General features: G+C 35.3%; 1 protein-coding gene across 2 annotated transcripts; it reads left to right on the top strand.

Moving 5' to 3' along the window:
- Nucleotides 1-35,902: 35,902 nt before the first annotated feature.
- On the top strand, nucleotides 35,903-108,692 carry LOC131044299 (TMV resistance protein N-like). 2 transcript variants are annotated; one of them, XM_059221663.1, is made up of 6 exons: nucleotides 35,903-36,545; nucleotides 36,633-37,620; nucleotides 37,724-37,882; nucleotides 51,417-51,845; nucleotides 51,929-53,230; nucleotides 108,077-108,692. In XM_059221663.1, the coding sequence occupies exons 1-6, from the start codon at nucleotides 36,076-36,078 to the stop codon at nucleotides 108,512-108,514; spliced, it is 3,786 nt and encodes a 1,261-aa protein (XP_059077646.1). In that variant the 5' UTR covers nucleotides 35,903-36,075; the 3' UTR covers nucleotides 108,515-108,692. The 2 variants fall into 2 exon arrangements, with proteins under 2 accessions (XP_059077646.1, XP_059077647.1); XM_059221664.1 differs by lacking the exon at nucleotides 51,417-51,845 and having other exon boundaries at nucleotides 52,064-53,230.
- The last annotated feature ends 35,487 nt before the right edge of the window (nucleotides 108,693-144,179 follow it).

Below are 144,179 nucleotides of genomic sequence, written 5' to 3'. Positions count from 1 at the left end.
ATGCAGGTGAGGATGCGGATGAGGACGAGGATGAGGATGAGGATGACGATGAGGATGACGAGGAGGAGGAGGATAGAGATGATGAGGAGGGGTCAAATGTCGTTCCCCACCATTTAGGAGATGATACCATAGCCCTGGATCCTCCTCATTTTTCCCAAAAAGGGGAACATGAGGCGATACGGAGACCTATTTCTAGTACGGGCCACCCTACACCCATCATGCATAGATTATTCGAGCGTGGGGAGCCTAGTAGTTCCCAGTCACAGATGCTACCATATCATGATCCCTACTGACGTGAGGGAGATCTAGGTATAGTAGGTTTATATTGATTGATTAATGTTTTGATGATATAGAATGGTACTAATACAAAAATCTATTCTACTGCTACAACTAACGTGCAGGAGTGGCGTTCCTTGATTCAGCAGGCAGTGATAGACATTTCCACGATGGCACAGATCCCTAGTTCCTCACAGATTGCTTATAGGCCTCAGGGCAACGTGGGTCGGCATGAGGACTTGTTTTCCCCATTCCGAGTACAGGTAGACATATGGAGGGAGAGAGAGAGAGTCCTATCAGAGAACCTTCAGCGGGTGCGGCGAGATCTAGCAGCAGCTCAGGCTGAGGCTACCTCCTATCGCGCGATCCTTATGGATAGAGATCATAGGAGTTCCTCTCAGAGTCACTCGCGGTCTATATCGTGCTACACACCTATGGGTCCACCTGCACGGTCGGATCAGGAGGGAGCATCTAGTCATCACTCTCCAGCCACCAGCCTTAGGGATAGGAGATGATTTTATGATGTAGGATAGGTCATATTTTGGATATATAATGACCTATATTTGTATACGATCCACATATATATATATATACATGCTTCTTTCTGTCTCAAATGTGTTATCTTTAATGCTTAAAACAATGTATATTTTGCTTTTGATTAAATCTAATACATTTGGTAAATGTACATGTATATTCAGGATTTAATTGCCATGTGATTGATTTCTCAATGCTCCATGATTAAATTGATACATGTGTGACTTAATTAAAAATATTTAATCAAGTACTACATTGATGATAGGGAAGAACTATGCATTAAGTCTAAGAATCATATAACTAATGTGATTTAATCTTGAACTTAAACACAACATGATACGATTCCACTTAACACATAAAGATATTGTATAATATGCTAGCATAATGGAAATGTAAATCTTTTACAATTTACATAAATGAATTCAAGACAAACTATAAAGTAAAGAAACACGCTTGTCGAGAACGAAGCAATATAGATTAAACACCATATCATTTAATTCTATTTTGCTCTAATGAAGATATACTAACATATTACCCAATGTTGAAGAACTGAAAAGAAGATAGATAAGGAATGAAGAATTAAGCATAATATCTACGCAAGTGCATAGCATTGATATGTTCTTTAAGAGGCGTACCGTCTACATCCGCTATTTTGTAAGCACCTGATCCATAATCTTCAATAACGATATATGGTCCAAGCCAATTAGGACTAAATTTTCCCTTTTCTGCAGGTAAGGCATTCACATTGCGCTGATTCTCATAGAGGACTAAGTCACCTACTGAGAAGGAACGTTGAATAACCTTATCATTATAGCTTCGCTGTAGAGTTTTGTGATACACTTGAATATGCTCAAGAGCGTTTATACGCTGTTCATCAAGCATCTCAAGCTGTTGAAGTTGTTGTTCTCTATAAGAGTCATCATCTACTATACCTTTGAGAGAAACCCTAAGTGATGGAATCTCTAACTCTAAAGACATAATAGTGTCAGCACCATAAACAAGATTATAAGGAGTAGTTCCTATAGCAATTCGTACACTTGTTCGGTAAGTCCAAAGAGCATAGATTAGCTGATTACTCCAATCCTTACCATGCTTATTCACAGTTTTGCGAAGAGTTTGTTCAATTATTTTATTGGATGATTCGGCTTGACCATTTGATTGAGGATAGTATGGTGTAGAAAATCGATGTTTGATATGATACTTCTCGAGGAATTTCTTCACGTCCTTGTTCTTAAATGATGTCCCATTATCTGAGATTATAGTGGAAGGTATCCCGAATCGAGAAATGATGTTTTCTAGAAGAAATTGACAAATCACTTCAGCAGTAGTAGAGCGAAGGGGAATAGCTTCTACCCACTTCGTAAAGTAATTTGTTGTGGTTATAATGAAGGTGTGTCCTTGAGATGAAGGAGGAGAGATTTTACCAATAAGATCCAAACCCCATGCGGAGAAAGGCCAAGAAGCTACTTGAGAACGAAGTTCTTGGGCAGGAGCATGAATCAGATTATTGTGTTGTTGTCATTGATGATATTTCTTAACAAATGAAAAAGAATCCTTCTGCATAGTTTGCCAATAGTATCCCATACGAAGCAATCTTTGAACCAAGGATTTGCCTCCAAAATGCCCCCCACAGGCACCTGAATGTGCCTCTTCAAGAGCAACGGGGATTTCCGATTTGTTAAGACAGCGAAGGAGAAGACCATCATAACCCCTTCGGTAAAGAACATTAGAAAGAATGATATATCTAGCAAACAGCTTGTGGATTCTAGCCCTAGTGTTCCTATTGGCGGAATCAGGAAAGGTACCATCGGTCAGATATCTTACAATATGCGAGTACCATTCATCTGAGTCTATAAAGTCACAATATGTTACCAAGCTAGAATCGTCTACAATAGCTGGAGAAATAAGGTTGTGAATAACGAATTTAAGATCAACCACAGGGTCCTCTAAAGATACAAGAGAAGCCACGCATGCCATTGTGTCCGCATGTTGATTATCTTTTCGAGGAACAGGTTCCATGGTATAAGAATCGAATTTTTGTAATAAAGAGATAGCAAGATCTTTATATTGTGATAATTTGTCTTGTTTTGCTTGATATAGTCCTGTTACTTGTCTTATAATCAATTGTGAATCTCCATAGATACGTATGTGTTTTATATTTAGAGCTAAGGATGCTTTTATTCCCGCTATAAGAGCCTCATACTCAGCAATGTTATTGGTACACAGGAAATTTAGACGATAGGATAAGGGAATGGATTTCCTTGTAGGAGAAATCAGAACCACACCTGCCCCCGATCCCGTACGACACTTAGAGCCATCAAAGTAAACCTCCCAAGTTTCATCTTTCTCTATAGAAAAAATGAAGTCATCGGGGAAAGACTCGGAATTAGGGAAGGAGAAGGGTGAAGGGGCCTCAACTAAGTGATCGGTCAATGCTTGCCCTTTAATTGCTCTTTGTGAAACAAATTTAAGGTCAAATTCAGTTAACATCATAACCCACTTAGCTAGGCGTCCTGATAAATCAGTTTTAGAGAAAAGATGCTTCAAAGGATCAAACTTTACCATGACGTGGACTTCTGAATTTAAAAGACAATGTCTCAATTTCTGAGTCGCAAACACCAAGGCCAAGCATTGTCTTTCTATCGCAGAATATCGGGTCTCATAATCGAGTAAGGTACGACTTATGTAATAAACCGGACATTCCTTACCATCTTTATCATGTTGTGCCAACAATGCTGTGAGAGAATGAGAAGAAGCAGCTGTATACAGAAGAAAGGGTTTAGAAGGTTTGGCAGGTTGAAGAATAGGAGGACTAGCCAAATACACTTTTAAATCTTCAAATGCTTGCTGACAATCTTCGTTCCATTGAAAAGTGATATTCTTTTTAAGAAGTTGAGTAAAAGGAAAGGTACGATCCGCAAGTTGAGATACAAACCTACAGATAGCTTGAATCTTTCCTTGTAAGCTTTCTAGTTGAGACACATTTCTAGGAGGTGGCATGTTGACAATAGCATCTATTTTCTTAGTGTCCACCTCAATCCCATGATGCGAAACTATGAATTCTAATAGTTTTCCACTATCCACACCAAAAACACATTTTCGGGGATTCAAGCGCATGTGATATTTACGAATTCTTTCAAAGATTTGATGAAGGATTTTAATATGATCTACGCGAAGAATGGATTTGGCTAAAATATCATCAACATAGTCCTCTAAAATCTTATGCATGTAATCATGAAAGATAAGGGTCATCACTCGTTGATAAGTTGCACCGGCATTTTTAAGTCCAAAAGGCATCATTATCCAACAAAACGTACCCCAAGGAGTGGTGAAAGCGGTTTTGAATTGATCTTGAGGGTTAATGAAAATTTGATTGTATCCTGAAAAACCATCCATGAAGGATAACAAGGCATGTCCTGCCGTAGAATCCACTATCATGTCAATGTTTGGAAGAGGGAAATCATCTTTTAAAGAAGCCTTATTTAGATCCTGAAAGTCAGTACACATTCTTATTTTATTATCTGGTTTAGCCACAGTGACAATATTTGAAATCCACGGGGAATAATCAATAGGGCGGATAAATCCAGCCTCCAATAATTTTTCAATCTCAGCCTTAACAAGCAGAGCCACCTTAGGATTCATTTTTTGAATCTTTTGTTTCACGGGCTTAGCATCAGGAACTAAGACAATATTATGAGTGACAATCTTAGGATCTATACCAGGCATGTCAGAGTAGGTCTAAGCAAAGATCTCAGGGAATTCATGCAATAAATCTTCATATTGTTTTTGTTCCTCTTCATCCAAACATTTTCCAATTTTAATAACTTTTTCTTTATTGCAAGGATCCATCTTAACATCAGTAGTGTCACTTATGTGAAGATTACATTGTTGAGGAGTGTCCTTTAACTGAAGGAATTCTTTCACAATCTTATCATTATCAATCTCTTTTCCAAAATAGGCTTCAGTGTTCAAACAATAAGGGAGTCCCCTATTGTGATGATAACGAGGAAGAGTGTCATAGGCTCCCAAGAACTCAGCTAAAGCATCATCGGTAGGGAAGATATCCAAAGCATAGTCACATGAAGGATCCCCATCAATATACTCGGGGTGTTGCATTGATAGAGATGTAGAAATAGCATTAACACTAATACATGGTCTCTTAGAAGCTTTAGTGCGCTTGCAGGGATTATAGCCAAGTCCAAAGGCATAATTGTGAAAATTATTCTCTAGAGGAACCTTTATCCCTTGTTCATGAGCACCACTACCATTTCAATGATACCCATGCTTAGCAAAAATGTGAAAACCATGACCATAACGATCAGCCATTTCAGAAAGAGAGGGTGTTTTTTCATAAGACAAAGAATCAAACTCTTCAGAATTAGAGGTGTGAGGAGAAGAAGTTTGAGAAGTGGCCACAAAATTATTACTCATAGGTTCAGGTAAGATTGACTGATTTTTAGCTTCTTCCTTCTTTTCAACTTTAAGCTCTCTAGAAGGAATCTTATATTCACCTACAAAGGTGGGATTAAAATCAAGAGATCCCCAATCGTCTTCTGCGAGGACCTTCTCAGGATCAAAATCCTTCTTATGTGTAGATTCAAGTCAAGAAGAATCTTCTTCAGGAGCTCCAGAATCATCCAAAGAATTTTGATCATCAGAGAGCGAGGATTCATCGATAGGTATCTTGTTTAAAGAGTCATCACTAGACGAGGACGGCTTAGAAGAACCCCCTTTGGAAGTAGATGTTTGTAAACAAGCTTGGAATTTAGTATCACCTATCAAGGTATATGTCTTATTGTTATAGATGAATTTAACTTGTCTATGCAATGTAGAGGTGACAGCTTGCATACTGTGAATCCAAGGTCTCCCTAATAACAAGTTGTATGTTAAATTTCCTGACATAACATGGATAGGAGTAGGCAAAGTAACAGGTCCTACTGTGAGAGGTAAGGTGATAATACCTAATGAAGTCTTAGCCACATTGTCAAAGCCTCGAATGGGACAAGAGTTAGGCTCAATGAGAGATGTATCCACATTCATCTTATGCAATAGATTAATGCTACACACATTAAGGCTAGAGCCATTATCTACTAGTGTTCGTCTTATAGCAGTGTCTTTCATGATAACCACAATCATCAAGGGATCATATTGTTGTTGAATTTCACTAGTAGGCAACTCATCTTGGGTAAACACAATTTGAGCTTTAGGATTCATCACAGAGTTAACCAAAGATGCTATATTACTAGATGTATTCAGTGGAGGAACATTCAAATCTTTCAAGGCATCTTGTAACATTCCATTATGAGCAGAAGAAGTTTGAATCAAATCCCAAAGGGATATCTTAGCAGGGGTAGCTTTAAGTTGTTCTATGAGATCATATTCCTTACCCATAACTTGCAAAATACGGGGAGCTTGTGAAAGGATTGGTTGAGGATTAGGAAGGGAAATTGGAATAACAGGAGGAGGATTAGGCTGCCTATTATTTCTAGTATGATAAGTATGGGCAACCGCATGATAACTCTCTCTAGTTAATTGCTTGGCATAACTATAAGGACTTATAGGTTTTCTTCCTTGCACAGTGATGATTAGTTTATTCGGAGTACGAAAGGAATCATGATCATACCCTCCTTGGACAGTAAGGAGAGGTGATTTAGGAACTTGAAAGGTGGGAGAAGGATAAGCACCTTGGACTTCAAAGAGAGGCTTATTATACTCAGTCAGGTTTATCATGTTAACCCATTTAGAAGTCTTGTCCTTGTTTAAAGATTTCGATAAAGCCACAAAGTCATCAAGAGCATCATCCAACAAAGCATGATCATATCGATTAAAAGGTTTATCTTTTGATTCAAAAGGAGATATCTCCTCATAGAGGGGATTATTGAACACAACCATGTTTCTAGATTCAGTGGAAGAGTTGATAGGAATGTACCCTTGAGAGGAATCATTCGACTTATCTTTCTCATCACACCTAAATGGCATAGTAACAAGGTTTATGAGTTTTTGGTAAAATGAAGGTTTGGCATCTTTAGGGTTCAAAAACTCATCTAAAGCTTCATCTAATTCATCTTGGCTATACTCATAATAATCATCAAAAGCATGAACATTTTGCAAATAAAAATCTGACATTTTGAAATAAAGGTTGCATAAAATTTAAACACACAATGCAAAGAAACACACTCTTTTTTTTTTCTTTTAATAAAATGAAAACCACTAAATCTAGATCTAGATCTAACAAATGCAATGCAAGAGGAAGCAATGATAGATTCACGTCGGGTTCACCAAAATGTGTAGGGGAAAAAGTGAGACTAGGTTAACATGCCCTAATCCTACCTTTTGACACACATTACGGAATACGAAAGAGCCTAGAGGTATCACACAATTGGCTACTTCTTTTTGTGAAAGAGAGAGCCACGAGCTACCTATTAGGATTTCTATTCCTTTGTTGAAATTGAAAGATAAAACGATGCAAGTTCAAGTCCTAATCCCAAAATGCATGTATGAACTAACAACAAGATTGCAGAATTAAGATCAAACAATGAACAACTGTAAACACAAGGACAAAACAAGAATGCAGATGCGTACCGGAGTCAAAATCTGATTGAAAATGTTTGGGACGGGGGCGTGAGCGCCACTATCCTGATACTGTGCCGGAAACTGCTCCTGAAACTACTGTCTTGCACTCTGGAAATTGTCGGAAATGCTATCTGTCAGGAGGACCAAGGCGCCCAGTGCCTCTGTCCCAGGGACCAAGGTGCCCAGCAACCCTGTCCTGGCAGGACCAGGGCACCCCACGCCCCTGTCCAGGTCTTCTGCTCTGCAATTTGGTGTGGAGTGTTGTCTCAACTTGCTTTTCCCGGATCTGTAACCTGCGGCGTCGTCCGAGTCTCGAAACCTGCACTTATATCTGAAAAGGGTATGTGGGCGGCTATATAGGGTTTTGCCTTAGTCAAACCCCCACTTCGGTGATTTCCACCTCCACAAATAGCCAAGTTGTATTGTAAAATGTATTGTGTGTGCAGATCTTGTGTGTGTGCAAGATCCTAAAATGCAAGTAAGCAAACTAGAGCAACCTAGAAAGTAAACCCTAATTGCTTGTAAATGATGATGTAAATGCTCTAAATCAAGATGCAAAGTGATCTAAAGCATGAATAAATGATATATTGAAGCTTATGCAAAGACATGAAAACAACATGAAATCATACCCAACCCTCAAGGGAAGGATACAAGCCAATCTTCAGTCAGTAATCTCCTATTGTTCTTCAATGTCTTCCAAGCCCTAAATGGATGAATGAAATTGATAGATTCTTGATAGAGGGATGTTGAATGTTGTTGAAGTCTTCAAAGATTTGCTCTTTCACTACATATGAGGTTCCTGAAAACAAAAATCAGATCCTTTCAAATGAAGAAAGAGAGCTCTTATGTATGAAACCCTAGGTCGTCATTTCGTCTTTTGGCCGACCTAGAGATTGAATATCCTGCCAATTTCTTGGGGTTAAGCTTTATTTTATGATTGGATTGTGCTCCTAAAATTTTGGGAAAAATGTCCGGGACCATGTGCACTCCGGGCGCCACGGTCCTGACAACTTTTCACCAAATTTTCAAGGTTGTCGGATATGATGATTTTAAAGAGAATCCTGAAGTTACAGGTGATTTCGAGATGTTTTGACCCCTGAAACCAAGCCCCCAAGTTAAAAATAGGACTTAATTAGGGTTTTTGATTGAATGATGTATTGGAGGAATAAAATGAAAAGGGCACACTTTAATGAAAGGGCCCAACTTTATGATGTGGAGAATGGTGAAATAGGACCTTAGACCTAATTAATTTGATTAATTAAGTGCTAAAGGAGAAATGCAATGCAAAATGTAAAATGCACCAAGGCGGGTGCTAAACTAGGTGTGAAATTGTACCACCCTAGCAAGTGCGTACAATTTACGATGCTACATTTTGATATATATACCATATTTTCTAATATTGGTGACCATACATGTACATTTTGGTCATATAGATATTATATATTTTTTAGATATAAATATGAGATGTTGCATATATGTTTGATGCACATGCATTTCTTTATTACTAGTATGGATGCATGCTTATAATACGCTAATATGCTTGATGTATATTATATTAGATACTATTGTGATCTAATTAAATGTATGTGAATGATATGTTTAACTAAATGTAATGATGATGTAATAACATAATGTATACAAGTGATATGAGATACTAAAAAATTATAAGATGGCATGCTTACAAAAGTACAATGATAACAACTAAAACGAATATAATATAGTGAAGTAAAATAATATGTTATACATTATAAAATAAAGAAATGGTTTCAATTTACTAAATAATGAAATGAATTGTATAGTGCACTACTAGATTTTAATTAAATATAGCACTAGTAAAATAACATACAAAACATGACAAATGAAAATTTTATTACAATTAGAGCAATAAAAAATACACGCAACATAAGAGAAAAATGTTTTCATGAAAGAATGACACAACACAACCTTTGATCCTAGGAAGGAACAAATGTTATGCACATGTCACATAGAAAAGTCTATGCATAATATTGATGAAGATACATTGCATAATATTGATGAAGAACTTACCCCTACGGACTTGAGGTCACATAGGCACCCTTCACCCAAGGACTACCTATGTTCCCACTTCCAAATGGGTCAAAGTTGCACAGAGTTGTCCTTACAAGATCTCTCAAAAACACCTACGCATGGGTTCCCTAGGTTTATCATAATGACTAGAGATACGCTTATTACTCAACACAATATTACTTTGGTTCACAAAACCCACAGTAAATTTGTTCCATTTAATATCCATATAATATGTTCAATATAGAGTTCTTATACTGTTAGTGGATATCTTATAGTCATATAAAAGTATTTACTCCGATATCCAATACCATTGCAAAATTATAAAGAATGTATTTTTTCTCACTAAACAATGAGGATAAAATGACATTAAGTAACTTGGTTCACTATTTTCATTGCAATATATTTACTCAAATGGTCCATATTTATAACATTTTTTATCTCTTCTCGACATAATACTACATCTAATATTTCCCATATCACAAGTGCTTGAAATCTCATAGGTCTTGAAACATAGGTTTATCCTTGTGTTAACCATGATTCCTACAAAAGAATACCATCATCCAACACAACAATAGTACCCTTCATTAGTTCTCATGGTAGTTGTCTTATCAAGAAGTTCAATAAACCCATATAGTCTTAATATTAAAATTATGCGAAAATAATGCAAGGGTCTAAATAAGGCTCATATTTGGGTCCTATTTCAGTATGGTCCAATAATATCATGTATCACAATAATATAGGACATCATCCTAACCAAACAACATAAAATATTTTTGAACCTTGAAAGACATTTATTAATGTTTACAAACTTGCATTAAGCATGGTCAATATTTGAATCCTACAACCTCAAGACAATAGGAAATATTATGGGCACATTGTATATTCATGTAAAGGTATGTACAATTCATAATACTCTTAATGTCCTAGTTATAAACTTTTTTTTTTAAACTATGCCTGGTAAACTTTTTAACGTGATTGGTGACGCTGGCACGACACGCCCTCTAGCTCCACATGAATGCTTTTGACCTGGAGTTATGAACCAGTGAGGCCACAAATGACGGACCTCGTCCCCACACTTCACTTGTTCAAATCTGCGAGCACAACGACCCAGCAAAGGCACAAGGCCTTGCGAGTACAGTGGCCCAGCAAGGATTTGAACCTTGATGGCCGCTTCACCAACAAAGTGTTTTAACCGTGACACTACATGTCTGAAGAAGTCCTAGTTATAAACTTGCTCAAGGATGATTGATACATAAGTCATCCTAATGATAATGACAATGTCATATTTTTCAAATCATCTTAATATCGAGATCACACCCAATGATAGTAATAATATCCCAATCCTTATATTTCATTTATCCTATGGTAAAACTTCATATTCTTGTGTTAGTATAGTTCCTTGACCATATAATATTCACACTTTCCACTTATAACTAATTTTGATATTAATGGCCAATAATAAGATATTGGGATATGTCATACAAAATGATTACAAATGGTTCCTAACCCCATCTCAATGATGTAAATGATAGCTTCCTATAGATATATAATCATGCAATAAATTTGATACAACCGAACCTACTACCTTCCCTTAGTTCACATGATAGGTCTAGTTTTAGGATTCTTATATTTACGAAGCCTATAGTTCACATTATAGTTTTAGTTCCAATAATGAAATTCGTATCAGCTTACACTACGTGATTGTATGCCCAAGCTTGTTTCATGTAACTAAGGGACGTATAAGATAATGCTTATAGGACATCAAAAGGACATTTTAAATAATATAGTTCGCATTGAAGATAATTCTTTACTAATTTTATTTTCTAATCTAGGTTACATCTAAAAATGCAATCTAAAATCATTTCAAATCAATTAAACCGTATAAATTTTCACTAAAGTAATCATTTGCAAGAGTTAATGTTTGCACTCATAAGAAACAAGACTAAATACCGCTAATTACAAAGATATAAATTAGCCACTCTTAAACACTTGTTGCTACTCCCTTAATAAGTTTAGAACTTCGTAACATTTTTAATCAGATTATTAACAAGTCTGATATCATTAGTGAATTCCTTAAATAAGCATTGATAAAATTAAAGAATTGGTTATACTGATGGGCATATTGTTTATTTATTATAAACCTTTAAGAAGGTAATCCTACTATGTATTTAAAGATATCATTGATATAAATTAGTCGAATGCTTACTATGCAATTATTCCCACATACATTTACACACCAAACACAAATGTGCTCCAAAACCACTAGTAAATTATTATAATTATTATTCCTTCATCAATATGTCAAATTCATAGACAAAATGAATTTTTTAATTAAATATTTCAAAGAGATAAGTGGCATACATAATATTGACCTATGCCCTTTAGAATGGAAGATTAGTAGTTCCCCTTGAGAACTAGTTGATACTGTGGAATCAACAAACTCATCTACTATCTCCACTATCAGAGAGTGAAAAACTATTTGCCCTAAGGATACAAAAATCCTTCAAAAAAAGGAAGAGGATTATCATTGACAATTCCTATTTTGAGGATATTGAGGAAGAGGATCCTAGTGTTGGAATTAAAGGAAGGAGATGGTCGTAGAGGATTGTCTCATGGGACACAAGTGGCAAAATGGTGAGAAATAGATTGCCATCCAGTCTGAAGATGATTCTGACGAGGGTGATGGTGGGAATTTAAAGAAGCCTAATGAGGATGACTTGGACATTGGGGCTACAAGTGTTGGTGACAAGGAAGGTTTTTGCTCTCGTCTAGATTTTCAAGATGTGATGGGTGAAAGTGGACCATGTCGAGTAGCTAGACAAGGTGGCCTTGGATGAAATGCTACAAAAGGTGGTCCCTATTAATGTGCTAGGGCTGAATATTAGGGATGAGGGGGATGAGGAGAAGGAAGGAGATGGTTTGAGAGGTGTGTTGGAAAAGATAGACAAGGGAAGGAAAGAGACTGGTAAGAAAAAAAGTGGAAAGAAAGGGGAGAAAAGGAGCTTCCAAACTACTAAAGAAGCACATAAAATTGTGAAGGTAGATGAGAATGTTGAGATGAATGACAAGCTAGAGGAAAGTGAGTTGCAAGCCTTGAGGAAGGAAATATTTTGTATTAAGCTTTTGAATGGATTTAAAGTTTTATCTTCTTTTTGAAGCAATTCTATGTTTATTGCTATGTAGCAATTTGTGTTCTAGTTTTTATTTTCTTCACCTTTGTCTACCTTCCAAACCCACTCCAGAAAAAAAATAGCCCTTTTAGCGGGTCGTAATTGAGATTTTATGGCTATTTTGTGCGCCAAATTCACCTGTAGGATGTTGTATTGGATTGCCAAAAGGTAGGGATGTTGGGCCCTGCCAATTGCGTGGCCCTTCCTTCCATACTTGAACCATTCTTATTAATTTTTTGGCTATCTCCCTTTCACGTTCCATTATCATCTATGGAGACCCATGTCTCCTGTCAGCTTATCCTTGTTCTCTTGAATGCCCTTTTGTTTACCTACAATGAAAGTGGTGAATGTGGGAATGCGGCGATATTCTATTTAGGGTGAAGAAGAAAATGGGCCTCTTTTTATATCAATCATATAAACATCAAGTTTGATTCAACTACGATATTTGATCCATCTGAGGGCACTTTGAAAAGGTTTTTAGTTCATATTGTTTAGGAATTAGTATCCCAAAACCTTCACAGCCTTCCTCAAATGCACATCAGATCAGAGAAAGAGTGCCCAAAAGACTTTCCTTTTCATCAAATGGGCATCCCCATAATTGATGTGGACATGTTTATCAGCAATTTAGAGTTCTGCAGGCAAAAGGATGCTGAAAAACTAGGTATTGCATGCCTGCAATGGGGATGTTTTCAACTGGGTACATTATAAATTAAATAATAGGCTGATAATCGCTAGTTAAAAATATGAGTAAAGTGTTTTTCAAAAAAATGTGTCTTTCATATCGTTGTTTTGGATTATATTCAACAATCCATTATCAAAAATGAAAAACAACAATTCAAAATGATTACATAGTTTTTCCCAAAAAAGTACTTACACATACTACATTGACTTGTAGAAAACTCATGCTACTAGTTAAAAGCAGTTTGCATAATAGGAAATTTGACAATTTTAAAGCAAGATCCTTAACTCTCTTGCCTTGTAGGTCCTTTCTATATTCTGGTTTTGGGGGTGGATGTTTCACCAACCTACTCCCATTTCGTACTAGCATAAGAGGTAGTTTTTGTGTTACATCTTCTACATGTTTCTTATAGATGATCCATCTTATTCTATGTCAACAATTTTTTTGCGGTTTTTTAATGTTTTTCCAATAAAAAACCAGGTGAGGTCTCTTCTTTGTGTATAGAATGATTTTAGAAAATATCTCTTCTTAGAATATGGGAGTTGTATGAAGATCATTACAATTGTTAACCTTGTAGTAATTTACAAGCTATTGATCACAATTATGATGGCATTACCCTTATGATGGGATTAGCTTCCAACCTCTCTATCCTCTCAACTTGCTTACTTTGCTAAGAGATATGTATGAGATTATGATAGGATGTCAATCATGAAATTCCTCTGTTTATGTTGCATAAACTATCTTTGACCTAGTAAACATTAAAATTCTTAGATATTTTAATTCTAAAATCCTCTTTATTATTATATAAAAATTCAACTATTTACAATAAAAAATAAAAGATATCCAACAAAATCATTTACTACAAGTAACTCCACCCTTTAACTTTGCTTCTATAATTTTCCTTATAGAGAATTGAGACTCTTCCTTATATTCTTATGTTGGATGTAAACTCAATTGACATTCAAAATAGTCTCATTCCTATTAGATATTCCTTGGCTTATCCTTGTCTCACTAGCCTTCTTAATCACTCTTAGAAATTTGTATGCCAACATACCCAATTTTCTTGAAGGGCATGCCCAGGTGTCTTCTTTCTTCCTCTAGGTTGTTATCATCTATAATCTCGCCTTCTTTCTATGATGGTAGTGATGGAGTAGGCTTCTAAATATAGATCTGTATGAATTTCTTTTATGTAGAATTTTTGAGCATGAGAACTGTCCATTTCCCTCATTATGAGTACATCCAAAATCAGTAGAGCACCTTCATTTTCCAACTTATATAGTACTCAAATTCTATTATTTCTCCTAGTAAGTCAAGTGAAAAGACATACAACTAGTAAAGTAGCACATGGATGTTGTAAAGAAAAACGTAGGAAAATCCATAGCTAGGATAATAAATGTCAACATTAAAATAAACGTCATTGCTAGAAATCTTATGCTCTATCAACCTAATAACTTAGTGGAAGGCAACTTCAATTAACTGTTGTAAATCTAATTAAAATAGCTAGGTAGAATGACCAAAGCCATATAATGGTGGATAAATTGTGCAACACAGCTATGTTCAACCATTGCACATAATATGCAAAGCCATAAATATTGCAAACATAGATCCCCTCACATAGTCAAGAAAAAACTCAATTAAACCAAAATAATTTTTTTTAGCAAGGATTATTACATTGTTTAATCATAACAAGTGCACTTGAGTCATCGACACATACAAGCATTATTAAGTCTACATGTGTGGAAGATACATCCCACTAATTCACCAAATTGAACCCATCCTTCTTCTAAACCAAATAATATCAAATTATCATAAGATGAATTGTCTTCTATAGAGGTCAAAAATAAAGATGATCTCCTTATGATTACTCCTTGCATTTATTAACAAAAGGTAAGAGCTATTTTAATTGATAATCAATCATCACTTAACATTTGTTGTGTTGACTTATTAGATAAGATAAATTAGGATTATTCTTGTATTCAACCCGATCCTCTTTGTGTGCATGGCTTTAATAATGTTCCTAGAGTGTCACTTGGTATAGTCATATTACCTATTAAAGTAGGACCCATGAATTTGCCTACTCCTATTATGTCATGCCCAACCATCTTAATTATAACCTTCTTCTAGGTAGACCGTGGATTCATGCTATGAAAGCAGTTCCTTCTACCCTTCATCAAGCTATCAAATTCATATATAACAATGAAGTTCACACAATAAAGGCTGATCCTAATCATTATTTAATTTCACTCATGATGAAGTGGGATATATTTCTCCCTTTAGTACTATGATACCTTCAACAAAACCATCTCATATCAATGGTGCTTCTCTAACAAGGAATTGGGGTACAATAGACTTTACACCCTCCTTTAATGGGTATAAGATCCCCCAATCTAAGAGTGAAGCCTTGAAGGAGCCTTTTGGGTCTTTTATCCAAGCTTCTAAACCAATTCCGTTCTCTCCTTCTAGCATATATCTTGATAATGATGGGATCTCTTTTGAGTTTGATACTAAAAGTAAACCCTCTCCTCTAGAAATTTCAATATGTACACATGGATACAATGGACATGGTTTAGGATGTGTGCAATAAATGTTTGAAAGTCATGTGAAATCAAACTTTTCTAATGAAAATACAGGTTTCCAAGCTCTTCCTTTGTCAACATCTTCTCCTCCATTGTCTAGTGAATTTACATCTTCTCATTCCAATATAGCATTCCGACAAGCTAGTCATTTGTCCAGTCCTCTTAATGTCAACTTGAAACTTCAGCTTGGTACACAAGGACTAGGGCACCCAATTCTCTTGTCCTAAGACCAAGGTTCCCAATGCTCTTATCCTAGGACCAAGGCACCCAACGCCCTAGTCCTCCTCAGAATTATGGCACCCATTTCCCTAGTCCTCCCTTTTCAGATCTGAATTTTAAAGTTCCCTTCCAAATTGTTTCAAAATCTACAATTCTAGTAACAGATAATGATGGATGGAATATTTCTCATGATAATTTCAAATAACATTAAAGCTCCTATTATGTTGCTACTCACTATGTGACATTATTAGCTTACCTATTGGGGTCTCATTGTCATTCATGGTGGTACAATTTTAGGTCCAATCATACTCAGTGAGCAACAAAATAGTTTATTCATTCTTGTCTCTATGCTTGGGGGGCAATAATATTACTCTATCTTCTTACAAGGTTTCACTATTTTTCTTTAAGGTTGTATTTTCATACTTTGTTGTCCTTTCTTGCAAGGAATTCTATATATGTTATGATTAATCTCTCCTTAAGGGAGTTTTGGATCTTTCTTCTAATTCTCTCTTTCTCTTTGAAGATTACTTCTTCATTAGAGTTGCAATTTACATATATTTATGTCATTTTTTGCATTGAAAATTCATTCATGTAAGTATATTGTGTATTTGCTTATGTCTAATCTCTCATTAGAGGTTTTGTAATTCTTCTCATTGTCCTTACACTTGGGGGGCAATTATCTCTCTCTTATCCTTTCTAAGGATCCACTTTTCTAATGTTGAGTTGTGTTTTCTTATGATATGATGCCATTCCTTGTGTGAAGTTATCATTTGCTCAAGGATTCTCTCTTATACAAAAGGTGTGTATCCTTGACTACAACCTCATTTTCACTTGGCAATGTATATTTATTATAAATTATCTCTCACATTGGGTTAAAAGTGTTTCATCCTTCATCAAGAATCCCTTTCACCTAGTAACAGGAGGAAGGTAGGCATGCTTTTTCTGCTTCCCTTCTTTTGGTAGAAGCTGCTATATTTGTTCAAGAAACTCCTGTTGGAAGTAGATGCCTTTTGGGAAAAGATATGTCATCCTCCAAAGATCTCCTTTACACTTGTTGCAAGATATCTCTTTTTCAACCATCTTATACTTTCTTGTAAGAGTACTCCCTCTTTAGCTTGGATTTATGAACATTGTTTATTAAAATTGTTAGAGTTATCTTGAATTAGCTAATAATTAATTATTTAATTATTAGTCTATTATACTTTACGCTTAAGCTAAACTTAGGCATTTAATAATATTGTAGGTATTTAATAATTATTCTAATTATTAAATACACATTATCCCTTTAGGGTTTCTTTAGGGTTGCACATATTTAGGGTTGCTATTACCCTTTTATAAGGATTGTATTGTACTTGTTCAATTAATTGATTCCCTCTCTGAATGATAATTTTCTTCTTCATAATATTTATGCTTTTTTGCTCTATGTGCCTCCATTCTTCTCTTGTGATAGGCATTTGCATGCAAGTGTTCTTGGGATCTCTGAAGTTGTATTTCCTCATCTTCTTCATGGTATCAGAGCCTTTCATCTGCTGCTGCTTGTCCCTGATTTCTTTTTAGAAGATTTTCTCTGGAGGCAAGGGTTTCAGTTCTTTTTTTAAAGGTTTTAGTTTGGATCTGGGGTATCTTTTTTTGTTTGTGGGCACTTTAAGCTCAAAAGGACATCACCATTGAGCTCAGAACACCTGAAAACCCCCATTTTCATATAAAATTTGTCAAGTTTGGACAACTTTAGCTCTAGGAATTTTTTTTTGTTTTTGCCTTGTTTCTGGCATGTTTCCTGAGGCAAAAATCACAAATTTTTTTTTAAAAAAACACTTTTTTCGGTAGTTTAACGGCTTTCCTAGGCCATTCCGCCCTCGTTGGCCGGTGGCGGTTTGTTCACAGCCAGGGCCAGCCCTTCGGGAGCCGCCAGCAGTCTCCAACCCGCCAATGGTCACCGTGGTGGTCCCAACCACCTTTGTCGCCGTGGTCGCCCGACAACCTTCTCGGCCACTGCCCCCGCTGATGCAGCCACTATCACTCGTTGTCGCTCACAGTGCCAAGCGTTGGGTGCCAGCCCGGGACTTGTCGCTGTCGCCACCCACAAACTCGCGTTCAGCTCTCCACCGCCCGACCGCCTTCCACCCGACCTACCTGTCGCCGCCCACTGCACCGCACCCGGCTGTTGTTGCCTGACCTCTGCCACTGCCCAACCAATGTGCCACCTCCCTGCCACCAGCAAGGGGGCCCTTTTTTTTTTTCCCTTGAAGGGTTTTGACAACATATTGGTTTTTTTGTCATAACTTGGGCAAACGGAGCCGGTTTTTCGAAAACGAATAGGCGCCGAAAATCTCTTTTCGATCTCTACTTGGATCTGGAGGTTTGAAATTTTGATTTTTGTTTTTTGATGATGTTTTTTGCTGTAAAAGTCAGAGGTTCTTTTTTGCACTCCGTTTTTTGAAATCTTTATATTGTTGGAAAGCGTGTTCTGTGTACTTTCCATTCTTATGATTTTTCTTTCCAAATTCTACTCCAGGAATATTTTATTAAATTTTTTGCTTTTTAGCACTTTGGTAAATATCTTGGATGTTTTAGGTCCTGGGATCTCTTTCTCTGAGTAGGATGTCTCATTTTTTGTTGTTCTTTCTGTTTCCAGTCTTCTTATCATTGTAGCATTTTATTTATGCAAATGCACTGAGATAAAGTGCCACCATGCATTGTTTACTTGGGATCTTGCACATCTTGTTCCTTATTGTACATGCACTACTTATAAAGTGCCATGGGGGGGTTGATGTTTGCCTTTTGTTTTCCATCTACCTTTGTCCAGTGAGTGTTCCTTCCATGACATTTGTCTCATGATGTGTGTCAAGTGAGTGTTCCTTCCATGACATTCACCTCATGATGTGTGTCAAGTGAGTGTTCATTCCATGACACTATGTACTTTTGCTGCACCTTCGATGTTTCTGGTTCTTCCTCATGCAGTTCTTGTTCGCCATCCTTTTCAGTGTACCCATCCCTCTCCCTTTTTAGCATTATGGGGAGGTTTGTCCTGTTGTTTCTAATGCTTCCTTGGTTCAATTGATCAGCTCTTCAGGCTTTGGTTTCTCATGCCATATGTATCTTCAAGTTCGGTTGTTTTCCTTTGTTTGCCATCTGATTGGTTCAATTGATTAGCTCTTCAGGCTTTGGTTTCTCATGCCATTTGTATCTTTGAGTTCAATTGTTTGCCTTTATTTTCCATCTAATTCGAGTAGTGTCATTTGAGGGCACTCATGCAGATTACAGTCTTCTCTACCTGGTCATGTTCTATTTCAGTGGAGGTTCTTCAGATCAGCAGTTACTCTTCGACAATGTTTGCAGCTATTTCTTGCTTCAGTGGCATTCTTCTTGCTTTTCCATCTCTTTTTGGAGTAGATTTTTTTCCCATGTGGTTTTCTCTATTTCTTTGTTTCATAGAGATTTGGTTGTGATTGGGTACCTCATTAGGCCTTGTTGCCGAGACCCAAATTTGCCTTCTTCTTGTAGTTGCTTTTTTCTTTCCCGCATTTAGTTTTTTAGCTACTCCCTAAGTTCATCTTAAGGGGGGGTGTTAGAGTTATCTTGTATTAGCTAATAATTATTTATTTAATTATTATTCTATTATACTCTACGCTTAAGCTAAACTTAGGCATTTAATAATATTGTGGGTATTTAATAATTATTCTAATTATTAAATACACATTATCCCTTTAGGGTTTCTTTAGGGTTGCACACCTTTAGGGTTGCTATTATCCTTTTATAAGGATTGTATTGTACTTGTTCAATCAATTGATTCCCTCTCTGAATGATATTTTTCTTCTTCAGAACATTTATGCCTTTTTTCTCTACGTGCCTCCACTCTTCTCTTGTGACAGGTATTTGCATGCAGGTGTTCTTGGGATCTCTGAAATTGTATTTCCTCAACTTCTTCAAAAATGATATCTCCTTGGTGTTTAAGGTGGGTATCCTTGTTTCTATCTTCCTTAAGACATCAACATAGGGATATGTTGACATATTAAGTCGGGGCACTCATATCACCCTCTTTGTACTATATTGTACCATATTTTTGTACGTCTTAAATTGGGTTACAAATGATCAAAACTAGAGAAAACAAACTCTTATATACAAGATGTTCCCGAAACTAGACATTTTCTCCTTGGGATTTGCATTTTCATTACATGTCTTAAATAGGTTGAAGCATGCTTGCAATAAGAGAAAACAAACTCTGATATGAGATCCTACGCACTTGAAACCAAACATCACTTGCACAAATGCACAAGGATGATTGAAACTAGCAAAACATAGCTAAACTATTCCTACTCTCCTCCCCAATATGGATCCCCTAGAAAAACACATCTAGAATGTGTATCCATGTCCACTCTCATTCTTCTTATCATGGATCACCTATAAAAACACATCTAGAATGTGTATCCATGTCTCCTCTTTATTCTCATGAGCTCATAACTTTTCTGTGTGTAGCTCATGGATAATGTGTGCTCTTGTTATTTTATGTGATGTGTTCTTGAGATGACATTTTTCAAGAATGATATTAGTGGTTGAGACATTTTTATTATCAAGGTCTCTTCGGCTAGTTGACCTGAGGTCTTGTTTTTAATATTAACTCCTTGTGTTATGTGTCCTTGTATATGATTGTGTGAGTTAAGATCCTAAGATTAGGGGCTTGACAAGTCTCAAAATTAGTCAAGTCTCATCTCCTTGTGACTGCTCTCCTCTTTTCTCCTCATTCTCATCTTTCTACTTTATTGAGAGTATGACCGTAAGCTCGTACTCTGCTAAAGTGGGCAATAAATGTAGCATCGTAAATTGTACACCCTTTATTAGTGTGTCCAATTTTGCACTCTCCTAGCACCTATTTTAGTATTTCCCTTTCCTCTATGCATTATAGCACCTTTATTATAATTAATTAATATTTATTTCAATATTATGGGTCTTATTCCAATTTATTACATCATTACACTTTTATTTGGGCCCTTAATTCTAAGTGTTTCCTTTATCATTTTATCCTGATTTTTCCTTAATCCTGCCCTAATTTTAACTCTCGGAGAATATTTCTCATAGCTACACATATTGGGTTGAGCCACTTAGCTAGATTTGGCATTAGAATCACGATATCTTACATCCCTAGAAATTTGGAAAAAAGTGGCCATGACCGAAGCGCCCATCACTCTGGTCTCGCGCTTTTTTCCTCGAATTTCGGAAGGATGATTGGGTAGTCTTATCCTATTCTAATTTAGCTCCATGCAAAAATATATAAATTCTAGGTGGTCCTAAAGGTGATTTCAATTATGAAGTCCCTCTATAAGGCATCCTTCTCAACTCATTTTCATCCATGTTCCAATCTAAGCATCTATCTACTCAAGCAATCAAGCATTCAAGCATTCAAGCATTCATCACCAAGGATTTTTAGACGTCTTCAAGGATACATATTCTTAATTCATTCATTGTGGAGCAAAATTATATCATTCATATGCAAGCATGTGTGTGTGATTAGGGCTTTGTCATGTTCATGCCGTTTCATACAACATATGTGATTAAGGGTATGTGCAAGCTAATGAGTCACAAATTCGTGAAAGTCTGGGCATTGGAAAACGTGCTCTGCAAAATGGGGGCCCGTTAATGGTTCAGCCTCCTGAGCCAAAAGGTCACGGGGTGCCGAAGCTAAATAAAACGGGCCCCCGTTTTGTCACAAAACGGGCCCCCGTTTTGAAATTCTATTTTTACCATTTTTTTGGACAATTTTTCATTTTCACTATGACAGTGAGTTGACAAGAAGAGATCAAAAATGGGCCCCCGTGCTGTGGTTTCCACTTCAAGCCTCCACCACTATCCCAGGTACACATTCAGTCATCTATTTTCACATTTCATAATTTTCTTGTATATTTTTCTTATTTTTTTGTGTATTATTTATTTATTTTTTTATTATTTTAGTTTTTTTTTATAGTAGCATATAAATAAATTATTTTTTATATTTGTAAATTCTTGATTTTGATCTAAAATATTGTTGAACAGTCAACCCTAAACCGTAATCAACAAATTTAGAAACCAAAACCAAACCTAGATAATTAACAAAACGAAATCGACACAAACAAAAAATCGAAAATGAAATGGAAACAAAAACAAAAACGTTCAAAAATGAAATTGAAATAAAACCGAACATATGTACCTAAATTGTTCTTAATCCTCATTAGGCAATACAAAATTTACCACTAAATTAGTATAACCTTAAAAGTAATTAACATTACTCTTCAAATTTTAGATATGAAAGTTTAGGCTCAGGTTTATGCCATGTCATGGCATAAAGGTCCTATTATGGTCCTATTATGTCATGTGATGGTATAAAAGGATCAATTATGGACACAATTTTAGAGCAAAGCTAGATAAGTTACTAAAATTGGAGTTTGGTTTACATAGGTTCATAAAGGAAGCTAATATGCCAAATATATAATTCATTAATACAAAATTAAAAATATTCTTGATTTATAATGTTGATTGATAATGAGTTTTCTAAATGGGGTGCTAATTATATATACATCCGAAAGATTTGAAAAATATAATTCCCAAGAAGCATTTTGAATATCTTTAGAAGTATATTGGTATATCTAGAATGTAATTTATATTATAAAAGATTTGATATATGATTTGAAGTTGGTAGATATTTTGAGGAAGATTTATTAGATTATGTTATGATTAGGCTAATATTAGAAGAATGGTTTTAACAACATCTTTTGGTTTTAAAAGGTGCACAAGGTTTGAAGTTGAAATCATATTCGATTGTATATAATATTAAATTTTTAAGGAGCTATTTTTTTTTAAAATGGTTAATTTAAGATATTAGTTGAAGCTATTTGAGAACGTGAGATAGTCCTAATGAACACACGAATTAAATTAATGAACCTAGGACAATCACAATGAACATATGATAGTCCCAATGAGCCTCAAATGATCCTAATGAATGTAGGGCAGTCTTAATGAACCTAAGAAAGTCCTAATGAGCCTAAGAAAGCCATAATGAACTTGGGACAATCCTAATGAACCTAGGATAGTCCTAATGAACCTACGATAGTGTAAACAAGCCTAGGATAGTGTAAGAAAAAATCACTACAAAAAAGACCTCAAATGCATTAAATGAATTTCCCAATAATGCACTTGTGTTTATCTTTTTTTGGTCATTTGGCTACCTTTTTTTACAACATCTTGGTGTATACACCCCTAAGAAGACCTTTTCCTCAAAAATTTCTTGGATCATGAACTCCTCATGTGCACCAAACATAAGTTGCCACTTGGAAGCTTCTAGTGCACACAATCCTTTCAATCAATCTACTCCATTGATTTCTCAAAACAATCTTAGTCTTTAATCCCCTATCCTTCATGACTATTAATAAATCATTATATGAGCTATTTTCAAGAACTCTTGTAATGCAATGTTATGTTGCCAATTTAAGCACCTTACATCCTATCTTGGTCACAAATCCATCTTGAAGCCATCAACCTTTAGCTACAACAAGAGTTTTCTTTCTGAGATACTATTGTCTTTCATCTTTTATACATTATCGTTTAACTCGATCTAAAGGTGGTACTTATGCATAGCATAATGGTTTGAAATTCATAGTTTAAGTCCTTTATTGATTTTTTATGCTTGCTTGCATACACATATATTGCTAGAATTTAGCAATTCTTTATAGCTTCTATTTTAGTTTATTTATGAAAGAGTATAAATGAAGCTATATTTAAAGTCAAAATTGTAAGATCCCCTCAATCATTGAGGTAGAATTCAAAATTGATTTCACCTCTAATTATATGAAAAATTTAATTTGTCTGTACATATCAAAATCTTTCAAAATTTTGCATATTAAACAATAAAATATTGTGATGAACAAGTCTCTAGAGTCTTAAAAACCTTTATTTTCATAAAGTGCCAACACTGCATTTTTTCCCTAAAATATTCTCTTTGATTAATACGAAATTTTTAAATGGTTGCCACTAAAAGTATTAGGTCAGCGAAAGGAATTGGGATATTTAAAAATAGGCTTGCATCACTTTTTTAGCTTCATTGAGTTGTAGTTTGTTCATTGACTTAATAATTAAGTGCTTGCAAGTATGATAGTGGAATTTAGGAATGAGGATCATATAGTATGTTAGGAATTTTATTTGGAATGTTAGTCAAAATAATATTCTAGTTGATAATTATAAATGGATGTGTAAAATATTGTTGAAATTGATTATTTTAAAAGTAAATATTGCAAGGTTAATTTTGTTTTTAATTGTTGGCATGTTGTGTTGATTTTTATGTAAGATTTTCATTTCTTATTCAACTTTGTAAGAGAATTTGTGTATGAATTGATATCTTAAATTTTATAGAAAGATTATATATGAAAACAAATGATTGCGGAGTTTTATAATAAATGATTTATAGAAAATAATATTTTTTGAAGGTTTTGTAAATTATAATCTTGTGTAGATTTGATTATGGGAGAAATTTAATGGTGAAATATGCTTAACTCTTCAAAAGTTTTGATGTTTTGTCTTTACATGACAACCACTTAGAATATAATATGTTTTAAGTATGTCATTTATAGTCATGGGAGATTAGTTTTTTTTTAAGATTGTCTGAAGACTAATCAATGTAATATGAATTGATGGCAATTATCTCAAAACTATGTAATTGAATTCTAATAAATTATCATGTACACTAAAACACTAGAAATATGGAGCATCCAAACACACACGTGCATTTTTCAAAATAACTTTAAGTTAAAATTAACAAAATATTATGTTGTCTTAGTAATATTGTTTCCATGCTATATATTCTTACACTAGAAGGAGGATCATCTTATTTCTCACTTCTTTATTGATCTTATGTATGAAATATTTTATATTGATTTTAATAGTTGATGCATTTTACAAGAAATGAATTTATTAAATTGAATATATAATAGATTTATGATGTTTCATTGAAAGTTTTTATTAAGTTTTGTGCGCAAATTTTATATTTCAAGATTCAATAGTATGTACATGTATATTTTTTTAAGTTCAATATTATATTATATATTTCATGTGTATCTCATTCAACAACATAGAAATGTTACTATTTATAAATGTTTTTTTTTAATTTAGTAAAATAGATTCTTCTTTGACATAGAGTTGTATATAATTCATGTATATCTTTATATATGCAGGAGTTCTTTGTTATCATGGATGTCTTTAACATAGATGAACTATTAGGTGAAAATCCCCCACCACAACCCCCTCCTCCTCCTCCTCCACCTCCACCACCACCACCACCACCACCCCCTAGATTGGATGAAATTCGTTTAAGAGAACGAATTAATGAAAACCTACAAGTGATTGAACAAAACATTGCTACTATCCAAAATGAGCAAGTCATGCCACCCCATCTTGTAGACTTTGCAAAATCAATGCAGACTATTGTCGAGTCAGTTAGATCTGTTGATTCTCAATTAGATCAATTCCATAGACGACGACAAGAGTTGCGTGATTTTTATGCCGATGGTTTAACTTATAGGCAAATCACTGATTTGAAAATAACCAAAGCTCATTTATGTCCATATTTTACCAACCCAAAAACAAGAGAACCAATGCAACCTAACCAGAAAAGAATTTCAATTAGGTGGTGTGTGCATCCAGAAATGGCTAGATACTTTTGGGATAGATGGTGGATGGTTTTTTATTATCCACCACATCGTAATTATGAGGTCCCTTTTTATTTTTTGAAGAAATTATACTGTGAGTTTGTAATGAACCAAAAACCAAATTATTTTGATATTAAGTCATTCCAGGGTGTTGGTCGTGGAATGCCACAGCATAGATTAGGGGCACGGAGTAATAATCCCCTACCGGATCCACCCATAGTTCCACTTGTTGCTCCATCGATTCCTGTAGATGTCCAAAATACATCATTCATTTCGACATTAGATGCTTTGACTTCCCTCACAGGTAACCTAAGTGAGCAAGCTGCTCACATGGCATCTGCTCCTCGATGGATGCCACATATGTGTTCGAGTTGTCATGAGATGTGTGTAGGTCCTACTACTGCTGCAGGATCTACTTCAGTTCCAGATGAGCATGATGCAGCAGATGATAGTATGATGACATCTTATATGGATTTTCTTTGCTCGGATGTTCATCTTGACCAGGTATAGATATATATATACATGTACACATGTCAATCTTTTTATACTTCATTAAATATAGGTATAAACTAAGTGCATCTCTTTTTTTATACAATCTAATACTTCATTAAATAAATTTTGTTTATGTAGATAAGGACTACACCTAATATTAGAGTCAATATTGCATCTACTGGAACACAACTCGGCACACCTTATGGGGTATAGTATAAATTTCTATCTAGACATTGTACTAGATCTTTTTAAGTTAATATGTTATCATCGTATATTATATAAATTTTCATGTTGATACATTGAATGCTTCTTTCTCCAGGATTCAGGTCATGAGGGACCCTCTACATCACATCGAGAAGAGGGTCTGACTATTGTGACACCATCTATGGTATGTATCTTATAATTCTTAAATTAAATATGAACTCTTACAATATTGTAACTTAACTTGAAATTATTTAGTACACATATATATGTTCACTAAATATGATTTCATTAAATGCATGTATGCAGGTGGACACTACCATTAGGATAGGTTATCCTCATAATTTTGATCAGAGCCAATTTGAATGCACATCGACATCCTTTGAGGTATTAATATGTAATACTTAATTTGATCTTATTTTGACTCTTAATTTAAGATTTAATTGGACACTTTGAATTTGACCTTGTACAGGAGTTAGCTAGCACTACATTTGGTGTTGATACTGCACAAGATACTACTAGAGGAGATACTGCTAGAGGATCTGATGAGCATATGGTAATTTTGTAACTTAATTTATGAATTCTACTATATTTGATAAATGATTCTTTTAATAGTTAATTTCAAGTAATATTTTAATATTATTTTTTTATTGTACAGCATGAGACAGGTGGATCTGGACCACGTCCCGGGGACAAGAGAGATACTGCTAGAGGATCTGATGAGCATATGGTAAGTTTGTAACTTAATTTACGAATTCTACTATATTTGATAAATGATTCTTTTAATAGTTAATTTCAAGTAATATTTTAATATTATTTTTTTATTGTACAGCATGAGACAGGTGGATCTGGACCACGTCCCGAGGACAAGAGAGATATTGCTAGAGGATCTGATGAGCATATGGTAAGTTTGTAACTTAATTTATGAATTCTACTATACTTGATAAATGATTCTTTTAATAGTTAATTTCAAGTAATATATTAATATTATTTTTTTATTGTACAGCATGAGACAGGTGGATCTGGACCACGTCCCGGGGACAAGAGACCACGAGATGTTATTGATGATAGCACTTAGATTTTACTGTTTATTTGGCTTTGATATGTACTTTTTTATGGACTTTACACATTTGTTTACACATGCACATACTTTATATATATGGATAGTTGCATAATAGGATCAGATCATATATATTTTGTGCATACTTTATATATTTTGTGCACATTAGATATTATGTGGAGTGAACATCATGTTACCATCTAGACATATATATGGATTAGATATTATATGGATTATGTCGACTTGAAATTTTACTATTTATTTGGCTCTGATATGTACTATTTTATGGGCTTTACATATTTGTTTACACGTGCACACACATACTTTATATATATGGATAGTTTCATAATAGGATTAGATCATATATATTATGTGCATACTTTATGTGTATTGTGCCCATTAGATATTATGTGGACTTGAAATTATGTGCACATTAGATCATATATATTGACTTGAAATTATGTGGACTTGAAATTTTGTGCATACTTTATATATTATGTGGACTTGAAATTTTATTTATGGAAGTTGTGCTTAAACAACTTTATAGGCATTATGTGGACTTGTAATTTTATTTTTGGAATTTCATTTAAATAGTTCTTGTGATTAGATAAACTAAATGTGCATACATCATGAACTAAGTATCGAAACATATCTTATAATTATAACATATTCTAAATTAAAAAGTATCATTTAACAAATATAATGAATAGAACTTGATTAAAACCTAATTATCTCATTCATAAATTTGACCAATAGTCTCTCATTTATGTATATTGTACACAAAATGTAATCAAGAAGACATATCTATAATAAAATAAACAGTTTATTTAAATAACTTTGTTTTCATTGATGCCTTCTACTTGTGGTAGACCTGAAATAAAATTTTACTAGATTCATTCCGTTATACCATCTGCATCCTCTCTCTTTTGCAAAGCATCTATAATTGTCTCGTGCTCTTCCATAGAGAGAGTTCATAATTGTTTATTAGCAGGCCTACCACGATATCTATCCAATTTTATATTAGTTGCCACTACCAAATGCGAGTAATGTATAATCTTCTTCTCTAATTCATAATCTTCAAATGCGGGCAATCCATTCTTTCTTGTTAGATATTTGCGTAGCCAAGTGCCAACAACAACCACAGATCCTGTTGGATAGTCATAACCATCATCATCTACTCGAGGAGTAGTTAGCTTATGTTTTGGCTCTACACATCGAGCCAACCAATACTCTGTCCCCTCTTCATTGTCCTCTGGTGCAACAACAACATAGACATGTCCTGTGCACAAAACAATTTTATTTTAATATTTAATGAGAAATAAAAACAAAAATATACACTGTAAGATTTCATAAATTTATGTACTATTTAATAAATCAAAACAAATTTCAAAAATAATTTTACCTTGTTGTATAAGATCTGAAATGCGATCATAGTCATTTGATGCAAACATTTGATCCATATCTTCATCAGTTCTTTCATGCGGATCATTTGTTTCTATGGGTGTCAATGATCTTTGTTGCCATTCTTCAACCCATTCTTTATTCTCACAAAATTCCCAATCTCCCGAAACACAAAATTGACAAAAGCAAGCAAGTTGCCTTGTGAATATAGTCCATGTGTTTGAATTAGAACTCTTAAACAAATGCCATTTAGCTGATCCAATGATGGTATTACAATCATGCTGAATAGGAATACTATCTTCCTCTATCAACTAGAAGAAACGTCGAATTGCAGAGTTTTCAGTTGATCCTTTTGACAACTTTGAATTGCACCAATCTACAACTGCACGAGCATCTCTGAATTTCACTGCATCCTCAAATTTCAATTGTTCTCTAGCAAGAGCTCTTTTTATACAGGCACCGGCTCCATCGTGTTCCCCCTTACCATGTCCCGCTTCAAAAAAACTCCATAAATGTTGGACATTGGTTATCTTGTGAACTTTGCATAGCCAATAAAACATTCTTGCATTTTTGAATTGTCCAATGCAGTTATCTGACCATATCATATGTTGTTTCATGTCAATTTCTCTTTCCTTAAGATTATCATAAAATACCTCGAAGCAATGTTGGACAAACTCTGAAGAGTATAATCGATTATCGCTAACATAGAAATGATACTCCCTCAAAAATTTTCTGTTATCTTCTGTACTGTCATGGTCATGTCTATATATAATGTGCACAAATATGGCCACTTGCACTGAGTTGTAGTATTGTGATTGAGTTTCCTCTTGTGGTTTTAGAGTATAATTTTCTGCAAAATCCACAGCTGATACTATTGTTCCAACTGGAAATGTGTTCTTGCATATGCGAAACTGTCCATCAAGCCATCGGGCATGTTGGGAATGTTTCACATATTTTGGAACAATATGAGTTTTAAACTCACTAATAAATGCATTCACACTATTCTGTTCTGTAATCAATTCTAAACGTTTCCCCATCTTTCCATCCTTTAGAGGGTATTCTATATTTTTAAATCTCCTAACATCAACCATTTTTTGTCCAAACTCAGATGAAACATGTTCATGCAAACATTCACCTATCGAAGAATAGTTCCCACATAAATTGCAAAGACCATAAATGCATGAACTGGAAAGAAATAATTGTTCATTAGGTGGTTTACAAAATAAACTTCCAATAAAATCTTTTATAGTTTCAGGTGGAACATAAACACCACAATCCTGCACAAGATCATTACCATGCAACATACAACGAATAAATCGAAAAACATCATAATAGTAACGAAAGTGGACATGAGTTTTACAACAACAAGATATTCTTTGTTTATTGATTTTAACATACCAGGGTTTGCATTTTTCAAATGATCTTTGACTAATTCGTAAATTCATTAACACAGATTCATCACTAAATTTTTTAAAGAATTCAGTTTGAGTCATGTCAAGAAGATGTTTTGGATGAGGATCATGAATTTTTGATCCCACCCTTAACTTTAAAACATCTCTAGCATTTGATGAAACTCTAGTGTTATCATGCCAAAATTTTGCAATTAATTGTTTAGTTTCATCATTTAATTTCATGTCCGACCTTTGAAGTCTACCACTAAAACTCCAACAATGGTTTAGTGGATCAATTTCAATTATGTCTCTTCTTTTGACCGCTCTTGACAAGGTTCTACGATGTAAGTTCAAATAGCCACTTATATCACTTAACATTCTTTTACTAACAATCATTTTGTCAACTATAGCAGTCGTTATAACTCTAAGTGTTGCATTCTTATCTTTAGATCAATTTGTTTTTCCTATAGAATCGATGGCACTGGCAACAGTAGATACAACTTGCTTATATGATTCATCTTTTCTTTTTGGTTTTGCATAAATACCTATTTTTTTCATGACTTTACGCATTTTTAACATTTTTATTAATTGTAGCATTAATTGACATTGGAATCCTAACTTTTTATTATAGAAAAATTGTTTATATAATCTGTTTGCATGTGTTCTGATTTGTCTCCAAGAAACTAACCCATTAAGATTATCTAGAACATTGCTATCAATAGTAAACAAATTACATTCATTTTCTTTTAGAGAGGGTGGTGTAATATTTTCAATTTTTATTTCTTTTCGTATTGGTGTATGAAATTTATATCCAGCTTCATTTAAATCAGCAATTTGATTGGCATCATAGTCATCGGGATTTAAAAACATACCAGGATTCGCATCCACATCAACATTTGCATCAACAGTCATACCCGTGTGTGGTTCTACATTTCTTGCATCCATCATGATGTCTTCAATGGTCTCATCTACAACGGGAACTGAACTAGATGCTTCAGAAGTGTTATTCAATTGTCGTTGTTGTGATCTTCGATCTCTTTGGCGTTTTGCCTCCTTCTCTTTTTGTGCTTGAATTTCGTCTACTGTCATTGTCCTCTTTTTTTTCTTTTGACGTTGCTTAGAACCCATTTTTACAAACTCGTCTTCAAAAAATAATATCTTTTTACTGAGTTCTTCAAAAAATCATGTAAAAAATATTAAAAAGTACTGCCAAATGATGTAAAAAATCTTTGTCAGTACGGATTTCAATGATAGTGTAGTAAATCGATGCAATCTATCTTTTTTTTTACAATAACGGTTATTTAGAAACCGTTGCCCGTTATTTAAATAACGGGCCCCCGTTGCCCGTTATTTAAAAATGGGGGCCCGTTGTTAAATCCAATGGGCAAAAAATGAAACGGGCCCCTGTTTATAAAACGGGGGCCCGTTATGCAAAATTTGAATTCACAACCCACCTCTTGCCTCGGGATTAGGCCCGAGATAGGCCTAGGATGGCCACACCCGAGACATGAACCTGCAAATTCAAAGCTCCATGAATGAAAGCACAAATATGATGAAATGAAATAGTTTACGTGCCTCTAATCAGAGAATTTTTATACGAAATTGAAACCCATTTCAGATTATACTGTCTAGATTCTAAATATGTAAATTAATTTAAAAATTGATTATTTTAACTATTTTTCATTTAATTTATACTAAATCAGGTTCATAAATTTGAAATATTAACTAATTTTCTTAATTTAATAACTTTTTTATTTTAATGAATTAAGAAAAAAAAACTATATGTCATCAATCTACACAAAATTATTTTCAATTTAAAAAAAAAAAAATTCAAAAAATGCTAAGTTTACGTCAAATTATGTGGGTCATACACGTCAAATTTTTAAAAAGATAATTACGGCCATTAAAAAATTAATTAAAAAAAAAATATTTGAAAAAAAAATACAGAAAAATATGCTCATCAATCTTCAGTGTGTTACAAACCATTTCCCAAAACGGTTTGAGAAAATAATTTTAATTGTGTCAAAAAGTGTGGGTTGTACACATGCATGGTATGGTCCTGAAACAGGCATTTTTAAAACATAGTTTTTAGAACTCCATTCAAAAAGTTATTTTTTATTATGTGGGTATTAAAATAAATTATATATTTGAAAAGTACACTCGGAGACAAAATCTCTAAGTGTTTCAAGATTCAATCTCTAAGTGTTTCAAAATTTAAGCTCAAGTGAGACAAAATCTGAAAAACAGGGAAAACACTTCCACTTTTTGGCCAAAAAGTGGACTCATCTTCTTGCACTGACCCTTAAAATCAAGAAGTAAAACATCATTATTTATCATGGCAAATATGAGGTATATCTTTTCATTATTTATATCAGTATTTGCAATATTCCATTCAAGGTTAATTCCTAAACTTGGGTTTGACTTAGGCAAACCCCTATTCCCAACCTATTTCCCTTCTCTAGTGTGCACAAGAACAAGTATAGAGTTGCGATCTTTAGAATTGGCTTTATTTACAATGACAAATTGATCACTCACTAGAGTCTGAAAAGTGTGGAGGACAAGAACAATTATTGCTACGGTCCTAACAAGTCAAGAGCTCCTTTTAGGAATAGGTCCAAATATACTTATATTCCTCAGATCTAGGATCATGGCTCGATCCAACAACTGTAACTCATTGTTCATGCATTTTTACTTTGATTTCGAAACATTTATCCTAATTTTAGCAACATCAACAATTCAATTCAACTTATGGGAAAGAAGAAGCATGTTTAAAACCCCTTGGAATTAGATTAGAATCTAGGTCTATTAGGTTTAGATCTATCTAATTCCTATCTTTCCCTAATGTGATGGTAATCTAGCAAAATTAGTGGTTTTACTACATCTAATAGAGAAAACCCAAATTTTCACCATTACACGTTTTAAATAGATGGTTTTTGAAATCAACATGCTTAAGGATAGGGTTAATACCCTTAATGATAATGTGGATTTGGGGTAGAATAGTTTGAATAAGACCCCTTTTGTGGACAATGTAGATAAAATGCTTTCTCTTATTCAAAATGAGGCCAAGGATGTGAAAACTATGAAGTTGGATCATGAGGAAAAGGTTAGGTGTCTTGAAGAGGCCATTGATAAGATTCATGATAAGCTTAGGGCTATTGTGGTTGTGAGTAGAATTGTTATGCAGAATAGCTCCAAAGGTCTTAGATAGTTAAATGATATGGCGTGGACTCTTAAAGGTTTGTGAAAGGGTAATTCTGGCTCCCCTTCTACTTCTATGGAGGATGATGGGAAGAATTATATTACATATCAACATGGCATAGGTACAAGACCTGTTCTTGGCCCCTTCACTAGAATGTGTAGCCATGACAAAGGTAAGAATGATGAACCACATATTTTCCATGATGTTTAGAACATTAATGAAGGTGTGATTTTCAAGAATGTTGAAGCTTCAAAAATGTTAAAGAATCTTTAGTAGGCTTTTGGGTTTGTTGACCCTCTGTTTTGTCTTTTCTTTTACTATTGGCTAGCTGTTAGTTTGCGTTTGGTTCTCTCTTAGTGTTGGTTGTCCTTTTTTGTATAGGTTTTCAAGGTCCCTTCAAAACTCATTTTACTCTTATCAAATACCATAAAATGATTGAGTAGACATAGTATTGTTCTTATTCATGAAACCATTCCTCATCAGTCTACTTCAACATTCATTAGCTTTATAACAAATTTATTTCAAGTATAATATTAACCATTAAATGAGCTACGCCTTGAATGAATTCATACTTATTTTGTTCCTAGATTCAACAACCTTATATCCTAACTTTGAATTTGAGTTGACCTTCTAAAGTTCTTCTTCCTTTTCGAGACTAATTATTCTTATCTCCTTCTATTTTCTTAGATTCATCTTGTGACTTTTATTTTATTTTCTCATTCTCGATATCAGTCTTAGAACTTTCTCCCTTGTCAAATTAAAGGCCAACCTTACCCTTTTGGGGTTTTTAATAACTATGTACTTCATCAAAGAGGTTACAACCACCTTTGAGTTTTAGATCTTTTTCTTTCTATTGTTTGGATCCTTCAATTATTTTCTCAAGGCAAGAATTTCTTGGTCAAGCTTGGTGCATTAAATAGATTTATCATGAAGCTTGATCTCTAAAAATTAATAATCTTCTTGCCTTCTTCAACATGAATCTTTATATTAAGTATATCTGTAGACACCTAAAAATGGTCAACGCTTGTGGAATCATACTTTAACATTTGTGCATTGCCTCATTTTAGGTTTTTGTATCGCATTAACATTTTCTCCTATGTCACGCACTTGGTCTTTATCATTTGTGAGCATCGAGTCATTCTTCTGCATTCTTCATCTGTCTCGCTTTCGAATTTGGTCTTGTCGACAACAATCTTCAATCATGATTTTGGTCGATCTTTGTCCTTGTCAATCTTGTCATATTGCAATCGATTCGTCATCGATCCTTGTCCTTTTCAATCATGTCAATTTGGTCAATTTGTCATTGATTTTTGTCAACCAATCTCAACCAAATCATTTATCAACACTGGTCATTTATCAATTCAAAATCATGATCAAATCGATATCAATTATCTTTCATCAAGACCTAATTGTCATCCTTACATTTCTAATTCATCTTCCAAGGTTTTATGATTTGTTCATTTAATCTTGTTTGGCATTTTCCCTCTAGGTTAAATTATTTATTTATTTATCCTAAGTCTTCTTGTCACAATTAAATGTTTATTTAATTGGCTAATTAATTTCCTCCTATTTTTGTAAATTAATTAATGAATGAGAAATTATTAATTAATTTACCTATTTTTCATCAATTTCCTAATTTCCAAGTCATCATTTCTAACCTAATTTTCTAAATTCTCCTAAATTCCTAAATGTCTATTTCTATTTCAAATTCTTGTCATAAATCTTTGCATAGCAATTTGTCATAAATTGTCATAAATTGTCATAAATCCTTGCATAGCAATTTGTCATAGACATGTCATAATTTTGCTATTCTTGATTTGAATTTCCATTCGAATCACTATCATGCTAATTTGTTCATCTCTCCAATTTGTCTATAAATTGGATGAATTTCTTCAATCAAACCCCTAATAATCCCCTAATCAGATTATCGAATTTCTAATCAATCACGCTTCGAGTACTTTTGAGCCATTTTCTTACCTACTTGCTTTCAATCATGTATGTGCACTTGTAGGTGAGATCCACAACCAAACTATTTGAAGAGGAAAGAAGAACAATGGAGCCGCATGAAGGAAACATTTGGATTTACATCTAGTTTGCATAATCCTTATGAATGTTTCAATTTTCATGTCTCTATTGAATGTGTTTAGGATAGATCATTACATTTTAGTTTTTGTGATTGAGCTAATGATTAGTTTTTATAGTGCATGTGATGATTTCCGAATTCCTATGCTACAATATCATATCCTTTTCTTTTCTCCAATCGTTTTCAAGTAGTAAGTGGTAGAGAATTGTTTATTGTGGACGACAACACATCCTTAAAAAGTAAGTCATATTTCCCGACAAATGTATCCCTTGTTTTTCTCCAACAGCACTTCACGTTCCTTGACTACCTTCCACAAGTCGTTTTTACAACTAAATCCTTTGCACCGCCAAATTTCGGTGTGCACCTAAGTTCCAGTTAATTCTCATAGAACGCCGCTTCTCCGTGTCACGGTTCCTCGACGACATTAATGTCCTTGGTTTTCTTGTTCTGTGTTTATCCTTTTGCAAATTTGTAATTTTTGCATTACTCTGTGTGAGTGATCTCCTTATGGAACAAGTGTTTCCACCTTATCATGTTTTTATTAATCACAGAGGACCTGACGTCAAGAAAACGCTTGCCAGTCTCATCTTTCACGCTCTCGATACGCATGGATTGAGGGTGTTTCTCGATGAAGAAGAATTGCAAGTGGGCGATTCTTTAACCCCTGCATTCCGATCTGCCATTCGTAGTGCCGTTGTTCACATTGCTATTTTCTCCAAAGCATATGCACAATCCCCTTGGTGCTTGGATGAGCTGTTGTGGATGCTTGGTTCTGATTATACTTCTGCTAAGATTATCCCCATCTTCTATGACATCGAACCTTCTGAACTTCGCCATGTTGAGAATGGAGCATATGCCACAGCCTTTGAGGAGCATAGAAAGAAACAAAGATATACCGATGATCAAGTTGAAAGCTGGATAAACGCCCTCAAAAAAGTCTCTACTATTTCTGGCGTAGTATTCAGGACGGAGAAAGAGTAAGTATTTACATCACCTGAAAATATGTTAATGTAAAGTTCTTTACATATGCTTCTGGTTTATGACAAGATCTAAAATTGTTTCAGTGACCATGGAAAGCGTCCGAAAGAAATCGTAGAAATTGTATTACAAAAGGTGGGAAGGGAAAAACTGCATGTGTGTGAGTACCCTGTGGGACTCCGTGAAGCAGCAGAGCATTTCGAAAAGGAGGTTTTGAGTCCAAGTGAAATAAAAGGCATCCACGTCGTGGGGATTTTGGGGCCTGGCGGATCGGGGAAGTCAACTCTGGCTACTTATCTCTGCAACTCCATGTGTTCCCGATTCAAGAGATGTTCTTTCTTGCCAGACGTGAGTAAAAGAGATTTACCCTCTCTGCAGCAAACTCTGCTTAGAGATCTGCTGCGTGATCAGAATTTGCGTATTGAGGATACGCGTAGAGGTAGGACCTTCCTTCAAGATCGTCTGCGAGGGTTGACAGGTGTTTTCATAGTTTTTGATGATATAGATAGTACAAATCAAATAGAGAATTTATTATTTGTAAAGGATGTTGTGGGAAATGGCAGTCTGATTTTGGTGGCATGTAGAGACCAATCTTTGCTTGACAGTTCTCAAATAGAAATCTACAATGTCAAATTATTAGATACAAAACATGCCCAAGAGCTATTCAATTGGCACGCCTTCGGCCATATCAAACCTTTGGACAAATTGCAAGATATGTTAGAAGAGTTGATTCGAATGTGTGGCGGTTTTCCTTTGGCTTTGAAAGTTCTAGCGGGGCAGCTCCACAATGAACGTGATCCAAGAAAGTGGAAGCAGCGATTGGAAAGCCTCAGTAAACAAATGCCGGAGGACATCTTAAAGGGGATAGTAAAGCATAGCTATGAATCTCTTTCTATGAGAGAGAAAGAGTCCTTTCTAGACATTGCCCATTTCTTAATGGGGGAAGACACAGATCTGGTGGAGAGGATTTTGGATGGATTGAATGATAACGGCTTTCAATGCCTTCAGAGGCTCCGTCATAAATGCCTCCTGGAGTTTGAATTTGGAGATATAATTCGTCGAAGAGCACTACAGGTAAAAATTACCTGCAATCCTTAAATATGCGTAGATCATGATCATGATTATAAGTACTTAGAACTTTTTATTACCATAATGTAGCTAATGAAGTTACTCTCAGGATAAAAGCGAGAATTGGAGTATAGATGTTTGGAGAAGAGCGAAAGGGAGATTCAAAATAAGAATGCACGATTTAGTGAGGGACTTGGCAAGACAAATAGGAAGACAGGAGTTACCCCTTCGCCTTTGTTGCTCAAACGATAAAATGATCTCCACACGGGTACTTGATCTCTATTTTTTCAAGAGTTCTCGTTATAGTTTTGCCATTAAACATAGAAAGGCTTATAAAATATAAACAGAAGCCAAATTTTCCTAAAAACAATTATTTGCAATCTCCAGTTAACTACTATTAATGTTTCAGCAATCTCCATCTTGTAAGCAAACCTCTCCATGTTAGAAACAGGGGACTGAAGAACAGAGTAAAAACAGAACAAAGCAAAACAGTGATTAACGAAAGACAAACTTTCATTCAACAGTTTCAAAAATTACATTGACAACTTTTCTTACATCCCCTTACAGATCCATACTTTGACTACCAGATACAGGCTCAAACTCTAACAGCTCTGCAATTGGAAGGATTCATACAAAAATAGACTTGTGCAATATATGTCAAACTATAACATCTGCTGAAGAAAAGATCATAAATAAAATATTATATTTTACATTTCCCACAAAACGTGAGAAGCATGCTGATGTGATGTTGGACAAGTTGGAGTAATTCAACTAAATCTAACAAGGTATCACTACCTTCAATGCTCGATGAGATATGATTTCTAATTTGACAAGAGGACGGGCTAGAGGAGTAGATGAAAATTAATTCGTATCAATAAAAATTCTGTCCAAAATCTTCTTTGTTGCTTGTCTTTAATGTAGATTGATATGCTTGCAGACTGGATGATACGGAGCTGATTGCATGGTTGGGTGGTTGGGATTACTATTTCCAACACTCTTCCTTAATCACAACTACCATGAATGTTGTTGAATTCTCTATTCCTTTATTCATGACTGTTGTTTCTCTTGTCTCATTTTTATTGTTGATAAATTGATAATCAAATATTCAGATTTTCAAATCCTTTCCCCCTTTCGTTAATATCTCCACAACATCTCTAGATTTGTTGATCTTTTCTCAATCATGATGCCTTTGTATTTGCTTTGTCCAACTGTTGTGACAGTCTCTCAAATCTTTGTTTTCAAATCTTCAAAACATTATACAATCTGTAGTTATCTTGCTATACAATGATTTCTTTTGACTGAAAACATTTTTCATTCCATCTAAACATTCAAACTTTTTGTGACTGCTAACATTCTTCACATATGAAAATTTGTACAACTTTTTGAACATACTTGCGAGCTTTTGCCAACTAGGTCCATAGGCCCATCCACAATCCATTTTAATGCAACCTGTTATAGATTCCCTTTTCTATTCTTTCTTCCAACACATTTTTTCAGAATGATTTCTTAAACCACAAGTTTTACATGGATGCAAATCCCAACACATTTTTTTAATGTGACCTTCAACTCTTGTAATGAGAACAAAAGATTTCTTTCTTTCTATGGATTGATTTGTTTAAACATATATCATGTTGAACATCTTTTTCACCTTTGCTATATCCAAGCCCTTCATATTTTGGCCTCTTTATTGGCTGAATGGGCTCTTTGATTCCTTGTCCATACTTTCTCAATCCTTTACCTTCATAACCCATTTTCTTCATGATTTTGAAACCAACATTCCTTTCAAACCATCCTTTGTTATCAATATCATAATTAACATAATTTGCAAACACGTTGTCATCTTCTTTCTTGCATTCTTTATCACAAATAGTTTGAGCCAAATCACCTTTACCAAATAATGAACACAAATCTTTGTGTCACATGAAGAATCACTAATTAATAGTTTTAACTTCAAACATTCATTCCCTTGTTTTAGATTTAAAATTTCTTTTTTCTGTAAACTGTTTTCTTCTTCTAACATTTTTAACACTTCTTCCAAATCACCAAACTTCCTTTTGACATTATCAAATAACTTTAATTTCTCTTCTAATTTCTCATTTTTATTTTTAACTTCATTCAATTCTTTTTCAGGATAATATTTTTCATCTAACAAATTACATTTTTCCATTTGTTTCTCTTTAACAAAAAATATCATTTCTGAAATTTTTTTCTTACATTCCTTTAATTCTTCTTCGAAATCATTTGTTTTCTCTTTCTTTACTCTAACTGCTTTTCCCATTGCAACAAAAACTTTAAACTTACCTTGTTAAAAAACTTAGTTTTTGAACTCTAATTTTCCTTTCTATAACAACTTCTTTTGAAACTGCAGTTCTTTTAACTCTACAAATCTGTGATTCTGAGCGTGACTTCAACTTGGAAGCCCTTTTGCTACAACTATTCTTGGGATATTTCTGTTCACTAAGAGCTTTGTTTACAACAAACGATTTTCACCAGTTGGCTGACTTCTGAAAAATTAGCAAACTCTTTTCTCTTCTAAATCTGCAGCTCAAACCTTTGATTTCTACAAACACACTTGGACAGGATCTTCTATTGGCTGTGGTAATTTTTTTCGTAAGACAAACATTCTGATCTCCTTTTGTTTTTGGGTGACAAGTAAAACAACAGCATTTTCCTCCCGCGGTGATCTTCAGCCTTCAGGGTTTCTGCAGTCTTCTTTTAGCTGTGACTTCAACATAGACCAAAACTGTTATCAACCTTAACAGATGTTGCACTAATGTGCTTTAGCAGTGGCTTACATATCTCTGCAACACTTTCTTTGCTCACACAATGGCTGCAATCTTTGAACAAACTTTTAATTTCTACGGTCACATGGCTCTTACAACATTTCTACTCAACAGTTCTACGATGACTTCCAATTCAAATACATACAGCAATCTCCAAATAAAACAATGACCATTTGGCTTTAGATACAACTATAAACACTAGTGGCTGGGCAGAAATACTTCTCCAAATTCTTCTGGTTTTTAATTCATAGGTTACCATTGGCTTTTCTGGATCATCCACTATTAGCTCTAATACCACTGTTAGAAATAGGGAACTGAAGAACAGAGTAAAACCAGATCAAAGCAAAACAGTGCGTAACGGAAGACAAACTTTCATTCAACAGTTTCAAAAATTACATTGACTATTTTAACTTCAGCTTCTTCAAAGATACCATTATATTTTTCTGTTCTTACATCCCCTTACAGATCCATACTTTGACTACCAGATACAGATTCAAATTTTAGGGGAAAGGACCCAGTAGTTGTGCACCCTAACTTCACGCTTCTCAAAATCTTACGTGGAAATTTCAAATCACTCCGATTTTTTTACAGCAGCTTACTTGGCAAGTCCCCTGCTTATAACTAAGGTTTCAGGGCCACATCATCAAATATGATGCCACATCAGCATGTTTTTTGCCAATGTGTCCAAAACAGTCCAAAAATAAAGTGAGACCAATAGGTGTGCAAAAGAGCCCCAATACTTGTCCAGCTGATGTGGCATCACATGATTGTTTACTTTTCACAATAAATGGTATATTTCATACAACTATTGGTGCAATGTTATACAAAGGTTGGACATTAAATCAGCAAGTATTGGGTATTAAATCAACAACTTCTATCACAAGAATTGGAACGCACTCAACTACTGGATCCTTTCCCCTAACAGCTCTGCAGCTGAAAGCATTCGTTCCAAAATAGACCTGTGCAATATATATCAAACTATAACATCTGCTGAAGAAAAAAAACGTAACAAAACGTGAGAAGCATGCTGATGTGATGTTGGACAGGTTGGAGTTATTCAACTGAATCTAACAAGGTATCACTACCTTCAATGCTTGATGAGATGATTTCTAATTTGACAAGATGACGGGCTAGAGGAGCGGATGAAAGTTCATTCGTATCAGTAAAAATTCTGTCTAAAATCTTCTTTAGTTGCTTGTCTTTAATGCAGATAGATATGTTTGCGGACTGGATGATACGGAGCTGATTGCATGGTTGGGGTAGTTGGGATTACTATCTCCAACACTCCAGAAATTCTTTGTAGAAGATATCTTCCCTTATTTTGAGCTTCCATGACATTTGAGACCAAGTTCTTGTCCTAAGGATAGACTGACTAATCCGTTTCATTTCTTTGAATCTTTTTCATTTGGGACCTGAAGCACCGATTCCACCGATTCTGCAGTTTCTCCGCATTCCATCCGTTTTGCCAATATCGTTGAACCCTAATATCCTGTTTATCGTTGTGTAATTCTCATTCGGTGGATCGGAATCTGTCAAACTCTAGTTACTCACACAATTTGCAAAATCTACATGTGGTTGAGTTATCTTTAAGATTCCCCACTGATTCTTTTCTGCCAGTATGAACCTGAAATCTTCTCCTTATCATTGCCAGTTCATGAGATTTAAGAAGGATTTCCCTACAACGGTCCACATGTATAGAAAGATTTTCTGTATTATCTGATATGCTTTTGATTTTTGTACAACTACCAATTAACATGATTTTTAGGCTGGTGATCAGAGCACACAGAAAAATTCTTCCGCGCTTAGAAGTTCTCTCGGGCATCCAACCCATTTTCAAGTCCCCTATTTGCTACTCTCGGAAGACCTTCAAATACCCTCTAGTATGAAATTTGATAATGTGGTCAAAGACGAATTTGAAAAGGATTTTTTTCGAGAGATTGCTTCTTCTGCCCGTCCTTTGTCTATATATAGGTGTTCTTGTAGAGAAAAAATTATACTTAAGACAAAAACAATTCAACATCTGTCCTGTTTTTTACTGTAATTCTGATTGTAGTTCTATTTGGTTATAGTTATCTCATCTGATAATTAAAGATAATGCTTGAGAAAAATAATCCACTATTCGACTGTAGCGCACATCTCTAACTTATATCAATGTAATTTTAATCAAAAGTAGAACGAAATTTATTTTGTGAAATCCCCTGTTTGTTTTTTTGTCCTACAGCCGTATTGAAGGTTCCAATGCATCTGCGGCGTTTTAATCTTTTCAATAATCCCGTTGCCTGGAACAGTATTCTCGATTTCTGTTGCCACATTCATCAATCAACAAGTAGCAACCATTTAAGCTCGCCATAATATACAATGAAATGAGCCATTACTAGTAATTCATTAAACTACGTTATTCTAATCCTAACCCTTAGGTATCAGATTCTGCTATTCCTTGATGCCCGCAAGGCCACATAGTAACAAACAAACTTCAATTTGAGTACCAGATGCGACTTTCATGTTAAAATTTGAATTATACATAGATCACATAAGTATAAGTTAATTTGATGAAGCACACAATTATACATAGATCACATAAGTATAAGTTAATTTGATGAAGCACGCAATTATACATAGATCACATAAGTATAAAAGCAAAATATAGTTTCAAGAAATAACATATTTAGATATATAAAATTATAAATATTATCAAATTATATAAAACTCATGGAATATGAAATCCATGGCATTCAAAGTTCCAAACAAATATCAAAAGAAAAACTAGAAGTCTAAGGACTCAAAGGACCTTGCATCGTTTCTACGAAGGCATCTAAAGCAAATCTTGGATGATGTTGCAACCATAATCTCTAATTTCGTCTATGTGCCACCCAAATCAACATCATTTGTGTTTGCTTATGCTCTATCCTCCTCCTCTATCATGGCTATGATCTTAGCCTCTCTATTCGCCTGGTCAACCCAATCAAGCTCCTCATCACTAAAGATAGGATCCTTAGCCTTAGTGATCCACTCAAATTATGGATCAACCTCCTTTATCATGATGGGGTGGAGTCAGTGCTCAAAATATGCCTATGGCGAAGACAAATGTTGTAATGAACACAGACTAGATCATTCGACCTCTCGATGGATAGTTGATTGCTTTTTTTGGAGTACATGCGTTGAAACATACTCCAATTGTGCTCACAACCCAAAGCATTGAATGGTTGCTTTAATATGAAAATTGCGATTCTTTGAATGTTTAGTAACTGCACATCAAACATTTCCCACCATCTATCTAGGATAAGAAAAATAAAAGATCCAATATCATTATCCAATTTTAAATTTCATTTAATTAAATATTATTAAAAAAAAGAATTTTTTTTACTTTTTTAAACTTAAATTGTACCCTTAATATATATTTACCTAGTTGCAATGTCATTCGATTATCTTTGCATGTCACAAGGAAAGAGCTCTCCCTGTGCAAGTCTAAAGGTCTCGATATCATGGTCTATCTATATTGTAACATTAGGTAACATATGCTTTATCACTAAGTAGAGCCTATTCAAAACCTCCTCATCCACCTTGAAATCAAAGCGGTATTTGGAATGTTGAATTTGAGTAATAAGCAATTGCATATAGGGGCTTGTGAAGTTAGAGGTGCTATCTCCTATCAATAATCTCTAAAATGGGATGATACTTACCCTCAACTCCTGCATAGATGGATCTAATGGTCTCCTTGGCCCTATCCATGCCATCATATAGGTATCCCATTATAGTCTTCTCCTCATCAACAACTCATAGGAGAACTACCAAAGGCTTAGTGAATTACAATTATTGTGATACATTAACACAAGCGTGAACAAAATAAGTAATTTAAAAATGTCCATAGAAATTTAAAAATGTCCACTCCTCACCAACAAACATGTGCCTCAAAGATCCCTTTGATCAAAGCAAGGATTATAATGTGATGGAATTTGTTGCAAATCAAGTTACGCCAGGACAAGAAAACTCTTTATACCCTATCTATTGCTTCATTAGGTTGAGGAATTGTGCACAAGTTTTGATCCATGGAAGCTTAGAACAATCCTTCAATATGAGGTCAAGGTAGTGGGAAGCATAAATGGTCCAAAATAATGATAGGTCTCTCCTCATCAATAGTCCACCTATAACAATATAATTTGTTGCATTATCACCACATTCTCCCCACCTACCTCAACTAGGCATTCCTATAGAGCTTCACAAAAGAATGTGGCATGTTTGGCATGTCTTGGAGCATCAATTGATTTGATGAATATGGTGCCCCTTGAAAAAGATAAAATCATTGATTCAATAACACATAAATTAAAATACTAATCACTAAATCAATGCATTACAGGAGATTATATATACTTGAAGTGGAAACAAGAAAATTTAATAATGTCTTATTTCTTCAATAAATCCAACCATTAGTCATGATGGTACAACCCTTCGTCCATATCAACTATTTCTCCTCTACTGTGGTATTTACATCAACCACCTTTTGTGTCAAAAATGGGTCATTTATTCAGGTTTTTGAATTTTGCCCCACATACAATAATGGCATCAACCCTATTTTATGAATAAGTAGACCTAATACATGTCACAAATGAATTAAACCAATGAGGTGCTGTAAAATGGAGAGTTTAAATTTGAATTTGACACACCTCTAAATATAAGAATTCAAGAAACAAGAATCAAGCTATAAAATTTAAAACAATCAAACATAAAAGAATTATATGTCTATTTGCATCGTGTATGTCCTTTGTTCAAACCTATGCTCTCAATCTATAGTTGTGAACTTGGAGTAATGTGTTGTAAAAGATATGAATCTATCCTAGATTTAGGAACTTTAGGTCCAATGCTAACACTGCCATTACCATTCACATTAGCGCTAGCACTAGTACCAACACCAACAACTTTAACAACACCAACATTAGCACTACTAGTACCTAGCCTAACACCCTAAGAAGAACAAAATGAAAGCATGGAAGAAGACTCTCCACTACAACCAATGCCCACCATCTCCTCTTTTTGCCTCTTTTTTACTTCTTTTTGTAGCTCAAATATTTATATTTGTACTTACACCTCATGAATAATCTTAGCAAGCACTTGTGAGCATGGCACAACATCATGGGCTGATATATGTGCAAGATGGTATTTCAATCTTGTAATGCCTCCAGCATGATAAATTATTTTGAAATAAGAACAATTTACCTCTCCTTTCTTTTGCCTAGGAAATAGTTCAGTATCTTTTCAACATGGGTCCCTTCTAACTAGGATTTTGGACTTCATGATAAAAATATTTAAAAATATTAAAGTTTTTGCAATAACATATAAATACACAAATAGTTATCATTTGTTTAAAATAATTAAACTAATATTATAAATATAAGGTTTGCAACGATAAAATTAGCCTAGCGTTTGTTTAAAAACAAATCAAACATACCTAAGTTTCTTTTTTGATCTAGTAGAATAAAAAGAAGAAATTGAATTTAGAGAGAAATAAAATTTTTGGTTATAAAAACACAACAAATCTTACAAAAATCAACCTTAACTCTTAAATCAAACATGAAATCAATAGATAACCCCTTACAATCATTGGTATACATCTCTCGAATCACCAAACATAACTACATAGCAGTTCAAATATGATTCAACAATGGATTTAAGAACTCTATATAATTAAGAACCACAAATAAAAGGATATACTCAAGCATTTAGACAAGAAATCTATCAATTTAAGAATAGAATTATCATAATGTATAACTAATATTACACCACTTCCAATATGCATTCTTGTTGCATGACCATCAAATTTATATTCTTTAAGATCTACTTCAAATGATACATCAAATCCAACATTGATAAGTATAAGAAAATTAAAAAAATAGTAATTTTGACATGTAATTCTTTTTTAAGAAATCATTAATGATGAAAATAAGGCTCAAGCCATGGAAGAACAGATTGATTTTACATTAAATAATCATACTTGGGAAATTCAGTAGACTTTCTAGAATAAAAAGATGTGATAGGGGTAGTGGGTCTTTGAGGACCAAGTTTAAGGTACAGGGAGATGTACATAAGCATAAATCAAATCTAGTAGCAATGGTTTCAAAATAATTTTGAGTTGACTATAATGAAAAAATTCCTTTAGCAATTTGCTTGGATACAATAAGAACAATATTGACAATAACAACTCAATACAAGTGATTGTATAAAAAAATATGTAAAATAAAGAATTTCAAAATATTTCATTGAAGATGAAATATTTATGGAGTAGCCACCATGCTATGATGTCTTAGACTACAAAGACAAGGCCTATAAACTCAAAAATTTCTCTATCAACTCAAGGAAGTTCTAAAAGCATGGTAGTTTATTAATTCATTTGTTGAAAGGATCCATGAAGGAGGAATTTGAGATGACTAATTTGAATCTCATTAAATATTTTTGCATCCATGCGAATCAATCTATAAATTAGATTCATTTCTTAATATAAATATGACAAAGTATTTTTAAAAGATTCAATATAGAAATAGTAAACCTAGATCAATGCTAATGGTAATAGGCTTGAAGATAAGCAAGGATGAGAATGGATTGAATATTAATCCAACATTATATAAATAACTCATTACAATTCTAATGTACTTGAAAACTACAGGGCCAATCATTATACATATAATGTAAGCCTATTTCAAAGTTCACGGAGTCTTAAAAAAAATCTCATTAACAAATAAGATTATTTTTGTAGATATGTGAGTGAAATAAATAATTCTAGAATTTCATACTAAAAATTAAATGAGTTCTAATTCATAAGATACGGAATAGATAGTAATTGTGTAGGTAACATTGATTATAGGAAGGAGGAAGGGATTGTTCTTTTTGGAAGAAAGGTTAAGATTTATGATACTCTCTTTAGGGAAATTGTTGGGCTCTCCACAGAGGGGATGAAGTTATTTTGCTATAGAAAGTTCTCAGATGAAGCGGTCATCAAATTTTCCAAAACTAATAAGGAAAGGGAGGCGCTGGTCAAAATCTCTAATAGTTATTTTGATACTGGGAAGGTTAAGATGCTTTAGAGGGAGGTGCTCAGAGTTATCATGGAATATATCATGGTGGATGATAGATTTACCAAAGTCTATGGCTACCACTTTGTCCTCCTCAATCATTTTTGACAAAAGGTAAGGATTTCATTTCCTTACTTCTTGTTTTTCTCTCTGAAACATAATATTAAGAAACACTGAAAGAGCCCTAGGAAATATCATGTCCTGCGTGTAGGCCTTATTCAGTTAATCCATGAGCATTTTGTTAATATGTCGGCCCCATCTAACACCATTTCGCCTTCAGCCTCAGAAGGTTATAATACTTATATTAGCATGTCTGACCTGGGGTGAATGGGACGTTGATTGGGAAGAGGAACAAACTCCTCCCCCTAAGATTGGGTCAAAGAAAACCTTACAGAGAAAGCCCTCGAATAAAAAAGTCTCCTCTGTGAAAACCCTCACTGACACTTCTCAAAAAGCTAAAAACAAGGAGAAAGCCCTCCCCAAGAAAAAGTTGGTTTCCTATTCTGAGGATTTTTTGGAGGATTCTTCCGCTGCCCCAAATTCCACTGATGGCTCCCATACCTCTTACCCTCAAACCAACAAAGAAAATAGGCCCAGATTCCATGGAGATCTCAGACCTAAAGACCACTACTCCAAGTCTGACTGAGAATTTCTTGACAATATTTTGGCAATAGCTAGAAATCTGGTGGTTGACTACTTCAAAATTATTAAGTGGGTTTTTCCTGAAAATAAAGATTTGAGTATAAAGAACATGGTTGTTTCTAGTAAGCTGGATGAAATGGAAGCTAAAGGGGTGTCTCAGAAGGCTGCTAGGGTTTTATAAACCGAAGAAGAGAAGATGTTGATGGTCGAGTGCCTTCAAAGAACTGTCGAGTTCATGGATAAGATGAACAAGGAAAACGAGAAAAAAGATAAAACATCTGGAAGGGGAAGTTGGCAAAATCCAATTAACTTTGAATTCAATTATGAAGCAAAGCCACAAAATTGTGAAGAATTCTACTAGTACAATGAAAACCTTGGTGGATAAGCTGGAAAATACTCAGCAAGGGACTTGTAATATCCCTTGGTCTTATAGGTCTTGAATTTTATTTTTGAGACACAAGAAATATTGTCAAACACTTGCCGAACAGTCCTCCAATTTGTTGGTCTTATAAAATCAGACTGATATAACCTTATATAATGACTTCCCAAACTAGAAATGTCAACAATACCATGCATAATTCACCATCTAGGACATTCTAAACCTTTAACCACATATATACATGAGTTTACAATGAGTACGTATGCACTTACAACAAAGTGTCAATTTGTCAAACATTTAACATGGAACCTCAGATAAACAAGTAATCAAGAACACTCTTATTCCTCCTTAAATTCAATTGCAATGATCATACGAATTAATTTTAACCCAATGACCATACACTTGACACTAATTTCTGAGGACATTGGCAGCCATTAAAGTCTAAGTACAAACTGAAAATATAATGAAATGAACCTGGTAAATCTACAGAGGTATAGGAAGCCAAACGGTGGTCTACAATCTTTCCCAAGTGCCAAATACATCTTCTTATGTGACTGTTGAATTATTGTAGGTCTGAAGATACTGTTGTAGTCTGAAGACATGGAGAAGTGCAGCCCAAAACTCCTCCTCCAAGTGCCTGATTCTTCCACTAGAGGCTTAGCGTTGAACTTCTAGGAAAGCTTGGTTCTAGATTGATGTAAAATGAAGCGCATTTTAGATGTCATCTTGGTGCTGTTGAAAATGACTTAGAAGTACCACTGTTGTTGTTGTTGTTGTTTAAAGCCTCCAAAATCACTTAAAACTTATTGGAAATTCCTCTTAAAATAGTGCCTTCCACTTTAGTTGATTTCCAACCATCCACAAGCATCATAGGTGAAATCGAAGGGTTTAGGGAATGGGGGACCTGCTGCAACTCGGCCCCTCCAAACTATTAATTTATGCACTTAAATCACCAATATATGCCCTTGAATAAATCACCCATGTTCTCCCTTCATATCCAAATGAGAGAAATGAGTGAAAATGTGGTTCCAAGAGGTCTTTAACCTCTTTAACAGCAAGCTATAATTCCTTCGATCTACCTCCAATCAATCTCCAAATAATCAAATAGGAGTATCATTGTCCTCTTGATTTAAGAATAAGCTCCCATTATCAACCTTCGCCAAATCTGGAAATTTTGGAAGTCTGAAGCCAATGAAGTCTAATATAAAACTCTTTAAGCACCAATTAATAATCCAAAAGGTATCATTGTGGCCTCGCATCCAATCTGCAATCATCAAATGGTGAAATGGAGACATAAATTTATTGTAGCAAATCATTGTAGCACAACATTATAGCGCGACATTGTAGCGTGACATTGTAGCTGGAAATAAAAACTTCTGATATCAAACTTAATATGCTCAATATGAGTCTCAAGAAGAAGCTAGTGTTTCGTCCAGCCCTTCCTCAATCTGCTGAAGGTTTGCGTCCTCAGAGATTCAACTAATGCCACCATGCATCACTTCTTCAATTTCAAATCCAAATCTCCCAATCTCCTTGATCCTCAATCACCCTCTCCTATTTATCCTTTTCATAACCCATCATGAGATTCTTTCTAGAAGAGAGTAGGTACACTTTATTTACTTTATTAAGTGACTAATTTAATTATTATTTTATTTTTATACTTTAGTCACTTTTTAATTAAATTAATAAATATAAAGCCACTTTTTAATAATTAATTTATTTTAACGACTTTATAAAAAAATCATTTTTTCCTTATTACTCCTATTAGACAAAAAGCTAAAACTGGGGACATTACGGGACCCTATTTGTGGACTTGGAAGCTGACAAAGACACAAAAATAGGATTCCGGCCCTTCAAAGAGGACTAGAGCCAACCTAAAAAGGAAAACGGATTTTGCACCTCAAGAGATCCATGAGTTGAAGAAGGTGGTTCAGGAGATGAATAACCTTGAAGCCGCGATTGTTGATACATTAAAGTTCTTAGGTTAGTTTTGTTTGTCTGTTGTTGGCTTTTTGCTGACTTTTGTCTTGTTGTTATTGTCCTTTTGTGTTTGTTTAGCAACTTTCCTGTCTTAGTGAACTTTATTTGAATATTTTATCGTGCTTGTAAACTCTATGGTTTCGAGTCCCTGTAAAACCCATTTTTTCCTTAATAAAAAACATTGATGATAAGAAGCAAGCATCTAATTTTATTTTTTCACTTTGGAATAGATGCCCTATTATAAGCATCCAAGAAACAATCTATTGTCACTCTTTTATTAATAAAATAATTATGTAACAGCAACATTAGCAGCTTTTTAGACAATTTGGATAAAAAGAGAGTTAACAGATTTGATATACAAAGTACAAAAAAAATTGTGACAAGAATTCAACAAGTAACATATAGACATCAAAATACCATTTCATAAACAAACGAGAGATTTATTTTCAATTTTGTGAGTTTGAAAATTGCTATAAGTCAATGGAGCCTTGATCTATTGGTGAAGTTGAATGACTCCAAATAAAAACACTCAAATCTTCCTGAGTTCAAAGACTCCAACGATAATGCTGAAATTATATCCCTATCGAATAACCAAAACTACTGAATGTCACCATATTTATCGTTTCTGAGTTTAATATATTTCCTTCTCTCACTTGTCTTCATTCTGTTGGCGTTCTATTTTTCTTTGGCTTGCTGGACGAACGTTGTCCTTAGAAATGAGCCTCGTCCTCCACGTATATATTATTCTGCAATATCAGACATTTATTTTTGTAATGTGCATCTTTGTCATGAGGGGAGATTTGTAAAATAACCATATGATCTGCTTTTTTTTTTAGTGAACCGAGATTGAACTCTTACGTAAGAAATGTAAAAAGAGCTTGACATAAATCCATACATTTATTTATTTTAGAATAGACTTTTCCAAAAGTTTATAAATGGTGTTTTTCCATATTGTAGGATTTTGCTTACCATTACTCTGTGCAAAAGTATGATGTACGAGGAATTCGAAAAGACGAAGACAATGAGTTGCCAGTATTTTTGCAAAATCAAGATATATGTGGGTTAAAACTTCTGGCGGTTCAAAATTCCACTCATCTACAGCAATTCAACAGTGTATCTGGAGACTTGATATGGCTTCGCTTACGTCTCTACAAGGACTCTTCAAATCCTTCTGCCCTCTTACAGAGACGTTTAAGCAATCTCATCCTTTCTACTCATTTACAGACAAGTTTAAGAGGTGTAAGCAATCTCATTCCCTCTTCTCTCTTACAGAGACTCGGTTTAAATAATCAAATTCATTCTTCTCTCTTGCTGAGAAGTTTAAGAGTTTTGGAAGTTTTTGGTGTCAACCCTCAAGATTTCTGCACCTTGTTTGACGATCATGAGGTAACTTCGCACTTGATCAGCCAACGTTTCCGTTTTGCAATTTTAAATATTCATAGCATTTAAAACACTTATTGTTATGACAGCCTCCTTCGCAGCTACGTGCACTGGAAGTCGCATGCAATAGAGAATTTGGAAGCGCAAGCACAAGCACAGCTGGACCTTCAACAGTCGTTTCCACAAAACATGCTTCAACTTCAGAGACTTCACATTCATTGCAGCGTCCAACAAATCCTGGACAGTGGTTTCAGGCGTGGTTAGGAAAGCTGAATTTCAAGAACTTGGGTAAGATGGTTTTACGAAATATTCCAGGCCTGAAAACTCTCCCAATTAAGTTTGAGGAAGTTAGAAACCTGAGACATGTAGATCTATCTGGCTGCACGGATTTGGAGGTCTTGCCAGATTCTTTTACCGAAGAATTATTGCAACTTGAATATTTAGCATTGCGTGATTGCAGGAATCTAGTTTTCCAGGATTTGGGAAAAATCTCCACGCTTGAGTACCTCGACTTTCAGGGTTGCTCAATGTTATGGGAATTGCCTAAAGGAACTGAGGTTCAAAAGTTTTTAAAGCATTTAAATGTGGTCCATACTGAGCTGAGTGAATTGCCTCAGGGTCTAGAACAGCTGGAAGATCTAGAAGAACTCCATATAGGGAGCTCAGGATTGACAGAGCTGCCATCTTCTCTATATAATTTGAGCAGATTAACAGACTTGACTCTGATAGAATGTACTAATCTAATTTTTATTGACAACTCTATTCAGAAGTTGGTACATTTAGAGAGTTTTAGAGTATATAAATGTCGAATCAGAGCATTGCCAGAAACAATTGCATGGATGAATATGAAAATATTATATGTTCAAGAGTGTCCACTTGATTTGGAGCAGTTGCTGACAGGAGTGGAATCGGGAAAAATGTCACTGGATAGTTCTCAGGCGGAGAGAAGTATTGGGCAGAGTGCTCACCCAAATCGCTCAGGTTGTTTAACAGATTTAATCGTAAGAGACAGCCACATTTTACAGATACATATTCCTCGGGCCGAAAGTCTTTTTCCAAAACTTGAAATTGTTGATATGTCTGGCAATCGTCGTTTGACAAAGATCGGAAGCTTACCAGGCAACTTGATAAGTCTGAACCTGACCAACTGTTCAAAGCTGCGAACACTGGCATGCTTCTCTAACATGGCAAGACTTAAAGTTCTTGATATCAGCGGCTGTGATGAACTACAAACACTTAATGTGGAAGGTCTGAGTTCAATAGAAGTAATTAAAGCCAATGGGTGTTGGAAGCTGCAGAAAATTCAGGGTCTGAAGCTGTTGGAAAAGTTGTCTTGTTTACAGATCTCCTCCATTCTTACCGCGTACGCGTTATCTATGGCACGGCTTCTGGTGAGTCACTAAAACGATTCATAATCTATAATCTATACACAAAAGAATTCTAGAACACTTTCTTTTTTTCTTTACTTTCCATTATTTTACCTTTCTTTAATGTCTATTTAATAAATGATTACATAATCTTTAATCTTTAATGTGTTTGTGGCATTCAAGCAATAGAGTAGTTGAGCATGTACCAATTGTTGTGAGGGTGGTTGATACCTTTTGTTCTAAAAATTGAACAAATAAAACCTATTGTTTGAAACATAAAATATCATTTTTTGTTAGGAAATGTACCAATAGTTATTAGGAAATGTACTAATATTGTAAAAAGTAACCAATGAGGTGATGCCATATCAGCTGCACAACTATTGGGGCCTCTTTTGCAAACCTATTGGTCTCACTTTTTTTTTGGGGTGTTTTGGACATCTTGGCAAAAAGTATGCTGATGTGGCACCATACTTGATGATGTGGTGCTGAAAGCTTAGTTATAAGCAGGGGACTTGCCAAGTAAGCTACTATAAAAAAATTGGGAGTGATTTGGAATTTCCACATAAGATTTTGAGAAGCACGAAGTTAGGGTGCTCAACAACTCGTGCTCTTCCCCTAGATGCAATACATGGAAAAGTGAATTTTATATTGAAGTATTAAAATTCTCATAGAAGATTTTTTAAAATTTAAAAAAGCTATCAATTATATGATATCACTTCATTTTATCCATAGATTTTTTAGTTCATTTTGGACACCTCAAGAATAAAACAATATTGATGTGACATCATATTTGAACATAGACTACAAAATAATCTTTTTTAGTAAAAACAACTTACAAATAAATTTCTTATAAAATTAAAAATGATTTAAAATATCTACATGAAATTTTGAAAAACATAAAATTAAACTTAACATATAAATCCCTATCCCTTGATATTATTATCCCCAAGAGATTACTACCACAAACAAACAGCTTCTACAAAATGAACTTAATTTTCAACAACATCATGCAAAATAATTTAGCAGCTCATTACATCAACACATGCCTTGCAAGACTGAAAGATTTAAACAAGTAGCACTTACACTACACTGATCTAAAAAAACAGAAAATAAAACTAGAAATTAAATGCTTGAGTTGTGCATATAGCAAAACACAAACCGATTTAAATTCAATGAAAATAATAGTATATGCATCATACATATATAGAGGTCTTCACCGAACAAAGAGAGCTAAAAATAATAGTTCTAAACTTAGAGAAGTATATGCATGTAATTATTCAAACCACTAACAAACTAAATTAAGGTCTGTCCGTTGATCAAGTGCAGCTGTAGTTTAACATGCAAGAACAACGCATGCTGATTTATTGACAGGAAATTAAAAAAAAACCTAAAAATAGCTATACGGTGGTAGTTGCAGTTAGAATCCACCGAAACTAGTTTGTAGCTAATTAAAAAATACTAAACTAGTAAAACTACAAGCCGTTGTGAAGCCAAAGCAAACACATGGGCATGCATGTATTCAATCTCCCCCTGATGAACAACGGGAATGAGGCCCAACTGAGTCCTTAACTGAACAAAACTGGTTGTAGGAAGGGCTTTGGTGAAAATATTGGGAAGTTGCTCGGATGTAGGACAAAACTGTAATTCCATTTGTTCTTCTTGTACTAAATAATGAATGAACTGGTGGCGGATCTCAATGTGTTTGGTGCATGCATGAAATACTGGATTCTTTGTCATGGCAATGGTACTGTTATTATAACAAAAAATGGTGGTTGCATATTCTAGAACCAAATGAAGATCTTCTAGGATCCTACATATCCAAATGGCCTAACAACTAGCTGCAGTTGCTGCAATGTATTCTTCTTCAGTAGAAGAGAGAGCCACGGTTGTTTGTTTCTTACTACTCCATGAAATAGCTCCAGAACCAAGTGAGAAAACATAACCTGAAGTGGATTTTCTGTCATCAATTGAACCGGCCCAATCTGAATCTGTATAACCAATGAGCACAAACTTGTCTGTAGGAGAGTAATTAATGCCCAAATTCTTTGCACCACTCACATACCGTAGGATCCTTTTTGCAACTTGCCAATGAGTCTCATGTGGATCCTGCATGAACTGAGAGATAAGGCTCGCAACATACATAATATCAGGTCTAGTAGTAGTGAGGTACATAAGGCTCCCATCCAAACTTCTATATAAGGTGGCATCAACCTTGGAGCTTGCATCTTCCTTAGACAATTTTTCACCAAGTGCTATAGGAGTGGAAGCTGAAGTACATGATTGCATTCTAAACTTCTTCAATAAATCAGCAACATACTTAGATTGAGAAATTATGATACCTTCAAAATTTTGTTGCACCTCCACACAAAGAAAGTAATGCATGACTCCCAAATCTGACATCTCAAATTCTGTCTTCATTTCAGCCTGAAATTTCTCCATGAGGGAAGCGTTATTACCTGTATAAATGAGATCATCCACATAAAGACAAACAATAAGAATTTCATTACCCAATTGTTGGATATAAAGGGATGGCTCAGAGGGACTGCAATGGAATCTTTTCTTCAAGAAATAGTTGTCAATCCTTGCATACCACGCACGTGGAGCTTGCTTCAATCCATAAAGTGCTTTCTTGAGCTTGTAAACAAACTTTTCTTTACCTGAAATTTCATAAGCAATAGGTTGGTCTACATATACCTCCTCATCAATGTAACCATTCAAGAAGGTCGATTTCACATCCATCTGCTAAACTGGCCAGTTGTGTTGTGTAGCTATAGCTAAGATAATCTTGACTGTATCAACTCTTGCAACATGAGCAAAGGTTTCTGAGTAATCTACTCGAGATGTTTGGGCAAATCCTTGTGCAACAAATCTTACCTTATGTGGGTATATGCACGAAGTTGTGGTACCAAAAAGGTGCCACACTTAAAAAAAAATGAAAAATGCTCATAAGGCGCGCGCACTATAGGGCACACGCCTTATAGGCTCTTGGCACACCAAACCTATAAGGCGCACGCCCTATAGTCCGTGTGCCTTATAAGGCGTGTGCCTTATGAGTGAATGTGGGCTTGGATCATGGGTCAAGGGTCCCATATAACCATTTTTTAGTGCAGCTCATTTGGCTAGCGCCAAATATGGCGCTAGCCAAATGACTTCCATTGAATTTTTTTAACCTTTGATAAATTTATACTTTATACCCTATAATCTATACTCTACATGCTATAGTTTGATAGCCACAACCATAAAAATTAAACCATTTCAAACCTATAACAAATACCCTAGATTGTATGACCAAATATGCTAAATCCTCGACCCTATACAATAACCATAGACCCTACAACCCAATATGCTAAACCATATGAGGTTGTTATGGGTCGTATGGTGTCCTAAGGGGTCATATCGTGTCCTATGACCCCTTAGGACACCATATGACCCCTTAGGACACAATATGAACCCTAACGACATGTAAGGGGTTATATGGTATCCTAAGGGGTCATAGGACACTATATGACTCGTTAGGAGACCATATGACCCGTTAGGACACCATATGACCCATAACAACACTATATGGTGTTCTAAGGGGTCACATGGTGTCCTAAGGGTCATATGGTGCCCTATGGCCCCTTAGGACACCATATGACCCATAACGACACTATGGTGTTCTAAGGGGTCACATGGTGTCGTAAGGGGTCATATGGTATCCGAAGGGGTCAGGGGTCATATGGTGTCCTATGACCCCTTAGGACACCATATGACCCCTTAGGACACAATGTGAACCCTAACGACATGTAAGGGGTTATATGGTATCCTAAGGGGTCATAGGACACTATATGACTCGTTAGGAGACCATATGACCCATAACGACACTATATGGTGTTCTAAGGGGTCACATGGTGTTCTAAGGGTCATATGGTGTCCTATGACCCCTTAGGACACCATATGACCCATAACGACACTATATGGTGTTCTAAGGGGTCACATGGTGTCATAAGGGGTCATATGGTATCCGAAGGGGTCATAAGACACTATATGACCCGTTAGGACACCATATGACCCCTTAGGACACAATATGGTGTTATTATGGGTCGTATGGTGTCCTAAGGGGTCATATGGTGTCCTAAGGGGTCATAGGACACCATACGACCCATAATGACACCATATTGTTCCCTAAGGGGTCATATGGTATCCTAAGGGGTCATATGGTGTCCTAAAGGTCATATAGTGTCCTAAGGGGTCATATGGTGTCGTAACAGGTCATATAGTGTCTTATGACCCCTTAGGATATCATATAATCCCTTACATGTCATTAGGGTTCACAATGTGTCCTAAGGGGTCATATGGTGTCTTATGACCCCTTAGGACACTATATGACCCCTTAGGACACCATATGGTGTCTTTATGGGTCGTATGGTGTCCTAAAGGTCATATGGTATCCTTTGACCCCTTAGGACATCATATGACCTCTTAGGACACAATATGGTGTCGTTATGGGTCGTATGGTGTTCTAAGGGGTCATATGGTGTCCTATGGCCCCTTAGGACACAATATGGTGTCATTATGGGTCGTATGGTGTTCTAAGGGGTCATATGGTATCCTATGGGGTCATAGGACACCATATGACCCCTTACATGTCATTAGGGATCATATTATGTCTTAACGGGTCATATGGTGTGTTATGACCCCTTAAGACACCATATGACCCCTTAGGACACCATACGACACATAATGACACCATATGGTATTCTAAGGGGTCATATAGTGTCCTAAGGGGTCATAGGACACCATATGACCCCTTAGGACATAATGTGAACCCTAGAGACACGTAAGGGGTTATATGGTATCCTAAGGGGTCATAGGACACCATATGACCCCTTAGGACACAATATGGTGTTGTTATGGGTCATCTGGTGTCCAAAGGGGTCATATAGTGTCTTATGGGGTCATAGGACACCATATGACCTCTTAGGTATCATTAGGGATCATATTGTGTCTTAACAGGTCGTATGGTGTGTTATGACCCCTTAAGACACAATATGACCCCTTAGGACACCTTATGTTGTCATTATGGGTCATATGGTGTCCTATGGGATCATAAGACACCTAATGACCACTTAGGACACCATACGACCCATAATGACACCAAATGGTGTCCTAAGGGGTGATATAGTGTCCTAAGGGGTCATAGGACACCATATGACCCGTTAAGACACAATGTGAACCCTAATGACATGTAAGGGGTTATGTGGTATCCTAAGGGGTCATATGACATTATATAACTCGTTAGGATACCATATGACCCCTTAGGACACCATATGACCCATAACAACACTATATGGTGTTCTAAGGGGTCACATGGTGTCCTAAGGGGTCATCTAGTGTCCTATGACCCCTTAAGACACCATATGACCCATTAGGACACAATATGGTGTCGTTATATGTTGTATGGTGTCGTAAGGGGTCATATGGTGTCCTATGACTACTTAGGACACCATATGACCCCTTAGGACACAATATGGTGTTGTTATGGGTCGTATGGTGTCCTAAGAGGTCATCTGGTGTCCTATGGGGTCATAGGATGCCATATGACCCCTTAGGTGTCGTTAGGAATCATATTGTGTCTTAACGGGTCATATGGTGTGTTATGACCCCTTAAGACACCATATGACCCCCTAGGACACAATACGGTGTCGTTATGGGTCGTATGGTGTCGTAAGGGGTAATATGGTGTCCTATGACCCCTTAGGAAACAATATGACCCCTTAGGACACAATATGGTGTCGTAAGGGGTCATATGGTGTCCTATGACCCCTTAGGACACCATATGACCCCCTAGGACATAATACGATGTCGTTATGGGTCGTATGGTGTCCCCATATGACCCCTTAGGACACAATATGGTGTCGTTATGGGTCGTATGGTGTCCTAAGGGGTCACATGGTGTCCTATGACCCCTTAGGACACCATATGACCCCTAGGACACAATACGGTGTCATTCTGGGTCGTATAGTGTCCTAAGGGGTCATATGGTATCCTATGATCCTTTAGGACACCATATGACCATTTAAGACACAATATGGTGTCGTTATGGATCGTATGGACACCTATGGGGTCATATGGTGTCCTATGGGGCCATAGGACACCATATGACCCCTTAGGTGGCGTTATGGGTCATATGGTGTCGTAAGGGGTCATATGGTGTCCTATGACCCCTTAGGACACCATATGACCCCCTAGGACACAATACGGTGTCGTTATGGGTCATATGGTGTCCTAAGGGGTCATATGCTCTCTTATGACCCCTTAGGACACAATATGGTGTCGTTATGGGTCGTATGGTGTCCTAAGGGGTCATATGGTGTCCTATGGCCCCTTAGGACACCATATGACCCCTTAGGACACAATATGGTGTCTTTATGGGTCGTATGGACACCCAAGGGGTCATATGGTGTCCTATGGGTCCATAGGACACCATATGACCCCTTAGGTGTCGTTATGGGTCGTATGGTGTCGTAAGGGGTCATATGGTGTCCTATGACCCCCTAGGACACCATATGACCCCTTAGGACACAATATGGTGTCGTTATGGGTCGTATGGTGTCCTAAGGGGTCATATGATGTCTTATGACCCCTAGGACATAATATGGTGTTGTTATGGGTTGTATGGTGTCCTAAGGGGTCATATGGTGTCCTATGACCCCTTAGGACACCATATGACCCCTTAGGACATAATATGGTGTCATTATGCGTCGTATGGATACCCAATGGGTCATATGGTGTCTCATGGGGCCATAGGACAGCATATGACCCATTAGGTGTTGTTATGGGTTGTATGGTGTCGTAAGGGGTCATATGGTGTCCTAAGACCCCTTAGGACACCATATGACCCCCTAAGACACAATATGGTGTTGTTATGGGTTGTATGGTGTCCTAAGGGGTCATATGGTGTCTTATGACCCCTTAGGACACCATATGACCCCTTAGGACACAATATGATGTCGTTATGGGTCGTATGGTGTCCTAAGGGGTCATATGGTGTCGTATGACCCCTTAGGACACCATATGACCCCTTAGGACACAATATGGTGTCGTTATGGGTCGTATGGACACCTAAGGGGTCATATGGTGTCCTATGGGGCCATAGGACACCATATGACCCCTTAGGTGTCATTATGAGTCGTATAGGACACCATATGACACCATATCCATTCATCACATTTGATGCACATCAAATAGGGCACTTGTAATATTTGGTGAGTGCCGTATTTGGCGCACGCCAAATAGGGTGCTCGCCATATTTGGTGAGCACCAAATGGCCCACTTTGGGATACACCAAACCTATGGTTTGGATTTGCCTTGGACATCCAACCCAAAGGTTTGGACAACCATTTCAGGCTAGAGACGTGTTTTTTTCAGAACATTCAAAATTTTGACATATTTTTGGTCGTGCTCTCCGTCAGGTTTGCACGTGTTTCAATGAAGTTAAAAAAATACAGTGGTAAACTTGAGCTCCCTCTTAGCTATCCAAAAATGTAATTTATTTCAAATTTTGATTTCGTTAAGTCTTTCATCTATAATTTCTTTTGTTAGTGTGTTTGTTTTTTGTCAAAACCAACATGCACTATTTTGGGTATAGATTTTTATACGCTCATTAGATTTTTTAAAAAATTACATTTTTAAACACTAGACTCCATTCTACACAATTTAAAAAAAAGTTTTGATTTTTTATTTGTTTTCAATGATTTTAGGGGAGAGTACGCTCAAATTTTTGTTTTTCAGGATGTGTCCACTTCGAAAATTAGTAAAAGATCATATACTCATTAAAAAATTAGCTGAAAATTTGGGCATAAACTACAAGGTGTTAGCTAATTTCTTACTGAAGTGATTTTAAAAATTCAAAAAAAAAGTTAACATTTTAGGGGGGCCATGACAGACGCTATGTTATGTTTTTTGCATAAAAACAGAACCACTTTTTGTGGCCCCCCTTTTTGAAGCCCTTAATCTCCACCATTTTAAAAAAAAATTAGTAGTTTAGAAAGTAGACTCGAAGCACTCCGACTCTTGTTCTTGTTGCATCTTCAAATTTGGAGTGTAACTATCTTCAATTTGTCATTGAAGTTTAGACTTTGCTGATTTCAAAAAAAAAGTGGCATCTTAAGACCCCCTTTTGGTACCACAACTTGGTGCACATACCCATATCTTTTCACAGAACCATTTGCATGATACTTAACTTTGTAGATCCATTTCACACCAATGGCTTGCTTTCCCTTAGGAAGTTGCACTAACTCCCATGTATTATTTTTTTCAATTGCATGCATCTCTTCATTCATTGCATCAATCCAAACTTGTTCTTTAACTGCATCTTCATACACAGATGGCTCAACTTGAATTGATCTAAACAAAGGAAAATTGGCATAGGTATCAATATTAGAGCTCCTTTGATAAATATCATTCAAACTTCGTACCTTTCAGAAAGGGCTTGGACTAGATTTTGAACTTAAGCTATCAACAGATGATGAACTATCTGGAGAATCTGGTGGACTAGAACTTGGAGGACTCACGCTTGAGCTATCATTGGAGCTAGAACTTCCACTTGAACTTGTGGGGAGAGGAGGAGCATGATTATCTTCAATACCCATGATGAGTGGTGTGAATTGTGGATCACTTGTCTTCTATTGCCATACTCCCCCTTCATCAAAAACCATATCATGGCTGATGATCTATTTATTTGTGTTCTGGATTGTAGAATTTGTACCCTTTTATAGCATTAGAATACCCCACAAATATGCAAAGCTGAGATTTTGTATCCAACTTCTTATGTGTCTGATCTGGAATATGAATATAGGTGGGACAACCAAATACACGAATGTGAGCCACTGAAGGCTTATGAACACTCCAAGCTTCCTTTGGAGTCATATTCTTAACCAACTTTGTAGGGATTTTATTCAGGATATAGAGTGTGGTGGCTATTGCTACTCCCCAATAACAATTAGGAAGATTTTTGGATTGCAACATGCTTCGTGCCATCTCCATTATGGTATGATTCTTCCTCTCAGCAACTCCATTTTGTTGGGGCGTATAGGTTGTGGTAAGTTGTCTTTTAATCCCATTAGTACTACAAAAATCAGAAAATTCTTTAAAATTAAATTCTCCTCCTCTATCTGTTCTAGTATTTTCAGAGAATACCCACTTTGTTTCTTTGCCAAAGCCTTAAAGTCCTTGAAGCATGCAAAAGCTTATGATTTCTTCTTAAGAAAATAAACTCATGTGTGGCATGAGAAATCATCAATAAATGTCAAAAAATAGAGATTCTTACCCAAAGATTCCTCTTGTATGTCACCACAAATATCAGCATGCACAAGCTCTAGTGGAGTTTTTTCCCTTCATGCTTTGTTCTTTGGGAAGCTATCACAATGCTCCTTGCCAAGTGCACACCTTGAGCATACTTCTTCTTTTGCCTGAATTGTAGGGAGCCCTCTCACCATATTCTTCTTTTGAAGCCAACTTAGTCCTTGAAAATTTAAATGTCCATATCGTTGATGCCATAACCATCAATTATCTTTGGTTGCTTTGAAAGCATGCATCTTAGTAGAACCCAATGTGAGAGGCAAAAGCATATTCCCTATCATATAAGCCTTTGCTACAAGATGATGGTCAGCAGATTTATCAAATATTTTACAACATTTATCTTCAAACACAACCTTATATTTTTTTTCTAGGAGCTGCCCAATACTCAAGAGATTATGGTGTATCTTTGACACATGCAAAGTATCATGAATCAAAGTAGTATCACCTTTCTTAGTTCTTAATGCTAGGGTACCTCTTCCCATCACATCAACCTCTTTATCATCTCCAAATTTAACTTGACTTTTCACAAAGTCATCTAGCTTGACAAAAAGATCGAATTTACATGTCATATGATTGGAGCAGCCACTATCTAGGAACCACACATCTGATTGAGGTTGCTTGGCGAAGTTGCATGTAAAGAATGTGGAGTGCTTGGCTTCTTCAAAAGATTCTTTAGCATAGTTGGCTCTTGATTTTTTCAAATCAGATTTCTTCTTTTTGCATTTAGATTCATAGTGCCCATATCGGTCACAATACTGACACTGGATGTTTCTACGATCCACATAACCTCTTCCTCTTCCTCTGTTGACTCTCCTTAAGATTTATTAGAGTGAGAAGAAGGGTTCGAAGACTTGTCTTCGATTCTGTCAGTAGACTGGAAAGCTTGTGCAAGGCTCTCCGTAGAATGCTTCATACGCTCTTCATGTGACTGCAATGAACCCACCAATTCTGCAACTTGGAAGGTTGTTAGATCTTTACTTTCTTCTGTGGCGATCACAATTGGATCAAACTTTGGAGGAAGAGATCTTAAAATTTTCTCTACAATTTTCTCTACAATTTTCTGCTCTATAGACTCAACTTCTTTCATCCTGAGATTCTCAAATCCCTTCGAAAGGTTTGGAGCCATACCAATCTTACTTTGTCAGATCCTTGGTATGTAGTTTGTAAAGCCTCCCATGCCTCTTTTGACTTCATCATGCTTACAATTCGAAAAAAAATTGAGATATCCAATGCAGATTGGATGTTGAAGAGAGCATGATTGTCCTTCTTCCTATCTTCTCTCAGCTGATTACACTGATTTTGATTCAATGCATTATAAGCAGTCTGATCTACAAGCTCTGTATATCCAACTTAAACTATTTCCCATAGATCTTGAGACTTTAGAAGAGTCTTCATCTTTATGCTCCAATATTCATAATTTTCTCTGGTAAATTGCAGTAGTTGCAAGGGTATGCTGCTGCTATTTGTCATTGAAACTTCTTCAACACAAACTGTTATCTGCACAAATAAAAAATCTGCAAACCCAATGCTTTATACCAATTGAAAGATTTAAACAAATAGCACTTACACTACACTGATCTTAAAAATCAGAAAATAAAACCAGAAATTAAATTCTTAAGCTGTGCATACAGAAATACACAAACTGATTTAAATTCATTGAAAATAATGGTGTATGCATCATACATATATAGAGGTCTTCACCGAACAAAGAGAGCTAAAAATAACAGTTCTAAACTTAGAGAAGTATATGCATGTAATTATTCAAACCACTAACAAACTAAATTAAGGTCTGTCCGCCGATCAAGTGCATGAGCTGTAGTTTAACATGCAAGAACAGCGCATGCTGATTTATTGATAGGAAACCCCCCCCCAAAAAAACTAAAAATACCTAGCTATACGGTTGTAGCTGCAGTTAGAATCCACCGATACTAGTTTGTATCTAATTAAAAAATACTAAAATAATAAAACTACAAGCCGTTGTCAAGCCAAAGCAGACGCATGGGCATGCATGTATTCAAAGACTCCGTAAGAATAGGCGTACAACTTAACAAAACATACAGCCTTCGGTTCAGGCATGCAGGCTAGCGACAAAAATGTTAATATTAAAAATTTACTAATGTCATATCCTCGTCTCTATCTCCTTCAAACCTGTTCCCCTTCTCATTTTTAATGAAATGAGCTGCCCAGACTGTATGTATATCAATATACGAAGCTGCCACATATGTGGACCCGGGATGAAGGAAGAAACGGGACTGTTTAGTTTGTCTTCACGTCCGTAGGCAAATGGGGAAGGTCAGACTAAAATCCATGGATTGAAACGCCAATAAGATAAATCAAATAGAAAATCAATGAAATTATTGCTATTAATGGGCCCCAACAGTAGCTACAAGCAAGACTAATTTGCTATTTCCCTATCCACATGCTCAGCAATTTGGATGAAACGAAATCATCCAGGAATGGATAAGACCACGTGTAGCAAGAAGACCTCACAGAAGGAGGACAAAATTTGCATCAACAAGGACCTGCAACACACACTTAAAATTAGCCAAAAACTAAAACTGTTACAAGAAATTTTTTTGGACCTAAGTTCTTTATTTTCCCCCATTCGATTAATTATCCAATTTACCCATCAGTTTGTCAGATCTCCATGTCAGCCGCCTCCATGATGGATGAATATGTAAAATATAAACAAAATGAATGAAATTTAAATTACTTGGGAGAAGATGCCTATATCGTAGGAATATCGTCATTCTCATCATTTCATTTAATGCTTGCGTAAAAGCAAAAAGATAAAATAATGGACAAGTCAGAATTCAAAGACAAAATAAAGGTCGTGCTATTACCTGACACCATCTATGGGGTTGATAGAGTGTACCGGTTCCATAGCGTGTTTTATTAGACTTACAAACACAGAATGAGGCCGGCGCATTTGTATCCGTGTCCTTGGATGGGATTTTTCAGGTTTCTTGGAAAATGAGGGAAGCAACCATACAACATAATTGTAGGTCATTGTTGCCTTAATTATTAACTGCAGTTCATTGTCCTTTCACTCGTGTTGTAGTTTGTTGACTTCATTCTTATTTTACTCTCATTGATCATTACCACTTAATATACTTGTCTTCCATTTAAAAGTTATCCTATTTTGGAAAGACTATTTCAAATGGACTTGCACAAACTAGGAGCAAAAGGGGCAGTTAATAGAATCACAAGGGTCTAGGTAAGGGCTATGTTGCTTGTACTTTGTTGACTCAAATCATTCCAAAATTGGTCTCTATTATAGCTCTTGGATATTGATTTTCATCCAAAGGGGGTGTTTCTAAATCCAAATATCCTATGTGGGTGTAGCTAAGACTCCTTAATCTTGCATTCCATTCCTTTCTACACAACATTGTCACTCAATTAGGATGGGTCATTTGGTGCAAAACCAACTTTGACAAATGGGCTAGTTTAAAAGTTCACTCAAGATTCTCTGTTGAAATGCATTTAACCCAACCCCTTCATGATGCCATCAAGCTTTCAAGCCCTCATTTTGAGTTCACTCAATAGATTATTTATTATAACAAGCCTAATGCTTGTTTCCATTATCCTGAAGAAGGTCATCTTATTAGAGACAACCCTCATAGCTAACCCCAATCCTCTCTAGCTAGTGTTTCTTAACCCTGCCCCCTTAACCACCATCCAATCTCTCTCTCTCTCTCTCTCTCTCTCTTGCCAACTCTCCTCTTCATAACCCCCATTTTAGAACCTCCATCTAATCTTGAAGTTGCTTCGACCTCTTCCTTAATCATGACAATGCCTCCTTCAAAGAAGTTCTTCAAGCTAGGAAAAGAAAAAAATCAACCAACCCCACCCTCTTTAACACACAACATGCTAAAGTGCCTTCTCAACCCTTTTCTCCCTTAAGAACCACACCTACTAGCCTCATGAGCTTGTTCTGGCAACCTAACAACCCTATGAGAACTCCCCCTTCAAGCCCCTTGAGATCATGTTCATGAGCTACATCTAGAGAGAGACCTCAAGTGGATGGCTCCCTTGATCCCCATGCCTTATTGTCATCAAATTATTTTGACACTGCTCATAGATGGGGATTTTTTTGACTCTCAATGATTGAGACATACAATCATCAAACATGAGGGGATTGACAATCCCATCTCATAAATGTCATGTTAAATAAACTATCTTCAACAAAATGTCTCAATGCTCTAAGAAGTGAAAGTTTATCAATCTCATCTTGATGCTTCTCTTGCTATTATTTGGAAAGAGGCCTACTTTTTTCACATTGCAATGAAGGAAAATGGTTTTATAAGTTTAGGCATGCAAACTATGATCAAAACCTATTTCCTTAAAAGCATTATATTGGGGAGAGGGATGGAATCAATAGATTATTGACCCCAATTATATAAAAAGGAATGAATGTTGATTGGATTTAACCTCTTTCTTGTTTGAGTTGAATATGATATTGTAAAGATGTAAATTTAGATCTATGGCTAAAAATAGAAAATTGACATAAATTGACAAACAGGTAGTTGCAGATTTCATATGAAGTTGTAATGACAAATCTGAGATGAGGAAGATGAACAAAACTTATGACTAGATTTCGAGCTTAAAAATGAGGGAAGATGTTGCTCTTGGTGACCCTATCCTCAAAATATCAAATGTGGATGAAATTAACCTTTATGGAACCAAAATGCTCCTTGGAATCTACCCTAGAAGTTTTGCCAAAACTTTATCAAACATAGATGTACTTTTTGTACCTATAGAAACTAGATCTGGTCGTCTTTATTTGTACTTTGCCTAATTCGAGATTTATAGCTCCTTAACCTATCACCAACACACTTAAAAGACAAAAAGTGTTGCAAATCTAGGTGTTTGCCTAAGTCAAACCCTAGGTTTGGAATTAACCCTATAATTGATATTAAAATTAAAATGAAATGGAAATGTAAATGTGCATTTTGAGAGCAAAGGCTAGATCTAAATCAAAATGTTAAATATTGGAATGTGATACCTTGATGACTCTTGTCTCAAATTCTTCATACAAAGGTTGATGTTGTCATGTAGAATTTATGATGTCTTCAATAGATCTTGATCATGGATCCCATCTTGAATGCATGAACCTGAGTACTTGACCTCTCCTTCATTGTCGTGAAAATGCTTAATTGCTTGCTCACTCGATTTAAATCTTTCTCTTGAGAAATTGAATTGTGAACTTGTAGAGATATAGAAAAACTTGTTCAAATGAGGGGGTAAGGGTTACTTTTATACCTGTCATCACAACACATGTTTGAGATTTCAAGACAAGATGACATAGGAAGGGAATTCCTATCCATATTTCATGACCATTGTCAAGACCAAAATTGTGCCCCGTTTAGTGGAACAAGGGTTCCTCAAGTGCCATTATCCAAGGACAAGGGCACTTGGGATGCCTTTTTCTAGCTAATTAGGGATTAAAAAAAGGCTGTAGACTAGATGCTAGTTGAAAATTATAATTTGAAGTCGGTGTGACTAGAATCAACCATGATCAAAGAATAAAAGTACAAAATACGAAAGTGAGGCCTCAGTACACATCACAATTATATAGGGATACAATTTATGATTCTATATATAACCCCCACTTTAGTGAGAGCATGATCCTAAACTCATACTCTTGGTAAAGTACATAATAGCTTTGGAAACCTTTCCTCAAGATAATAATGAGGCAAGACACACCAAGCCTCAAAGGACTTAGTGTCTTATTAATCTTTAATCTAATTTATCAAGATATAAAAAGAAATACATAAATAGCGGAGAGAGAGAGAGAGAGAGAGAGAGAGAGAGAGAGAGAGAGAGAGAGAGAGAGAGAGAGAGAGATTGTGCTAGCATAGTAAGGCTTATTATACTTGTGAGATTTTTCCAAGATCAAGGGCACAATGAAAAGTATAAAGAGAGACAATAGAATGACAAGAACAAATTGTATTCTCATCAATATACAAATGATCAAATGGATTCACCGATACAATGAATATGAGCCTTCTTATATAGGCAAGGCAATATGGATATACAAGCACACAATCATGACATGTGGCTCACTGAGAAACAAGGGTAGGTAACAAATACTAGGGGTAGGTAGGAGAAATAATATACTATTCCACAAGAGGTGGATGACCCACTGAATGTGGTGTGTAATAGCAAGATAAGACCACAAAAGGTGAAATTTCTCCTACAAGCTATATCCCTATTGGCACACTTCCCTAAGTGTCTCATATCCAAACTACGAAGAGATGCATTATCCTAAGTTAACTTAAGTAAAGTGTAATAATATCCATGATGAATATTTATTTACACCAACACCCCCCCTTAAGTGAAACTTAGGGGAATGAAGACTCAAGTCAACAATGCAAGATGGGTCCTGGCTACAAGGCCATGATAGGTACCCATGTACAATATGCAAATGCAATCTCTCACAAACGGAGAAAGGGAGAAAACCCAATGGGAAAAAAATCCCCCCCAAAAGAGAGATGAATGTACAAAAGACACTCAAAGAAGAAGGACAAAACCTCAAAGAGGAAAAAGTCCCCACATAAGAGAGGAAGGAGAAGTCAGCTGACCCCCCCTAATGAGACATCTCGATCCCCCAAGAGAGCTCACAACTGCTGGAACTTACTCTCGGTGAAAGGTTTGGTAAAGATGTCGGCAACCTGCTCCGATATAGGACAATACTAAAAATCAATGACTTGGTCCTGAATCATCTCTCAGATGTAGTGCATATGGATCTCGATGTGGTTGGTTCATTGGTGCTAGATTGAGTTCTTCAAGATTGCAATAACACTCTGATTGTCACAATGTAGAACTGTTAGCCATGGAGTGGTGAACTTAAACTCTGTGAGAATCTGCTGAAGCCAAATGGTCTCAGTCACTGCATTAAGAGCTCCTCGATACTCAGCCTCAGTCGAAGAGAGAGCAATAGCATGCTACTTCTTGCTATGCCAACAAATGGGGCCTAAACCAAGGTGAAAGTTGTAACCTGAAGTAGACTTACGATCATCAAGATCACTAGCCCAATCGGAGTCTGTGTAACCAACCAAGCGAAGTCTTGTGCCTGTTTCATAGTGAATCCCATAGTGATGTGTACCTTGGATGTAATGAAGGATGCACTTGGTAGCTTTTCAATGAAGCTCATGTGGTTCCTGCATGAAGTGGGAAACCATGCCAACTTCAAATGAAATATTAGGGTGTGTGTGAGTCAAGTAAATGAGACTACCCACAAGATAATGATACAATGTGGCATCAACTGGTGGAGAAGAACATCAAGCCTCAAGCTTGACTCCTGAAAGAAAGGGAGTTGGTGCAGGTTTACAATCAGCCATATGAAAGCGTGCAAGTAGATCAAGAGCATACTTGGGTTGCCAAAGAGTGATCCCGGAAGATGACTGTGAAATCTCTATCTCGAGAAAATAGTGCAAAAGACCCAAGTCAATCATAGTAAATCTGTCATGCAAAGCAGATTTGACACTATTAATGATGGATGCGGTGCTCCTTGTAATGATCAAATCATCAACATAGAGCACAAGTATCAAGTGTGAGTCATCATGTCGCAAAATGTAGACATTTGGATTGGAATGACACTTGGTGAACCTTGCTGAGAGAAGAAAGGAATCCATCTTGGCATACCAGGCCCTGGGAGTCTGCTTAAGGCCATAGAGAGATTTCCTTAGTTTGCAAACCAAGGAAGTATACTAGATGAAACCCTGTGGCTACTCCATATAAATCTCCTCATCAAGATTATCATGAAGTAAAACACTCTTGATATCCATTTGATGTATAGCCCAACCATGAGCTGCAACAATAGCAAGTGTCAAGCGAATGGAGTTCATCTTTGCTATGGGTGCAAAGGTCTCAGTATAGTCAACACCTGGAACCTGAGAGAAACCTTTCGCAACAAGTCAAGCCTTATACTTATCCACACTACCATCTGCTGCAAACTTGGTTTGATAGATCCAGTTACATCGAACCATCTTTCCCCCCTTAGGGAGATGGACTAAATCCCATGTGTTGTTCCTCATCAAGGAACTATACTCTTCCTCCATAGCGTGGTCCCACTAAGGAACTCCTCATGCTTCCTGAAATGTCTGTGGATCGGAAGCGATAGAAATGAAAGCATGTGGAAGGTCCTGATGCTATGAGCAATTTCTCCATGTATCTGAAGGATCCCCAACAAGTGAACCCACAGACTCAAGTGTCCGTCAATCCCAACGAGGTCTAGGTGGAGGTGGAGAACAAGGCTCGTCAACTGCAAGTGGACCCTACATAGGTGTAACCCTGCGAGTCAAAGTTGAAGGAGTCTCATCATCTGAATCACTAGCATCACTATCCACAATGGAGGAAGGTGGAGGAGGTAGAGAGGCTAAGCTAGGAGAGATTTCCTCAAAATGAACACTCCTCTCAATAAACACCTCACATGTCTCAGGATCCATCAATCTATATGCCTTAACACCCTCAAATTATCTAACAAATATGTAAGGCCTACTCTGAGGTTCCAATGCCTTGCGTTTCTGTGGAGGTATGCGAGCCCATGTTGGACACCCAAAGACTCTGAAATGCCTCACAATAGGTTTCCTACCAGCCTAAGCCTCAAAAGGAGTAATACCTTGCAAATCTTTGTGAGAAACCCAATTCTGGATGTGTGTGGCACAACTGATAGGCTTTTCCCAAAAGATGGGATCAAGAGAATGTGCATGTATCATACATCTAGCCATTTCTTTGAGAGTTCTATTCTTGCGCTCTGCAACTCTGTTCTGCTGTGGAGTGTAAGCAACAAAATGCTGAAGACCAATCCCTTCAAATGTACAAAAATCCTCAAGTCTTTTGTTCACATATTCCCTTCCATTATCTGTACAAAGAATCTTGACCACTTTCCCGGATTGCTTCTCCACACGAGTCTTGAAGTCTTGAAATCTGTCAAATACTTCACTCTTATGAATAAGAAAGTAGACCCAAGTGAAGCGGGAGTAGTCATCATTGAAGGTGAGGGCATAGCCGGCCTTACTATAAGAAGGTGCTGGAAATGGACCTGCTACATTGTTGTGAACAAGTTGAAGAAGTTCCAAAGCTCTCCAAGCTTTCCCCTTATCAAACTTTTCCTCGGGATGCTTGCCCATGGAACAACCTGAACATACACCCTTTGAAAAACTGATTTGAGGTAGACCTATGACCATGTCTTTAGTGCTGATCTGTTGAAGATAGCAGTAGTTGAGGTGACCAAACCGCTCATACCATAGCTTACTTTCTAAATTTGAATGAGTAAGCAAGGCCCCAGAAGGAGAACTTGGCACAAAGTGGAAGAATGAATAAAGCCTTGAGTTGTCATTGACTTGTCCCACTGCTACCAAGGCATCATCATCAAGTTCCTTTACTACAACTAAATCAGGTGTAAACTCAACCTTTTTCCCATTCCCATAGTGAGTGATTTGGTAGATAGAGAGAAGGTTGGTAGACAAGTTAGGAACATAAAGAACATTCTCAAATGTTCCATCATCCATATCAACTGAATCTTTCCCTTCAACCTCAACTTGTGTATTATCACCTATGTAAATGTGAGGTACCTTAGATGGCTCCAATGAAGAAAACTGCTCCTTTGTAGAACCCATGTGATAAGAGGCACCCGAGTCAAGTATCCACTGTTCTGAAGAACCTGTTGTTGCCACAAATGCTTGCCCTTTTCCCTTAGACTGTGAGGAAGAGGAAGAAGATGAATCCTTCTTTGTATAGGCAGATGGCAAGTTGATGTTATTTTTCTTAAGAATATTTTTTAACTCGTCAACTTGTTTGGTGTGGCATCAATGCTCATCATGACCATACTTCTTGCAATAAGCACAAGTTGGTTTATCCTTCTTAGGTGGAGTCCCCTTCTTGGAAGAGGATGAAAAATTGCCTTGTGATGGAGAGGATGATTGTCCTTTTTCCTGTGGTGGCTTTTACTTAGATTGCTTCTTCTTCTTCTTGGAATCTTTGCCTTGACTCCCTTGATTAGCCACCAAAGCCTTGGACTTTGACCCCATGTTCAACAACTTAGATAGTTCCAATATCAACATTTCTGTGAAAGCATCAAATGAAGGCATAATGTAGGAACTCCCCACTATCAAACGATGAGTTTGGAAGCTTGAAATAAATGTTGCATATTCTGGTGCAAGCTTGTCCAACAAGTTGAATATCCACTGAGCATCATTTTTGTCAATTCCACAATCCTTAAGGTTTGCTCTTAGCTCATTTGCTTTGGTGAGATAATCTTGGATTGTATCAAAACTCTTGGGATCCAAGTTGGTGAGCTCATTGTCAATCTTGTAACCTCTGATTTCATCAACTTGACCATACAATTTCTGAAACATATCCCAAGCCTCTTTGATTGTAGTACACTTCTCAATGTGAAAATTGAGTTCATCTGATACATACTTACGCAAAGTTCCAAGAGCCATGCAATTCTTTGTGAGCGATTCTAACTGAGCATTAGGATTAGCCTTAGGATCAGTTGGTGTTGCTATTGTTCCATCTATGTAATGCGTGAGACCTTTTTCCATTAATTTGCTCCATACTCTAATTTTCCATGATGCATAATTATGTGGAGTTAAAGGTGGAAATTTATGAGGACTCATTGCAACAAAAGTGAAAAAGCACTAGGAAAGAGAGGCACAATCACACAAGACACCCCCACAAATTCACTCAATCAAAGAACCCCCCCAAAATGATGATTTGGCACTTTATACTTAGTGCATGTACAATGGGCCACTTGCAAAAAATGGCAAAGTGGACTTCTGATTTCAACTTTACAATTACCTTAATAAGGCCAAAGAAGACTCAAACTAATAATGCAAGTGATCTAAACTAAGATCCAAGCAAATTATAAGTACCAAATAGGCCAAAAAAGACCAATATCTGAAAGTACAATATCCACTCAAAGTCTCTGAAAAGTGATCATAGATTATGAAAATAGACAAAAATTATGCACTTTCAAAAAAAATGACACCTGAAAAGGAGGTTGTATGAGCTTAAATGAAGCCTTTGAAGTTGCAAAGTTGAGGATTGCACAGGCACAACTAAGAGAATCTAAAAATTCTGAAAAGTCTGTGCACCAAAATCAGAAAATAACCTGACCATTGCGAAGAGAACGAAAAATTAGCCCAGATCAAAAAAAACAATGCACCAAAAAAGGAGCAAAATTGAGCAAGTTATGAGCCTCCAAAGTTGACCCAAAAATCCAAACTGCTCAACGGAGTGGGGTCTAAATTTTTTCAAAAAATGCTGACTGGGCATAAGGTATGAACCCTCAAGAAATTTTTCAAATTTTTCTTTTTCAAAAAAAAGATTTTTAACTCAAAAATTATTTTTCACAATTTTTTTTTGAAAAAATCCAAATATTCCGTACCGTACCGCTCAAATTGGGCAAAAAAATTCTACAACACCCAAAATTTGACTTTTGCCAAAATAGGTCGAGTTTATACTCGATTTTTATGGAAACAGCCTCTCGGACGCAATGGTGAGGTAAAAAATGCTCTTGGATGCCTCCAAAATGCGCAGTAACTCAGATCCAAAAATAGAAGCCATCCAAAATGTCTCCCAAAACCAATCAATGAAGCCCCAATAGCTCCGATACCATGTGAGATTTTGCCAAGATCAAGGGCACAATGAAAAGTATAAAGAAAGAAAATAGAATGACAAGAACAGACTGTATTCTCATCAATATACAAATGATCAACTGGATTCACCAATACAATGAATATGAGCTTGCTTATATAGGCAAGGCCATATGGATATATGAGCACACAATCATTACATGTGGCTCAATGATAAACAAGGGTAGGTAACAAATACTAGGGGTAGGTAGGAGAAATAATATAATAATCTACAAGAGGTGGAGTGTAACAACAAGATAAGACCACAAAAGCTATATCCCTATGTGCACACTTCCCTAAGTGTCTCATATCCAAACTACGAAGAGATGCATTATCCTAAGTTAACTTAAGTAAAGTGTAATAATATCCATGATGAATATTTATTTACACCAACAATACTTACTATGAGTTATGTAAAAAGATAAAATTTTGAGTTAAAAAATCAATGCAAAAGATTGTAAAGAAAAAGACTCAATTTGCAAAGTAATCTGAATATTGACTTGAAACATGTCATGGTGTGTGATCAAAGTGTACAAGCCAAATTTCATGATGTGTGAACAAAGTGTAACAAAGAGCGTAGTGTATGCCCTCACATTAAAGTGATTCCATATACCTTACCAAGAACAATTTTTTTAAGGTAGCATACATGCATCCAAAAGACAAGACGTTGCCATAATTATATGCCCCTAAGAAAGGACAAATCAAGAGCAATGAAGAAAATGAAAAAAAGAGAGCACATAAGGGATCCACTAACTAGGGTTTGTGCTATAAAGAAATATACATCCTTTAAAACCCTAATTTTAGATCTTGACATGGAAGGAGAAATTCCCCTCAAAATTGAATCAAAACCCTCAAACTCATAAAATCTTTGCCAAAATATGTGTGTTTTTTAACACTATCTAATATTGAGTCTATTTCCAAAAATAATTGCATTGAAAATTTGTCAAATTTTTCAAACATGAAATTGTGTTGAAAAGCATTAATTTTTAAAGCTAGATCTAAAATGGGGGAAGATTTTGTGCTTTCTAGAATCTTGCAAATTTAAATAATAAGTTACCCAACCTATAGAACTTTGGAGTAATTGGGGAATCCATCATTTTATGAAAATTCCACAAACCTTCTATATCCCCACATTCGTTAAAATTCCTGCTTTGGGGAAAGGAGATCATCTTGGAAAGTTTTAGAGGTTAGAGAGTCCTTGCATTTGAAATCCACACTCATTTTGTCGAGGTCTTAAAACTTTGAGAAAATTGGTTTGTCATGAAAAAATCTACAACCGCATCAATTTATTAATGAATAGGAAATCCCACTTTTGAAACTTTAGATGAAAATCTTGCTAAAAGACTAAAAGTTCCACATGGAATTCCTGATGAATCCGTGTCCTAGTGAAATTCTCAATGATTGCAAAATGTGGCTAACTCTAGAGACTTGATGTGTTCATGGAATCCTTTAAAGAAAATGAAGAAAATCCAATTTTGAAATCCCACAACCACCCGAGATCCCCAAAAATGAGTATTCAAAGGGTAAGAGTATAAAGGAAGCTAGAGAAATAGAAATTCTTGGAAAGTTCTACAGTAATTCAAACTCCCAAAACCCAAGAACCATGCAAAACTTTGAAAATTCTTAATCAAGGTCAAGCCTTGAGAATCCGAAAGGAGCCTTAATGTTCAAAATCCATGAACATGCTAAAACCTTGAAGTACATAAATGAGTTAAAATTGACCAATTTGAGGAAATTTTGAGCATTTGATCTTATAATGATGTGGTATTGAAATAATTGTGAATCCTTTAAAATTTGGAATAAATATTTTATCTTATAAATTATAAAAGGATATGCTCATCCTTTCTAGTGATCAACCTTTGAAGTAATTGAAGTTAATTTCTCTTTACAAATCAAATGTAGCCTACAAAAATTGAAAGCTTGTCCATGACGGCCAAAATGAAGTATGATTTCAAAAGAATATTACCTACATCAAAGTTTGCATCATATTGGAAGGAGTTTGGATACCAATCTTGGCCATGTAGATATTAAATACTTTACAAAAAGAGTGTATGGCCAGGAAGATAGTAAGGCATTAATGGTATATCTCAAATAGCTAGCATTTCTTCTTTAGTGAAATGTTACAAAGTGATAGTAGAATGTGCTAAAAGATACATGCATAGACCAAGGAGAATTGTGGCATGGGGTTCATTGGATAGGCAATATTATATCACATGCATTTATATTGGGGGGTTTAATACCCCAAAAATGAGGGTGCAATATATTGCCTATCAATGAAAATAGGGGGGTTTTTAATTCTAGCTATGAAAAAATACAATATTTGGTGAAAATATGGGAGCTTTTAATTCAGGTTGTGTATTGGGAGGGGGTGACAAAAAATGAGTTTAGGGCAATATTTTTTTTAAATAGGGGATTCTATAGTATGCCATGAATTCATGTGCTATAAAATAGGTTCACTACGTGAAGCCCCCATGAATTGTGGCCTCATATTGAATTTTTTGGCCAATTTGATAGAAGAGGCTATTTCTAAATCCTTTGAAATTTCAATGTACACCAATTATGTGTCTTATTTACCAAAGGAGGCAACATAAGTATATCACCAAGTGTTGAAAAAGTGCCTTGAGGTCATGAATGTCCATTGTGTAGAATGCTAAAATTGCATCCCTTGCAATTTTGATCGTATTTTGGGCCCTCACCTTACCGGTCTCATCCCCATGCTTGATTGAGACCCATTTATGCCTCCCCTATGCAAAAAAAAATCATATTTGCATTTTAGAACTTGCATAGTCCCTTGTTCCTAGCCTAAATTAGGGTAGGACTAGGGTGCCACACCCTATTCCTCCCTAATCAAGACCTATTTTGGCCCTTAGGCTCTGTCTCAAATTTGAGCATGAAATATATCCCCCATGTCGGCCTATGTCAGAAAATTAAATATTTGAAGACATGCAGGTATATAAGGAAGTCTTCCTATCTCATTTGGCATAACACACGTGATATACATTCATGAAGCCGGAATTGGATCTCAAGCATTCAAGCATTCATCATCTAGCATTCCTCAAGGCTGCATATTCTTCATCTATCCATTGGAGCAACATTAAATCATTCATTTGCAAGCATGTGTGTGTGTTAGGGTTTTGTCATGTTCATGCCATTTCATACAACATATGCGATTACATATAAGAATCAAAGCATCATCATCATCTAATACTGATTTGAAGGTATACCTTTCCATCATTTATTTCCAACATTTGCAGTATTTCATTCAAGGTTTATTCCAAATCGAGGTTTGGCTTAGGAAAACCCCTATTCCCAACCCCTTTCTTCATCTTTTTGTGTGCAAGAAGCATGTACACAACTGTACTTTTGAAATTCAGCTTCATTTGTAGAGATGAGAAACCTTTTCGATGTGCGAAAAGTTCAGAGGATCGATAGGAGGGCGACCTGGTCTGGACACATGATCCTTGCAACTTTTTGCAGATTTCGTAGAGCATCTCCAAACCATCTCAAACTTCTCAGATCTAGGTGCATGATGAAATCCTGAATACGTAGCTCACTATTTTTGCCTACTTTATCTTCAATTTCAGTACTTTACTTATTCAACTTATAAAAGAGGGTCAAACACATTACAAACACAATCAATCTACTTAGTATTCAATCCTTGTATCATTTAGGATTGGATCTAGTAGATTCATCCCCTCTTTTGAATATAAAGTCCTCTAAGTGAAAATCCGCTTAGTGATTCCCCCCTTCCATGTGGTGAATTTACAAAGCCCCAAATTTTCCACGTGTTACATTGGATAGCTAAACCAAGGTCTCATTTTTTGAAGATGACAAATCCCCTTTATAGAGACGATTTTAAGAATAACCATGGTGATCTAGTGAGGGTTTTAACCTAGGCTTGAAAATTTGAGGATTAGATATTTTATTACATAGAAAATATTTCTACTAGCAAGCTGATCCATCAAACCAAGATATTATATGATAACTTAGATAACCAATTAGAGAAATTGAAGAATACATGTACCTTTCAACCACATCCTATGTGGTCTATCTTCTAGCCAAAAACTTTAGATATAGAGGGCTAACATGCTTGAGGGAAATTGAAAATTAGCCAAGATAGTATAAAGTGTATGATTTCTACCCTCAACTATACCTCTACAACACCTCTCATTTTAAGAGGGTGAATGATGTTTTCCTAATGTACATCACAAGATCTATCCAAGGAAGCATACCATATTTTTTGGATTGGAAATTGTTGTTTAGTCGAGAAATAGTGCAAGTTTGAAGAATTGTTCATAACTTAACTATGTTGTGAAATATGGATCAAAGAAAAATGACAGCGATTCTGGAAGACTGATTGCCGTGAGTTATTGATCATCTCCATCATTGAATCCAGTTTAAATACAAGAGGAAAGGTTTCCTACGTAGGGACATGTCCATATGTGGCAGTTGCCACGTATGGACATGTCCCTACGGAGGCAACCATTCATAACAATTAGTTTGTTTATGTTTAATTTCCAAACTGTATGCTCTGTTAATATATCACTTTCCAGATAATAACCGATTTACCATCAGTTAGATTCCTGAGGGCTATATCTTAACACTCCCTCTTAGCAGGAGTGGATCTAAGTAATTTTCTTGGGAGCATATTTTGTCATGACTTCTGACATAATTCGGGACAACATTTAATATAGTCTTGTCATGACAATAAACTCAATATCATGATATCCGGCTCAGTCCGGGACAATCACTTAAGAATTCAATCATAAGATGATCACATACTTTAGGATCAAGATATCCGACACAGTCCGGGACAACAACTTAATGTAGTCAATCTTGACACTTGGTCAACTATTGTCAAGATCGTCACCTTGAAATAGTAACCTTAAACATAAGAAGATCGTCATCTTCTTGAACAAAGTTAGAATATTGCAATACACATTTTATTTATTTATTCATGAACAAATTACACATGGTAGGAATTTCACCCTAATAATCTCAATTATAATCTAGTCATACCAAGTTTACTTCTGAAGTATTCTATCTTCAATCTTGCAAGTGGCTTGGTGAAGATATCAGCATTTTGTTCTTCAGTACTGATGTACACTAGTTTTATGACGTTTCGATCTACCATATCTCTTATGTAGTGATAAGGGATCTCAATATGTTTGGATCGATTGTGAAAAACTGGATTTACTGAGAGCTTGATACAGCTCTGATTATCACAGTGAATTATTGTTGAATTCAAAGTTTTTCCAAATAATCCAAATAATAACTTTCTTAGCCATACCTCTTCACGAGCTCCCATGGAGGCTGCCATATATTCTGCTTCGGTGGAGCTTTGTGCAACTGCTGATTGTTTTCTGCTAAACCAAGATATCATAGCAGAACCAAGACTGAAGCAACACCCTATAGTAATTTTTCGGTCAGTGGTACTTTCGACCCAATCATAATCAAAATATCCTTCAAGTTGAATCTCAACATTTTCATACTTTAAGCCAAGTCCGATTGTGCCTCGCAAATATCTTAGAATGTGTTTAGCAGCCATTAGATGTATCTTCTTAGGTTCACACATGAAGTGGCTTAAGACATTTGTAGCATAGCAGATATCAGGATGAGTATTTACCAAATACATGAGTGAACTGATGATTTGTCTTTAAAGTGTGGGATCTGTAGGTTCTGAATCTTCTGCCTCAATTTTTAGCTTGTGCAAATTAGTTTCCATTGGTGTAGCTAATGGCTTACACTCCATCATCCCAAATCTAGTTAGAATATCTGTGGTGTACTTTCCTTGATTTAGGAAGATGTAGTTTTTCTTCTGCCATACTTCTAATCCCAGAAAATAATGTAGAAGCCCTAGATCCTTCATATCGAATTCTGCTGCCAAATCTTGCTTACATTTCTCAATGAGATTATCCTCTCCTGTTATCAAAAGATCATCCACGTAAAGGACCAATATAATCATATTGCCATTTGAAGCCTTGAAGTAGATGTTGGGATCTGCTAGGTTCTTGGAGTACCCTAGTTTGGAGAGATAGTTGTCTATCCTTGCATACCAGGGCCTAGGTGCTTGTTTTAACCCATAGAGAGCTTTCTTTAGTTTACAAACATAGCAATTTTTATCACGTATGGTGAATCCTTCTGGTTTTTCTATATATACTTCTTCTTCAATTGAACCATTTAGGAAGGTAGTCTTTACGTCCATTTGGTGAATTTTCCATCCTTTGGATGCTGCAATTGCAATTCAATTGTTCTTATTGATGTATACCGGGCAATTGGGGCAAATGTCTCTTCATAATCAATTCCTGCTTTTTGAGAGAATCCCCTGGCCACAAAGCGAGCTTTATGTTTTTCAATGCTGCCATCAGATGCATATTTGATCTTGAATAAGCACTTGGACGAGACAACTGATTTGTCTTTTGGTCTAGGCACTATATCCCAAACATCATTCTTTAGTATAGATTGATATTCTTCAACCGTAGCATCTTTCCAAGCATGTTTTGATAAGGCTTCTCTGACATTTATTGGTTCAAAATTTGTGAGTTCGGTTAGAAGTGCAGCATAACATTTTAGAGTTCTTGTTCTCTTATTTTCTTTGGAAATTTCATTTGGTTCTACATTATTCTCTTCAATCATTTTCCTTGCCCATAGAGGTCTTTTCTTGTTATTGAGTGTTTCAATATTTTCATCAACAAGAGGTTCAGAAGCTCTTATGATGTCCTCCCTCTCAGTGTCTGAAGGTTTGGAATTTTCTATGATATTCTCCCTCTCAATCTTAGTTATGTGATCTTCTTCTTCTTTAGTAATGTTATCATCCTCAGGTTCTTTGAGTGTAGTGTTTTCTTCAAACTTTACATCTCTACTTATCTCAACATATTTTTTCCCTAGAATGTAAATGCCATATCCTTTAGTATTTTCACTATAGCCAATGAAGATACCTCTTTTTCCGAATGGTTCTAGTTTTGTCCTCTTTTCTTTAGGAACATGTATATATACGGGACAGCCAAATATCCTTAAATGACTTAAGTCTGGTTTGTTCCCTGTAAAAGCTTCTTTAGGAGTTATGTTTTCTAGAATTGAGTGCGGACATCTGTTTTGAATGTAGACTATTGTATTTGAGGCTTCTGCCTAGAATGAAGTGTGTAAGTTTTGGTCATGCATCATGGCTTTTGCTGCTTCAATTATGGTTCTGTTCTTTCTTTCTGCTACTCCATTCTGTTGTGGATTATATGGTACAGTATACTCCCTCTTAATCCCAACATAATTACAAAAGTCTTTGAAGTTGTCAGATGTATATTCTCCCCCATTGTCGGATCTTAACACCTTAATTTTCTTCCCTAACTAGTTTTCTACTAGTGCCTTGAATTCTTTGAACTTATATAGTACTTCATTTGAGTCTTTGCACTTTAGAAAATATATCCATGTTTTTCGAGAGTAGTCGTCAACAAAGATTATGTAGTATAAGGATCCAGTTAGGGATGGTGTTGACATGGGACCGCATAGGTCTGAGTGAATTAGTTCTAAAATAACTTTTGATTTGTGCTCACTTGAGGGAAAAGAAACTTTCACATTCTTTCCCAAGGCACATCCTTTAAAAATGCCTGTGTGTTCAGATTTTAGTTGGGGCAGTCCTGAAGTAATCTTCTTTATGTTGGATAGAGCACTATATCTTAGGTGTCCTAATCTTTTGTGCCATAATTCATTATTATTTGAAACTTCAAGATTTAGTGCTTCCTTTTGATCACTGCATAGTTTGTATAGGCTACCATCTCTTGAACCTACTGTTATGGCATTTTTGATATTTGTATTTTTAGGCCAGAGTAGAACTTTATCTTCATTGAAGGTAACCCGATATCCTTGATCAGCTAGGCTTGAGATCGAGACTAGATTTCTTTTTATTCCAGGTACAAACAAAACATCCTTTAATTGTAGAGATACTCCATTTCTTAGTTTGATAGTACAGGTCCCAATTCCTTTCATAGGATATGTGGAGTTATCTCCAATAGTAACCTCTTCACTTGAGTGCCCGTTAAGTGTTTCAAACTGATTTCTGAATCCAGTTATATGCCTTGATGCTCCACTGTCTATGATCCAAGTGTTTTTATTTGTATTTATTTCGCTTGATAGGGCTAAGAAGAAAAGTGAGTTTTTTCCTTTGACTTCGACTAGAGTAGCTTGTGTTTTCTTCCTTTCTGGACAATTCCTGTGAGTGTGCCCATATTTGTCACATTTGTAACACTGAATTTTAGACATATCTCTTTTCTGATGGTTTTTATTTCTTCTCTTCCGTTTGGAGAACTTTTTATTTTTGTTGAAGGTATTTGTTTTAAGTGCTTGGATTTCTCCTTCTTTATTTGTCCCTAATCCTCTTGAGATTAGTTGAGATTCCTCTTGAATGCACTCATTCTTAAGTTGTTCAAATTTGGGTAAGGGGGGTGTTCTGCTAATACATTGAATGTAGGATTCCCATGAAATTGGTAATCCTCTTAGGGCAATGAGAGATATTTCTTGATCATCTACCTCATTTCCAATAGTTTGTAATTGGTCTTTTACTTCAGATATCCTTGAAAAGTATGTAGATATTGTATCATCTTTATTCATCTTTATGTTTAAAAGTTGTTGTTTCAAGGTTAACATTCTACTCGCATTGTTAACTTCATATGTATTTTTAATGGTTTTAAATACTTCATATGCTTTAGGTAGTCTGGCTATAGATGGAAGAATTTGATCTTTGACTGAGTCAATAATTATTTTCTTTTCTTTATTATTACGCCTTTTCCAGAGTCTATCTTCCACTCTCATATTACTTGACATTTTGAATATTTTCTTAGTCAGATATATCTTCTGTGTATATAGCCTCTACGTTGATTTGTTATTTACTTTCGATAAATGCTTATGAGTAATATGGCTGTCTAATTTATTCTCTTAATATGCTGGCTCTGATACCATGTTGTGAAATATGGATCGAAGAATAATGACAGTGATTCTGGAAGACTGATTGCCCTGAGTTATTGATCACCTCCATCATTGAATCCGGTTTAAATACAAGAGGAAAGGTTGCCTACGTAGGGACATGTCCATACGTGGCAGTTGCCACATGTCCCTATGGAGGCAACCGTTCATAACAATTAGTTTGTTTATGTTTAGTTTCCAAACTGTATGCTCTGTTAATATATCACTCTCCAAATAATAACTGATTTACCATCAGTTAGATTCATGAGGGCTATATCTTAACAAACTATTTCAACATTTTGAAAGAATTTTTAGTGAGGTTTCCTTTTTAAAGGTGCTCCAACAATTGGGATTACTTGGCTTCTTTTGGTATTATCAGACTATATTTTTTGCAATTGGGATTATGCAACCATGACCGATGGATCCTCAATGAGGATTGATCGACTCATGTAGCAAGAGTAACACAATGGAAGCAATAGGAAAGTATAAAAAGAATACAAATTTTGATCATATTATCATCATAGAATATTGAGTAACCAACCGGTTATCATCTTACATTCATAATAGAATATCCGGTAACAACCGGTTACATGCTGGCTAACATGCCAAATTACAACCTTATCAGGACTCTTAGAGTCATCCAAATTGATGATCATGAATCTAAGATTACATCGTCATCAACTGTCTTACACTGTCCTACAAATGATCACATAAAACAATATATATACCCTTTGGAACATATCCAGGTCGACCACAAAAGATTACATTCACCAATGTAGGAAAATGAATCGTGTAAATAGGTCGGCCCTAAGAATGAAATAAATTCCTCCATAAAATAGCAACCAAGAAGTGCGGATCAATAGGAAGGTCGGCCACATGCAAAAGAACATCGGACAAGACCCCAAATAAATATACACAGAAGAAACCACTCTAGAAATGAAGAAAAACCAACCGGTAAGCTCAAGAATTGTCTTGGAACCCAGGAACAGTCAAACCAGGAGTGATAACTAGCCGAAAAAGAATCCAAATGAACCGAGAATCTGGAATTAAGCACATGAACTAGCCTGGAAACCGAAAATGCGATCTAAAATAAAAATTAAGCTACCACTGGAACATATCGGTAGGAATACAGAAAAAATCACAATGAACTTAAACAAAAAAGAAATATTTTTGGTTGATGCAAGATTGCTCATAGACTAGGGATGCTTCTGCATCAGACACCCTAGGTAGAACGATATATTGAATGAGAGGCAACTCATGAATATAAAAAAGGATTTAGGATATAGATCGCATGCTCATTCCTGATCCAAACATCCTCCTTATCTACAAACCTCTTCCTTAGCTCCTCTGGAACAGTGGAGGGGAAAAAGCGAGATTGGGTAACTAGGACCTAATTCCACTTTTGCCAACACATTGGGAATATGAAAGAGCCTATGGAGATAGCTCACTTTTCCTACTTCTTGTGAGAAAGAGAGAGCCAAGGATTATCTCTTAATGTTTCTATTCCTCTTGTTGTATGTGATGAGAAAATTAGGGTTTGATTGATCAACTAGACTAGGAGATAAACAATGAAGCACATATGAACTGAAATTGCACAAACTTGCAGATTTGGAACTGAGATACTAAAAGAAGATAAGGGAGATGAATCTGAATGTGTACCGGATACCAAAAAATGAGCCAAACTAAACAGGACCAGGGCACCAATCCCCTGTCCTTGAGAATCTAACAAAAAGCTTCAACTGGAGTGCTGAAATCCTAAGATCCTGAGCTTGCACCCTATCAAAAATCATTGAATTTGAGGGGGACCAGGGTTCCACACCCCTTTCCTTGATGAATTTTGGGATATCTAAAGTTTCTAGGTTGTCCTTGTGTGTTCTTTTGATCTGAAACTCCTTCGGAGTACCTATACCTGCACTATAGCTGAAAAAAGAGGGTTTGGGTGTCTATATAGGGTTTTGTCTTAGTTAAACCCCTATTTTGGTGATTTCCACCTTCAAAAATAGCCAAATTGTATAGTAAAATAGTGTGTGCAAGACCCTAGAATGAATGCAAACAATCTAGAGCAACCCTAAAGAGTAAACCCTAAATGCTTGTAATTGACAAAGGAAATGCCCTAAATCAATGATGCAAAGTAATATAAATCATAAATGTAAATGTACAAATTTATGTAAAGAAGCTCATAAAAAGACATGGAAACAACATGAAATCACCCAACCCCTAAGGGAGGGGTACAAGCCAATCGTTAGTCGGTGATCTCCTATTATTCTTCAATGTCTTCAAGGCTCCTAATTGATGATGACTGTTTGATGAATACTTGATGAATGTTGGTGAATTTTGTTGAATGTTATTGAAGACTCCACATAAGCTTCTCTTTCACTACATAGAAGGCTCCTTGTGGTCGCTCCAACAACTTTTTCCTTTGATCTTAGTTCTTAGTTCCCTTCAAATGAAGAAAGGGAGCTCTTATGTATGAAACACTAGATTTTAATTTTGACTTTAGGCCGATCTAGGATTTGAATTTCCCACCAGTGTTTTGGGGTTAAGTATTATAATGTGATAGAATTGTGCTCCCAAAATTATGGGAAAAATGTCAGCGACCGTGTGCAAATTACACATGGTCTAACCAACTTTTCACCAACTTATGAGGGCCATTACATATGATGATATATGAGTGAATGCCGAAGTTACAACTGATTTCGAGATGTTTTGATATGTGAAATTGGGCCTTAATGGTTGAAATAGGACATAATTAGGGTTTATGATTTAATGTTTTATTGGAGGAATAAAATAAAAAGGGGCACACTTAGGGTAAAGGGCCCAATTTTATGATATGTGAAGAGGTGAAATATGACTTTAGATTTAATTAATTAATTTAATTAAATGCTTAAGTTGGGAAATTACAATGCAAGATGCAAACACACTAAGGCGGGTGCAAAACTAAGTGTAGAATGGTACCACCCTAGGAAGGGTGTACAATTTATGATGCTACATTTAGCCCCCATTTTAGCGGTCATATGACACTACGTGCATATACACGCTAAAGTAAAGAAAACTAAACTTTCATGAAAAAGGATATATCCACAAGTTGTCAGATGAAGCCCCCAGCGACATCTACAGTATATAGTTAGGAACCGCACCGTACAAAACCATATGTTAGATAAAATAAAAAAATCACCTAAATGCTTACCAAGGAAGGTGATGAAAATTAGAGGGTAGCTATACGCCCCCTGTTTCGGCTTGCTTAATTTTAGTGAGTTGAAATAGGGCATCATGTTTACCACATCGAATTATGAAAGAAGATTGAAGACAAATGCTCACAAGCAGATTTGATACAAGATCAAAGACTAATGGAGAATAATTTGGTAAGAAAGAAGACTAAACCTCAATTCCAACACAAGAAAGAGTGTAAGGATTTGAGAGCTCTCTAACACAAGATGAAATATTTAAATGGAAACAAATGAAAGAGGTATAATCCAAAAATGTAACTCCATAAGGGAATTTGGAAAAGAATGGAGGATTGAAATGACATCAAAGAGAGATTACTTATTAAAACACTCTTCTAAAGAAGGCAAGAGGTCCTCATCAGGGACATGCACATTCACAACATAGAAGGGTTTATTATAAAAGATGCTACTCAATGAAGAAAATAAATTAATGAATGATCAAAGACTACCAACACCAGGGATGGGGTCATAATTAAAGATGTGTACTTAAGATCCCCATTAGAGATGTTTGTTCCAATATGAGAGAAGGAATTCAAATATGAATACACCTTTATAATCAATAAGAAATCCTTATTGAAGACACTACTTCACAAAGGGGAAATATTAATCTTAAGAATGAGAGATGTTTGAAATCACTCTTGCCCCCCATATATATAGGGAGAAGAGATGAGATATAAATAGGCTATTATGTTGCTTCCAAAAGTATGATTGTATGTGAAATTGTACCATCATGAATGACAATGAGCCCCCAATAAGTGAGCTACCAATGTCACATAATGATGAGCAACATAATAACCATTAATGCTATTTTAAGACATGATAAATTGAATGAGGTATTTAAATATGACATGTTAAATTCTCTACCATATGTGAGATTAAAAACATGTATAAGATAATGAATGTTAAAAATTCTTTAGAAAGAGAGAAGTTTATAGGAGAAGAATAGGCCACTAAGTCATACTTTTCTCGTACACAAGAAATTTTAGGAGAGAGATAAGTGTAATTCATTAGAGCCTTATTCCTAGAAAAAGGGATATTAGAATGAGTAAAAGATAAAGTCTTATAAGAGGGATTAGAAATCTCTTGACGAGATTCATAAAGAGATTTGTTCATCACCAATATTTCTTTATGACGGGTATAATTGTTGAAAGATGTAGAAGATGATTTAATTAAGGTAAGGTCATCATCACTACTAAATATAGCATTCATATTGAGAGATGGTCTTTTACATGCTTTGGTGGGCTTAGAAGGATTATATCCAAGTCCAAATGAAGCTTCATGTGTTTTATGTTCTAAAGGAACTTTAATTCCTTGTTCATTTTCACCACAATCATTGCCATCATAGCCACTCTTAGCTTAAATGTTAAAACCAGGATCATAAAGGGATGCCAAATCAGAAAGAGATGGTTGCACCTCATAGGTCTCAATGCTATATGAATTAGAGGAAGGATTTGAAAAATTATGTAAATTAGAAGCAACCAAAAAGTGGTTACTTAGTTATTTAGACAAAGTTGATTGCTCTTTAGGTTCCTCCTTAGATTTCTCCTTCTTAGTCCTAGATCCTTTCCAAGATACTCTATACTCTCCTACAAAAGTAGGGTTAAAGTCTAGAGATCCCCAATTATCATTTGAGACCACTCCTTTAGGAGAAAAGATATCCTTAGGAGGAGATTCTGATTGAGCAGAAGAAACATGAGTACTAGAAAGAACAAGATCAATAAAGGAAATAGATGTATTTGAAGAAGTAGAAGGATTGGGAGAAGATTGTGAAGTAGTTGAACAAGAAGATCCAAATTTTAATGGTTCTTGAAGATTGGTATCAGCTAACAAGGTGCATGTCTTATTATTGTAAATGAATTTGACTTGCCTATGCAAAGTTGAGGGGACAACTTGCATACTAGGAATCCATGGTCTCCCTAATAGAAGGTTATATGTGAAATTACCAGGCATGACATGAATAGGTGTAGGTAAAGTAACTGGATGTATCTTAAAAGGCAAGGTTGTGAAACCTAAACATTGTTTAGCAACATTATCAAAGCCTCAAATAGAAATAGAAGCAGGTTCGATGACATAATGATCCACATTAATCTTATCCAATTAGTCCACACCACAAACATTAAGGCCAAACCCATTATCCACAATGGTTCATCTTATAGCACTATCATTGATAATAACCACAATCATAAGGGGATCATATTGATGTTGGATTTCATGAGAAGGTAACTCATCTTGTGTGAATACAATTTGAGCTTTAGGTTTGTTTGTAGGATCGATCAAAGAAGCCATGTTATTAGGTGTCACTGCAAGTGGGACATTTAAGTTTTTCAAAGCATCTTGTAACATCCCATGATAAGTAGGTGAAGTTTGAACCAAATCCCAAATAGAAATCTTGGGAGGAGTAAATTTAAGTTGTTCAATGAGATCATACTCCTTACTAAGAGTTTGTGATATATGAGGTGCTTGTGGAAGAGTAGGTTGAGAGGGAGGAAGTAAAGTTGGGATAACTAGAGGAGGACTAGGTTTCCTATTGTTTCTTGTGTTGTAAGTATGAGCAACCGTATGATAACTATCTTTAGTGATTTTCTTAGCATACTTATAAGGACTCTTAGTAGGATAACCTCCTTGCACAATAATAATAGGTTCTTAGGAGTGCAAAAAGAATCATTAGAATAACCACCTTGAACCACTAAGATAGGCTTACATTGAGAACTTTGAGAAGGACAAGCACCTTGAATTGTGAAGAGGGTTTTATTAGGTGTTTCATTAACATGTATCAAATTAATTGAAGATGGTTTAGGAATATCAAAGGTGTCCTTATGAATTTTAGGAGAAGAATAGACAAGATTGTTGGAAGAATTAAATTTTTTTATCATGGATAAGATCAAATTTAGGAGGTAGACTAGGAGTAGGCATTGATGTTTTAGAAGGAATAGTATTAATAGGAAAGGTCATATCATCCTTTATCATCAAAGGATCTACATGGGGAATAGACTCTCTAGGAGAAGGATCAACATTACTGCCTAAAGTTTCACCTTTGAGAGGGAGATCTTTGAAAGGGATGTTAATAATCTCTTCTTGACGTAAGGTATCCATATGAGTAGAACCTAGTTGGGGAGAAGGAGATGCCTTACCTTTAGAGGAAAAATGATTAAGATTAATGGAAGGTGAGATTCTATCAAGAGATTTACTCTCATAGGGTAAAGAATAATCAACACCTTCTTCTAATGGTTCATCCAAAATAGTGAGGTCATTAAAAAAAGTATTAGAAATATCTTGCACAAAGATGTCCTTATTGTTATTGCCAATTTTAGGAGAAGGTATAACATTGTTCATTAATTATTCATCCTTAGGAGGGAGAGAATCACTACATGTGTTTAAATCATCCTCTTGCCTCAAAATATGTTCAATAGGATCCTTAGGAGAGAGAGCATTAAGGAAATTGATTATGATTTCTTCTTTTTCTAAGGCATCTTTATGGGTAAGACAAGCTTCGGGGCAAGGCGAAACATTTTTCATTAATGCATCATCTCTAGTGGGAATTTTGTTGAAGTCAAAAGAGGAAATGCCATCGCTAGGAAAAATAGGGATAATACCATGTTCTTGCACAAAATTATCCTCATGAGGGGAGTATTCTTTAGGAGGGAGATGAACATCCTTTTTAAAGACTCATGCTTAGGAAGGAGATCTTTGAAAGAAATGCTCATAACCTCTTGTTGCACTAACATGCCCCCATTGGTAAGACCAAATTTAGGAGAAGATAAGTCAATGTCCATCAATACCTTTTCACTTAGAGAGGTATCATGTAAAGAAGGTAAAGTAACAGTAAGAAAGGTGTTTATGATATCATCCTCTTCCCCTAAGATAGCTAGATGGGGAGGGCACATTTTAGGAGAATTGTCAAGATAACTCTTCAAATCTCCATCCTTAGAGCATGGGAGAGTTTTGAAGGGGTTGGTAAAAACTCTTTTAGGCACTAAAATGTTGTCATAGATAGGAGGAAGTTCTTTAAGAGATGGAAAAATTGAAGCAAGGGACACTAGCCCATTATCATATTTATGAAATGAATGCATCATGACAACAATTTTCCTCTTTCAAATGATAACATTTGCAAAGTAGAAGGAAATGTTCAATTTTAACCAATGAAAGAACTCTAAATGTTCATTTAGAAAATAAAATTTATGAGTGAAATGTGTTCCTAAATCAGATCTGAAATTAATGATCCAAATTAAGCTATCCACAAGTTCAATTTTGAATTGAAAAATTAGGGTTTTAACAAAATTTTCCTCTAAATCTTTAAAATTTTCAAGGAATTGAAACTTGTAATTGTAAATTTAAATTTGCAATAGAAAAAAAACTCAGATCTGAAAATAAGAATTGAAGAAGATTGGATTCACATCGGGTTCACCAAAATATGGAGGGGAAAAAGCGAGATTGGGTGACTAGGACCTAATTCCACTTTTGCCACTTGACATTGGGAATATGAAAGAGCCTAGGGAGATAGATAACTTTGTCTACTTCTTATGAGAAAGAAAGAGACAAGGATTATCTTAGGGTTTCTATTCCTCTTGTTGTATGTGATGAGAAAAATAGGGTTTGATTGATGAACTAGACTAGGAGATAAATAATGAAGCACATATGAACTGAAATTGCACAAACTTGCAGGTTTGGAAGTGAGATACTGAAAGCAGAGAAGGTGGAGGAATTTGAATGTGTATCTGATGCCTGAAAATGAGCCAAACTAACCAGGACCAGGGCGCCATGCTCCTGTCCTTGAGAATCTAACAAAAAGTTGCAACTAAAGGGTTGAAATCCTAAGATTCTGAGCTTGCACCCTGTCAAAAATCACTGAATTTGAAGGGGACCATGGTGCCATGCCCCTGTCTTGGGTAGGACCAAGGTGCCACGCCCCTATCCTTGATGAATTTGGGGCATTATGAAGTTTTTAGGGTGTCCTTGTGTCTTCTTCTGATTTGAAACTCCTTCGGGGTACCTGTACCTGCACTGTAGCTAAAAAGAGAGGGTTTGGGTAGCTATATAGGGTTTTTCCTTAGTAAAACCCATATGTTGGTGATTTTTACCTTCATAAATAGTCAATTTGTATAGTAAAATAGTGTGTGCAGGAATCTTGTGTGTGTGCAAGACCCTAGAATGAATGCAAGCAATCTAGAGCAACCCTAAAGAGTAAACCCTAAATGCTTGTAATTGACAAAGTAAATGCCCTAAATCAATGATGCAAAGTGATCTAAATCATAAATATAAATATGCAAATTTATGTAAAGAAGGTCATACAAAGGCATGAAAACATACGCAACCCCTAAGGGAGGGGTACAAGCCAATTGTCAGTCTATGATCTCCTTTTATTCTTCAATGTCTTCAAGGCTCCTAATTGATGATGACTGCTTGATGAATACTTGATGAATGTTGGTGAATATTGTTGAATGTTATTGAAGACTCCACATAATCTTCTCATTCACTACATAGAAGGCTCCTTGTGCTCGCTCCAACATCTTTTTCCTTATATCTTAGTTCTTAGTTCCCTTCAAATGAAGAAAGAGAGCTCTTATGTATGAAACCCTAGATTTTAATTTCAACTTTAGGCCGACCTAGTATTTGAATTTCTCATCAATCTTTTGGGGTTAATAATTATAATATCATAGAATTATGCTCCCAAAATTTTGGGAAAAATGTCGGGGACCGCGTGCAAAGTGCACATGGTCCGACCAACTTTTCATCAAATTTTTAAGGCCTTTAGATATGATGATATTAGAGTGAATCCCAAAGTTATAGCTGATTTTGAGATGCAAAATCGGGCCTTAAAGGTTGAAATAAGACATAATTAGGGTTTATGATTTAATGATTTACTGGAGGAATAAAATAAAAAGGGGCATCCTTAGGGTAAAGGGCCCAATTTTATGATATGTGAAGAGGTGAAATATGACTTTAAACTAAATTTAATTAATTAATTAAACACTTAAAGGGAAATTACAATGCAAGATGCAAACACACTAAGGCGGGTGCTAAACTAAGCTTAGAATTGTACCACCCTAGAAAGGGTGTACAATTTATGATGCTACAAGAACCTCAACCAGACTCTCTAGCTTCTGACTCTCTATATTATTCTACCCCTGCTTCTTACCAGCACACTATCTTGGCTTACTTCTCTCTTTCTTCTTCAATTTTGACTTATTTCTGCCACAAGACTTCATTTGGTTCACTATCATAGCCATACTGTCATTCGGTTCCATCTTTCTATTAGACTTATCTATCAAATCCTTCTGCAAACTCATGTCGCCTTCCGGTATAACTGCTACAACCAGTTTCTTAGCACTGCAACTCTTGTCAAGACTCATATTCTTCACTTCCTTCTCTTTGTCCTTCAAAGAAGCTAATGTGAACTTCTGCCCATCCTTCTCAATAGTGATTAGGTTTCTTCTACAGTCATAAATGGCTCTTCTATCAAATTACCAAGGTCTTCAAAACAAGACATGACAAGCACTCATATACAAAACATCACACAAGACCTCGTCCCTAAAAGGTCTAATATTAAAACTCACCAAACACTACTCTTTTACCTCCAACTTCTGATAATCTTGTAACCAACTTACCTTGTAAGGACAAGGATGATCAAGCCTCTTCAATCCAAGTTTCTCTACCATCTACTCAAATACCAAATTATCAATACTCCCAGTATCCACAATAACCTTGCAACACTTACCACCTGATTTGGACACAGTCTAGAAAAGACTCCTTCTCTCAGTACAACTGGTATCTTCACTACTTTGCTCGACCAGGACTCTTCTAAACATAAGGGACTCTCCTTGCTTTGGTGCGCACTCAATTCCGGTAATTTCTCCTTTCGGTTCCTCCTTAACCATACTTATTGCCATTCCTTGCTTACATTCATAAAATCTATCTGATTTCTCCACACTTGAAACATTTTCTGAGAAAGTCTTTGCTGCTTCTACCTCTACCTTTTCTCTTATTTGGCTCTTTACTCCACTTAGGTTTTGATTCATCTTCCACAACCGGTTTCTCTATACTATCACTCATCTGTTCTTCGTATTTATCCTTTCCTCTAAGGTTATTTTGTTGTCTTCTTCTCACCTTCTCCTCAACCTTCAAAGCATATTGATAAGCTTCTTCAACTGTAGAGATCCTCAACATAGTCATCTCATCTTGAATTTTAAATGCAAGTCCATTTATATACCTCACCACCTTTTCTCTATCCATCTCTCTATGTCTAGATCTGATCATCACCTTGTAGAATTCCTTGGTATATTCTTTCACACTCATGTTCCTTTGCTTCAGGTTCTGCAACTTCTTGAATAATTCCAACTCATAGTCTCCCGGTATGAACATAACCTTCAATCTTGAAACCATCTATCTCCATCAGGTGATATTCAATACACCATTCTCTACTCCGTCCCTCTCCAATTCCTTCCACCACAAGGCAACATGCCCCTTCAACTTAGTTTGTACCAATTGAACTCTTTGTGGGTCCTTAATATCTTCAAACTCAAAGTAGTCTTCCACCTCTCTGAACCAATCAATCAAATCCTCTGGGTTTAGCATTCCAGAAAATTTTGAAACCTCCACTTTATGAACTTTACTCACTTGTGCCACTAATCTCAGGAATCTATCCTCTCTTTCATCTTCTGATCTCTCAGCTTCCTCTACCTCAAGCTCTTCATCAGCTTCTTCATACTCATCCTCATATTTCGGATTCCTCCACAAACTAGCTAATGCATTCTTGATCGCATTCCTCATATCATTCTTGAAATCCTCCATCATTTGCTCTACCCTTCAGGGGTTCATAGTGAACCACCTCAACTTGATGATTTGACTACCGATTCCAATTGCCTCTCGATGATCTACCAGATTGACCTGCAGCTTGCCTCCAATTGGCGATCTGTCCACCCAAAGGGATGCCTCAAGGTTCATAACCTCCATCAATAGGTTCACAACCTGCTATGATACCACTTGATGCAACCATGATTGGTGGATCCTCAATGAGGACTAATCGGCTCATGCAGCAAGAGTAACACAATGGAAGCAATAAGAAAGTATAGAAAGAATACAAATTTAGATCATATTATCATCATAGAATATCTGTTAACCAACCGGTTATCATCATACATTCATAACAGAACATCCAGTTACATGTCGGCTAACATGCCAGATTACAGCCTTACGGGATTCTCAAAGTCATCCGAATTGTTGATCATGTATCTAAATTACATCTTCATCGAGTATCTTATGCTTTCCTGCAAATGATCACATAAAACCATATATATACCCTCTGGAACATATTTAGGTCAGCCACAAAATATTATATTCACCAATGCAAGAAAATGAAATGTGTAAATAGGTCATCCCTAAGAATGAAACAAATTCCTCCGAAAAATAGCAACCAAGAAGTGCAAATCACTAGGAAGGTCGACCACATGCCAAAGAACATTGGACAAAACCCCAAATAGATCCACATGCCAAGAAACCGCTCCTAAAATGAAGGAAAACCAACTAGTAAGGTCAAGAACTGTCTTGGAACCCAAAAACAGTCAAACCGAGAGTGATATCTAGCAGGAAAAGAATCCGAATGAATTGGGAATATGGAATTAAGCACATGAACCAGCCTGGAAACCAAAAATATGATCTACAATAAAAAGCAAGCCACCACCAGAACATACCAGTAGGAATGCAAAAAAATTCACATTGAACTTAAACAAAAAGGAAATATTTTTGGTTGATGCAAGATTACTCATAGATCGGGGATTCTCGTGCATCATGGGATCATATCTTAGGAAGGATTGGAAGTTGACCATGACCTATAGGTGACATCTATTAGCAATTTTCAAATCTAGATCAATTTTTTGAGAAATTTAATTAATTCTCCTTAAACAAGTTTTAAGTCACATGCACTAGTAGACATTGGTATTATATAGGATGTCCTATGCCATCAAACAATATCTTAATATTATTATTTTTCTTAATGTGTTTTCACAATGTTCAATGGGTTTTCCCTTTCCACATAATGACACTTGCTTCCTCATGCCATTAAAGTGTGCAACTTAAAAATTGATGTAAACTTTGGTAATACCATCAACCTCAACTTTATAAACTTTGTTAGAGCCTCCAACATGAAGAAAATTCAAGATCTGTCAATGTTTTTAGTACCTTCCTAGATATTGTGAAATGTGTATTAGAAACAACTTATTTATCTTTTCTAATAACACTCTCAAGGCTTTGCTAACTATACAATGATGCAACCAAATCATTTTGTGATTTGTTAGTTGTTTAAGTCTCCTTTTTTTTGAAGCATGTGTGCAAATAATGAAGACTAATGTTTGTGCTAATGATTTGATGTTTTCAGAGTATTTGAGTTATGGTTAATATGTTTTATTTTTTGTTAGTTGATATTTAAAATTTGAAAGCTTTGAAGACTAATGTTTGTGCTAATTATTTGATGCTTTCATTGTATTTGAATTATGATTAATATATATTTTTTTAGTTGATATTTAAAATTTGAAAGCTTGTAAGTATTTATATTTATTAACTTTATTTTTTAGAATTTCTAGTCTTTTTTTAGAACATTTGTCAATTTAAAAAAAAAGTATATAATAAATTTTACGCACAACATTTCAAGGTAGAGACTTTCATAAAGATTTTATCTTTCTACACACTTATTATAACATATTTAGTCAAACAATTATAATTTTTGTCTCGCTATTCAAAATTTTAATTGTTTTAGGAATTTGAAAGCTGGTCTGGAGCTCTACATAGTGGATCAAATCATCCTTGTAGAATTTGGTACATTTTTTTGAAGGCCATGATTTACATTGGAATTTTTATTACTTGTAAAATTTAGTGTACAAATTTATTTTTCATAGTTTAAATCAGTTAAAAATTACAATGAACTTAAATATACTATTTATTAGCACTTTAGAATAGCTTTTTAGATTGGCTATTCACAATTAAAATTAAGCTTAAAGTTAAACATCACAGTTTGATTTGGGGCTTAAAATTTGTGTGTCTTTTGATGTTGATTTGACAAAAAAGATAGAAAACTAAAAAAAACTAAAGAGTAATAATAAAATTTAATAAATCCAAAAAAAGAAAAAGAAAAAGAATGTTCAAAACCAAATCATGAATCTGCATCCAACCTTAACAAAGCTAAAAGAAATAATGAATAGTAAACAAAACACTATAAGCTTAATAGATCAAATTTATTCTTAAATTTAGTCAATAATGATGATGATGATGATAGTTTTGTTGATAAAAATGAGTATGCTCCTTTTGATCCTAGCGATGATAACATTATTATGGAACAAGATGAGCTCTCACCATCCTTTCATGATAACATTTTAAGAAAATATACAAAAAACATTCCATCCTTTCACCCATCTTCTACATATCATCCTAAGATCAATAGTGACAATGGAGAAACTATTCTAGGACAAGCCCTCAATACTAATCCATGTTTAAATTTAAAATCATTAAGAAGAAAAAACAAGCCTTATCCTTGCATGAAAGTCGTTCTTTACCTAATATTCCATAAACCTATAAATTAGCAAATCCCAATTTATCTAAACAATATATTAAATACAACATTTCTGAATTACTGGAAAGGATCATAATTTGCATAGGAATGATAGCAATATAGATTCTTGCAAAATCCTCAATCAAAAGTTTTAAAATTTAAAAGCATAAAATATATTTGGATCCATAAACCTTGAAGTCCAAAACCCAAAATCCCAAAATACATTTGGATCATTAAGGCCGAAAGCATACAATTTATACTTTTAAAAACCTTGAATTTCATATAATTTTTATTATGTTAGCAGGGAGAAGGCCCTGCACCTATGAAATGACAAAATCACAAAGCAGTAACAAAACCTTGACCCCAAAGAGCCATTCAAAGAGACAAAATCAACCTTTAAAAAAAAGTCAAATATAACCTTGTTCCTGTAGCTAAACCTACTAATTGTAACTAACCATCATCTGCCTATCATAATACCAGTATGCCAAGTATCATCAAAATTAAACATAGTAGCAATATTCAACATCAAAATAAAGTCTAGACTAAGAGGCACTCAGGCTCATCATCTTATAAACATAATTAAAGATCATATGTTGAAAATCCAACATCATTTTATTAAAGATTCAAAGATCTAAAATCTACCACCTAATCCAAATAAAATCTAATTGCAAAATTTAGCCTGGTATGTGGAGTTATTGGTCATGATTTTCCTTACTTTCATAACAATTAATCATGTCTTCACAATCCCAACCTTTTGTCCAACAATTTTCACAACCAATTATGTTAACCAATTATTTTTATGACCATAATCCATCCTTCATTCAACTAACCTCCTACACCATTTTCCTTGGTAACATCCTCAAGCTACAAGGGCTTCATTGGATATGCAATATTATATCACGTGTGTTCATATTGGGGGATTTAATATCCCAAAAATCAAAGATAATATATTGCCTATCTGGTTAAAATAGAGGGTTTTTAATTCAGTCTATGAAAAAATACAATATTTGGTGAAAAATAGGAGGGTTTTTAATTTAGGTTGTGTATTGGGATGTGGTAAGGAAAAAGGAGTTTAAGGAAATATTTTTTGAAATACGGCGATTCTTTAGTATTCCATGAATGCACGTGATATAACCCAAGTTCACTAAGTGAAGCCCCTATGCCTCAAGAATATGGGCCATGATGGTATCATGGTTATGGTAGAAGCAATGTTAACAATCAATAATGTTTAGAATAATAGTCATAAAAATATTTCAATAAATGGTCAACATGAAGCTATTCTCAAATAAATGATATTAGTAGTATATTAAGAAAAATATAGTCAATTGTAGTTATTAACATATAGTGGAAATCATGTATTTCAAACATCTTTTGTAGGAGTAGTTTGGAGAAAGTTTTTTTTTTTGAAAAATCAACAAAATAGAAAAATGCAAAGAAAGTTTTGTAAAATTTTTTCCAGTAGTGTCTTGGGAAAGTACTATGATTGAAACTTAGCAAAGAAGGATTATGTGTTAATTAGATAGATATGTGTTCCTTACATGTGAGAGCAAGTTGTCTCATCTTACTCTATTCATATTATACTAATCCATTCTTTCTTCCTACTTTTGACGTTAATAAGGGCATGGTAAAAATGTTAACTCATGCTTTGGACACTTCTTTTCACAACATAACATTGAATGAGTAGCATAACTATATTGGTGGAATGCTATTCCTACATAATTTAGTCTTTGGATATCACATTCTAAATCCTTTATAGATCGTGCATCTATTCCATTATCTGTTTTGAATCTGTCCATAGTTCCATATAGTCTACAATCAATCCTTTCTTGTATAAATGGCTTTCGCTTGTCATTGGTTATAATGTTAAGAAAACCCAACTTTTTAGAAATAAAAGCATTATACTATCCAAAGAACATTTTATCCTAACACATCCAATCTATTGAAATATAAGAAAATAACATCCCTTAGAGCATTGAAATGAAGTAGAAACAAAAAAATGTGTGAAATATAAATCTACTCTCTTAGAACATATCAATGAAATAGAAACATCAAAAAAATATCTCACCAAGAAGCCTAGTACCCATGCAAAAGAATCCATGTTCTTTATTTCTAATTTTAATACAAACCTCAATCATCCCTAAATAAATTCACATCATTATTAGGATATATCATTCTCAATCCTTAATTTGTTCCTAGGACATGCCACTCCTACATAAAAATTGCTATCATAATCATCAATCAATATTTCACTTTTAGATTGAATAGGATAAAATCTAGTTTGTTCTTTTAGATTTTCATATTTTTTTTTCTTGAGAATCTTTTGAGTTTGGTTTACATTTATTTTTGTTCTTTAGGAATCTTTCAACAAGCAGCATAATGTGATATTCCATATCATGGTTTTATGTGTCAATTTTTTTTTATGACTACTTTTCCCATTGAGTCAATCTTGTACCACATAGCAAAAATATCATCATGGTCTTCCATATAATGGTATATCTCTTTATATTCTATACATGGCATCAAAGTGTCTTATAATCATAATTCAAACCATGTACCATAAATATCATTTGTCTTCACCAAACTTCTCTTTTCTTAGTCAATTCCATCCTCCTATCCAAATCTATTCTATCATCTTATCCCTATCCACTTAGTCCTTTTTATATATTTTGAGAGTACCCTTTTGTTTCTCATACCTAACTATCCTCTTGATGGAGCGTCCTTAAATTTGTCCTAAACTCCCAAGGCTTGGGGTATGTTCCCATTTTCCCACTAGGTGCCTATATATACTTTCTTTTAAACACTATTATTTAACAATGCCATTTCAAAGATGGGAAAAAGTAAGAAATCTATTTTCAGTCATCTCCTAATGGTCTATCCTATTTTTAATCCATTCCGATTTCCCTTTCATTTCCCATGGATCCAATAAAGAAATATCTCCAAATATTCTCTTTTTTATTAAATAATCAAAAATCATTATTTATTTATTTATATTTTAATTAATATAATATTCATTATCTATAGGGGATGACCCCACAACGCAGGGGTTAGCTGCGAGCCTCCTACATGGGAGGTCTTGGGTTCAAGTTTGCTCAAGCCTCATGTATCCCACACAGAGGAAATGGAGAGATAAGGTGATGATGCTTGGGCATGGAAGATAGGACGACAAAAGGAGATACAAGGGTGTTAATGCTGAACAAATATGAGGATACCCCATTTTCTTCTCTTTAATCTCAACTATTAATTGAGATTGAATCCCCATTATTCACATTCCTCTCATTAATTCTATAAATCAACCTCTTCATCATTCATTTATAAATATATTTGAAAGATCGATTTGTAGCTACATACTATCTATTTAAATATCTACATTCTATATAAAATCATATATATGTATTATATCAAGTTTAAGCATTGATTTTGTTTTACATTTTATGTTTGTTTTCTTTTCATTGTTTAGATTAGATAAGCTCAAGAAAGGCCCAATCCCATAACAAACAATAGTACAAACAAAAAGCTAAGGCTGGGGTCCCATGGGAGGGGCTTGGGCTCTATTTTTAAGGAAGAAATGGTCCCATGAGCAAATTTTTTTTTCCTCTAGGGGATTAATTGGAATCTTTCCCCCAAAAAAGGAAGCCCCTACTTTTTAGGAAGTAGGAAAAAAAAGGGTGGGGCTAGAAATTGCTCCGCTAGCTTAGGAACTTTGTTTGCCACTTGTCAATAATATGCACATTCCATTTCCCACCAAAATCAAATGAAGAGGGAAAATGATATTTATTTAATTAATTTTACCTTTTTTTGTACTCAAACTTCCTTAAATTTAGTAGTTCAAATTTTTAAGCTGGTTGCATAACAAAACCCATGAGACCGCCATGTTTAAATTTTTCCTAAAAATTCTTAGCTGCCCCAGCTCTATTTTTAAGAAAGCCCTTTCCATGAGACCCCACCCTAAGAAACAATGGCCTAAATGATAGTAAAACAAGTATCATGACAGGTAAGGCTACGAAAAAGAAAACTAATAGAAACATGCTTTTGACTGGGGCAAAACTGAAAGAAATGCTTGAAACCAAGAAAATAACTAAACTACTACAACTTCTCAAGCCATTTTGAATCAAATCTTGACCTAGGGCCTTCGAAAAGACTCAAAAGGAGCACCGAAGATATTTTCAAATTTTCTCTTGACCTTACAATAGGATCCTTTCTTTTCCTCTCAGAAATGATTTGCAGTAGCCTCTTATCTGCATGGAGCTACTCAACTTTTACTTGAATTTGAGGACACTCCGCATCGAGCATGCCCTCATCAAAAAGCATAGCTGCATGAATTTCTTGGCAGACCAAAGAGAAAATCCTAGCTCTGTATAGTTGGAACAATCTCGAGGATTCGTAATGGAGCTCTTGCTCCTTTGACATTGTTTGGCAACTGAGAATCAATTTAAACAGAGACACAAAATCTAGCATAAAAGAAAGCTAGATCTAGATTTGGTGACATTGTCCAAGAAAATAAACTAACCAATGGTTCCAACTATGCCGTGAATAATAGATTCATCCGAGAATCTCAGGTTGAGGTCTATGAGGTAAACCCAAATGGGAAAGAAATTCAACTTCGAAGAATCAAAACCATCAACACATCTCTTTAAAGAAAGTTGTCACGTAGAAACCATGGACCTCCCTGAAGAACTCTAGAGCAATCATTGTTAAATTGAAAAGAGAAAAAGAGGAAACCATTCATCATGGCCTTAAGACGGAGATAAGGAACCAGCCAGAGAGTAGAAGCCTAGTTGTATGTGAAATCAATGTTAGGCATGTAGCAATAAATTCTCCCTATGAGGATAGAATCCATGTCTATAGAGGCTTTGTCTATCCACTCATCAAGTACACTAAGAGCAACTGACACCACAGTTGAAGAAGGAAACCTCTTATTGATGTCTCCTCTTGAACAAGGGGATGAGCCAACTTCAAGCTGCCCAATAGCAATAGCCAGACTAGGAGACATCAAATTCACAGCTTTCATCGCTGGCTTCAAAATCAACCTGACTCACATCACCAGGACGAGGACGTTTAAGAGAGCTGCAACTGTGAAAAGTGGGCATGGATGAAGAATTATCATCCAACTTGCATAAATCGAAACCAATGCCTTGCAGGCGAGATTTGGAGCAGCAAGAGGCACAACAAGTGGGGAACCACTTAGCTGATTGGAAGGGGATGGCTTAAACAGCACACACTAAGCGTTGAGCGCTTATGGCATGTTCCTATGCAGCTGCTTAGCTTATTGTGGCTAGCAGCGGCTGCTCAACTTTTTTAGGAAATATCTGCAGAGCTGGTGGCCCCATGAGTATTTATTTTTCTGCTTATTTTTAAGAGAAATCTTAAAATTAGTATTAATAATATTAGTAATAATTTGTGCACAAGAAAAAATAGAAATAAAATGTTAAAAAAAAAAGGGAAACAAATTTGTGGAGCCACCTGGCATTTTTGGTAATATGCAGTTGTTGCTTATTTCCAGCCCCCGCTATTTTCCTATAACTTATTTTCAATTCCTAAATAATAGCTGTTCCACTTAAATAGCAAAAGATTCTAAATTATCCTTTACCAACAATTTTAAATTTGCATGGGAACACTCCAACTGCTTAAAATTAAGCAGAAAATAGAGTTAAGCAGCCACATGAGAACATGATGTTAGTGTGGCTGGCGTGGGGCCCATTGAATCTGGTGCTTTGAATGACTGTTGTTTCCGTTTCTGACTGTCATTTCCGTTTCCCAAAAGAGTTCCATTAACTATAACAAACAGCTATCAACCACTCCATTTCCTACGCATAATCCAAATCAAATTCAAATTGCCGTTGTCGCGCTGTGAAAGTTAGAGGGATTAAAATAAATGGATAGCCACACATTGATGTGGTTTTTCATGGTGCCGGAGGCCGACGGTCAAGAAGTTATTCTCAACTGACGGAGGAGTCGTAGACACAGAGTTTCCTAGCGAAATCGAAGCACTCGTGGGGATTCTACAACATAAAGTAGCGAAACTAATGGAGACAGGCACAATAGATTGGGGCTTTGTATAATGAATAGACAACAAATAATGGAGGAGATGACTTGAATGATTGGAGATTAGAGCCTGTCAAAGGAGCAATGGTCGATAAGATTTTGCATTTGTGGAAGATGGCATTTGAGTGCTGAAATTCAAGAGGCTGAGGATGATATATGTTTCCAAGTTTGTAGCAGCCATAAATGTAATATTTGTAGAAGCAAAGTGCATGAGTATTACTTGAATACTCTTACATTTTCCCAATTCTTGTAGATTTGTAGACAACCTTTACAAATCCTTTTCTGGTAATCGCCAATGTTTGACTGGTTCGAAAGCATACTGGAGCTAACTTGGGTTAAGTTTTTTTTGGTCACAAGTTTGACTTGAGATAATGAATAGATGTAATGAGAATAAGGTTGATCCTTGGGGATTTATGTAGGTGAAATTAGGTGAGGTTTAGGTTATATAAAAATGATTATATTGAAGCATGTTACTTTTATATTAGTCATTGAATTGAGGATCTCTTAGTTAAATTGAATTCAAAAAGGAGGAGAGAAGTGCAGGGTTTCCAGTTTTTACCATTATATTTTAATTTCTCTTTGAGTTAAGATCAATTTTGAGAACCCACACAACTCATTTAGGTGATTCATCCAAATAATTCTCTTTGATATAGGTTCTAAAAGAAGGTAAATGTAATGTAGATCTCTTTTTTGTAGATATAAAAAATTACTACACTAAAAATATGCACTTGTATCAAAGTGTAAAAAAGTCTGTATATAATCTCTCTTTATAAGAATCATAACCCATGAAATATTATCTTTATAAGAACCATAACCCATGAAATATTTTCAACCATTTTTTGTTAAAGGCTTCCCACAAACACATTTCATGAACATTTGCTTCATACATAAAAATTTATGTCCCAACCTTATGATATGTAGAACATTTGTGAATCTTTTAATCCTCTAATCACAAAGCTTATCTTGACTAAGGATCTACACCTAATAATACTAAGGAATATATATATATATATATATATATATATATATATATATATATATATATATATATATATATATATATATATATATATATATATATATATATATATATATATATATATATATATATATATATATATATATATATATATATATATATATATATATATATATATATATATATATATATATATTATACCAAGGTAGACATTTACTTATAGATAGTGGGTATTTAGATTAGAATTAGCACACTAATTGGACACATTCAATAGACTAGATCAAGACTTCACCCTCGATTAGTAGATTAAACCATCGTACATATCCTCTAAGGGAAAGGGAAAAATGATATAGGTTATCTCCCACTTGCACCTTAAACCCCTTTACTTAGTTATCTATATTTCTTTCTTAGAAATAACTATGTCAAGATGTATTAGTGTTTGTAATTCTTAGAAGAAATCATGTTTATCTCACTTCAAAGTAGATTGGCATTCGTATTAGTTGTTTATTTATATTAGTTGAAAAGGTATAGGAAAACAAATATGGTAAATCAATTGCATGAAATATTGATATTACCATATGATTAATTGATGAGTGACTATATGAAATCCTAACTAGTTATTATCTCTTGGAGCCTCCACCTTTATAGTGTCATTTGTTTCTTTATTTCTCTCTAGAAATCATTAAGCAAAGAAAATTATATATTTTAAACAAAAATAATAAGAACACATAAATAGATGACATAGTTTATACCATGGAAAAACCATTTTGAGAAAAAAACCTAGCCTCCAAATCTTGAACTATTATATTATTAGTAAACTTAGTTACAATATAATTTGGCTCAATACTTCATATGAGATCGTATAGTTATATAATTAGAGATATTTCAATAGGATTTAATACTACATATGATCATATTATTAATACTTACAACCCATCCTCAATATATAGAAAATAACAACACTCTAAACTAGAAGTATTATTTAAATACATCTATTGTAAAACATTGACTACATTAGGCACTCAAATTCATGCATAAAATTTAATTCTCAATTTCATTATAAGTTAACTAAAAGCCAAATAGAAAACAATCTTGTCAACTTTTGTGCTCTATTTGGACTTATCCTTGTTTTTTAAAAACATGTTCCTTGATTTTCTCCTCTTTCATGCTTAACTCTTCTTATAATTCATTTTCTATAACATTATTACACACCTTAGAAAATTGTCATAGTTGCATTTAGCAACTTTCATGATACTACTAGATACTTACAAATAATTGTATTCAAATTATAGCTGACATATAGTGCCACTCCAAGTAGGATGCTTCATCTACGTGCCTATAATAAAAACAATTAATTAAATTTAACTTAAAACATTAGGATGGAATAGTGTATGACACCTATCCCAACATTTGCCTCAATTTTGACTTGCATGGAACTAATATGAAGATGCATGCCAAAGTATACCAAGTAGCCAATATGAAAAAATATTTAGACACCCATAAAGAGGATATCATAATGATGTAAAATTTCATACTCTACTTGCAATGATTTATTTATGTAAAGACCTACAAGCACAAATTAAAAGGTTCCAATAAATTCCATTTGTCAATGATTAAAAAACATGCATAAACATACTTTCTAAATTGTTCTTGAACAAAAAGTTAAAATGAAAAAGGAAAACAAGATTTTTTTAGCACAAAAAAATAGGACTCTAGGTGATGTAGAAATAAGATTTTATTCAAATAAATTAATAAGATCCTATTTGGCACAAAAAATATGACTCTAAAAATTTAAAAAGTAAGGATCTATTTGACAATTATTATGAGCAAGAGCTCACAACTACAACCATAATTATGTCCAAAAATAATAGTGATAGCATATACTCCCCTCAAATTATTTGCACATATAGGATACAAATAATTTGAGGGGAGGAGAAAATGATGTGGTCATATAATAATCATGTAATAGTTTCCATCAATAACATCATATATATTAAAATGTAAGTATGTAAACACATATGAAAAGGGATAATGAGGTGCACCCAATGTTTCCCCTAATATCAAGGAAATAAAGGTAATAAAGAATCTACATAATTAGATCCTATAAGAATAAGGAAAACCTATCATAGAAGATGTGAATATGTAAGCCTAAATATGAAAGCATGTCCAATAAAATGTAAGCATGAAAGAACATGGCAAATATAGTAGTAATACCACCTAGATATATATATGACAATGATGAAACTTAAATGAAAGGATAAAAAGGAAGAAGAGTAATAGGGTTGGAAGATCTAACACCATTTATGATTGCTTTATAACATTGTAAAGCACTAAAACATGAATACATTAAAAACTTCAAAAACATTGAATACCATGTGAATCTATTCAATGCAATAACTTTGAAATATATCTTGTATAACATTATAATAAGAATAGGATCAGATAAGATGATCCATTAGATAACCTATAAATAATCTAAATGGAAATTGTACAAATTGGTTAAAAACTTAGTTTTGAACATTGATGTTATATGTATCCTTTCACCATAGAGACACAAGTGAAGAAATTTGAGAAAAGCTTTATAACAATATTATGTTAAATTTTTTGGGATACATATAATTTAAAGAACCAATTAATCACGATAATTTAAACTTACCTGACACCTTTGTAGTATAGCTAAACCTGCAACCAGCCTTTTGATTTAAAAAAGTGCTAGGAAAAAAATACAAAAATATATGTATATGTAAAAAATATATTAAATACACATTCAATATTTAAATCAACATAAAAAGAAAACATATAAATAAACTTTATAAAAATCAATAAACAAATGTAATCACTACATACTCGATAATTTAAAAGCTGAGTGCATAAAAATACAGATATATTATCAGATCTAATGTCATTCCTGTAGGAGAATTGGTGGAAAACAAAAATTCTATTTTGTTCAACCCAGTGCCTAAACATATGCGTTAACCGAATACAACTTGGCTTTGCTTTTCTTACTCACCCGGTACCTAGCAAATGTGAGATTCCCCATATCGACAGTAATTTGCTTAATAAATATCTATTTATTTTAGTCCACTTAACTTTCGCAGCGCGGCAACGGCAATTTGAATTTAATTTGGATTATGCGCGGGAATTGGGGTGGGTGACAGCTGTTTGTTACGGTTAACGGAACTCTTTTGGGAAACGGAAATGACAGTCGGAAACGGAAACAGCAGTCATTCAAAGCACCGGATTTAATTGATTTCCTTTACCTTTTCAACTACAACTCCACCCTTAGTACTAAGAAAATCCCTACAACTCCACCCTTAGCACTAAGAAAATCCGTACGCAGAAGGAAATCTAAAGATGTTCCGAGCAGGAATAAGGACAGAGCATTTGCCCTTGAGCCTAGCTTCGTGCAAATATCTATTAAATGTTCATAATTTGACTCAAAGTTCTCAGACATATCCTGTCGAACAAGAAAATAAGCAAAGAAGCATGATGAGCAAGATTGAGAGTAGAGCGTTGGCCCTTTAGCCACGTTTCACACAGAATATCTACCAAAAGTTCATTTTTTTAACTAGAGGAAATAGATATATCCTATCCTGCTGAGCAAAAGAAACCTCCTCCTCTTCCTGAAACTAGGAGCACAAAAAGGGAACCTCCTCTGCCTCCTCATAGACTTCTGCGAGTAAACAACTCCCTCAGCCCTAGCAACACCTCCCTCAGAGTAAACACCCAGATAGCGAATCTTGCCATGACTAGATCAGGAATCCCAATAGTACCTTTTGTAAAACAGACATTAGAAAGAATCGCCAAATGAAAGCTGAAATATGCATAATCTTACATATGCCTCTCGATAAATGAATCAATATATCTATCCACACTGAATTATAGTAGATCTAATTTATCCATCTACTCTATTAAATCTGCTGATATCCTTCCTTAATATTAAGGATTAAGAGGAACTCACAACAATATCTAGTGACATGAAACAAAATGTTCACAACAGTTGTTATAAATTATCATCCAGTACATTTACGAAATGACTATGAAGCGGGTAACATTGTAGGTGTGCCACAACAGAAGATAGAGTTCTACTGTATTTATATCGCACATTGGATAATGATTATTGATTGAGTCATTTTATTTAAATGTGCACAGAACTTTCGTGTTTTGAAGGAGTTAGAGAGCTGCACGGAGGCTTCGATCGAAATAGAGGAATGTTACTTTACTGATGTGAACCTGGAGAGTGCAATTTTGCTATACCTTCATACAGAGCCCATGTGCAAGGTTGAAGTGGCATTCCGTGGTCATACTTGCACCACCGACTCTTCTACTTCGAATGATTCAGTACATCTACTGATGTTGACAAAAGATTCAGATCTGTTTAAGGAATTTAAATTCTCCAAAGATGAGGCAATGCATTTCAACATTAATGTACTCAATTCAAACTCATCGTTGAACTCGCGACTGCGAAAAGGATGGATAGGAGAAGCCAAAACTGTGTTAGAAATGAGCTCGTTTCTCTCTAAGGCCTTCCACAGTTGTCCTGTCAAATCCTGTGCACATCAAAATCAATGCAAAAAACCGATCTACTGATTTGTGTATAAGTAATAATACTAAAGGAGTTATTGAACAGTTTAGACAATGAAGTTTTCGGACTCTTTAATATTTATGCAGATATTATTTCATAAGTGTATATGTATGCAGCTCTACAAATTCCATAGCTTTAATTATTATTATTTTTCTCGCTGTATATTAAAATTATGTACATGATTTGCAGTCTAAAAAGGCTTTTTTTTTTTGGTGAATACATTATGTTTTAGTATGGTTTGATGATTCAATCTTGACCTACTCATATTCTTAAATAAAATTTGTAGTATTCTTGTGTTTGTAGTATCTTTCTGAAGGTCAATACAATGAATAGAAAATATGTTGGAGAAGCCATCGCAGTCATATAAAAAGCTACAATTAGATTGCCAAAACTTAATATTAAATTGTTTACTTCGTATTCTTGTTTTTTCATCTAAACAAAACCACAGCTTTTAAGATAAAGGTTAAAATCTTCCGAGGCATGTTTGGGTCAGGTTCGACTTCTAGATGAATTTGACAGACAGGATCCCCCTGCATGTGGCTGCTTAGTTGAAGGAGGCTTGTAGTTTAGTTGTATGCTTACTCAAAATGTCGTAATCTGCTATGTAAAGACTGAGATGTCGAAATCTATGTATGCTGACTTGTTTCCATCAAAAAATAAATAAAAATTACCCTAATTGTTTCATATTTCCTCGTTTAACAAGCTAATGCTTTGAAATATATCTCCTTACATTATTTTACAAATAAGCCATATTTTCCCAAATTATTATTAATTAACCACTCGGTGCTTTCAAGGTTAGAAAACTCTATGAAGAGTTTATCTTGAACTAGCTAGCCAAGATTGTAAAATGGAATTATTGAGGTCTATAATGGATTGAAGATAATGTAATCCATTAATTTATTAATAGAACATAGAGGTCAAAATTTAAAACGCATAAAGAAGTCAAAATACTTTTTTCATATATTTTTATATGAGAATTTTAGAGAGGAAATATTTTTATATATATGATATTCATATATGTTGGGAAATTGGTATTCATGAGGTAAACAAATAGAAAAACCATACTTTTAGAAAATTGAAAACTAATATCACTTTATGTTCATATTAGAATTTTAGAGAGGAAATATATATTTTTAAATATAGTAGTCTAATTGATCTAATGTCTTTATCTATCTTTTGATTTTCATTCCTTTTAATTATGGGAAAGAACATAGCATTAAACCTATGGTAATTTTTTTAAATGAGTGGTGGGTCGACTTCTCTTGGTTTGTGCATAGTTGGGCTAGGATCTCCTCATCTTGGTGTGAAGGGACTCACTCAAGCCAGTGATGATGCTATTTTCTTAAAGAGTGTGTCAAAAAATAGAACCCAAAGAAAGGTGAGCGGGTCCTACTCTATTCCAAAACAATTTTGGTTGGTGAATCAAAGCATTCTATCTCTAGGGGGATCAGGATAGGGGATACCCTATCCCCTTATTTGTTCATTATTATTGAAAATGTCATGGGAAGGAATACTGAAGATAGTGTTAGAAGAGGCATGAGAAAGATAGAGGGGGTGTAAAAGAGAGATACATATACAAAGAGGGAGAAATAGAAATAGAAACCTCTTACATGAGTTAATAACTTCTTACAAATGAGGTAAACATTAAATGTGCTACAAAGAGAGTGGTAACACGTTAAGGTTATTTTAGAAATCTTAAGTAAGCTTGCAAAATCATAGAATAAAAATGATCAATAAATATTTAAAAATTTAGATTGTAGACAAGATAAATATTTTGCATATAAATTTAGAGGGAAGTGCATCCAAAAATCTAGGGATTCTAGAAAATCATTGGTTCAATTAAAGTAGATTAGAATCAACCAAGCTTAAACTGAAGGCATTTTTAAAATGAAGTGGAGGTGGTTATCTATCTCTCTACCAACCTTTCTCACATTTTTGTCTCTTCTTCTCTCCCTCTCTATCTCTATCCTTCTTTATATTTATCTCTTTCTTTTCACTATTTTCTTGTCTATCTATCTCTTATTTTCTATTTTACTTATCTATGTTAAATTAATTCATGATTTAATATATATTAGATTAAATTGAATAATATATACTATGTAAATTAAAATAATAAATATAACGAGCAATTGCACCTTGGCGTGCAATGGGTATGATGAAGAGGTATGGAAGGTCAATTAGGGAAAAATTGGGTCTATTTTTTGAATAAATTTGTGTAGTACATGAGCTCAATTGGTATACTATTTAGAACATGATATTGTTTATGCAAGAAAAGTCTAAATGGGCAAGTGATATCTTCAAATACACTTTTCATCTACTTACAAGGATTCAATCACAACTGAAACAAAACCTCTAAATTAGGAAGATAATCAAGTTCCACTACTAAGAGGCTCATGTGTTTTTTTTTATCAATAGGGTGAGAGGGAGAGAAAGGTAGAGATAGGAATAAAAGGAGGGATAGATAGAGGGGGGAGAGCAAGAGAGAGGATTAAAGAGATAAAAGACATATAACATAGTGACATAGATAGAGATGGAGATTGAGATAAAACGGAGATGGAGATGGAGATGGATATGGAGATGGAGATAGAGAAAGAGGATAGGAAGATGGAGAAATGGAGGTAGACATGGAGAGATTAAAAGAGAGAGGAGAGGGGTTCACATAGATGTGGAAAAGAAAAGAAAAAATAGAAAGATATAAAGTTGGAGAGATAGAAAGATAAAAAATAAAGATAAAAAGTGATATATAGAGAGAGGGAGAGATATAGCGGTAGAGAGATCTAAAGAGATAACTAGTAAAGATAGAGGGATGGATGAAAGAGGTAATATGGAGAGATAAATATTGAAAGGAAAAGAGATATGACTATAGGGATCTAAAAAGAGGGAGATGGAGAGAGAGAGGGAGACAAATGGATGGATACATGGAGGATTATTTAGAGATAGAGTATGGAAGATGAAGTCAAGAGGGAAAATATAGATACAAAGATAGAGAGACATAGAGGGAGAGATAAAGATTGAAATACATGGGGATAGAGAGGAAGAGATAGAGAGGTCTATAGAGGATTAGGTAAATATTAAGATATATGTATAGATGGTAAGATAGAGTAATAGATAGATATAGATATAAGGAGATATAGAGAGAGGGTGAGAGGGAGAAATATAGAGAGATAGATGAGTAGAGAGAACTAGAGATGTACAATTAGAGATGGCAAGATAGTGAGAGAGATGGGGAAAATATAAAAGATATAAGCATATATTGGAGAAGAGAGACAGAGACAGAGACAGAGACAGAGAGAGACAGAGAGACAGAGAGACATAGAGACAGAGAGAGATCATACAAGAGAGATGGAGTGAATGAGAGAGAGGGGTGAGGATAATGATATATAGATAGAGTGGGAGAGACATATATGTTGATAGAGATGACGGGAGAAATAGTTACAATGGAAGAAGGTGAAAAAGACAAGTAATAGAGAAATATTTATTGAGAGCTCAGGATAGATAGAGAGAAGAAAAGATAAAGATAGGGAATGATAGATAGATAGAGATAGAGATATATAGGGAGAAACAAGGATTGTGTGTGCATGTGTGTATGTGAGTTAGAGAAAGAGGAGAAGTAGAGAGATATAAAAAAATGGAATCATAGGGAGAGAGGAAAAGATAGCGATAAAAAAAGAGGAAGAGAGGGAGAGAGAGAGGGATATAGAAAGAGGTAGAGATGGGAATATAACAGAGACACATAGTAGATATAACATGTAAAATACAAAGGGCTAAGAGAGAGATAGAGACATAGAGAAATAAATATTATAGAAGTTCCTTGTGTGTGTATGTGTACATAGAGAGAGAGAGAGAGAGAGAGAGAGAGAGAGAGAGAGAGAGAGAGAGAGAGAGAGAGAGAGAGAGAGAGAGAGAGAGAGAGAGAGAGAGAGAGAGAGAGAGAGAGAGAGAGAGAGAGATGGGGATAATAATCAAATGACATGCTACCCTAAGTATAACTCCCCAAAGACACACATGATATCCTTAAATTAGTTGCATGAAACAAGCAATCAAAAGTCAAATTTTTCTCTTTCACTCTTGCTCTAAACTTTAAAATTAAGTTTTAAGTTGAAATATATATTATTTAAAAAATTAAAATTAAAACTTAAATATAATTATTTTATGATAAATTAAAATTTCATAAAATAAAATATTATAAATTAAATTAATTCTAATATATTTTAATTATTACTTGTGACTACATAAAAAGACATAAATAAATAAAATAAAGTTTGAACTTAATAAAGATGCATCCTTAAAAGATGATGAGTAGAATACAATAAAAAACAATATGGAATATCCTAATAAAAGAAAAATATCATTAAATTATATTATTTCAAAAGAAGGTAGTAATAAAAGATAGATTGAGGAAGATGGCTCTGTGTTTGCTTGGGTGTCGTGCTAGGGTCGACGTGCCCTAGACTATGTCCTGTGCTCTGCTTGCTTTGTTTCGGGGGGGTGGGTTTCTTGCTTGTTGGGGGTTGGTTTTTGCTTGCCCTTGGCCAAGTTTTTTGGGTTGTCATAGGGTTTTTTTGCAACCCTTTTCTGTTTCTTTTTTTCTGGGTTGTCTTTGGGGGCGTGTGGATTTTTGGGGTTGGGTTTTCCACCCCTCTTCATTTTATTTTTTTGTTATTTTTTGTGGGTCCATGGAGAATAGAGGGTTATCCTCTTCTCAGATGATCTTAGGAGATCTGGTATGATCTTTGGAGATTTGGATATGGTGGATCCGTCTCATTTGATGCATGCATGTGGAAAGGAGTACATTAGTAATTCCCAATCAGGGGCAGGCATCTCTTTTTTGAAAGAGCCTTTTCGCATGAAAAAGGTGAATGGTTGTTTGGCGAGATCCAAGATTATCCAGTTTTGGTTATTCAACCTGAGCAAATTTCAGAGGATGTTGAATATTGGTGTAATCATGCTCTCATATGCAAATATATTGGTCTACACCTCTCTATACCTGTTTTAGAGTCTTGGGCATGCCGTGTCTGGAATCCTGAAGGGGATATGTAGCTACTTATGGAAACCAATAACTATTTTTTGGTTATTTTTTCCAACCTGGCAGACAGGACCAAGGCTTTTGAGCGTGGCCCTTATTTTTTCAACTAGGTGGGACTCTTTATAAAACCTTGGCATATTGGCTTTAAGTATGCTAAGGAACTTCCCTCTCATGTGCCCGTGTGAATCCGATTGTTGAGGCTTCCGTTGGAATTCTGGAGAGAAGATATTCTTTAATCAATCTCACTTCTTCTTGGTAAACTTGTGGGTTTGGCTTTAGAAACTCAAGATCGAAAGGTAATTTCCTAAACTCGTATATGTGTAGAAGTTGATTTAAATAATCCTTTGCCAAACTGTATGGAAATCTGTTTGGGGACATCTTCTTGGATCCAACTGCTAGACTATGAGACCCTTCCATTTAGATGCAAAATTTGTCATGAAGATGGTCATTTACAGTGGAGATGTCCCAGAAATAAATCTTCTAAATTGGTTGTTTCCGATCCTCCTCACTTTGTTTTGGGGGAAGATAAGGGAAAAGCCCCTATGCCTGATGGTCCTGCTAATAAAGATGGCTTCATTCCTATCAAACCTCAGAATAAAGGCAAAGGAAAGAAGAGAACTTGGTTGGATAGGCAAAATGATGTCACCCTAAATAGATTCCATGTTCTAGATGATTTGGTCCAAGAGGAAGGAGTTCCAATTGAAATGTCCTTGGGTGCCCAATTTCAGCATGAGGTGCTGGATGGGGATTCGAAGAAAGAGGGTCGGGCCCTATCTTTGGAGAATCAAAAGGATGTTCAAATGGTTATGGATTTTCCATCCCATGTTTAGGACAACAGAGATCTTAGTGGGTCATAGGTCCCTGGAGGTGCAGTGGTCATGGTGTCTACTCCTTCCACTATAGTGGCCTTAGATTCTGTGAAGAGTAACAAAGCCCTGCTTGCTTTAGGATTGCAATAGAAGACCCACAAAAAGGGTTCTTTAGATAAACCTTTAAGGAGTGGATGAAAAATGGATTAGGAAAAGGTTAAGCTTATTCATGATACTTTGGTTGATTCGGGGTCTATGAAGCCAATTGATTCCCACTTCTCTCAACCACATAAATGATTTTTCTCTCATAGAATGTAAGGGGGTTGATTAGCATCCCTAGATAGAAGGTTGTTCATAGATTAATTGACTTTGAGTCTCCTGATGTTGATTTTATTCAAGAAACCAAGCTTTTAGTGGATGGTTTGGCCAGTTGTGCTTTGCGTCTCTGGCCCCATGATCTTTGGCAGGGAGTGAGCTCTCATGGCAGTTCAAGGGGGTTGCTTGTTTCTGGAACCTAAGGAAAGTTTCCCCTTTGTGGTGGTTTTCTAGCAAGTCTTCCATTTCTATTGTCACTTCTAGCTTTGAGACTGGAGAAAGATGCTTCTTCTCTAATATTTATACTCCTACTGATCTTGTGGGTAAGTCATATCTTTGGGCTCAAGATCCTTTTCTCTCCTAGATTTTGGCTGGAAATTTTAATGTTGTTACTAGTTTCGAGGAAAAGCGAGGTGGGTTATTTAGGCTTGATCCTTCCTCAAATTGATTCAGGGATAATATTGGTCTCTTGAATCTCATTGATGTGAATCCAATTAATGGTGTCTTTACATGGAATAATAGGAGTGGTGTTGAGGCTATCTGTGAAAGGCTTGATAGATTTTTGGTTTCCTGCTATTAGGTCCATGATAGGTGGTCCCCTAGTTCAGAAATTCTTGATTGGAGGGGTTCCTATCATTGGCCTATTAAGCTTTCTATTACATCTTTTAGAACCTCCAAAAATCCCTCTTTCAAATTCCAATTGATGTGGCTTCGTGATCAATTATTGAATGACCTTATGGTTTATTGGTGGTATGAAGTGGTGCCTACCCACAAGCGGGCTATGTACACCTTTGGGAAGAGATTACAACATGTGAAATATAGGATGAAGAGGTGGAATAAATAATGTTTTGAGAATCTACATAGACACAAGATGCATCTCAATCCAAGCTGGATGAGGTTACGTGTCAAATTAGGGATCAAGGGATGATTGTGGAGCTCAGTATGGCCGAGTCCCTTACTCTTAAGGACTTACAAGAGTGGGAGTTGCGTGAGGATATTTTCTGAAAATAAAAGTCTCATGTGGATTGGCTACAAGAAGGTGATAGAAACACAAATTTTTTTCATAATTTTGTTAAGGCTCAGAGGTATGGTAACCCTATTACCTCTCTCATATCTTTAGAAGGGGTTCATCTTTCATCTAAAGAATAAATTGCTAGGGAAGCTATCACTTATTTTTCTAATTTGTTTACCAAAGAGGATTATGAAGCTATGGTTGAAGAGAGGGACATCTTGAACTATATTCCCCCTCTTGTCTCTGTTTAAATGAATGTTGCTCTCTTGTAGCCCATTTTGTTGTTTGAACTTGAGGGGGTTGTGTTTCAAATGAAAAAAGGCAACGCTCCTAGCTCTGACGAGTTTCCTATTGTGTTTTTTTAGGAATTTTAGGATATTATAAAGTATGATCTTCTAGATGTGGTTCAGGAATCTCATAGGAATAAACAAACGCTCAAATCTATGAATTCTACCTTCTTGGCTCTCATTCCTAAGAAGGAGGGGACTAATAGTTTGGATCAGTATAGGCCTATTTCTTTATGTAATGTTGTCTACAAGATAATTACTAAATTGATTGTTGAACGAGTCAAACCTCTCCTCTACACTTTGGTTTCTAAGGAGAAAGGTGGTTTCATTGATGGAAGACATATCCTTGATGGAGTTGTGATAGCAATGGAGGCTATTGATTCGATGGCTTCCTCTAAGGAGAAGGCTATGTTTATTAAACTTGACATGGCCAAAGCTTGTGATAGAGTGAGTTGGGATTTCTTACAAAAGATCCCTTTGGCTTTCGGTTTGGAGAAGAGTGGGTGAATTGGGTTCTTAGTTGTGTGACTTCTACCTCCTTCTTAGCTCTTCTTAATTGGGAACCCTCAAAATTATTTAGCGCTTCACGGGGGCTTCGGTAAGGGGAACCTTTATCTCCCTATTTATTTATTCTCATGGCCGAAGGTCTTGGCAGATTTCTCACTTCCCAGATGAGACATGGTCTTATTCAGGGCTGGAGTTGGAGCAATGCTCTACCTCCATACTCTCATCTTCAATTTGTGGATGAGACAAGTTTGATGGGCAGGGCCAAAATCAATGAGATAGTGAATTTCAAGAGAGCTTTGGATATCTATTGCAAAGCCTTAGGTCAGAACATTAATGAAGATAAATCATCTATATATTTATTTAATATTCCTTGGCTTATTTAGAATAGGATTGCTAGGATCCTCAGATTTCAGACGGGGTCCCTTCCTTTGTTGTACCTCGGGATTCCTTTAGATTTGGGATTTCAGCGTGAAGATTTATGGCAAGGAATTTTGCATAAATTTTGTTGTAAGGTTAATCATTGGACTTACACATGGTTATCCTCTACTAGAAGAGTGATTCTTCTGAAGACTATGGTGCAAGCGCTTCCCATTTATAGGTGTTTTGTGCAGGCTCCCCCTTCTAGCTTTGTGAGAGAGTTTGATGCTCTTTTCCGTCAATTTCTTTGGTCTGGTACTTTTATTTCTTCTAAGTGGAGTTTAGTTAAATGGGACTCTGTTTGTAGACCGAGACATGCTGCAGGTCTTGGCCTCAGATCTATTGCTTTGGTTAACAAGGCCTTGGTGGTTAAGCTGTATTGGAGGTGGTGTAATAGTCAAGATTAGGACTGGGCCAATATTTTAACCCACAAGTATCTCCCTGGTGCTAATGATCATGATATGCCTCATCTTAGTTTAGTGAGCAGGGGCTCTTGTACCTAGGATACTCTTAAAAAAGGTGCCCAACTTATTAAAGATGGCCTTTTCTAAATTTGTAATAGAGGCTCTGAAACTCTTATTTGGTAGGACTCTTGGGATGGTCACCCTCCTATTCTGTCTAGTTATCCATAGCTTGAGCCTCTTTGCAACATTTTCACTAATGTTGGATGGGTTAAGGTGGAGAATTTTAAAATGGTTAGGCGCATTGGACAGGTTGAGGTGACTTGCTAGAAGGATCCTCTCGAATGGCCCTTGGGTGGCTTGGATAAAGATCATGTGATGTTGGTTAATATCTTGGAGGGTAGGCTATGTAGTTCCCTCAAGGAGAAAGATATTTTGTCTTGGGGTCCTAACCCAAAAGGCAAGTTTTCTATTTCTGAAGGTTATGCTCAACTTGATAGGCAAATGCATGGCCTAACAGATGTTCCTTGGTGGAAGAAGGTTTGGAATAGCTTCTCTTGGCCGAAATGTATTTTTTTCTTATGGTTGGTTGCTTAGAGGAAATGCCTCACGTGGGAGAATCTTCATAATAAAGGCTTCAAGAGACCATCTATCTATTATCTTTGTATGCATAATAAGGAAGACTACTCCCACTTGTTTTTTCTATGCCCTTTCTTTGGGGAGATTTGGCACAAGTGGTGGGAGGCTTGGCAACATGTTTTTTTTCATGCTACCTCCTTAATTGACTTTTGGGATAGCTTGGGCAGACCCCCAGTGAAGACCTCTTTTCTTCAAGTGGCCTAGGCTATTGGGCCAACCCTTATTATCTGGAATCTATGGCTGGAAAGGAATCGAAGGGTATTTTGTGATTAACATATAGGGAGTCCTCAATTGTGGCAGAAGATAGTTAATAGGCTTTAGGAGACAATCTCGACTAAGTGCAATTTGTCTGAAAATGTTGATCTGGGTGATTATGTTATTGTAAGAAATCTGCAATTGGAAAACATTAAAATGGACCATGATGCTACAAATAGATCTTGACATGCGAAGCAGTGGATAAGTAGAGATGGAAGGTGGATTCTCCCTCCTATGGGAATCTTAAAAATTAATACAGATGGCTCTTCTTGTGGGAATCTTGGACATGCAGGTGTTCGAGGTATAGGTAGAGGTGATGATGGTTGTGTGGTTTTTTTCTTCTCTATTTATATTGGGCAGCACTCTAACAATCTTATGGAGGCCCTAGCTATTAAGATTTCTATTGAGTGAAGTTGTTCTTTAGGATGGAGAAATATTATTTGTGAGTCGGATTCTCAAATTGTTGTGGACATGTTGAACAAATAAAATTTGAATGATGTGAGTTGGCAATTAGCTTCTATGGTCAGACAGACTTTACATCTATGTAATATATTGGAATTTGTCTCCTTTTGTCATATTCCTAGGGAGTGGAATAGAGTGGTTGATTGTTTAGCCAGGTGGGCTTCAGAGCATGTTGATGGTAGGGATTTTAGTGGAAGGGATGGCCTACCTCCTAATTATCTTGAAACTTTAGACAGGTTAATGCTAGAAGACACGATGATGCAAGAGCACCCAGAGGTGTAGGAACAATTTCCCTTTTATGTTTGTTTTCTTTTCATTGTCATTTTTGAGGCCCTTCGAGGCTCCGGATGAGCCTTATTTTTGGTGTAATTCCAAAGTAGTTGGCCTTTGGCCCTACTCTTTGTCGTGTCATCTTTTTGAAGGCTTTCCGAAAAGGTATTATCATTGGAAATTTGACAGTCGAATCTAATGCTATGGTCACTGGGCTTTGTAGTGGTGGTGGTGGTGGTTTTTTTAGGATCTTTTTAGTTTTTGTTATTGTCTTGGTGGGCCTAAGGCCTAAAATTTGTATTTATGTGATTTCTGAATAAATCTTTACCCCTTTTTCCAAAAATAAATGATAGATTTGGGTAAGTGCACCAAGATGGTGAACAAAAGGGGGGGTATACATAGCCACTTTTTTTCTGAAAGCAAGTAAACGTAAACTTCAAAGATATATTCGAAGGTCATGCACTAAAAACTTGGACTTGAGAAAAGAATAAGAATTGTAGTGATCTGAATCTAGTTTCTAAACTACTAAATTTTTTTAAAATTGGAAAACATTAAGAGGGCCAAACCTTTCACGCACGAAAAAATGTTCCCAATTTTTTCAGAAAAATATAACATAGTTGTTTTCGTACGTTGCACAAAATATATAGTTATATTTATTATTTTGTACAACCCTTTGGTAGGATGATAGGTGAGAGTGAGATCTAGAAGTTGTGTAGTTTTTTGTTATTTTCCATTGAGTTTTTTTTTTTAATGATTTTTTGAAGTGACCGCATCTTGAAAATTTGGTACCTGTTCGTGCACTAGGCATAACTTGCATCAAAATAATCAAAAATGAAAACTTCTTTTGTTTAAAAGTGTATAGAATCTAGTGTAGAACAATAATATGTAATTTATTTTGAATTTGATCAAGTATATCAAAAGTTATTAAAAAAATGGTAGACATATGTCTATGAGGACTGTCAAGGCACTGGTAAAGAAAATTAAAGTTTACTATACTAATGTTTTCCAAAAATAGAAAAAATTATATGGTCAGAAATTGAGAAGACGTGTGAGATTGTGGTTGTAATTTTAGAGATACCTACATGATCATTTGGAAACCTGATGAGGACAAAGTCGAGAAATCATTTTGGAAGATGAAAAAATGTTATAGGGACAAAAATGGGGAGAAAAAGGGCTTGCAAGCCTTAAGGTCATTTTCCAACCCTCTTACCAAGCCAAAACCCGAATGGGTTTTGAAAAAAAAAAAGTACTATTCACAGTTCTTCATAACCCACATGGGTTTTAAAAACTAAAAATACTATTCATAGTTCTTCATAACTCACATGGGTTTTGAAAAATAAAAAGTACTATTCATAGTTCTACATAACCCCTATGGGTTATGAAGAACTAAAACCATTATTTTGTGTTTCACAAAACCCGTACGGGTTATGAAGACATAGTAATGTATTCTTGTAAACTTAGAATTTAATACACATATGTACAAACATACATATATAATATGTGTTTATGTATGTATATATGCATATCTATAGTTATATATACATATATTAATATAGATATATGTATGTATGTTTGATACATGCGTGTCTCCCTTTGTTTCCTCTTCCTTCGCCATTACCGTATTTATCTATTTTGAGCCCTAATTATCCTCCTTGAGTTATATCTCATCTCTCTCCCCTCACACTTCTCTCTCTGTCGAGTCTCTCACCCTTTATCCTTCTCATTCTCTCTCACCCTCTCCTCCTTAACTCTCTCTCTCTCTCTCTCTCTCTCTCTCTCTCTCACTATTCTCACCCTCTCCCCCTTCTCTCTCTTTCTCTCCCACTCCCTCTCTCTCCCCTCTCGTTATCTTATCCTATTCTCTCTCTCCCCTCCCTCTCTCTCTCTCTCTCTCTCTCTCTCTCTCTCTCTCTCTCTCTCTCTCTCTCTCTCTCTCTCTCTCTCTCTCTCTCTCTTCCTTTTCACAATCTCTGTCTCTCTCCCTCTCTCCCTATCCTTTTCCCAATTTCCCTCTCTCCCTCTCCTCTCCCCCTCTCCTTTTCCCAATGTCCCTCTCTCTCCCTCTCCCTCTCTCCTTTTCCTAATCTCCCTCTCTCCCTCTCCCTCCATCCCCCTCTCCTTATCCTACTCTCTCTCTCTCCCTCTCCCCCTCTTCTTTCCCAAATCTCCCTCTCTCTCTCACTCTTTCTCTCTCCCCCTCTCCTTTTACCAATTTCCCTCTCTCTCTTCTCTCCCTCTCTCCCTCTCTCCCTCTCCCTCTCCCTCCATCCCCCTCTCCTTATCCTATTCTCTCTCTCTACCCCTCTCTCTCACTCTCTTTCCTATCCCCTTCTCTCTATCTCTAACTCTCTCCCCCCTCCCCCTCTCCTTTTCCCAATCTCCCTCTCTCCCTCTCTCCACCTCTCCTTATCCTATTATCTCTCCATCTCTCTCTCTCTATCTCTCTCTCTCTCTAGATCACTAGCGCACGCACGTGCGCATTATCCTATCCTATTCTCACCCTCTCCCCCTTCTCTCTCTTTCTCTCCCCTCCCTCTCCTTCTCCCCCTCCCCCTCTCTTGACACTACTCTCTCTCTCTCTCTCTCTCTCTCTCTTGCTAACTCATTCTCTCTCTCTCTCTCTCTAACTCTCTCTCCCTCCCCCTCTCCTTATCCTATTATATCCTTATTCCTACTCCCTACTCTCTCTTAATCCTATTCTCTCTCTCTCTCTCTCTCTCTCTCTCTCTCTCTCTCTCTCTCTCTCTCTCCACTTCCTATTTGGTTCTAGTTCTATATAACCCGTACGGGTTATGCAAAACTAAGACAAAAACTTCTAGTTTTGCATAACCCGTGAGTTTCTAAAAAGTATCACGTTCCTCAAAACCCGTACGAGTTTTGAGGAACTTTTAATTTTTTATTATTAAATATAATGTTCCTCAAAACTAGTACAGGTTTTGAGGAACTTTTGATTGTTTATTATAAAATATAATGTTCTCAAAACTAGTGTGGGTTTTGAGGAACTTTTGACTTTTTATTGTAAATATAATGTTCCTCAAAACCCGTGTTTGAGCAAATTTTGATTTTTTATTATAAAATATAATTTTCCTCAAAACCCGTACGGGTTTTGAGGAACTTTTTACTTTTTTAATTGTTTTTGGCTAGGCTTGGTGTTACCAAGCCTATTACGTTTTTGAATTTCGAAAACACGAACGGGTTATGAAAAAATTCATTTTTTTTTGCATGTGGCCACTTTTCTATTCAACATCTTGGTGCACGTGCCCATTTTTAATTCAAAATATAATTATTCAACAACAGATAATTTTTAAAAAATATAAATAATTATAAATTAAAATAATTCTAATATCTCTTGATTATTATTAGTAATTTCATAAAAGGAAAATTAATTATAATTAATTTTAAACCTGAAAAATTAATCCTTAATAGAAGAAGAAGAAATAAACTAATTCTTTCTTTTTCAATAAATTTTTCTTTTTCATTTTTGAAAATTAAAAAAAATAGAATATCCTAATAAACAAAAAAATATTAAAAGATATTACTATCAAAAGGAAAAAAAATAGTAAAAGATAGTTTTTTCTTTTCATATTAAAATATACCTTTTTAAATTCTTTAGCATATTTTTTTAAATTAATATAAATATAATCAAATATAATCATTCAACTTGAATTCAATCATCTTGCATCATTATCCTTAATTATGAAATATTTAGATTAATCCAATCAGCTTGTATCCTTCTTCTAAATTTTTTGAAACATTTATTTCAAAAGTTAGGTTGCATATTTCATATAAGGGTTATGTCGAAGAAGCTGCTAATTCTTTCTTTTTTAATATTTTTTTCTTTTTCATTTTTGAAACTTAAAAAAATGGAATATTCTAAGAAAGTCAAACAATATTAAAATATATTCTTATCAAATAATATAAATATAGGCATAGATATGGTTGAGATTAAATCAATCGTCTCCTCAATTATAAACTATTGATTTAAATGGGTAGGTTGTGTATTTCATGTAAGAAATGCCTTTGACATAAATATTATATTAATTATATAATAAATAAATACATAATACATAATATCATAATAATAACAAACTCACTCACTATTATAGAATATAATATAAGTAAATAGTATTAGAATTAGAGTTATAATATATCGCATTGAAATAGTTATAGTTATATTATAATTATAAAAAATTTAAATAATAATTAGTAAATTATATTTTATATTTTATATTTTATATTTCATATTTTATATACTTTAGATCTTGACATCCTATATAATACCAATGTCTAAAAGTGCATGTGACTTAAAACTTGTTTAAGGAGAATTAATTGATTTTTCTAAAAAAGTCTCTAGAGTTAGCTACATTTTGCAATCATCGGGAATTTCACTAGGACATGGATTCGTCAGAAATTCCAAAGAGTTATGGTAATTTTGGTCTTTTAGCAAACTCGGCATCTTATGTCTCAAAAGCAAGATTTCATCTTTAATAAATTGATGTGGCTGTGGATTTTTCCATGAAAGAGTAATGTTTTCAAAGTTTAAGACCACTACAAAATGAATGTACATTTCAAATGCAAGGACTCTCTAACCTCTGAAACTTTCCAAGATGAGCTCATTTCCCTAAAGAAAAGTTTTAATGAATGTGGGGATTCAAAAGGTTTGTGGAATTTTCATAAAACAAAGGATTCTCCAATTATTCCAAAGTTCTATAGGTTGGGTAACTTAGTATGTTTATCAAGATTCTAGATAACACAAAATATTCTTCTATTTTAGATCTAGTTTCAAAAATTAAGGGTTTTCAATATGATTTCATGTTAAAAAAAATTGAGAAATTTTTAATGTAATTATTTTTGGGAATTAGATTCAATGTTAGATAGTGTTAAAAAACACTTATATTTTTGTAAGATTTATTGAGTTTGAGGGTTTTGATCCAATTTTGAGTGGAATTTTTCCTTCCATGTCAAGATTTAAAATTAGGGTTTTAAAGGATGAATATTTCTTCAACACAAACTGTAGTTAGTGGATCCCTTATGTGCTCTCTTTTTGTCATATACTTCATTGCCCTTGATTTGTCATCGATTAGGGGGATATCATTGTGTCAATGTTTTGTCTTTTGGATGCACATATGCTACCTTAAAGAAATTGTTCCCAGTAAGGTGTATGCAATCACTTTAATATGAGAGAATATACCATGCTCTTTGTTACACTTTGTACATACATCACGAATTTGGCTTGTACCCTTTGAGCACACGCCATGACTTGTTTCAATTCAATATTTAGATTACTTTGCAAATTGAGTCTTTTCTTTGTAATCTTTTGCATCAATTTTTCAATTCAAATTTTTCTTTCTCTACATAACTCATAGTAAGCGTAAGCCTTACTAGGATAGCATACTCTCTCTCTCTCTCTCTCTCTCTCTCTCTCTCTCTCTCTCTCTCTCTCTCTCTCTCTCTCTCTCTCTCTCTCCTCTCTCTCTCTCTCTCTCTCTCTCTCCTCTCTCTCTATGTTGTTCTCCTTTTATCTTGATAAATTAGATTAATAAGATCCCAAGTCCCTGGGGGTTTGGTGTGCCTTGCCTCGTTATTATCTTGAGGATAGGTTTTCAAAGCTATTATGTATGTTACCAAGAGTATGAGTGGAGGCTCATGATCAAAATAAAGTGGGGCTATATGTAGGATCATAAATTATATCCTTATATAATTTTTATCTGTACCTAGGCCTCAATTTGGTATTTTGGCCTTTCGTGCTTTGAACATGGTTGAGTTTGCTCACACCACCTTCAAATTACAATCTTCAACTAGCATCTAGTCCATGGACTTTTTTGGAGCCCTAATTAGCTAGAAAAAGGCATCTCAAGTGCCCTTGTCCTTGGATAATTGCACCTGAAGCACTCTTGTTCACTAAAAGGGGCCCAATTTTGGTATTGACAATGGTCATGAAATACGGGTGGGAATTCCCTTCCTATGTCAACTTGTTTTGAAATTTAAAACATGTTTTGTGATGACAAGTATAAAACTAACCCTTACCCCCTCATTTGAACAAGTCCATCCATCTCTCTATAGGTTTACAATTCAATTTCTCAAGTACTCAATTTTCACGATAATGAAGGAGTGGACAAGTACTCAATTTCAAGCATTCAAGATAGCATCCATGATCAAGATCTATTGAAGACACCATAAATTCTACATGACAACATCAACCTTTGTATGAAGAATTCAAAATAAGAGTCATCAAGGTATCACAAATTCCAATATTTAGCATTTTGATTTAGATCTAGCGTCAACTCTCAAAATGCACACTTTACATTTTCATTTCATTTCAATTTTAATATCAATTATAGGATTAATTCCAAACTCGGATTTTGACTTAGGAAAACCTTTATTAAAAACACTTTCTTCTTTTTTGTGTGTTGGTGACAAGTTCAAGAGCTACAAATCTTGAATTAGGTAGAGTAGAAAAAGACTATCAAATCTAGTTTTGTATGTACAAAATGTAGAAGACAGGGTCACCTCGCATATCTATGTCTAACAAAATTGTGGCAAAATTTTTGAGGTAGATTCCAAGCAGCATTCTAGTTCCATGAAAGTTAATTTCATCCACATTTAATATTCTGAGGATAGGGTCACCAAGAGCACTATCTTTCCTCATTTTTAGGCTTGGAATCTACTCACAAGTTTTGTTCATCTTCCTCATGTCAAATTTGTCTTTACAACTCCATATGAAATCTGCAACTACTTGTTTGTCAGGTCATGTCAATTTTTCAGTTTTAGCCCTAGATCTAGCATTCACTTAAGATTTTTACAATATCCTATTCAACTCAAAACATGAAAGAGTAGAATCCAATCAACATTCAACCCTTTTACATAATTAGGGTCAAGAATCTATTGATTTCATTCCTCTCCCCAATATACTACTTTCATGGAAGTAGGTTTTATTCCTAGTTTGCATGCCTGAACTTATAAAACAATTTTCCTTTATCATAATGAAAAAAGTGGGCCTCTTTCCAAATAATGGCAAGAGAAGTATCAAGATGAGATTTATTAACTTTCACTTCTTGGAGAATTAAGAATTTTGTCCAAGACATTTTGTTTAACATGACATTTATGAGAAGGGATTGTCAATCCCCTTAGGTTTGATTATTGTATGTGGTAATTCATTGAGAGTCAAAAAATTCCTCACTTGTGAGGAGAGTGTTAAACTAATTTGATGACAATAAGGCACTCTAGTGTGTTGTGTGTTAGAGATGGTGGGGTTGGTTGATTATTTTCTTTTTACTTTTCCTAGCTTGAAGAACTTCTTTAAATGAGGCATTGACATAATTAAAGGAAGAGGTTGAAATAGCTTTGGAATTAAAGAGGTTGAATTAGATTTGGTATTAGATGGAGGTTCTAAAATGGGGGGCTATGAAGAGGGGAGTTGCTATCTAGAGTAACTGGATGGTGGTTAAGGGGTCAGGATTAAGAAACATTAGTTAGAGAGGGTTGGAGTTGGTTATGAGGGTAGTCTCTAATGAGATGGCCTTCTTTACAAAAATAGAAACAAGCATTGGGCTTTTTATAATAAGTAATCCGCTAAGTGAACTCAAAATCAAGCCCTAAAAGCTTGATGGTTTCAAGAAGGGGTTGGGTTAAATCCATTCCAACATAGAATCTTGGGTGAACTCTTAAACTAGCCCATTCGTCAAAGTTGGGCTTGCATCAAATGAACCATTGTAATTGAGTGTCAATATTTTGCAGAAAGTGACAAAATGCAAGGTTAAGGAGTCTTAGCTCCACCCATATAGGATATTTGGATTTAGAATGCCCCCTTTGGATGAAAATCAATATTCTAGGCTTTGAGATAATATGTTTTGTTTGTAGATTATCCAAGAGCCATAATAGATGTAAATTTTAAAATGATTTGAGTCAACAAAGTGCAAGTAACATAGCCCTTGCTTAGACCCTTGTTATTCTATTATCCACCCCTTTTGCTTCTAGTTTATGTGGGTCCAATTGAGAAGGTCTTGCTACAATGAGACGCCTTTTAAATGCAAGACAAATATATTTAGTGGCAATGATTAATGGGAGTAAAATAAAAATGCAATCAATGAACTACAACAAGGGTGAAAGGACAATGAACTACAATTAATGATTAAGGTGACAATGATCTACAATTATGTTGTATGGTTGCTTCCCTCTTTTTCCATGCTCCCATCTAACAATAGGGACACATGTTTAGATAATTGAGTTATGGGTATAGGGCTGATAGAATGCATCAGCCACATTGTGTATTTATAAGTCTAATAAAATACACTATGAGGCCACTAGGGTAAGTGCACCATGATGGTCAACAAAAGAGGGGGTATAAGTGGCCACTTTTTATTTTTACAAAAAACAAGTAAACTTGAACTTCAAAGAGATATTTGAAGGTCATGCAATTAGAAATAGGAGTTGAGAAAAGAATAAGAATTATAGTACTCTGAATCTAGTTTCTAAACTACAAAAGTTCTGAAAAATTGAATAAGATTAAGAGGGTCAAACCTCTCGCGGACGAAAAATTGTCCCTGATTTTTTCATAAAAACATAACATAGTTGTTTTCGTGCGCTACACAGATTTAGTATTTTTCAAAACCCTTAGGTAAGAGTGAGATCTAGAAGTTGTGTTATTTTTTGTAATTTTACGTTAAGTATTTTTTTTAATGATTTTTTGAAGTGACCTCATCCTAAAAATTTGGTACTTGTTCATGCGCTAGGCATAACTTGCATCAAAATAATCGAAAATGCAAACTTATTATTTAAAAAGTGTATAGAATCTAGTGTAGAACATTAATGTGTAGTTTATTTTGAATTTGGTCAAATATATCAAAAGTTATTAAAAAATGATAGACATATGTCTATGGGGATTGTCAAGGCACTGGTAAAGAAAATTAAAGCTTACTAAGCTAATGTTGTCCAAAAATAGAAACATTTATATGGTTAGAAAACTGAGAAGACGTGTGAGATTATGGTGGTAGTTTTAGTGATACCCACTTGATCATTTGTAAACCTAATGATGACGAAGTCAAGAAATCATGTTGGAAGATGAAAAAACATGTAAAGGGACAAAAATGGAGGGAAAATGGGCTTGCAAGCCTTAGGGTCATTTTCCAACCCTCTAACCAAGTCAAAATGTATGCTTGTAAACTTAGCATTTACTACAAATATATATAGACATACATATATAATATGTGTTTATGTATGTATATATGCATATCTATAGTTATATATACATATATTTATATAGACATATGTATATATGTTTGTATACATGCATGTCTCTCTTATTTTCCTCTCTCATCTTCCTTCCCCCATCACCGTCTTTATCTATTGTGAGCCCTAATTATCCTCCTTGAGTTCTATCTCATCTCTCTCCCCCTCACACTTCTCTCTCTGTTGAGTCTCTCACCCTCTTCTCCTTTTTGTTCTCTCTCTACCTCATGTCTCTCACCCTCTCCTCCTTCTCCTACTCTCTCTCCCTCTTCTCTCTCTCTCTCTCTCTCTCTCTCTCTCTCTCCCTCCCCCTCCCCCTCTCTCTCTCATTATCCTATCCTATTCTCACCCTCTCCCCCCTCTCCTTCCCTCTCTCGATATCTTATCCTACTCTCTCTCTCTCTCTCTCTCTCTCTCTCTCTCCACTTCCTCTGTGTTCCTAGTTCTACATAACCCATACAGGTTATGCAAAACTAAGGCCAAAACTTCTAGTTTTGCATAACCTATATGGGTTATGAGAATCTCTCTCTCTCTCTCTCTCTCTCTCTCTCTCTCTCTCTCTCCACTTCCTCTGTGGTTCCTAGTTCTACATAACCCATATAGGTTATGCAAAACTAAGGCCAAAACTTCTAGTTTGCATAACCTGTATGGGTTATGAGAAATTGTGAATGTTCCCATTAGGTTTGCATAACCCGTATGGGTTATGGGAAAATCTTCATAACTAGCCTAGTACGGGTTAAGGAACTTTTTGTTTTTTTAATTATTTTTGGCTACCAAGCCTAGCACATTTTTGAATTTCATAGAACACACACGGGTTATAAATTTTTTTATTTATTTTTTGCATGTGACCACTTTTCTTTCCACCATATTGGTGCACTTACCCAGTACATTCTATTGACCCCATAGATGGTACCGAATAATGACACGACCCTTATTTTATCTTTGAGTTCTGACTTCTCCATTATTTTATCTCCTTGTTTTTACGCAAGCATGAAATGAAACAATGAGGATGACAATATTCCCACCACATATGCATGTTCTCCCAAGTAATTTAAATTTCATTCATTTTGTTTATATTTTCCACATTCATCCATCATGGAGGCAGCCGACATGGAGAATTAGATAATTAATTGGATGGGGGAACGTAAAGAACTTAGGTCCGAAATTTTTTCTTGTAACAATTTAAGTTTTTGCTAATTTTAAGTGTGTATTGCAGGTCCTTGTTAGCGCTTTGCTGAGCATGTGGATAGGAAATAACAAATTAGTCTTGCGTGTAGCTACTGTTGGGGCCTATTAATAGCAATAATTCATTGATTTTCTATATGGTTTATCTTATTGGCCTTTCAGTCCATGGATTTTAGTCTAACCTTCCCCATTTCCCTGTGGACATGAGGACAAACGAAATAGGTTCATATATGTGACAACTTTCTATATTGACTACGCTGAGAGGCGTCCCTTCCACGGTAGCGGGGGTGGAGATTGTCCGTCTGTATCAACACTAAAGATCCTGTAGCGGTTACGATGCATGCAGTCTGGCAATTATAATGGCATATTCAACACTGGATGTTGTTGCAGTTACAATCCAATGTGGATGGTCTGCAGTTAAAAACATATATTCAACACTACATGCTCTTGTCGTTACAGTTCAACGTTGATTGCATGGTTGATGAAAAACGTAACGGCTGAATATGAAGAGACTCAAGCAACCGGTTGAAGAGGAATGTAACCTGCTGAAGATGAAGCATAGCTTGCTTCCATTTCATTTTTATTACATTTAACTTCTGAAGTAAGTCTCTGCAAAATCGTTTGCATATTTATCAGACAATTTCCTAAGCGAATTGAATCACGCTTGTGCTTTGACGACTCAGCAAGAGTTGGCTTTGTGGTTCGGCGATTGACTACTGAGGTGTGACATCATTTCTATTATTAGCGAGATCGATTTCAATGATTAACAGATTTCAATGATTTTTGAATCATTTTCTGACCTACGAATAGCAATAGATTAACTACATACATTTGGTATATTCTGTTCGTATTCTGCAACAATATCTTTTCTATGAATTCTATGCTCTTTGATCTATTTTGAAGTGCATTATTTTTCTCCCAATAGAGTCTTATGTAATTTGATAGACCAATAGACCTGTCCAAGTAGTTTTTCTATGCATATCGACATAGTTGCAGACAGTTGTTGAATGTAAGGTGTGCAGACTTAGAAAATATGTTGCTTCATTCTTCAACTTGTGTTTCATCTTTAACTTAGTTGTGCCTTAATACCATGATACAACCAAGCTTTAACGTTATAGTAACAAGCAAATTGTATTGGAGTTAAGCGGATATTCACTGAGTATAGACCTGGGTAGAATGTAGGGTGAATATACACGATGATTATAAAAGTACAATTTGACTGTCAACTTGGTTCTAAAGGCAAAACGAAACAAAGAGAATATACAAAACACCAAGTGGGTATCAAGATTTATTGATATCTGCGATTCTAATCCTCTTCTTCCATATTAAAATTTAGAGTTGTCAATGGATTTGGAATGGTAGGTAGCAGGAACTAAATATAAATATTGCTTAAGTGGGTATTTGGGATGGAATGGTAGGATTATGTGTCCTTTTTGTGGGCATTTGGGATGGCATGTGGGCATTTGACAAATAATTTCTTATTGACAATGCATAAATTTAGGTTTTTCAATTGACAACTGAACGGGGGCCAACTTTCAAAAAAATACTCATCACTCGCATCTTTGCATCAGCAGACAAAAGAAAAATTGTATTTTCTATTTAAAATATGTTAATTCCAACTTATTCAAAATGTATTTGTTAATCTGACTTCCTTGTTCGGGGATAGAATTTATGATTGGCTAACAACTTTGTACAGAATGACCATCAATTTTGTGTTCTGATGATTCAAACATCCTTTAATAATCTATTCATTAGTATTTCTAATGAAAATGGATTTAAGTAATTGTCTTGTGTTATTTTGATGTAGGGGAAGGTTCCTCTGATATCACAGGATGGAATCCATCAAGTGCAGATCTTCATTTTTATATTGGCTATTTTTTCATATTTTGTATTGGTTAGGAAGATTTTCCATTTCATTTATTTTTAATAGACCTAGAGGCTTCATTGTAGTAGCTAAAACTAATTCTAAATATAATGGATAGCTGACTGGTTATGGATTCTATTATTTATAGTATCATAGCTATTATAAATAGGGAACCTAATCTTGTTGAGAAACTCCATGGTATCTTAGCTAAGATTTCCGTTTGGGTATTGATTCAAACTTTACATTCACATCATAAGTTGATCCAAGAATTCTTACAAAGGGTGGTTCCTCATCCTTCTTCTAAACCAAATGATAGTACATTATCATAGGATGAATTTCCTTCTATAGAGGTTAAACATAGATATTATCCCCTTATGATTACTCCTTGCATTTATGAAAAAAAGATAAGAGATACTTTAATTGATAATGGGTCAGCACTTAACATTTGTTGTGTTGACTTATTAGATAAGTTAAATTAGGATTATTCTTCTATTCAACTTGATCCTCTTTGTGTGTATGGCTTTGATAATGCTCCTATGAGTCACTTGGTATAGTCATATTACCTATCAAAGTAGGACCCATGACCTTACCTACTCCTATTCATGACATGTTGAACTATCTTAATTATAACCTTCTTCTAGGTAGACTATGGATTCATGCTATGAAAGAAAGTCCTTCTACCCTTCATCATACAATCAAATTAATATATATAACAATTAACTTCAAACAATAAAGATGATCCTAATCCTTATAATCTCACCTTTATTACTATCATTCCTTCAACAACACCATCTCCTATCAATGATGCTTCTCTAGCAAGGAATTGGGGTACAATAGACTTTACACCCTCCTTCAATGGGTATAAGATCCCTCAATATAACAATGAAGCCTTGAAGGAGCCTTTTATATCTTTTATCCAAGCTTCTTCTAAACCAATTCTCACCGCTCCTTCCAACACATGCCTTGATAATGATGGGGGCTCTTTTGATTTTGATTCTAAGAATGAACCTTCTCCTCTAGATGTATTTCAATATTTACATATGGGTAAAATGGATGGTTTAGGATGTCTGCAATAATGTTTTGATGATCATAAGAAATCTACACCACACTTATTCAAAGAATGTTTAGGTTTCCAACCTCTTCCTTTGTCAACATCCCCTCCTCCATTGTCTAGTGAATCCATGTCCTCTCATTCCAATATGACATTACAACAAGATAATATTTTGTCTGACCTCCTTCACGCTAATTTAGTTTCTCTTCTTTGGCCTAAATGAAGAATGAAACATAGACAACATTTTGAAAATTCTACTTTTTACAAATATCATCAAATCCATGGTCATTCTACGTATAAATGTCAAGATTTACAAACTAAAATAAAACAATATATTGATTTAGGTATCACCAAAGTAACATGTGACAATGAAGGGCATATTTCTTATCAACATTTCAAATAATATTCAAGTTCCCATTATGTTCCTCCTCACTATGTGACATTGATAGCTTATCTATAGAAGGCTCATTGTCTTTCACGGCAGAACAATATCAAGTGTAATCGTACTTATTGAAAAACATAATAGTCTATTTATTCTTCTCTCTATTCTTGGCGGGAAAGAATAATTTTCTTTCTCTTTTCTCTATCTAAGGATTCACTATTTCCTTTGTGGGTTGCATTTTTCATACCCTTATGTACTTTCTTGCTTGAAACGATACATCTCTTATGGATTAATCTCTCCTTAGGGGGCTGTGTGATCCTTCATCTTAATCTTTCCTTATGTGAAGATTACCTCTTCTATAGATTTATATTTTGCATATCATAATGTCTTCTCTTGCATTGAATATTCCTTCATGTGAGTACATTGTGCATTTTCTTATGTATAATCTCTCTTTAGAGATTGTGTTATTATTCTCATTGTCCCTACACTTGGGGGGCATTGATCTTTCTTGTCCTTTCTAAGAATCTACTTTTCCTCTATTGAGTGTTATTTTCTTATGACTTGATGTTATTCCTTGTGTGAAGTTGTTGTTTTCTCAAGGATTCTCTATTATGCAAGAGGTGTGTATCCTTTACTTCAACCTCTTTTTGACTTGACAATACATATCTATTATAAATAAACCCTTCACTTTGGGTCAAAAGTGTGTCATCCTTCATCAAGAATCCCTTTCACCAAACAATAGGACAAAGGTAGGTATTCTTCTTCTCCTTCCCTTCTTTTGGTAGAAGATTTTATGTTTGTTCAAGAAACTCCTCTTGGAGGTAGTTGTCGTTTGAGAAAAGATCTTTTCTCCTCTAAGGATTCTCTTTACACTTGTTGCAAGATATCTCTTTTTCAACTATCTTATCGTCACTTGTAAGAGTATTGCCTCTTTATCATGAACAATGTTTCCTAAAAGGATTTCCTTGGTGTTAAAGGTGGGTATCCTTATTTCTAACTTCATTAAGACATCAACATAGGCCTATGTTAACATCTTAAGGGGGATGCATGCATATTTTCCTCTTTGCACTAGATATTGTATTATACTTTTGCAATGTCTTAAATAGGTTGTTCATTCTCGAAACCAGACCAAAAACACTCTTACACGAGATGCTTCATGCCTGAAACCAGATGCAATATTTATATATGTCTTATATGAGGTGCACATTTTTGAAACCAAAGAAAACAAACTCATACACAAGATGTTCTCGATACTCCACACACATTTATATTTTTATTTCGTGTATTACATGTAGGTTGTTGCATGCTCAAATCTAGAGAAAACAAACTCTTATACATTATGCTTAACACCTAAAAATAGACACCACTTGCACACACAGGAGGATGAGTGGAACTAGAAAAACATAGCTAGACTTGCAGGGTCGGCCCATGGCTAAGGACAATGAGATCATGAATGTTTATGGTAATGAGGAGAAGTTTGAGATAGACGGGGAGTATGAAGAAAAGGAAGAGGATGAGGAAAGCCCAAAGAATGCTATAAGTAGTCGGTCAAAGAAATATCATGACTTGGACAACACAAAGGTAACCCCAATGGACCTATTTGGTGATGCCTAGCAGAATGTTGATAGACACACATGCACTAAATATGATGCTCCTACTACTGAACACTTGGTGACTAAGGTTAAGGTATTGAACTTGGAAAATAAGCTAGTAAACATCTTCAGATTCAACTCTAAGGTCATGCATATGTCACCCACCACACTTTGTTTGTTGCAAGAGAAGGAGCTCTTGTAGTACCCCTGCCCTAATCAAATTCTAATTTCGGTTTGACCTTGGTTAGTTTATCATATTATAATGTTATAGTCAAATGTTTTGATTTTTGTGCATACCTGTTAATGTGGTTTTCTCACCAATTCGTATGAAAGTTTATTAGTCCTCCTATTTCATGTTATTAATCTCAGGCTAAAACTTTCATTAAGTTTATATATGTAAGCATGTATGACTATTGGTTGTAGGAGTTTTCAGGTATAGCACCGCATGGGTGCGAGGTTCATCTCCGCCTGGATTCACAGGTTTGAGTGTACCTCCTTGGCCTTAGATTTTGGGTTAGGTGGTCATAAGACCTTTGTTTGACCATAGTCATGCTCAAGTGAGTGTCGTCAGTCGTCGTTGGTATTCCCTTTGGTTTGGTATGCAGGTCGTCTGCCTGTTTGACTTTCTTGGGTTGCATGTTTGGTGTGTGGTTAAATTGACTAATTAATCCTTAGTATTTAATTTGATTTAATGTGTGTTTATGTATTAGTATTTTGGGGACTAAATTAAATAGGTTCCTTTTATATGATTTATCGTTAATTAGAATTACTCAATTCAATTTGGTAGCAAGTTCAATTAAAAGGCTAATTTTAAATAACGAATATTTTCAGTTATTCTTTTGAAATGAAAGATTAAAATTAAATTGAAATAGAATTAATTTAATCTTGTTGGCATTTTGAAATAGAAAGGTTAATTTCAATTATTTGAGAAGATCACTTTTAAATTGAAAAGCAAGTTTAACATCTTGATTTGTTGAAAAGAATGAAATTGGAGATTTTATTTTAAATAAAAATATTTTAAATCCAAAAATAGATTTTTGGTCAAACTTTTCCCCATTTAACCTAGGTTTTGAAAATAATTTTGGAGGATATTTCTGGAAGGGTATTTTGAAAAATATTTTTGGAGAATGAAAATTTGGGGATTTTGCAAAAGAAAGGATTTTTGGAGCTTGCAGGTTGGACTCTCCTTCAATCTTGCCAGGATTGTTGAACCAGGTAGGCCTCTGGTTTATTTCATTGGCTTTTTTATTTTAAAGAAATTGTTTTGGTTTTGTTTTGTCAAAATCTGGTTGTGTTTGTAGATAATTCCTTATTTTGTGTGGAAAATGGAAGAATTGTAATGCAATCACAAACTCAAACCCTCCTTGCCCTCTTATCAAACCTCTAATTAAAATTTTTGGTTGCTCTCTATAAACTTGGTTACAAACTCCATGAATGTTCTCTGATTTAAGTTTTAATTTGGAGAAATTAGTTGTTTTGGTCAAGTTTGGTAAAAGGGTTTGGATATATGGATGTTAATCAATCTTATTTTGCCACTATGGTGTTTGATTGAAAGAAATTTCCCTTTCCTGGATTTGGTTATTCTGAAAAATGCAAAATTTTAGAAAACCCATGGTTTTTTGGAGAATTATTTAAAAGTCTCTGTTGACTGTGTACTGTTATTTTTTTAGCAATAAATAATTTATAAAAATAAAATAAAATAAAATAAAATTTACCCACGTGGTGGGGAAGAACCCCCACCACGTGAGAGGTAGCACGCTACCAAGGGTAGCGGTTGTTACCAAATGGTAGCAGCGCTACCAATGGTAGCGTGAGCTACAAGGGGCCCATGTGGGTATCCCCACCCCCCCCTTTTCATTTTGGAAAATTGTAAACTTTTTTATATATATTTTTTATTGCAAAAAAAAAATATAATAATTTCATATTATAATAATAGTTAACTTTAAATAAAGTTTTTAATTATGATTAAATTTGGTCATTAATTAATAATTTATGATTAATTTGTTATTAATTAATTGTATGATGGTAAATATATATTAATTAATATTCAAATTCTATTTTATTATTAATGCATTTTTTTTCTAATTAATTACTTGATTTGTTGATTTTGTTATTAATTATTAATTGTTTATATTTTATTAATCGTGGATTAATAAATATAGATTAATTAATATTTAATTTTGGTATTTTTCTATATGTGCGTAAGGAAATAATTTGTTCATTTGGGAATGGATTATCTATATTTGGGTTCCTTATATATATATATATATATATATATTTCCTTGATCTGTAAAGTGTAACTGTAACTTGGTTCTGGAAAAGATGAACTTGGAGAAATTATTTTCGAACCAGTATGATAATGATGTTTTATTTGAAGATTAAATATCATATTTAGATGGTTAATGTTTACTTAATTATATGCATGTGAACTTGGTTTTAAAACTCATAATGATGTATTTATATTATGTTTTGATGCAAACGAACTTAGTGAGTTAGAAAACCAAGAATGACCTGTACGTAGATGAGGTAGATATCTGCAATCAAATTTAGATCATTTAGAAAACTTGATCGACTTTTAATGTTTAAATCAATATGGAAAAAGATTGTCTCTACCAGTTCTTGCCTATGAAAGTTTAAATTTTTGTATTCGCTTTTGCTTAAGTAAGGGCAAGACCTTGATTTGTTAGATTGGACCCTGTCATATGGTTGATTTGGGGTACCTGTTTCTGTCCTCGATCCCGAGTTTGACTGTTGTCTTGTGATGGTGTTGTAGTCGGTCATGATCTTTATGCGGGTGTCGAATGATGATTTGTGGTTGACCATAGCTGGTCAGGTCTCTAGTTAGAGTATCATCAGTCAGTGCACCTCATATGAAGTCGTGTTTGACCAAATGGTTGTTCCCTCCTTTTTTAACTCTATTTGCTTGACCTTGTGTATGCCTAGGTTTAAGAGTTCTTTTTGTATCGTCTAGTGTCGTATGGGAAAGTGGCTTTCGATTGGGGGCCACACCCAAAATGGTGGTTGGGTAACCCATCGAAAGTGTTTCTAATAAGTGATAACCTAATAGCATATTAGAGAGTTAGTTAATGAATCACTAAGTAAGATAATTGTGCCTCGCACATGGGATGGGTGCTAACACAGACTCTACTTGTTGTGAGGAGGCCTGAAATGGAAAACCATCATCCTTGTCTTCACGAAAAGATGTGTGGGTTCACATGAGGCTTGGATGGGCCGGAGGTTCAGAATAGGTTGCTAGGGTAACCTAGTGGATGGGGTCGGAACCTATGAAGACCTGCCATGGTAACCATACCAAGTTATGTGATGACACTTGTCCCTTATGCTCACTAGTGTGTTGTTGTGTTGTCTTGATATGAACACTATTGCATAGTCGTCCTGTTGCCTATGCCTTTGTGGGTACCTGATATCATGTTAGACCTTGGGTTTCTTATGATGGTTTGTGAAGACTTAGTATTGTGGATGCTCCAGTGGATCTTTGTATTAGCTTCTATTATGTTCAGTTGGATCCTTTCCTATTCAGGGATCATTTATGTATTTATTTGACCGATGTGGTCATATGTATTTTGGTTATGTTCACCTTGATGGAAGGATTGTAAATGATGCGACCTAATGTATTCTTAAATTATTTAATTATCAAAGGGGTCTTGAAGTTGAGCAAACTCGAAGATTTAGCCCTCTAGGGGTGAACTCCGAGATCAATTTGGTGTTATGTGATGCTTATGTCCTTATGTTCCTTTTTAGTTTTAGCATGTATGGATGGCATTATGTTAGAATGTATAAAGTGGTTTAGATGAAACTATTCTTAAATGCATGTATGAAGTCGTCTTTTAAATGCAGTAATTGGATCATGAAAGAATGTAGTTTAGAATAATGGAATATATTCAGTTATTGTTAATGAAATTAAGTATGCATGGAAAGAACTCATTAGTTTATGATGAAATTAAAGTGTGTTATGAAATTAGATGCATGACTTAAGTTTTAATGAAAGCTTGAACGTAAGGTATGAATAAATCTTAATGGATGAACCTTATCATGTGATTTATATTTTTATCTTACTGAAAGAAATTATCCTTGTTTAAGAATTATCTCGTTATTAAGATAATTAGCTTATTGGATTAATTAGCGTGAGTTAAGTTAAATGTGGAATTAAGTAATCACGTTGGGAAACTCTTTAGGTGTTAGTTGAAGTCTTTTGCTGTGTAATTTGTACTTTGATATCTCGTTGTATCATTATGTTTTGTTTAATTTTATTTTTTTTAAATACTTGCACTCTACTCTTGTGTTTTAGTTTAATCCCTGCAGGGTTTCCTAGCAGGCCATTACAGCTCTATAAAGATGGTGAAAATGATGGAAATTATAAGGAACTCTTCAAGTTCCTCACTAAAGACAGGGCTAGTCCTTTTGCTTAAACCTATGCTAGTTGTTTTTGGGTCTTTTTGGTCATTTCATTGAAAACTTCTATTATTGTTGGTTATTTAATCTATAGACTATTTCTAATATTAAGACTATTAATAATACTATTACATTGTTAATGACTTGTTATTCTGCTTAAGCTACCTTTAGATTGGTTTGTTTTATGATCAACATCCTTATTTTGCTGCTATTAACATAAAAAAAATTACTATTACAATTCATTAAATATACATAGATTAACTAGAACAAAAATCTCTCACATTATTGATTTTATAGTGGTGTTCTATCGTATACTTTTACCCTTGCCATTATAATTAATAACAATTCATTGATATTGTATCATCTTGATTTTAAAACTTCTATTGTTAACTAAATAATTAAATGCCACAACCCTAGTAAGAATCTTTACATACTACAATGGTGAACGCGGCTAAATTGCTCCAAAAAGTGGTTATAAACTTCATGTTATTGACTTCTTTAAAAAATTAAAGCGACAGCTGCTAATCATGATCAATGATCTATAATTTTTGACAAATTTTGTGTTATTGACTTTTTGGAACCAGTTTAGCCGCAACCCTACAACAGCTTGTACCACAATAATGAGACGATGGTTAATCCATAGTTGCTATATACAAGAGAAATAATGAAAACATTGGCATGTGGTACAAAACTTGATACTCATGACACTAATAATAATTCTTTCAATGTCAATGGGTGAATTTAGTTTTTAATGTTCAAACGATTGTACTCAAATTTAACGTGCGAAAATGATGAGAAAGTTTCGCTTTACCATTGAGTGCTTGGCTATTTTCAAACAACAATAATGACACTACTGCCAACTACAAAACTCCTGCACTGTAAAATTGACACTACAACTTTGTACTCACAATGATCCCACTTTTGCTATATGAAATGAAGATAATTATGTTCAACGTCTTGGTTTGTAAGAAAAAAAGTAGACGTAAAGATTGCACATTTTACGAGTAGTCAAGCTGGATAGCGGAAAAAAGTAGACATAAAGATTAATAATATGATCACTTATGAGACCGAATGCACTGGAAGCACCGACATAAGGAAATCATCACTTCGAAGTTAAAAATATTTTTATCAGACATGAATGATTCTTTCGTATGTTAGTCGATTCGCGACATCTTTCGATTTATTTTATCATCTTACTTTTTGAAGGAGTGAAGAGGTGAGGAAAGGGCTCACTGCCAGCTGATAAGCCCAAATTATTCTGTGTGTCCCGTGATAGGCGAGGAAAGGACAAGGTATTATTCTATTGGAGTCTACCGGTCCAATCCAACCTCACAATAAAAACTATGTTACAATGTTTAGGGCACCAACCCAAGGAGCTACAACCCCTAACTGATTTATGGGCTACAACCCAAAGGAGCTACAACTCAGTGATCACAATAAACTTTCAAATACAAAAGTAATATCCTGGTTACAAAAGAATTTTGCAACCTCTACTCACAATTTCTTTCTGCCAGTGAGACACTTTCTTAACTACACTGGTTCACTCTTCTGCTACTCTCATCTGTTTCTTTGCTTGTCGGTAAACTATATTGGTTCACCTCTCCTCTGTTATGCTCTATTGGATCTCCTCCTCAATTCTCTTCTCTTTATTGGTACAACACTCTATTGGTTCTATATCTTCCTACTTTGCAGCTTCCTCCACCTCTGCTATGCCGGTATGAACACTATCGATTCTACACTGTTACCGGTTGAACACTTCAACCTAGTTCTCCCTCACTTCTCAGTCTCTTCTCAGATATTCATTGAGCACTTGATTGATTTTCTCTCACATGCATAAGTAACACTTAATCACTTCGCAACAACACTATCTTCTTCTATTCAACAACAAGCTTCAATTGATTTTGGCTTCCTTATTTATAACCTAGTTTTCCCGCCAAAAGCCAATTCAAAAACATGGGCGGTTAGGGTTTCCTCATCAACCTTGAGGAAAACCAAATCCAATCAGATCTTATCTGATCTGATCACCCAGACAACTATTTTCTCACCACCGCCATTGTTGTGCTTTCTTGATCACGCCTTCTATCTTTTGCAATCTGCTTTTTACCCTGTCAACTGATTTCTTGGTCAAACACCAAGATTGATCTTGTGGTTTCTTTCATCTACCTTGATCTCCTCACTCACTCTGAGTTATTTCTCAGTTTTCCTCCAAACCTCGAGCCGCAAACCTTTGCAATGACCTGCAACACATCCCATGATTTACGGGATCTACCATTAATGTCGACCAACTTTGCAACTACTTCATTGGTGTACATTCCATCTGCCACTGCATGTGATTTTGCCACCTTGACTCCATGTGGGATCCATGTCGACCACCTGCTAGGTTGGATCTTCATGTTGATCCAGATAGGATCACCAACTAAACATTGTACCGGTTCCTCTTTTCTGTCGATTTACTAACCCTGCCAGTGTCTAACACTGTACTGGTTAACTCCTCATATCTGTACTATGTTGAACTACCGGTGGAACTCCTTAACCGTTCATCATACATGTCTATCCAAAGCATGCTCATCTTCATCAGATAGGGAGTCTTCTTCATCTACACCTTGTCCATATTACCGGTGTCCATTCATACTGGTGAACCCTCTTGATGGCACCATGTCATCAACCTTCCATAGACTCCATCTTTAATCAGGCCAATCTTCCTCTTTCTGCATCTTCTCAGCCATGCCTTCTTCCCGATCAACTCTGATCATATCCCTATCAGTTTTTCAAAGTGACAAACACACTATTCTTCATCTGTACCGGTGGACTAACACCTTGTCTTCGGTATCCTATAATGCACTTATGTGACTTCCATGTTTGTGCAACAAACCTTCAAATAGGCGCATGTGATCCGGTGTGGGCATTCACTGTCATTCATTGCTTCTCATGATGACTGCATCTTCATCCGGTGGGAGTCCTACTATTCTGCAACCTCACAACTTACTAATGACATGTTCATCCTTCTCCTCCTATGTTGATGTGATTAAGATAGCATTCTACCTCTTCATCACAAACAACAACTCAAGCACCTTGCCCATCCTACTTGTACATTGGTCATGAGCTTGTTGGTTGGCAACTACACACAGTCAACACAACTCTTACCAGTTGACATCCTTTCCTTACTAGTGATAGGTTGTACTGGTAGCCTGACCATTTCATCCACACAACTCAAACACTAACTTGTGTACCGGTGACCTCAGTGATCATTCCTCTGAATGACATTCTTCTTCTTTACCTTATTGGTGCTCTGCAACACAAAGTGATATCAAAGATATCTCATCATGTACTCCTCCATGACAGTGTTGCACATACATCTCTCATACCGGTAATCATCCCATATCGGTTGACATCAATGACAACATAATGCCAACAATATCCTCCTTTGGCATTGATGTCAACACATGTAGTATCCGACATACTACATAATCCTTCTCTCCCTTTCTCTAATCCATGGATTCTCAACACATGTAGTATGCAGTATACTATAGAATCCTTCTCCCCCTTTGACAACAATGGCAAAGGGCACTGTCAGGGTGTCATTCCTCCTTACATTTACCAGGCATTGATAGAGTTCTTTCAGATGGATCTCCTCCTTAGATACCAATTGTTACAAATTATTACATCTTCTCAAGTCACAACACTTGAGATGGAGGACTCAACCATCAACTGACACCAACTGAGCATTTAAATTTTATACCAATTGTTAAAATACTCAATTGCAGAGGGATGTGTTAATGAACACTACTCACCTACTAGTCAAATTGCATCACCTCTCATTTGATCCCTAATTTCTTTAAAATCAAATGTGATTGTACTATCAATACAACCAACCAAATGACAAGTAGATACCCCTTACAATGAAACTCTCCTGGGTATTCCTATTGTAACTTCCATCATCTACAGTTTGGGCAATCAGTGCACTTACCCCTTCAAGTTCAAGCATGTCAACCTTGCATCATAACTACTTGAACTCCCCCTGATTCATACATCAGGTTCTCAACTCCGGTGAGGTCTAATATCGGGGGCTCCAATCATCTCCATGTACCAGTTGAGCTATGTAAGTGTGATCATCTGATGATCTTTAGCTCCATCTTATCCACCACAACCTATGTTATGATCCTCAATCTTCACAATGCCATACAATGACATCATCATGCCATAAATTAAGTCGGCTAGCCCAAATACATGCATCCCTGCATGATCAACTACAGGGCCAACATATGTCATTCAGGTATTTTCCAATACCACCTGAGACATAATCTCCACATTCCATGCTACCAGGGCTATTGCAATAATCTCCAACCTCATTGTCTTACATAACCTACAAGTGCCTGTTAGCCTTTATGTCGGTAACATCCTGCACATACCAATTTCCTGTACCGGTTTACCATCAGTACCAGAGCACCTCCCTATGACTCATGACATTTGTGTCACTTTGTTTTCGATTCCAATTGTCAATCTCCATTCATTGACACAAGTAGTAGTGATCCAACTTACATATGTAGGTGTGTAATCAAGGTAACCTCTACACACTTTATCATCTCATTTTCTTCTTTCATACTGGCAACACCTTATTCTTCCAAGTGTCCTTCTTCACTAAGGGGATGAATGATCTAGTTCAATATACTACTCCCCTTGAGGTCCTGCATCTCATTTAGGCCTTAGGAGATATCACTTGTGCATTGAATGCATAGTGTCGGTCCATGGTCTTCTTCCTCCATACCTTCTTGGTCTCAATCTTCTTCCCATTTTTAGGCTTCGGAGCAGGTCCTTCCTTCTTCTGTTGATGGGTCCTTCCACTTCCTAATTTTGCTTCACAACCAAAAGTGGTACTATAGAAGCACACCACATCTGTCCAAACTTCATGATTGGGGAATCTCTTGACATACCAGTTTGACCATCTTCCTCTGGGCATGTTGATGTGACTAGCAACCGAAACCGGTGGACCTCTTGCTCCTGCAGGGACATTTATCCTTTGGTTCCATGCAGGTCTCTGACAGTTAGAAAACTGTGAAAAAGGATAAGGCAACCCTCCCTAAATTTCTTTAGTTTTAGGTAAACACAAAATAAGGAAATCGTCACTTCGAAGTTTAATTTTTTTTTATCAGACATGAGTGATTCTTTCGTATGTTAGTCGATTTGTGAGACCTTCCGATTAATTTTATTGTCTTACTTTTTGAAGGAGTGAAGAGGCGGGGAAAGGGCCCGCTACCACCTGATAAGCCCAAATTATTTTGTGTGTCGCATGATAGGAGGGGAAAGGATAGAGACATAACTGCTAATGCTCATCTTTGACCAAAGCTAATGCAGGAAAGAGACAGAAGTGCCAATGCTCTGCTTTCCATTGTCAATTACAGTTGTCCAATTTACGTACCCACTATAGGTGAAGGCCACTCTCAATGAACAAGAAAATGATGGGGAGGATGCAACAACACCTCTTGACGTGGATGTTTTTAATGTTACACCAAGTTTGTTCATTAGTAGCAGGATGCTAGATTAGAACTGATTTTGTTAGA

The sequence above is a fragment of the Cryptomeria japonica genome, chromosome 5 (genome assembly GCF_030272615.1).
Source record: "Cryptomeria japonica chromosome 5, Sugi_1.0, whole genome shotgun sequence".
Taxonomy (NCBI): domain Eukaryota; kingdom Viridiplantae; phylum Streptophyta; class Pinopsida; order Cupressales; family Cupressaceae; genus Cryptomeria; species Cryptomeria japonica.
Note: the sequence above shows the minus strand (reverse complement) of the source record. Positions and strands in the feature narration are given on the sequence as shown.

Excerpts from the sequence above, each read along its gene's own strand:
- LOC131044299 (XM_059221663.1), top strand. The coding sequence starts at position 36,076 with ATGGAACAAGTGTTTCCACCTTATCATGTTTTTATTAATCACAGAGGA. Across the intron at positions 51,846-51,928 it reads CCTTGTTTGACGATCATGAG|CCTCCTTCGCAGCTACGTGC; the intron begins GTAACTTCGCAC and ends TTGTTATGACAG. Across the intron at positions 53,231-108,076 it reads TATCTATGGCACGGCTTCTG|AACTTTCGTGTTTTGAAGGA; the intron begins GTGAGTCACTAA and ends AAATGTGCACAG.